This window comes from Plectropomus leopardus, chromosome 13 (assembly GCF_008729295.1).
Source record: "Plectropomus leopardus isolate mb chromosome 13, YSFRI_Pleo_2.0, whole genome shotgun sequence".
Classification (NCBI taxonomy): domain Eukaryota; kingdom Metazoa; phylum Chordata; class Actinopteri; order Perciformes; family Serranidae; genus Plectropomus; species Plectropomus leopardus.
This window is the reverse complement of record NC_056475.1, coordinates 22,165,310-22,289,418: the sequence shown is the minus strand read 5'-3', so window position 1 is coordinate 22,289,418 and position 124,109 is coordinate 22,165,310. Positions and strand designations below refer to the sequence as shown.

The 124,109-nt window shown below is 39.3% G+C and overlaps 6 protein-coding genes across 10 annotated transcripts; 2 read left to right on the top strand and 4 right to left on the bottom strand.

The window, feature by feature from the left end:
• Nucleotides 1–3,022: 3,022 nt before the first annotated feature.
• LOC121952587 (spermine synthase-like) lies at nt 3,023–15,190 on the bottom strand. The gene is made up of 11 exons (XM_042499355.1): nt 15,025–15,190; nt 11,089–11,188; nt 9,028–9,136; nt 8,458–8,522; nt 8,186–8,361; nt 6,135–6,289; nt 5,915–6,004; nt 5,627–5,741; nt 5,426–5,505; nt 4,430–4,545; nt 3,023–4,171 (listed from the first exon to the last, which is right to left on the bottom strand). The coding sequence occupies exons 1-11, from the start codon at nt 15,068–15,070 to the stop codon at nt 4,141–4,143; spliced, it is 1,083 nt and encodes a 360-aa protein (XP_042355289.1). The 5' UTR covers nt 15,071–15,190; the 3' UTR covers nt 3,023–4,140.
• An 8,860-nt stretch (nt 15,191–24,050) lies between these two features.
• Nucleotides 24,051–73,091, bottom strand: LOC121952273 (ryanodine receptor 1-like). The gene is made up of 107 exons (XM_042498844.1): nt 73,044–73,091; nt 69,607–69,726; nt 69,412–69,510; nt 69,259–69,279; nt 68,785–68,859; nt 68,568–68,646; nt 68,373–68,485; nt 68,184–68,283; nt 68,009–68,105; nt 67,334–67,408; nt 67,071–67,227; nt 66,796–66,960; nt 66,542–66,663; nt 66,258–66,444; nt 65,980–66,115; nt 65,738–65,833; nt 65,447–65,565; nt 65,144–65,277; nt 64,778–65,019; nt 64,319–64,511; nt 63,977–64,193; nt 63,801–63,905; nt 63,599–63,702; nt 63,432–63,515; nt 63,144–63,303; nt 62,890–63,037; nt 62,557–62,756; nt 62,294–62,468; nt 61,972–62,180; nt 61,515–61,873; nt 61,268–61,397; nt 60,876–61,036; nt 60,606–60,768; nt 60,439–60,525; nt 60,083–60,309; nt 58,614–59,616; nt 58,318–58,518; nt 57,886–57,997; nt 57,630–57,773; nt 56,590–56,863; nt 56,373–56,487; nt 56,108–56,240; nt 55,919–56,013; nt 55,706–55,841; nt 55,437–55,597; nt 55,174–55,308; nt 54,930–55,050; nt 54,627–54,796; nt 54,289–54,509; nt 54,111–54,201; nt 53,877–54,017; nt 53,625–53,788; nt 53,460–53,538; nt 53,218–53,307; nt 52,985–53,125; nt 52,827–52,904; nt 52,680–52,755; nt 52,470–52,593; nt 51,915–52,030; nt 51,754–51,821; nt 51,528–51,649; nt 51,331–51,380; nt 51,072–51,132; nt 50,849–50,975; nt 50,607–50,718; nt 50,426–50,507; nt 50,210–50,340; nt 49,792–50,112; nt 49,461–49,701; nt 49,210–49,297; nt 49,027–49,119; nt 47,717–47,731; nt 44,356–44,526; nt 44,142–44,201; nt 43,885–44,019; nt 43,468–43,580; nt 43,262–43,358; nt 43,074–43,183; nt 42,910–42,961; nt 42,721–42,813; nt 39,475–39,574; nt 39,300–39,379; nt 39,131–39,207; nt 38,951–39,024; nt 37,717–37,734; nt 35,752–35,832; nt 35,542–35,630; nt 35,058–35,186; nt 34,879–34,983; nt 33,301–33,306; nt 31,467–31,548; nt 30,057–31,369; nt 29,341–29,423; nt 28,835–28,994; nt 28,635–28,721; nt 28,251–28,520; nt 27,939–28,069; nt 27,750–27,792; nt 27,537–27,670; nt 27,379–27,439; nt 27,119–27,265; nt 26,908–27,042; nt 26,655–26,811; nt 26,087–26,151; nt 25,905–26,005; nt 25,781–25,832; nt 24,051–25,609 (listed from the first exon to the last, which is right to left on the bottom strand). Exons 1-107 carry the CDS (start codon nt 73,089–73,091, stop codon nt 25,514–25,516), a joined length of 15,246 nt encoding a protein of 5,081 aa, XP_042354778.1. The 3' UTR covers nt 24,051–25,513.
• A 2,622-nt stretch (nt 73,092–75,713) lies between these two features.
• On the top strand, nt 75,714–86,220 carry nfrkb (nuclear factor related to kappaB binding protein). Of its 2 annotated transcripts, none has more exons than XM_042498846.1 (26): nt 75,714–75,769; nt 76,160–76,312; nt 76,436–76,637; nt 76,743–76,870; nt 76,945–77,116; nt 77,211–77,315; nt 77,406–77,479; nt 77,562–77,643; nt 77,745–77,940; nt 78,052–78,163; nt 78,248–78,374; nt 78,462–78,539; nt 78,636–78,712; nt 78,820–78,866; nt 79,124–79,184; nt 79,278–79,452; nt 79,578–79,684; nt 79,801–79,924; nt 80,813–80,892; nt 81,115–81,311; nt 81,411–81,681; nt 81,764–81,943; nt 82,437–83,168; nt 84,472–84,578; nt 84,994–85,129; nt 85,299–86,220. In XM_042498846.1, the coding sequence occupies exons 2-26, from the start codon at nt 76,187–76,189 to the stop codon at nt 85,437–85,439; spliced, it is 3,837 nt and encodes a 1,278-aa protein (XP_042354780.1). In that variant the 5' UTR covers nt 75,714–75,769; nt 76,160–76,186; the 3' UTR covers nt 85,440–86,220. The 2 variants fall into 2 exon arrangements, with proteins under 2 accessions (XP_042354780.1, XP_042354779.1); XM_042498845.1 differs by lacking the exon at nt 75,714–75,769 and adding an exon at nt 76,061–76,078.
• Nucleotides 86,221–86,281: 61 nt separating this feature from the next.
• Nucleotides 86,282–90,717, bottom strand: tmem45b (transmembrane protein 45B). The gene is made up of 6 exons (XM_042498847.1): nt 90,605–90,717; nt 88,775–88,972; nt 88,478–88,690; nt 88,194–88,378; nt 87,742–87,884; nt 86,282–86,495 (listed from the first exon to the last, which is right to left on the bottom strand). Exons 2-6 carry the CDS (start codon nt 88,962–88,964, stop codon nt 86,384–86,386), a joined length of 843 nt encoding a protein of 280 aa, XP_042354781.1. The 5' UTR covers nt 88,965–88,972; nt 90,605–90,717; the 3' UTR covers nt 86,282–86,383.
• Nucleotides 90,718–96,331: 5,614 nt separating this feature from the next.
• On the top strand, nt 96,332–112,698 carry brd8a (bromodomain containing 8a). Of its 4 annotated transcripts, XM_042499976.1 has the most exons (20): nt 96,332–96,717; nt 97,131–97,227; nt 98,130–98,199; nt 98,321–98,370; nt 98,507–98,629; nt 98,739–98,819; nt 98,982–99,046; nt 99,971–100,113; nt 101,329–101,520; nt 105,229–105,316; nt 105,591–105,740; nt 106,147–106,307; nt 106,542–107,016; nt 107,136–107,179; nt 107,316–107,614; nt 107,748–107,840; nt 107,954–108,022; nt 109,086–109,368; nt 111,542–111,586; nt 111,866–112,698. In XM_042499976.1, the coding sequence occupies exons 1-20, from the start codon at nt 96,675–96,677 to the stop codon at nt 111,923–111,925; spliced, it is 2,631 nt and encodes an 876-aa protein (XP_042355910.1). In that variant the 5' UTR covers nt 96,332–96,674; the 3' UTR covers nt 111,926–112,698. The 4 variants fall into 4 exon arrangements, with proteins under 4 accessions (XP_042355910.1, XP_042355911.1, XP_042355912.1 ...); XM_042499977.1 differs by lacking the exon at nt 111,542–111,586; XM_042499978.1 differs by lacking the exon at nt 111,542–111,586 and having other exon boundaries at nt 109,086–109,420; nt 111,866–111,936.
• A 1,261-nt stretch (nt 112,699–113,959) lies between these two features.
• On the bottom strand, nt 113,960–121,220 carry dnajc18 (DnaJ (Hsp40) homolog, subfamily C, member 18). The gene is made up of 8 exons (XM_042499619.1): nt 120,751–121,220; nt 119,432–119,600; nt 118,915–119,060; nt 117,978–118,184; nt 117,751–117,863; nt 117,337–117,446; nt 117,043–117,215; nt 113,960–116,240 (listed from the first exon to the last, which is right to left on the bottom strand). Exons 1-8 carry the CDS (start codon nt 120,875–120,877, stop codon nt 116,116–116,118), a joined length of 1,170 nt encoding a protein of 389 aa, XP_042355553.1. The 5' UTR covers nt 120,878–121,220; the 3' UTR covers nt 113,960–116,115.
• Between the last annotated feature and the right edge of the window lie 2,889 nt (nt 121,221–124,109).

The window sequence follows — 124,109 nt, the reverse complement described above, 5'->3', positions numbered from 1 at the left end:
ATAAAATATAGCCAGAGTATTATTAAGGTCGGATGTCTTGTGAAGATGCCTCATCTTCCTGTTCAGTTAAGGACAAAATGATGCAATCATTGCACATATTTGCACATATTTGAAATGATGTGTGATAGTGATAATGTCATCTGGGGGTTTCCCAGTGGGAGTTATTGGGTTAAGAATAGTTAGACGGAAAAGTAAGAAAGATCATAGATAGATAATAAAATAAGAACGAGCGTAGGGAGGATATTGCCATAAACAGCTGTCTGTTCAGACTGAACTCTAAATTAATAATGCTACAGATATGGGCCATTTGTGTTAAGAAATGTAAACTCAATAGACTGTTATCAGACAAAATGTTAGGAGCTTGAGTGAAAGGCAAATTTAAATTAAAAATATGAAAGGATAGAATGGACAGCTTTTTTTCATTGAAACATCTGAAGATGTTTACACCAGCTGTTTATCGCTTTAAAATCAGTCTAGTTCTGATGTAAGTGTTTTTCAAGTGAATTATTATTATTTTTTTTGAAAAAAGGAACAAAACAGCTCTAGTTTCAGTGCTTTTCCCATGAATTTCACACTGGATGGCCAAAGATAAGATCGGAAACAAAGGATGTTTCAACATTTTGTTGCATTTTTTGCATTAGATTGGGCGCCTTTACATAATGCTCCACAGGGACACCCGTTCCCTGGGGGCAAGGTAAGGAAGTCGGTTAGAGGACCCTCACACTTACCTCACACAACTAGTTCTTGCGTAAACATTATATGTTAACAGTTTATTTAATTTAATTAGAAGACCTACACTTACAACTCACACAAGCTTGTTCTTGTGTACGTAAATATTAGTTCTTTCTTAATATTTACAACCGGTAGCTATGTGTAGCTAGTCAGTTGAGCCAAAGGACAAAGCAAACATAAGCTTGCTAATACATGACCCATTTATAGTAGGGAGTGAAAGAGATTAAACTGTCACCATATCTTCCCTGGAATTTTATAAATGTTGTTTAACAATGATGTAAATCTTCAATCTCTAAGACAACACGCCTCAATACAAAACAATGTGCTGATAACATCTGATTGGCGTTAGTAAACAATCTGTTTGATTTGCATAATCAGATATTTTTCTCTCATTCTAAACTGTATGAATATCACTTACTCTAAAATGCATTCTCCATGGAAATAAATAAAACAAAGTTATACCTATATTAACAAAAGATGCATCTTTTTGACTCTAAAACTCAATTTTTTGGAAGTTATACTGGTTTGTGATGCTTTAGTGATTTCGTGTTGACATATTGCTCTCGATTGAAAAGCATTATAGATGCTTTCTAACAACCGATTTATAAATTACTGAAGCCTTTACTGGCCAAGACATTTGCACTTATTGAAGGATGGAGGTTTTAGTCTTACGATGGTCCTCAGCGAATGCATCTCTTACTGACAAAGTGGCAACACGTGATGAGTTGGGATGAGAACGTGTTGGTGGAACATACCGTGTTCCTGAAAGCATAAGAGGGTCCCAGTGTTGGTCCAGGGGAGCTAGAATTTGTTAAAAAGCAAAACTCTGAAACTAAAGGAGAAAGAAAGCCTATGTGGTTTTGTGAGATGCGGAGCAGGTGGACCCAAATACACAAGATGGCAGGCAACAGGAACTTTAAATAGCACTTTTTATTTTCAGGAAACAGCAAATAAACATCCCACAATAATATGAAGGGTTAAATAAAGACTGAACTGAAAACCAGGGCTTAAATGCAGACTATACTGGCGAGGAGATGAAGTGCAGGTGGAGAAAAAGGGCGGAGAAGCTCAGGTGAGGGGAATAAGGTGATGAGGTGGAAGAGCAGGCAGGGAGCTGATTGGCTGAGAAAATGTGAGGAGCAGAGGGACGAACGAGGCTGATGCAGGACAGGTGTGCAGCTGAGCAAATGCCGGACAAGCAGCACAGGAACACAGGAGGGCGAAACACAGTAAACCGAAACTGAAACACAATCATCTTTATATTAAGTCAACTAAACAAAAAAAAACAAAGATAGACTAACTACTGAATGCAACTTAAATGAGTCCTAAACACTTAATCCATTCTTCCAAAAGAGTAAAGAAATACGACACAGCAGACTGTGACAATAAAGTGCTTCAGGAATGTACCAACTGGTGAGTCCTCTGCATCAGTTTGACAGTGTACTCAGGTTATTCCGGCCTCTGTGTCTCCAGGACGTAGTTGTGGCTAGCTCTGAGGCATAAATTTAAGTTGAGTTGGACGATGTGTTGCATCCCTCGTTTTGCCCCATGGATGAAGGCGTGTTGATTTCTCCTGACAGCAACATCTCCAGCTACACAACCACTAACATGACTTGCGAGCATGCAGCAAGCAAAAATGTAGATGTATTAACTGTGCGTGGGAGAATAACAAGTGATCAGCTTGATATGCATGATCAGTGTCTCGGCTGTCCACTTGAGTATAAATCCCCAGATTGGATACCGATACCAGGTCTAAACAAGTTAAAAAAGGTAATGGAACCTTCAGAACTCTTGAATGGGCAGGTTCCTCAGGTGCCTTATTTCTCACCTCAGGCTTAAACTGCATACGTGTCCTCTACTACACACATTATTTATTACTTTATAATATCGATCTTTGTTCTGCAACATCTTTAAACTTCTCCATGTTGAAAATAAACCTTACATCTACATTTCTCAACATCTAAAGTTGCCTTAGCTTAAAAAGCACTTCAAATTTCATGTTTGAATAGTCTACCCGTTTGCTCGACCAAATATTCAGATTTTAAGTGTATATTACTTTCTCCAAAGTGAACAAAAATGAATAACGCTCATTTTTAACCTAACTCTTTACAACTAGAGACTAAGCGTACTAACACAGTTGTGCATATCTTTATCAGTTTTTCATATTCAGTCTCCATTGTATTCCTATTCACCGTTTATGTTGACACTCTGTCTTGAAATATTCCAAGAATGTCTTTGATGATTATTCATTAATGCCATTTATTTTGTAGAAAAACAAAAGTCAAGACAATTTCCCCCAAAACACTTTTAATTGTAGAGTTCACAGAAAGTATCTCAAGTGGGACAGAACAGCATTTGGTGAAATAATATTGAATAAATAAATGTAACTGAGTCCCACAGGGTTGATCACGTGTAAACGTGCTGTGTACTGTATATGCAAGCTACATTCACCGTCCTTTACATGCACCTAATACAGTCTTTAAAAAAACTTTAAATATATTGGAGAAACCAAAAGGTGCTAATAAAACATGACATAAAAACAGCACAAGCACAAAGGTGGCATTTAAGTGGTGGAATAGTTTCCCTTTTAAAACACATTTGGACTTAAACACTTCAGTCTCGCTGGGCATGATCACATTGCCTTGATACAACCTGAAAGAATCAATCACATTTGAGAGGCAGTAACAAAAATGGAGCTTAAAAGCAACTCGGTTCAGCTGTGCTGAGCCTTTACATTGGCCTATCACACAACAGGAGCTCATAGCTCAAGAGAAAAGAACCTTAGAAAACCTAAGGAAAACAAGAGAACACACGCCTGCTGATGAGAAGGTGGGTTACACCACATTATCAGTGTATCAAATCACTGTTTAAACAGCTAACAGTTCCTGCAGAGTACATGCAAATGGACAATTCAAAACAAGTAACAAACAAAATACAACGGTCAAGTTGTAGCAAACAATGGTAAACACAACTAAAACAGGAACAAAGAGAAGGAAGATTCGGGCAGAACGGGGTTAATGGAAAGGGGATAATAAAAACGCCATTGTACCCCTTAAGATGTGCTCAGACTGAATGCAAATTCAATTTTCATCTTGGTTCACTCACACTTAACTTGACTGCTGGAGTGTTTTGCAATCCATGCTTGTTAACCGAAAACAGACGATTGTTGTCCAGATGTTAGCTATTAGCAGTCAGCTGGAGCTCACATAGCACACAGCACTCACTGCAACAAGTTTGTTAAGTATTTATCCACATAGACTCTTTTTGTTTTTAATTCATTCAATTTTGTGTCGCCTCTAATGTTCATGTTACATTCAGTCTGAACAGACCTTTAAGGCTACCGCAGAAATGGGAGGAGCATTCACATTCCAGCTGCTGGGGATTCAAGCAGATAAAGTCCAGAGGTCTTTACTTCTTCCATATGCAGTAGAAAACCCATCTGACACAACAAAATTAAGGATTGTACGCAACAAACTATCACTGTGCCTTCAGATGATGAGATTATAAAAAAGCTGACAAATCACAGCAATAAATTTGGTAGGTACACAGTTATTGCCAAAAAAAGGTAGTAAAAATAGATCCAAATTGTTGTTCGCATGAAAATAACAATGGGATATGAGAAGACATTTTTGTAAATGAATTCTTTTAGTTAAGCGACATTGCCACATTAGCGTATCAAAAACAGATGAAAGGATACTGCTCCAAGTAGGAGGGCACACACACCACCTCTTTGGAGAACCCTACGGGACACGAGAGCTTCCTCAGCTGTTCCTCGTACAGGCGCAGTGCTTCTGTCATGGTCTCGGCGTTACCCTGGTGACCAGCAGCATGGAAAAATATCATGAGACACACAAACTGTAGCAAATTATTTTTTCAAACATTACTGGAGGGTTATGAGCGGAAGTTCCGATGCTCAGACATAATAAAAATGAAAAATCACTTCTCCCCTCATAAGCTGATTTCCCAATGCATTATGTATTCCTATTTGACGATGTGCAGCTACATCGTATATCATATATGGACCATAAAGCTTAAAACTAATAACTATTTAATCCATCCCATCAAGTAACACTGCCATTCCTGCCCGACTGGTTTAACAGGTAATACTTCCTGCCCAGATATCCTGTTTCAACAGGAAATACAGCAAGATACACAGAAAATTAAGTTTCTCTGAGGTTTTACAGACTGGACTCAGGCATGAACATAGTGGTTTTTCTTGTAATTCTTATATTGGTGGCCTCTTCATATATTCTCTGAATGTTTACTTATTTTGTAATGTGCAATACACCTTGGTGGACCATATTTATTTTTTTATTTGTCGTATTTGAATTTATCAATGCTCTTGAGGTATTTATTTATCTCAAGTGTTTACTGAGGCTGTGAAAGGCTTTAACTCTATGTGTGCCACAGAATGGTGACAACATGCCATGAGCACCCCTGGTCAAAAACTGTTTATTGTGTTGTTTGTTGTGGGTTTTTTTTCCTCTCTTTTCTTTTCTTGACTGTTGTGTGCTAAAATGTATGCATGGTCTGGTAGTCTGCAAAGCTGAATTGCCCTTTGGGATAAATAAAGCTGTCTGAATCTGAATCTGAACATGTTTTTCAGTGAAAGCTGGTGATGAAAAATTGGAGCATCCCAAGTATACCGGCAGTTTGCAATAAATATACTCTGAAGTTACTAAAAACATCTCACCTGTGTTAAATATTTCCCCGAGGGATGCAGGACTTTTATTGACAGATCTAAAATGAGACGCAGGAACTCCCACGTTGAGTCTACAAGAAGCAGATTGACAGATTCAGACATAAACTGACCAGTGACTTCCCTGCACTGCATTTATGTAAAACCACAGAGTGTAAGTGAACAAAAATATACAATAAAAAAAAAAACTAAAACCTTCTTCTGGCTCTGTGGAAATTGGGATTGCAGTCAGGTCATTAATTATGTAATCAAACACCTTCCCCTCCTGGACATATTTCTTCAGCACAGGGACACAGTCTTCAACTAGTACCTGTAATGCAAGAGACAAAGTTTTCGGAAAAATTGCTTCAAACATAATTAGGAGAAAAACCCCACAGGGCATGGTAACAAAGCCAGTTGAAAACCAGCTTCATGATACTGGTTATTCAGGTGCACTGTTACATAACAGTGACATATAACCTGAATATTCATGTCAGCACTCACTTGGTAACAGTCTCCCTTCAGGTTGTCAAGGACGTTGCCGCAAGTTCCTCTCATGTGCTTTTTGCACGCGTCTATCACCTTCTGGTCAATGTGCACACTTTGTTAAGGAAACATCAATCAGCTGCAGATGTACAATTATACGTATCAGTAAAATACTGTGAGAGAAAACTACATTGTCTTAAGGGGGAAAAAAACAAATACAAGACAACATAAAGGATATATCCAACATGGTGATCATCTTTGGCTTTTGTTTGACCATCTCAAAAAGGATGCCTCCATCACCTCCTCCTAATATCAGCACCTCTTTTCCAGCATAATTCTCTCTTCCGTTACCCATGATGGCTTGGGTGTACGCCAAATCACTCTCTGCCAGGTCTGCAAGGTACATAAATTGCTTAAAAATAACATAATTCATCCATTCTTTTAAATAAAAGAAAGTAACACAATAATCAATGCTGAATGAACTGATTCGAGTTGAATCTCGTTCATAAAACTTTTAAGAGGATTAAGGACCAGTGTTGCCTGCCCTCTGATTGGATGATAATCAGTAAAAAAAAAAAAGGGGGGGGGGGACAGGAGTAATGCTTTCTACGCGACGGTTGTGGGGGGGGGGGGTTAGTGACAAGAAAGTCTGTGACCACTCAGCTTTCCCACATGTGTTTTATTAAGTTTGTAGATACTTGACTGTGTTGTCAGACTAGAGTAGGTTATTTGGAGAATAGATGATCCGGTGTGTATAGTGTTTTTTTTTTTTGTGTGTGTGTGTGTGTGTGTGTGTGTGTGAGAGAGTGTGTGTAAGCAGTTGTAGAGCGAGAGAGTGAGTGAACAGAGCAGCGAAGAGTTGAAGCTTAGTGTTGAGAACATGAAGTGAATCACAATACAGTTTCCTGTGTTTTGTATCCCGGCAGCTGGATGGAGTGAAGAGTGTTAGCTCTGGTGTGAGTACAGACTGGAGGACGCACTATATACAAAACAAGCAAAGTAAATACAATTAATTAACAGTATTTACAAAGTTAACAGTGAAAAGTCACATTAACTGGCTTTATTGTGACACTACATTGTGCAAGGAGAGAATAGCCTCAGTTATGCTGCCACCTGATGGACAACGCGGTACCCTACACAGCAGTCAAACGGCTCTACACTGTACAAGTATACCGGCTGCTATAACAAAAAAAGATTGGTACCGGCAGTATATCTGCCAGTATGGCTAATAGACAATCTGCAATCGATATCTGCAACAAAAAAACGTGATCGGGTTGGGGAATAACAAAATACAAGTAACAGCGTTATGTATACAAAAGACAAAACATGAGTAGCAGTATTCTGTTAAAGTCACAGTTTAACTTTGGTTGGGCACTGACACTTTGAAAGCGCCGCAATGAACAAAGAAGGGTTGATTTGGGAAGTGGCAATGAGGAGTTATCTGCACAACATCTACTTAACTAACTACAAAATCCCAAATGAGGTGGCTGGAGGAAGATCTTGCGGGTAGCTGAAAGTTTTGGGGAAATGACCATTTCTCATAATGACTTACTTGCTGTTTGCTTAAATGTGTGATACTCCCATTAAATACCACAATATAAAATGTGTGCTTTCTGTTTAAAATGTGCAAACGAAAAAGAGGCTTGCCCATCTTTACATTGGCTACATCTCTGGTTAAGCACCTAGCTGAAAGGTAGCCTACATATTTGTTTACATGAGTTTGCAGAAGTGCCAATTTTACGGATTCAGCGTGGACAGAGAGTGACGCTTGCTGTTAGAACACAATGTAAATTCATATGAGGTATGATTTTGAAATAACCAGTGTGTGTGCAGTGCAACTGCCATGCAGCAATGACTGAGGAGATGTGCAAGTGTTTTTGGTATAAAAATATAAGACCCAGACAAATGCGCTCTTTAAGGCAATATTTAAGTATTCCAAGAGTAATCCAAAGTGTTTAACATACGTTACTTATTTTAAGTAATCTAATGGAATAAAATTCTAATAACATTTTAGCATGTAGTCAGTAGTCTGTGCTGGAATATGTTAAAAAGTAACCCTCCCAACACTGGGTATCTGTATTAAAAATATCTTATTTATTTAACATCAGTTGATGGAGCTGTCAGCAGCAACATGCCCGAGCAGCCGGACAGTCTTCATAGTAGCTGCTGATTTTAATCAACTCATCCTTCAACTCCAAAGATGTAGCAAGATGAAGGACAACTGACTGACTGCATCTTATGTCTTAATATGACCCACTAACCATGTACTATATTCTTATATATACTTACTTAAGTCGTCATCCAGTATTAGGACATTTCCATACTGCTGTGAGTGCAATATCTTTATGTTTTGGTATGGAGAGTCTTCTTCATACACCACCTGGTCCATGTCATACTCAACCAGTCTGCCGTCAGTTGTCGGCCAGTATCTGTCAACCTCGGCTCCTCGTACGAGGGCTGGGAGCCTTGAGGTGAATGGTAACCAATACAATTAATCAGTGTGCATGATGAAATATCACTTTCTACAACATGAGTAAAACCAGGAACCTCTGGATACGTACCTTTTAATCCTTGTGATATTGCCATTTAAGATCTCCTTTAGCTTTGTTTCCAGTGCATTTAAAAGCTGTGGAGAAACAAACAGTCACTATAAATGCTTTAGTGTACAATACATTTCGTCAACTTGCGGGATACCTTTTAGCGCTACGTGGGCAGCACTTTAACAGCAAAAAAACACATAAGGCAGTGAACAGTGTAGCAGCCGTATCGTGCATTTACTGGTGCTCCACAGCAATTAAGAGCACACTTGTATTTTCAGAGAACTATCGAATGTGCCGTCTATGGGAAAGTGCATGTTTGGGCCTCTGGGGCACGTAGACAGCATGTGCAGGCAACACTGATCGTCATCATAAATGTCTGTTGCATATCTAAAAGCTATTCAAGCGAGAAAAAATTTTTTGCACTGATTTTTATGTCCACACGGACATTTACAGTGCAGTGAATTTCTTGAGTGATAAAAAAAAGTTATGATATGCTCTGAAACATCACATGAAACACAGCACCGTCAGACTTCCTGTGTTTTGGCTTTCATTTAACGGACAAAGTATGGTGTATTTTTTAAAATCACTTACATTGTCTACTTGTGCAATGTTATCCTCTTCATAACACTGCAGATCAACGGTGATCAACCCATGGGAGTGCACACGCAGAATAGCAAGCCTGAGAAATGAAGTAATAAAGATAAAGAGATGGCAATAAAAGCAACAAAGTGAGTTGAACATTTTATTTTACTAAATAATACTCAACCCTGATTCTGTACTTAAAATGGTGGTGGAGTTTTTACAGTGGAAAGCATAATTTATTTATTCATTTTTAGCTGTTTGGAACATACTGAGCATCCAGATGGACCGAATATTGCAAGAGCTGTGAACCATGTTTCTGTGGAAATCTGTTTTTGTTTTTGTTTTTTTTTTAATTTGTCCCATTTGAATCTATTGAATCCAAAATTACCCACATTCCTGATTTGTCTGGCCGTCAAAACAACTGTGGGACATTTAGGCTGGACTTTCCCGTAAATGCTTTCAACTGAATTTAGTCACATGTTCTCTTTGTACAACTACAGCCTACATCTGGAGCCAAATTCACAAAATTTCGGGGATGAAAGTAGCTCCGAACTGGTAAAGTTAACAGAAACTCCTGAAAAAAAAAAGAGCTTAGGATAAATGATGCAATAAAAGCAGGTTAACCCCACCCCTTCTCTTATCTTAGGAGTCCAGCTGTAAGATGTGCAAGGTTCACCTAAACTTGTCGAGCAGGAGTCTGACAGCTGCATGTCACATCACAACCTACAAAGCAAAGGGAAACACTACAGCTTCCCATAGACAAGAAACAGTGGATCTGCTACATTCCAGTGCGCCGCTGCACCACTTAACCATTTGTAAACTGAGCAAATTGGCTCAATTTCTTTCAAAAACATGGAAAGAAGGCAATTAGCAACATAACATGACATGACTCAAAAATTAGTAAAAAGTTAGAAGAAAACTGATTGAAATTAACAAAAGACAAAGAAATAAAATCAAAAAAACAAAAACACAAAATAACCTGAAAAAGAATTGCTAAAATAAAATTTAAATAACAAATATAAATAATCATATTTTTCGCTGTGACCTGTTTTTAAATACATAATTTTAGGAATTATACATACAGTATTCTTTATATTTTTTCCTAATTATTTGATCATATTCTTATGATTTTTCCTCTGTCTTTCTCTCTTTTTTTAGCTAGGATCATTTTCTTGTCACCTTTGACAAATCTTATGTAATATGCAGAGCATTTCATTCAAGCTTACTGACTGCCTTTTATACCATGTTTTCGGGAAAAAAATCAAACCGAGTAACTCACTTTTCACAAGTTTAAATGCTTGAGAAAGGCGTCTGAAAAGAGCGCAAGAAAACCGATGTCAATCCAGGTTTCAAAGGGTTAAACATGTAACAGCAAGGACAAGGAAAGCTGTTTAAGTGTAGAGAGTAATCTCTTTCAGCCAGCAGCAGCAACCACATAATTATCAGCTGACTTAACAAACAAGCGATGGCAGCTTTGCTAGTTGACAAATAATTGCTGGCATGGTCAGTTATTTTCACAGTGTGATTTGATTTAAGCCAGAAAGACATTCATCACTTCTCTGTCTTATCGTTTCCCCTGGATTTGTTTGTGTTTGTATGGGTATTGTGGTCATGGTGATGTAAACACTGCTCTTGCCGCTTAAATTCAGTGGCGAATTCTGTGGATTTGCCCGCTATGATTATTGTTAAATGGTGTTCAAAATCCACCCAGTCGGCACACCGCAGGCGTACGTGGGCATGGTAATGATGCGGATCCACTGAATTTGTAGTCTCACTTATAATTATCCTACACAAACAAACAAAACCCAATAATTTAAATGGAGGACTTATTTATTTCCAGATGGTAAACTAACTAAAAGATATTTACTCGACAACTCTAGGTCCCATAAAATCTAATGTAATTAACTACACGCCTCTGAGAGGTTTCTGGAAATTCCTGCATCTGTACCACTGACCAAAGAAAACTCTTTCATTTGTCATAATAATAATAATAATAATAATAATAATAAAGCAACTAAAAAGTTTTGTAGTTATTCAAAGAATGTATAAAGAAGAGTAATATCTAGAAGTGAAGTAAGGTATCCATTCCCATTTGTTTCGTGGATAGTCTCTGTCATTTCCTGCTCATGAAATATGGACAGTAGAGCGGGAACTGTCGAAGCAGAGTCAACTGGGAAAAGAGAGAGAGAGGAACAATGAAAAACGAATAATTTCCCTCCTTTATACATTCTTTGAATCACTGGTTAAAGAGGTGTTTTTGCATGTAAGTAAAAGTACTCCTTATACAATCAGAATGTCCCGTCATATCATTGCACTTTATATTGCTAGGTTATCACTAAATTATTACAGATTATCATTTAAGCAGCATTTTAGTGTTGTCCCCAGCCAAGGTTGAGCTAATTGTGACTATATTGTATTTAGAGTAAAACAAAGTGTTGTATTTTACATACCCATAGCATTTAAAAATTGTAACATGAAATTAAACAATTAAGCTGTCAAATAAATGTCTTTGAGTCAAAAGTACAATATTCCAGTACAAGTACAGAGTTGTATTTAAGTAAAATACTTATGTTGGGGGAAAGGCCCTGCATGTTTGGAACGTACAGTGCAACTGACAAAATACAAGAACTGGCTCTTTCTTCAAACCGTCAGGAGTGCGGAGCAATAAGACATTAGCAAGATTTACAGTATTCTGCAAATGGCAACAATCAAGATAAGAGGACCCCTTTTTCTTGCATGGCCACTTAACCAGACCACTGACCCAAACCACCACTGACCCAAACCACCACTGACCCAAACCACCACTGATCCGTCAAGATCTTCTAGAGTCAGAAATGTAAAAACCAATGTGCATACAAGTGTGAATTTTGAGTACAGACTGGATAAACAGTTCTCTGTAATTGGCCATCGTGCATCACCTCTAAGAGCCAGAAAGTAGATGGCACCAACTTAAAATCCTTAAAACCCTGAACTCTAAAAAAGAGTAGTTTGGATTTTGTCTTAGGACAATTCATATTTAGACTTTTGTTCCACTGCCTTTAAGCTAGGAAGTGTACTACTAAAATAATTCCTCCATCATCAATAAAACGGCTCTGGGTCAGGAGGCAGAGCGAGTCACCCACTAATCGCAAGATTAGCGGTTCAGTCCCCGACTCCTCCAGTCAAAGTATGCTTAGGGCAAGATACCAAACCTCAACTGCGCTGACAATAGCTGTGAGTGAGTGTGAATAAAGCTGAGTAGCAGGTGGCACCTTTTATGGCAGCCTCAGTATGTGAATGTATGAGTGAAAGGGTGAATGTGGCTTTACAGTGTAAGAGCTGTTGAATGGCTGGAATACTGAAAAAAACACTATATAGTCCCGTACAAGTCTACCATCGTGTTTAGTTACATTCTGCATGTCTCACTCTAAAAACACTAAAGCTACTATCAGAATTTCAAAATTAGAAATCATGCGATGGTTAAATTAGAGAAAGAGCATTCAGGGATTGACTCTGCCGGCCCAGAACTCTGCCATCACTGTGATTGGTTCAGGACGCATCGTCTGGGCGGGCAGACCTAAACTGTGAAGTAATTCATCACTGTATCTGAGGAACCACGCTGGCTCTCAGCTTTTTGCCTTTTTGCCCTCTCCTTGCTTTCATCTTTGTCTTCCCGCCCTCTTTGCTACGCTGGGTGGTAGCTTGCTCTCTGGGAGCCTGAAGACGTGATTTGGAACAACAGGAGGGGAAACCTCAAAATGAGTCATGAGCTCAGAATCAAAATTAGGAGAACACAAACCAGGAGCTCACTTCCAAGGGTGACTTTTCAGAATCGGATCCAACTGACGGACACATCATTACTAAATCTAGACTCCAGCTTCTGAGCCCAGCACATCTAACTCCATTCTCCACGAGCAGCCGACCCAGAAAGCAAACAAACACTTGTACAATAAACCTGAATCCACCTGCTTAAACCCCGCAGCTTTCATCACTTGTAATGTCAAATTTGTAACGGCGATTTCAAACTAAGCTGATGTACCATTGATTTGACTTCATGCTTCTCAGGTAACAGTCACCTCACCTGTTCAAGCTCTCTCATACCAACTACACTGTAACTCTATATCATTCATTCTAGCCATTCACTGCTCACAGTCTTGTGAGCCACTGAGCCACAATGTGCCACTTTCCCTTTAGTGTCATTTTTGTAAAATGCTGTTATTGTAATGTTCAGTATTTTAGTTGTTAGTAACAAACGTGTATGTAACTAAAAGTTAACTTGTTGATTTTTTTATTGTGCTTGCATCACTTAAAAGACCCATGCCCTTTCAAAATCATAATTAAGATTATAATAATCATAATTTAACTTAACTCTCATGTGGCATACAAGGAGGATTATTTCCCTATTATTATACATACTCTAATATCAATGGATCATATCTGAGTTGTGCACAATTGTAAATCATAATTACCCCTTAAACTCACAAGACTAATTAAGACCACAAATTCCTAAGTTTGATGTATACTTGGTAATAATATTAAGCATTAAAAAAAACAAACACTATATGTATTTTACACATTCTTGCCGACCGCTTCACACTCAGCTGCAAACTGCCCCAGTGCATGCTGGAGGTCACGGTGTGATGAAGCCAACAGAACCACATCATCCGTGAAAAGCAGGGATGCAATTCCGCGGTCCCCAAACCGGACCCCTTCCTTCCACCCAACTGCACCTTGAGATCATGTTCAGGATATCAGGAACAGGATTAGTGACCGGATGGCTTGTAGCAACGACCCCTTATTCTCTCAGTACCCCCCACAGGACTCACCGCGGGACAAAGTCATAAACCTTCTCCAAATCCACAAAGCACGTGCAGACTGGATGGGCAAACTCCTACAACCCTCCAGCAGCCTTGTAAGGGTACAGAGCTGATCCACCTGTCCACGACCAGGACAGAATACGCATTGTGCCTACTGTAATCAAATTTTGACTATCAGTTTGAGCCTTCTTTCCAGCACCCTGGAGTAAACTTTCCCAGGAAGGCTGAGCATTGTGGTACCCCGATATTGGTGCACACCTTGATCTGCTGCTCCACAGGCACCACACCCGACCTACTCACGCCCCTGAAAAGGTGTGTCAGCCAAGTCGGCCCAACAATGTCCAGAGCCTTCAGCATCTCACAACTAATCTCATCCACGCCTGGCGCCTTGCCACCAAGGAGCTTTTTGACTACCTTAGCAACCTCTGCCAGGGATGGGCTGAGCCCGACTGGGCCCCATGAATAAAAACTTCTTCATGTTTATAATGAACAAGTTGAAATTAGTCAGTTCTGGGTTGCTGTTTATTTGTTGCTGTGTTGATAATGTTGCTATGATTTGGCTCATAATAAATGGCTTTCACTTAAAATGAAGTATTTTAATAGTATGCTATTGAATACATTCATCGTGTAATTTAAAAACTAACGTTAGATGTGGTTATTATTTTGTTTACATATTGCCTCGTACTTCCTGTAGCTGCTCTTTTAAGAAAAGCAGGTTAATGTTGGTCTACATGTGAGTGAAGAGCCCGCCGGTCACATTTCAAGTCGTCTTGACCGCTCGCCTTAAAAACTACAACAATGGCTGAAGATGCGCCACTTCCTGTGCGACAGGGCTAGCTTAAACATACTTTATTCACTGTTAGCCAGGGGGGCAATGAGCCGCTCTCCAGAGCAACTAAACTGAATAGACGTCAACTTAAAAAAAAAAAATATTAACGTTGTAATGCAAATGACACAAATTTTAAATATTTTACCTAAAATAACTTTTAACTTATAACCCCAACTTATTATGAATGTATATGTTTATGCCATTATTAGCCATGTTTCATCAAAATCAATATAGCGTCACTGTTTTGAAGGGCAGTGACAGACTAGCAGGTATTAGCCGGCTAGCCAGCTAGCTAGCATGCAGCCCTGATGCAGTGGCTGTAACCTGAATGAAGTGGCTGTTTTCCGCCCGAGAGTCTGCCGCTCATCGCGCTCATTTTACCTGCCGTAGAGAGCTTGAAGTCGAGAGTATAATGTCGCAGTGCCATGTCTGAGTGCAACCGTCATCCATGCCTGGGAATAGGCAGGCTGCGAGTATTTATCTGCAGAGACAGAGGGAGGGCCCTGCTACCACTGCTGCTACCACTGCCCACTACACCAAACCAGGCGTGGCTATGGAGGCTCAGCGCTGCAGTGACCGAGCAGAGAGTAAAACACGAAACAAGAGAGAAATCCCCCTCTGATGTCTGCGCACTGCCGATGCTCAGCGCTGCGGTGGTCGAGCAGAGAGTAAAACACGGATCAAGAGAGAAACCCCCCTCTGATGTCTGCGCACTGGCGAGCGACGCGGAGTGATGAAAGTGCATTCGCGTCAGAGAGAAGCAGGTTCAAATTTATCTGCATTTACATTCACAGTTCAAGTACTACGATGGAGAATTACGACCATGTTAAAGAAAAAGAAAGGTAGATTTCAAGAATAAAGTCATAATTCAACGAGAAAAAAGACGTTATATTTTAGAAAAAAGTCGTAATACTATGAGAATAAAACTCGTAATATTAGGAGAATAAAGTCGTAGTTTTACGAGAAAAAAAGTCGTAATTTTATGAGAATAATGTCACGAGTTACCAAAGAGGCTGACTGTGCTCTTGCCTGTTTTATAGTTTACTGGCAAAAATGGTTATTTTCGTGTTATAATAACCCCTTTCTCGTAAAGAACACTATTATTCCCCTCATCATATTAATTTATTCTAGAAAGTTTCAAACTGGCCCTAAAACTATCGTAGTTTTACCTTCACTTATGCTTTGTAATACAGTTTTGGGGGAAACGTCCCCAAAATAAAAACATGAAAGTAACAGAAGACTTTTATTTTGAAGAAATTAAATGCATTTGCATCATAAATGATACATAGAGGGCACGGACTGGTGCACACGTATTTACCAGAATGCATAAAATTATATGTTTGGTGATACTGCAACTGATACCCATTTTCTAATGTTGCACAGTAAGACTGGCATGCAGAACAAAAAAATAATTCAGACTAATGTCTGGATGTCAAATATCTTTTTTACATGTTGCAGGGTTGTACAGGGTGGGGAAAAATGTGCACACTGAAATGTGAGGTTAGCTGGTACAGAGAGAATAAAATGAGTCACAGGAAACAGGCCATATCCAGTTGCAATCTGCCCTATGATTCACCCTACTTTTTAATTGCATTAAAAAATAGAGGGGTGGTAAAACTACAAATTGTATTATATTGTGCAGTACTGTAGTCATATAAGCACCACATTATGTGTAAGAAAAAGGATGGTTCAATTTTTGTCATGTCAGTCATTCAGTCAAAACTATTTTTAAAATGACAGTGCAGGGAGTACTACATCTGGTTTTCTCCCCCACTGACTGGACCTGTTTCTGACATGGAAACAAGAACACCTTAGCCCAGAGTGACAAAGAGGGCTATAGGTAGTATTTAAAGGTAGAACTGAGCATAATGCATTGGTTGCTCATGCTATGCAGCAACATCTTAGCCTCAAAACATATCAAATAAATAAAAAAAGATGATTAGTTTTCTTTTTTGGGGATCATACAAGAAACATGAGGCATTTAACTGTCAGGAAAACAAAGGCCAATCTTAGGCACTCAAGTGCCCTTGGTGGACTGGTTAGACTTGGGAAGTAATCTGGAAACTAAGGGTGGAAAATTGCTTCAGGGACACTGTAAATCATGAAAACGGTGTGTGTGTGTGTGTGTGTGTGTGTGTGTGTGTGTGTGTGTGTGTGTGTGTGTGTGTGTGTGTGTGTGTTTGTAATATAAAGTAGACTAAATATCCTTACTTTGTAGGTTAAAGTAAGGATGTGTGTGTGCATGTAGAAATATATAAACTATGTACCAAGAAAAAAGGTCAGTAATGTTGGCCTAATAAGTAAAGTAACAGGAATAACCTGGATAATGATTGTGTTGCAATATTATACATTTTCTATTGTATGTAAAATGTTAATATAAAATGAGCACAATCTACACTGGTTACTTGCTTCAGCATGTAAACAGGACAGTACTCTATGGTTCTCTGTTCAGTCGCACAGCTCAACAAGCAGCTTTGCAGCTGTTTCCTTTTGCGGATGACTGAGTAGCTGTATGGTAAACTACAATTTCAGCAAGTTACAACCGAAGTCACAATATTGCACTCAAGTCACTTCAGTCACAAGTGACTGATTCAAATGTGCATATGAAGAAATTTGAAGAAAAGCAAGACTGAATTGACTTAATTTTCACATCAGTATTATTTATATACAGGAAGTGAAATGGGCTCAAATGGACATAACATTGTTTTACTTTAAATCTAACATAGATATAAAGCACAGAAACAACTGGATATTTACAAGAAACACTTATCACACACAGAAGTGGATCATGTTGAAATTAGGAAGAGCCTCGTAGGATTAGTTGTCCATGGTTAGAGGTTAACTGTAACTAAATGAAAAATTTGATGCAAATCTATTTTCATCCATTCAAGGTTACAAAAAAGCAGAGTACTCAAATAACATTATGTAGAAACAGTATGCAATGTGTCATGTTGCAAATCTGCCATTAGTATTATGGCATAGTGAACATGTGGTTCATTCATGGGTTGTATTAGTTAAAAACATAAACATGGCACATTCACATTCTTACAAATAGTTAGCACAATCACTGATAGTGTTGATTATGTAATTATTGCAGCAAGTAATGCACATATAAAAGGTGGGAAATATGTATAAAATTAATTTTGCAATAATTATCACGTTGTCTATATGATAACATAGGTGTCATAGTAGGCTATTAAAATCACCAATTAAAATATGTTTTACTTTTTCTTAATTAAGTTATACTTGTGGTCACATTCAAATGTAAATCAAATGTTACAAAATATTCCTAAAATAATAATAATTACATTTTTTTTTTAAAAAAAAACTCAGGTATTCTATGATGTACTGTAATCTAACTCTTATCAGGGTTAGTTAAAATCCAGGAAGTACAGCTGGAGTGATGGATCAATGCAACAGCTTATTACACACTAAAACAAAGCACAGCGTTTTGTTTTGGAGTTTTTTTTAACAGTAATGGACAGGATTTTACAACTCTGGAAAGGTATTACAGCTGCTACAATTTCTATCTTTCTCTATGAGGATCAAAGTACAAATGCTCTGTTTATATCACAAAATAATCTTACAGAAATGTGTGCGTTACAGCCAAAAATATTTTCACACAAAAAGCTCTAAAAAACCATTGTTCACTACTTGCTCAGCACCAAACAGCAAAAAAGATGCAGTTAGACACTTGCTGGTGAACTCTGCGGAGCATTTAGGGACTAAAGAGACAAATATTTCCGCTGGGAGTTGGTAGAGATCAAAAACAGGGCTAAAAAAAGGAATATTGGACTTAGCATTGCCGTTGGACTGAGCTGGGGATACACTCAATACACTTTACAATGGAGTAAATTACTCTTTTTGGCCACATCATTGTTGTAGTGACAGCTCAAAGAAGTAACATTTATCTTTTTAAGTCTATGATCTAAATAGCTAACCTTTTGTGTAACATTATTTATCCGCTAGATTTTTTTTTCAGAATGCTTTAAAATAGACAGTTTAGCTGTAAAGTTTCTACAAATTTCCTCCAGACCACTCTGGACACTTGGGTTGCAGGAGGTGTACATTGAAAATTGTCCCCACCCCAATGTTAAACAGGCTCAGTGATTACAGTCCTGGGACAGAGACAGGCCTCCATATGAATGCTAATGTTGCTCCATATCTGCTGAATTTAAGATAAGATTAACCTTTACTGATTGAGTGTAAACAGGCAGCTGTTTGCTAATAAGACCACTACCTCAACTGAAAAAGGTGATGATACATCAGTATTGTGCACACACTTGTTCTGCTGTCACTGTGCACAAAAACCAGCTAATACAGGTTTAAAGTATTGACTGAAGCAACTTTTTGCCACTCTATATGCTTATTTAGAGGCCTTCGCATGGTTCTGTCATTTTAACAAATAATGCTGAAACATCAATTGAGTTTTCAGTATCAGTTATCCATAGCCTTCAGCTAGTACATCATTAGAAAGTAAATCCACCACAATCAAAAGCATCAAAATCGGAGTCTGCCACTTCAAAGTCAAAGCTGTTAAAGTGAGGGGAGTCGAGTGCAGGGCTGCCGGTGTGGTACGCTCCTGCTGGGCCCATGCCAGAGAAATCCGTGTTGAGCGGCATGTCGGGAGCTTTGCCTTCCAGATTAGGGAGCGAGCTTGCGCCTAGGTAACCCATGGCAGAGGAAGCAGCAGCCCCTCCCATCAGCAGATAAACAGCCCGCACTGCTTGGGCATTACTGATAGTGCCATGGCGCAGACACCCTGCTGAATGTACGCCTCCTTTGTAATACTTTGTGCGAGGAGAACTCCTGCCTGTTGGGATTAAAAGATTTAGAAAAAAAGTTCACTGACAAAAATATTCACTCTGATTACTTGCAAAAAAAACAGGTACAGACTATAACACCCTAAACTCACCTTTCTCCCTCGGGGAAGCACAACTCATGGGCCCTGGGGAGGGTGCCTCTGAGTCGCTGACAGGTGGAGTTGGTGGATCTTTTTCCAAGATTTGCTCAGGCACCAGGTCTTTGAGAGTAATGCGTGGTGGTGGCACCTGATGTCGCTTACAAGGACTGAGAGGTGATGACAGACTCTGAAGGAGGTAAAATAAGAATAAGGAAAATATGGGTTTGCATAGAATTACAAGGATTTCACTAAGTGATTGACTTAAAGATTAAGACATTTATAAATGATGAAAATATCTGAATAAAAGTGCATAGACACAAAAGAAAAACATTGTTCACATTCTAATGGACACATCATCTATTGCACGTCTAGTCGTCCAGAGGGAGGGATCCCTCCTTAGTTGCTCTTCCTGAGGTTTTGAAAATTTTTTGCCCTGTTAAATTATTATTATTATCTGATTCAGATTCGTGCTAAAGGTCCATCACAGTGGTCCAGACTTAGCAATTATTTGATGATTGGATGGAAGTTGGTACATTTATGTTCCCCTCAGGATGATCCATTTCCTAACAATATTTGCAATATCAGCACTAGCTGCACATTGATTTTAATTAGCAATTTCAAACAATATACCTGCTTGGAGTGATGTTAGATACAACAAATACAACAAGTCCAGGTATGATCTGCAAAGACATGTCATTTAAATGCTTTTTGAAACCACTGAATAAAGATGTTAACATGATTTGATTTGGTTTGCACACAGTTTTGCATCACAGCCAGTTTAACTTCTGTCTCAGAGAGTCTCTCTGAGACAGCTTGTTCATGAGCACACACCCACTGAGCCAAAGGAGAACGACATGTACCGTGGTACTTTAAAGAACCGGTCTTTTCATCACTACTTGCTTAACATCAGCATGGTAGTATTGTCACTGTAAGCATATTGTAATGCTGATGTTAGCATCTGGCTCAAATCACTGTTGTGCCTAAGTATAGCTTCACAGAGCCGCTAACATGGCTGTACACTTTATATTTAATCAATTACCAAAAGAATTACCTTAATAAATACGTCCTATTAACTCACCTGTTTCACTTTTTTCAGCACATTCAGCCATTGACTAAAAAGTGAAAAAAAAGATATTATCATTACCTACAAACCACACATTCATCACTTCAAAGCATTCCAGTGAAATAACCAGGTAGGTAGCAGGAATGGTATGTGCAGTATGGATCCTGAAAGTCTGTCAGTCACTCTTCCTGCTGCTCCAGGTGTAAGCTGTGTGAGATGTCTCACTGAGATGAAAGATAAGCAGGAGAGGAAGTATGTAAAATGAGAATCTAGAATATTTAAATAGAGATGAGGGCAAGTACATCGATCTAATGTTGTTGAGCAATATGAGCAAAAATAAAAAAATAAAATAAAAATAAATAAGAATTAAAAAAGAAAAAAACTTTAAAAGAATTACTTTTGGAAATATGCATTTTAGCTTTCTTGCTGAGAGTTAGATCAGTTAGTCAAATATGAAGCAACAACATGTTAGCTTAGCATAATAACTTAAAACAGAGAAACAGCTACCCTGGCTCCGTCAAAAGCTGAAAAAAAACTTCCCACCAGCTCACCAATGATCACATTATACTTCCTACAGAAGAGTAAAAATGACAACTTGTGGTTTTAGGAGGGTTATGACTACTCTGGAGCCAGTGACTTCCTGGATTTTCCTCTTGTTGTCTTTATACCTCTGTGTAGCCAGGACAGCTGATTTCCCATTTCCAGTCTTTACACTAATCTAAACTAACCAGGCTGTAGCCTCACAATTAACCCTTTGAAGCCTGAACAAATTGGCTGGATTTCTTTCAAAAACATGGTAATAAGGCAATGAGCAAAGAAAGAAGAAATTACTCAAGAAGTACAAGAAAATTACCTGAAAATTAATAAAAATAAATAAATAAATACTAAATAATTACAGAGAAAGCACAGTGAGCATCAGACCTGCAGTCTGCAGGGGTTTCAGCCATCAGCAGCAGGTACTTGTTCTGGGGGAGGATCAGCGCAAAGCAGCAATCTCTGCTTCCACCAGAGGGTAACTTAGGCAGGTCCAAGATCTCCTTGCCCTCCACAATTGCCTCACAACTGCTCTGCAACAGCACCAGCTGGTCAGGAGGAGATGATGCATCATGGCACACGAGGAGGCTGCCCTCAGCTGTTAGGAGCAGAAACCTCTTCTTCCACTGTTTGAAAATAAATCCACCTAGATAAGAGAAGCAGGTTGGAATTAACACTGTGATAAACATTTCTAATCATAACCACAAAACACCTAAATCTTATTGACAGTATTAAGCATGGTCACAGTGATCATGATAGCAGTGGGAGCACGGTACAGCTGGATTAAACACTCAGTCATTCTATCATCTCCACAGATTAGAGGCAGTCAGGTGGTTGGAGGATCAAGGGGCTGTGGATGTGGCGCTCAACCAATCGGGCGATGTTGATCTAGCAACATCACACGCACACATCTGGATCCATTCATTCTATGTGAATACAGTAAAAAACACATTGACACACTTAATCAAGTACATAATAGAATAAAAACACCAAGAGCTGGTGAAAAAAGAGTCAGAACAGGAGCAACTAAGATTTAGCCTGGTCTATGAGTCTTTTTTACTGTCTTTTCAGCTGCATTTGAAGATTTTGGTTTTTAGTACGTGTGGCTATAAAGTGCAAACTGTTTGATAATGCTCAATGTTTACTTTTACATGAATATCTTTTTTTTAAATAATAATTTTGAATTCTGATCCTTAGAGGAAAAAAATAAATGAGATCATCTTCAAAATCAGTCTTGGTTAACAATATCATAACATGTTATGTGTCGCTTTGGCACAATGCTCTAATTTTGGGTAAACTCTGAAACGACAAAATACATTTATCGTTTTACTGAGCAATTATTCAACCTCATTACACCGCCAATGTTTTATTCTTACAGGATAAAATATATACCTAATCAGCATTAATAAAAGCTTGACAGTGAACACACATTAAATGTGCAGAAAATGTACTGAGAACCGCAAAACTGTCTTGTACGTGGTTATAAAAGAGGCTATCATTTTTGCTCACAAAATGTCACCACAGCTGTAATGATGATTGCTCAGTGAAGAGGATAAACTCACCATACATCTTGAGCACGCCATGGTGGATCCCCGAGACGTTCATGTTGACAGTTGCCGTATCCCTGGCTCAGAGAGAAATGTTTGAGAGCAGGGTGGGTGAATAGCACATGAGGCTCAATGTGAGTTTTAATGCTCAGCTTTAATCCTCACTCGGATTGGATGTTCTGCAGGGCCACAGTTCAAGAGCTTGGTATGAAAATGGGTTTTGGTGAGACACGACACAAACTGCTGCAGTGCGTGCAGAGTGTAAAATGAATTACCAGCATGATTTAACTGCCTTCTTTTGATACATCCTTTTGATATCTGTTCAGTTTAACACACACAGATTTAAAGCTCTTTTAAATCAGTTTCACAACCTCTCTTGTGATCAATCCCTCTCATTCAAATCCAAATGCAGAAAACAAGTGTTGAGACTATAATTAGTAAACGTAATCAGTCCATTACTGTGAATGATGGGCCAACAGTAGCCAGAATGACATTATGGCCCAAAAATGCACAGTTTCCTCTAATTTACCTTCCAACAGTTCCATGGCAGTGAGATGGAGTCCTTTCCTGTGTCAAATAAAGTCTTGTCATCTGTAATCATTCACTTTTGGTGGCTATTATCTGGTCAGACAACAGCACTGAGTACTATTGTTGGAGTATGTAAGTATGTAACCTAAATCTCTGTAACTGAACAATGATTCCAGCTAAAGTGTGATCATAATGCTAGGATAGGGAACAAGTTTCATGTGACATGAGCCCTTAAGGCTCTGTCCAAGCAAGGTTAAAACTGTTACGCAATTGCAAGAATGCTGAAGTAAGAATGCTGAAACTACCGTTGGAGGAATTGAAAAGCTACTGTATAGGTCATTTAGAAGTGTCATGTTAAGGTCACCCGTAAACAGAGACAAAAATGAGGAAATATTTAATGTGTATATGAGACAAAAAAAAGAGCGTGGGTGTCTGGTCTCTGTGACTGAGTTCAACAGGTCATGCAGAAAAGGAAAAAAACAACTCCTAAAAAGGGACTGTCCCCGAAGTTGACCAATCCAGAGAAAATGCCATGCTGAATGGGGAGCCAGATGACGAGGGGAACCAACCAGAAGATGATTCTACCTTCATTCACATTTCCTCATTGTAAATAGTATAAAATACTGGATCAGGGAAAGACAGGTTGTCAGAATGCAGGCTGACTCGCTGATGTTATCGGCTAGGGAGAGGCATTTCTGATCCAGAGCTGCTCACTGCTTGCTTGAGAAGATTCACTAAAAGATTTGAATACAAAATTCTAAATTTTGTGTGGACATTCAGTTATTTACTGTTTATTGAGTTGCTTTTAAGAATTCTGAACATTGCACTCACCCTGGGAGGGTGAGAGTTTTTTCTACTTGCAGCAACCAAGAGAAAAACTCCTTCACTATTAACACAAACATTTACAGTTACACACTCAAATTGAAGCAAAAACTAATTAAATTGTCAAAAACGTTGTTAATAGGGCTGTAAATATCACTCAACTGTACATAACCTTCTGCAATTTGCAAAGGTGCCACTATACAATCTATGTAAATAAAAATATCTTTTGATCAGAACATATAATATAATTAAGTATTGTTAAGTAGTAATAATTGAATACTTACTTGATGCAGAGCAGGACACACATTTTAAGGATTGTCTGATTGGACACCACTATCCACATACCTTAGACTCTACATAAAGGATGCTGATGAGTACCAGATCAAATTAGTGTCGCATGACAATGAAGTTTATTCTTATACAGAATTTATTATTATTATTATTGCAGACTTAAGGTTGTCTTGAAAAACAATAAATACCATAATTTAAATCAAACATAAGCTACAGTATCTGATGATAACTAAACTGAGAAATAAATATAAATATACTAAAGTGAAAGTGACAATAATCACAAAGAAAATATATAATGAATTTGAATAAAACTATTGATTACAGGTAATAAAAGAAAGGTCAAAGTGTTAAGGTTACTTTCTAGAAACTATATTCTGTTATGTATGTTGTTGATTCAGCTTGTGTTATTTCTTAAGCACTTTGTTACATTCTCACAAAGATAGTGGTTTTATCTCCTTTTATCTCCTGAACAAACAACAAATTAAAATTAAATTAATGAAAATTGGTGGAAGAGGCAACATTTTCATGCAATTTGATATATGATTAAATAAAATATAACACTTTAAAAAAAAACTTGATGTGAAAAGCATTTATCTTTCTTTACAACCACCTCAAGAACACCAAATTAACCGAGGTTTGTTGTAATATTTGTGTTGTTAACTAAAATCCATGACAATTATTCAGATTGCTGTGAGTTTTGTCAGGAATGATGAACACAAGTAGCACTTCAATAACATCTTTAAACAGATTCTGCATACTCATGCAGAATCTGTAGGTCACGGGGACAGATTTTGGTGTCCGAGGTCTTCTGGTTTCTGTTTGTAGTCTGTAGTCAAAGCAGTATTGACCACACATATTTGAATGACAGGTAAACAGTTTGTGTAGAGAGGCGAATCACATTGGCTTAAGTGTAATCTCAGAACCCATCGGCATCTGCTGTCTCTGAAGAAGAGTTGGCTTTACATCAGCTTTTTAAAATGTATTTATCAGCATTAATCAGCAGATATCTGTTCATTGAGATTAACAGAAATAAAAGTATATGGAAGAAGTCTTGGCTTGGATTTTCAGGTCAGCCTCAAATATTGGCCCTTACCCCCAGAGGCTCAGAACAATAGTTGACGGGTTCCAAGATAGGCACTTCAATAGTTGTAGTTTTCCCTGCATGTGTGAAGTACTTGTTAGCTAAGAAAGTTGATCTTCATATTGCTTCCTGAAACAGTCTCCAGCAGGGTAGAAGTCCCAGCAACGCTCCTGGTACATCTTCCACACGTACGACTCCTAAAACAGAAAATCAGAGAGTCGGAGAGGAACAATTAGTCAAAGCCGGACACAGCATTAGGCAAGAAACGGAAAGAGAGCAGATTGTGTTACCAGTCACTAGAAATCCTAATTTAAAAAAACAAAACAAAACATCAACTAAAAAAGTGTAATAAAATAATTCAGACTGACCTGCCCCGTGTGCTCCGTCTCATCTTTGTTGATAAGATACATTAAGAAGAACCTGAAAAAGACTCACATGTTAATATTTCCTCATTGGAACATACTCACTCTAATGTAGAGGGGGTCCACTCACATGTAATTGGCCAGGTTGTGTTCATCCAAAGTGTGGGTCTCAAAGCCATGTGGTGTTGTATCAAAGTAGTCACTTCCAATGCCGCATATGAAGCATTTTGTCTGCATAAAAATCAGTGATGAGGATTAAAGCCACGTCGTGCACACACGAGGAACTGAAGTGTCAACTGAAAATCATCATACCTCCATGTCCTCCTTGACCTGCTCTTGTTGATCTCTGAGCTCTCCAAAGGCGTCAATGATCAGACCTGCAGTATTTGTACAGAAACATGATCATTAGAGGTGTTTTCAAAATCTTTCAATTGCCAAACATGCATGCAAGTGCAAAATAAGAGTGCATCTGGGGTCAGCTTTCACTTTCACTTTTGCTGGCAAGCACTGAAGGAGTGGATGAGGATGAAGAGTAGGCCTTTTTTCTGCTTGACAGGAAGGTGCTGCCGCTTAACTTAGTTATCTTGCTAAAGTATAGGCTTTTCTATTCCAACAAATGTAACATTACCATAGTACAGTAGCTTGCAGTGTACACACAAACAGTGTAAGGAGGAGGGTCCAAGTTTCAAATGTTGTTTTTTTACAAACAACTATGCAATTCATGCATAGTAAACCTTAAAAATCCATTTTCTACATCAACAGTGTGAAGTAAGTCTTCATACAGTACAGCTCTACATTGCTCCCTTTCCCTTACTAGTAAGTTTACGAAACTTAACCAAAGGGTTAACCAAAGGACATGACATTTGAAAAGTGCCTTTACCCTGAATAATGGCCAGTAGAATGACAATAACGAAGAAGAAGAAAGTTATGTCAAAGACCACTCGATAAAGCTCATATTCGTCCCCGGCAGGATCCTCTATCTCATCTCCAATGCCTCCACCTGCCCGTACACCCACGTACATGTGGAACAGGTAACACTGTGGAGTAAAAGTACCATATAGACACATTATTTTAGAAGCGGTATAGACACAAATGTCTCAAAGTGCTCTTTTTTCACATCAGCAGTGACTTACAGTCATCATGTCGTCACATTTCATATCAGGTTCATCTTCATCCTCACTCTTGTTGTAAAACTTGCGGAAGAAATTGAAGGCGACTACGGTGTAAAGGTACACCACCACAGCCAATAAGCCCACTGTCATCATGAGCTGTCAGAGACAAGAAGGACAGTTAATACATCCAAACTTGAGTAAAATGAATACTTTTTTTTTTTTCTGCACTTGCCTGTTTGCCATTGTGTGTAACTGAGGACAGGATAGTGCGCAGAGTCTTGACACCCATGGCAATATCCAGCAAGTGGCAGGCGAAGAAGAAGTTGTTGTAATGCCCAAGCAAAGACATTATCATGTACCAACAGAGATATAGGAAGGTCTATAAAGAGATAACAAAGAGGGTTATTTCACTTCTCAGACATAATGTTGCATAGCTTACAGCGTATAGTGAAGTATATTTTGCAAAATGCATGTAAATGTGGGTTTGCGTACACCGTCTGTGAACACAACCCCAAATTTCCAGATCTGATACTTGATGTCAATGGAGGTCAACCTATGAGGAATATAATATTGGTTAATATCTGTTTTAAATTGCAAGTTTTATATTTACAGAACAACATCTTATCTTCGTTAGTTAATATGTACTTTACCATGCAAACACGGAGTTGTCTGGTTCCTCCTGCTTCTTCTCGTGTTGTTGACTCACGTCCAGGGAGGCTAAATCGACACCCAGGAGCTCAGCGATTCTTTCTCTGCCATAAATGTCTCCGTACTTATCCAGAACCTGAACACAGACATATTATTACACATTAACAGGCTCTATAGAGCCCATTTATAAAACACTAAAATCAAACAAAACTCACCTTTCGTTTGACAAATTTATCCCAGTAGTTGTTCGGGAAAGAGCTGTGGCAGAAAAAAAAGATATTTTTATTGATTAAATTAAGAAAGAAAACCTGTTAGTACTTAAAATATATGTGCTGTGTACCTACATAATCTTGAGACAAATAAAAACATCTGATAGAGGACAAATCATTTCTTTATCTACGTACGGTGTATTCAGGACCAGTCGGTCCCACTGGCCCTTAATGTCATCATCCTCAGGCTGCTCAGTGATGTAGAGGCCGTCAAACTCCAGCTTTCTTGCAAGTTCTTTCTCTCTTTTGAAGATCACCAGTGGAATCTGACAGGAACAATTTCAAATCATGTTTAACTAAGGTATGCATGTTTTTGAAAACCACTTTTAGATTAAGGCAAGAACATAGTTCATAATGCAACACTTCATGATTTGGTTTTTCAACATCTGTCTGTATTTGTTTTTCTATGAGGCAAAAGAGTCAGTTTTTTTACTGTGTCCGTCATACCTTGAGGCAGTTGTAGCCAATGATACAGATGAATGAGATGACTGTGTGCAGAATGGCAAGGAAGGACAATGTGGGCTGCATGTAGCCAGTACTCTCCTCTAAATAGAAATAAACCGGGACGTCTTCATCGTCCTCATCTCCCTCATTCATTCCAGATCCTTCAGCGTCTTCCCCTGAGCCCTCAAAGAACCCAGAGCCTTCGAACAGCCCGCTTCCCTCCGACAGTCCAGATCCTTCCATCTCCTCACCCTCAGGTGGGGTATCAGACACCTAGCCAGAATGATGTAAAGACAAGACAGCTTGATACAGTGGAACCTCAGACAGCTCACAGTAATTAAGTAATGTATTATTAGGTATTATTCAAATACAGTATTATCTTTTTACCTTGTAGAACAGCAGAATGAAGTTCAGGGCAAATGCGAGAAACAGAGCCAAAAACCGCAGGTTGTAGAAGTTTCTGGAGAGGTAGTTCTACAAAAGAGAGATGAATATTTTTCAGCAGATTAGTGAGTTGGTAAGTGACAGTGACAATAAAATTATGCCAGAAAATCAGATCTGAAACAAATGCTAGCAAGACGTGTCACCATAAATTTGTTTCGCTGGGTTTCCAGCTCGGTCCAGATCTGAAAACCTCCTTCCTTTTTCTGCTTCTTTTCTTTTTTTGTTGCAGATTTCTTGGGCTCTTCTGGTTGTTCTTCTTCCTTGCTCTGCGATTCTTTCTCAGCTTTCTCTCCAGTCTCAACACTAACAACCAAACACAGTAGGCTTATTGTTTTGTTTCTGGATTTTATCTAATCAAAATCTATTGTTGATGCTCTAAGGCCATCATTTTTGCAGATGTGCAACTATTTAAGTTTGCCATCTTTTTGCCTATGTATGTCTCTTTTGTCCACATTCAGGACAGAGAGGCCCAATTCTACCCTGTATAGCAATACTACATAATACATGTGTACTGTACACTTTATATTGTTAGTGATGTTGATGCTAAAGTGTTTTGGGAGTTAGCACAAGAATTTGCTGCATGGAAATGATGAGACCACAAACATTACATTCAAAATTCATTTGAGTCAATAAAACTCAAGACTCTTACTCAGCCTTTTCAGGTTCTGGAGGAGTTTCCTCTGTAGGAGCAGGTTCAGGAGGTTTCTGGCTAGCATCAGCCTCTTCTGTTGGCTGTAACAAAACAAAAACAATACACATTAGCCATCAATGCTTTAGCTGTCCCTTATTTAATTATATTAGGTTTACTGTGAATTTGCTGTCAGATATCTGTCAATAAAAAGAGTACCTTAAATTTGAAGCAACAGGTCACCCCAAAATCAGATGTACATATGTTTCCTGTTACCTGTAGTGATATTATTTAACCAGATTGTTTTGGTGTGAGTGATGAGTGTTGGAGATATCTGCCGCAGAGATGTCTGCCTTCTCTCAAATATAATGGAACTCGATGGCACTTGGCGTATGGTGCTCAAAGGACCAAAAAATAGTTTGGTAGAAAGAAAATAGTTCCTATATGAAACTTCTGTCACAAGGTCTGTGGATTATCTTGAGGAACATAGTCATGATTTCTGGAAGGAGACATAGCTGTAGAGTTTTTCAAATGTACTTCTTTGGAAGCAGGCAGACATCTTCAACACTCGGCAATTCAAACCAAAACGATCTAGACTGGTAAACAGCACTACAGGTAAGGGGGAAAAAATATTTTTGATTTTGGGGTGAACAGTCCTTTTAAAATTTCGCTACTTACCCAATTAATTAGCAAATATTTAGATATATTTTTATTCCTCTAATGTGCATAAAACTCACCATTTTTCTCTTTGTTATGGGAGTTCCTTCAGGAGTTGGAGGTTCAACAGGTGACTCCACACCCATGTCACCAAGTCCACCTGGAGCATCAATACCTGGTATCCTCCCACCCTCTTTTTCCTGGGTATCCTCCTCTTCCTCCTCTCCACTCCCAGTCTCCCCAGTGTCCGTTACACCTCCAGTGTCTTGCTCTTCCCCAGTCCTCGGCTCTCCTGGTCCATCTCCATGCACATCATCCTGTGTGGGATCTGGCATGCTTGCTAGAATCTCAGTCACGGTGATATTCTTTGCTCCCTCCACCAAGCCACCTCCAAACAGTGTTTGCCAGATGATCATAAAGAAGCCTTTGCACACATTGTAAATTAAGTGTAGTATACTCATTAGGATGGTCCAGAAAAAGGTGGACAAAGCCACCACGATCTCTTTCAAGGTCATCTTTCTCACTCTGCGATATTGCCTACGAAGGTTACGGAAGGTGAAAATGCTGAAGAAGCTTAGCATGCTGTTAATGAAATCTGCAAAGGCAGAGCTTGATTCAGGCTGAACTTCCTCTCCGTTATTTTCCTCATCACCTGTTCCCGCTGCTAGCCCTCCTTCACCTCCACCTTCATCTGCTTCGTCATCTTCTTCCCCCTTTCCCTCTTCCTCCTGCTCTGAAATCTGTGAGGCTATATTCATCTCAAAGATGGTGTCCTCGCAGAAGTTGACGAACATTTCCATCTTCTCTGATTCACCGCCCTCATTGACAACATCAAAGATAAACTGTCGTTTGGACTCTCTGACCTGGGGCATCTCCCACTGCCTGCGGTTAACTTCACTGATTTCAAAGTAGATGCGTTCAATCTTTCTGCTGGCGCCCATTATTTCAATACGGCCCAAGAAGGGGCGGAAGTAGTTCAGCACACTCTCTGCTTGCTCTAGGAAGTTCTGTAGCCTGACGTCATGGGGCACGTGCTCGGACAGGTTGGTGAGCAGCACTGCGATGTTAAATCCGATGTCCTTGGCAGGTTCCTGAAAGCGATTGGCGAACTCCTCAAAGTGAATCATGTCATTCTCATCTGCTTCTGAGCAGGACAGAAGAAACTGGATCTCAGAAGGGGAGTACTGTTTCTGACTGTCCATGGCCTTCTGGAAGTCCTTCTTGGAGATCAGCCCTCGAGGGTCTGTGACATAATCGCGGAAAGCGTCTGAAGCCACGATGTCTTTCAGTTTGAGGAACATGTCAAAGAACTTGAGGATCATCTCCACGTTGCTGGAGGACTCCACCAACATGTCCACCATCTGGCGGGCAATAGTACCGTTTACCACGTTTCCTAAATAATGAGGAGTAAAATTCAAACAGAGATTTGAAAAGGGCAAAACACCAAGAAATGAAAACTGCTTAAAACTATACAGATGAAACTCTTTTACCCTCCAATAGTGAGAGCAACATAACAACCATGTCTTTCTGTAGGTCAAGAAGCTCCTTCAGTAGACCAATCTGGCTGGAGTCCTGTGGTTATAAAAAAGATGCACACGATCTTACAGTAATGATGACAACATATTTAAAGTAATTTCAAAACATTAGGGAATTATAGCGATGCAATAGTCATTGGTGAAGTGGAAAACACAAGTCAACAGTGTGTCAACAAAGTGTCAACAAGTTATCACACAGTATTATTTTAACATATAGTTACCCAAATACTTGTTATGATATAAGTTGTACATTCAAGATAGTGTGTATTGGATTCACTCACATTCACAACGAAGAGGGTGCTGCAAAAAATGAGTTAAATAACCAAACCCTCATGCTGAGAGAGAATTTATAAAATAGGTTTTGGAAAACTTGAATGTCAGAATGTAAACTTCATCAATCGCTTATTATTATTTTCATATTTTGTTTGCCAAGAACACAAGTTAAAAGTCACTATTCCTTTCTGAATAAGGATTAAATAGAGTATTTATCACAGTAAGCATTAGATATAATAACTGAAGCTTTTGTGACATAGAATTTTTGGGGATAAAATCCTCAGAAATAAAGACCAGAATAATCTGTAATGCCATTGGCCAGATCTCATTCTCTTCATATGGTTGGTGTTTGAATATTCATAGCCTCGTCCATGGATTGCTATGAACCATAACAGAATTTCAGTTGAATTCTTTGAAACACATTTTTAAATATACAGTATATACTGTATGCAGTATAGATACTACACAAATATATACAAATGTTGTGTTAATGCCTAAATAATGTTATAACCAAAGCCACCAGAAGCCACAGAGCAACACATCACAAATAACAAGCATACTCCTTCGGGTTAATTATTAGAGAATGAAAATGGCAACAGAACTGTAACACCTGTTAAATGTGTGCACACAAAGTGGAGGTCACATTAAAATGTATATTCCAACACCAAATAATCTCATATTAAAGTGTACACTCCAACAGTGGAGGTTAAAAGTCAGTCCCCTTCTCAGGAAGTTTTGCAGTCACCTGCTTCTTTGTCATCAGCTAATTGATTCAGCAAAACACAGTGGCTGTTAATTACAGTACAGCTGATTTTAAAGCTCCCATGCTGTGTGTAATACTTTATTGCTTAACAAAATGTTTTGCAGCAAGAAGAAAACTGCTGTATCTGGAAATAAAAATCAGCCCGTTATTCTTGTGTGGTAGAGTATGGATAAGCAGATGTGACTCAAGATTTTACTCAAATGTTTAGAATAAGATGACTTGATAATAATGTACTTTGCAGCCCTGTGACCATACTTGCATCCAAGTATTGTCTTAGGATCTGTTTGTGAGTATTTTCTTAAATACGTATTTCTCTATGAAGCCTTGATTTTTCATTTGTACTGAAACTTTAAAGTATTTTGGTGTGCATTTGGATTTACATAACGTAAAACACGGGTGGATCTTTACCTGCTTTTTAAAAAAATGAACTTCTATTTTTTTCTCCTTCAAAAGCTATCAAAAATCAAATTCAGCATCACGATGAACTGTGAGTACATAGCAGTATATTGAAAAACAGGAAAGAACTAGTTTCATACACTCCAAAATATATTGAAAAGTTGTACATGTGGTTAATGATCTGTGTGATATATAAAAGTTTTAAATTACGTTTGAGACATTTCAAATGAAGAATTCTTATTTCTTCCTTAAAAGCTGGTGGGTATAAAACAACCTGATGGGGGAAACAGACATTAAATAAATAACAAACTAGTCAACACAATATCACATCAATAGATAAATAAAATGGATACATACTTTACCCTGCATTGACCATGTGGAAGACAGTTTAAATAATACATAAATTATTCAGTTGTCAAACAATTAAGCACATGACATTTTCAAATGCTCTTGTGTATGACAAATATTTTCTTTCGTTTGACATTAAGACAATGTTTGGGCTAGAAAAGATTTACACACGAAAAAAATACATAACATCTTTTACACTCTAATATGATAAGAATTTACTTTTTGGAATTACACATCTAAAATATATCCTATTCACTGATTTACCAGAGTATTCGAAATACAACAACTGCAATACAAAACATCTGATACTATCAAAACTATAACTATAAATATCAGGTCAAGGACAGCGCACGGGAAAGTAATTCTGTGTTAGTCATGATATGTATTAGGAGTATGCTAAGCTGGCAATTTATGAATGAAGCATGGCTCGGCTCTTATCTCAGATGTACAATTAAGAGGTTAGGCATGCAAAACGTGCTAATAATACAGATGTGCCATTAGCCTCAGTCATCCAGATACAAAGGATGACTGCTTTGTATAAAGTGGAGAAGCCATGTGATTTTCTTCAAAGTATTTTGACCTCTTATTTGTAGAAATTAAGTTGAACCATACAGTCTGAAATCAACGTGATTCCACACTTATCTAGGCTGATTTATTCAATAGTTAAATGTCCTTTAAGTGCATTTTATATTCTAAAAAGGAATTAATTTGTCTTATTTTTACATTACCACATGGGGAAAAGGTTGAGAACGTGTATTACATTAAATGCATATAAAAGCTTTTTTTTTTTTACAGCAAACATTTTGACTAGTCACAGACAGAAAAGCACAGGTGTAACTAATAATGGCAGAGGAGGAATATTCAGCCATCCTTTATTTTATTATTTATACCTATGATTTTCCTGCTGTGACGTGTCAGACTGTCCTGTGTTTAATAAGAATGTGAAGAACCACTTTCAGACCAGGTCATACTTAGAGGTACAAATAAATGGTTAAAATACCTGTCGAGGCAAGAAATCCAAGGTGACTTTGCTGTCTACATGTATTATTCAGGCTTATTGTATGCAGTGTATACTGGCCACCTATTAAACAACAAAGTTTACAAGCATGTTTACTATGAGGCCTGTGACAACATAGTTTGTTCATGCACATGTAAGGAGCTGTATGGTTTATACTGTTATATGTATGTCCAGCGAAAGACATTTCTGAAGCCTTGGCAATGACAGGGTTATTTAAGCCAACTTCCACTAACATAATGCACAATAAATGTTGACCCTCACTTTTGAGACTCATGATAAATAAGGAGAGCCAAAATGAAACAGAAAATGAGCATCAATGCACAGCTGGGGTGACACTTGACTCTCAAGAGCATTATGCTGTCATGGTTACCATCGATTTCTGTCACAGTCACTGAAAATAAAATATGTCATGAGATTTAAGTTATGTAACGGATTTATTCTGCCATTATTGATCATATAAGTACGGCTCAGAGAGCTCAGTTCCAACACGAAGATGCAGAAAGGCTTGTGTTTCCATTATTTTACATGTTTGCATTTTTCATTTGGAAAGTAGAATCATTGATGCATACCTGTGCAAGCTTCATCATCATGTGGGCAAAGACATGAAGGAATCCGACAATAGCATCCCACAGCCTGCTGTGGGCCAGGGACTGCTGGTTGCCGGTGCATGGGCCCTGAAGAGAAAGACTGTGTTACACACATAATAGCGATCAAGTGAGTGGGATTGCTTGCTTTGCTAAAATTTTACCTGAATATATTCTGTTAGGCTGTTGAAAATCTGCTTTGCCACTGTCATGGCTTTTGAGAAATTCTTTTTGCCTGGTTCATCGATGACGTCTTTTCCAGAATAATACCAGTAGAAATCACTGATTGACTCCTTGATTGGAAAAATGAGAGTTAAGTAGAGTATTTCTTTACCATAAAAATACTTTTAAACAAGAATGTTTTATCGGGGTAAAAGGTCTATCCCTTTTAAAGCAATTTAGAATACTATAAGTACTTACAGTGTCCCGATCATCTGACTTTCTTGGATATCTTAGCTACCAAATTAAAATCCTTTAGGAACTACAAAAAATCAAAATTGGAGGTGTACCTCCAACTAAGCAGCTACACATTCATTAGCATACTCTGTTACACATGTAATTTTCATGACAATGTAATGCCCAATCTTTCAAACTTTGATTTAATCTTTATTAACTGCACCATATTTTCGGCAAAAATAAAAGTTGCACCTGAAGTCGGAGGAGGTAATCTACAGTACAGATGATGATGTTGATGGTAGTTGTGCTGCCTGTCTGTGTCCGCAAGTAGTTCTGAAAATCTGCAGCGAAGTAGAGATCATTTTTTTAAAAAATTAACATTTGACATTGTTTGTTTTAGTGAAAGATATACCTTGGTGTGACATGAATTTTACTCTCATTTGGAACATAAATCATTCTCACCGTTATTGTGACCCTCACAAAGCAGCTGCAAGAAACGGAAGAGGTCACATGTGAACTCATCATCTGCCATCACTTTCTCATCTAAAAAATGAAATGAACAAACGTGTTAAATAACATCCTAAAATCAGGCTAAGATCAGACTACATTCAATGGTAAAAAGCATTGCTGCTGATTACTGAAACAGTTTGCCTGAGTAAGTGCAGGCATAATGAAAAGAATACATTTCTAAACTTACCGTCACCTTTTTTTAATAAAAGACACTGCAATAAGCACCTCTGACCAACTTTTGCTTATTTTTCTTAAACAATGAATCAAAGAATGAGTCACACTAAATTACATAAATAATATTAATAGAACAAATATGAATACCTAACAATGATTTGACAAACAATCATATGTCAAAACATATGTACAGGAGGCATCACATGCATACAGTTAATGTAAAAACAAGTTGCAGTGAAAACTTAACACAGAAACATATCAGACGTAGACACATTAACAACATGTATAAAAAAAGAACATATACCAAGGATGCATTGTTGTACACATAGAAAGACAAAATTACAGTTAAAACATTTCAGCCTTCAAGGGTGAACTGGTGCATCTGGAGTTTTACTGTTTTACTCATTAATTAACCTGCACATTTCTTTAAATGTCTTATTATACAAAAAGAATGTAAAAATTGAGAAGATATGGGGAAATCAGGATGTTTTATCATCCCATGTATAAAACAACTGCACCATTTTTTGAAAAAGTGCAGTACACTAGGAGTATAAATCACAAGTTTCATTCCAAAATGATATATGGATTCTTTGGACAATGATAGGATATTTGCAGGTATTATAATGTTTACCACGATATGTTTCGTTCGTTTCACTTCAAGGGGGATTGATACGAGAAAATATCAGTAATGTCCTCATGTCTTTTTTTTGTCTACTTGTAATTGTCTGCTATGCATTTGGCTGCTTGCACTGTTTAAATGTTTAGGAAAGAGTTGTGCTTGGATGTAAATGGTGACACAGATATGTCATGGGCACTTCAAAATAAAGGTGCATCTTTTAGATGATGACATGTTCCAACATATTAATAATTTGAATTGTTGATCATTGAATCCATATATAAATCCAGACTGATTTATTGTTACACCTTGACTGTATACGCTGTATGTACCTGGCTGTTTAAAATTCTAGTCCACCGCTGGCCGTAACGAATAGCACACAGACACACAGGTACACAGACATATAAACACACACAGACACATAGACATACACATACACAGACACATGCAGCACACACCAACTTTGCTCTATTGCGGCAGAGTTAAATGTCAGAGAGGTTGGGGCATTGTTCATCAAAATGTTGAAGGGAATCCAGTCCATGACACAGTAGTTCATCAGAGGTTTGAGGAGACTTAAGTAAATGATTTCCAACAGAATTGCCTTCAAATTAAAGACCTGGTATACTCAAATCCACTGGAACATTCTTTTTCATTTTTTGTTTAAATTGTGTTAAAAGTAATATTCTGATAGTTTGACTGTGCCAAGTCTTGTCAAAGTTGATACTCCTTTGTTATTAAGATTGACTAGAGTTGCTACACTGTCTATGGTTCGAGATAAGAACAGCCTCTCTACAGATGACGTAACTGAAAAATGTGGAAAAAGATATCTAAGGTGTGAAATGAGGAGCTTCATCGCTATTTATGACATATTTTTCATGAAAGTTTCAGCCACAGTTTTAGTCGAATTTCATGACCATGGAAAACCAGATTCCATTCGTTGCCTTTTGAAATGAACAAGAAATGTGAGGAGAGGCGCGAACTATGAACATGAAAGATGGAAAGAGGCATCCAATCCTCTCTTGATGGAGTTTCAGCGTTAGAAAATGAAGTGATGGAGCGAGATCGACAGAGGAGAGAGAGAGATGGATAAGAGGACAGAGCGGCAGATGGACAGGAACATGATTTACCCCGATCTAGGTTCAACTCTGAGGACCATGAAAGGAGGGACAAGGGAGAGGTGGCAGTGATCGTGGGGAAGGGAGAGAGGATCAGTGTGTTGACAACAGTACTAAGAGATGAGGAGGGGGAGATTAACAACGTTCCATGGCAAATTCATTCAGGAAGAAATTCAAATGAACCTCCAGAATTAGATGACAAAAAGTTGGTAGGTGAAGCCCAATCAACAGACAAACTAATAGACATACTAAAAAAACAACTAAACTTAAAACTAAAAAGTTATATTGAAAATCCAATCTATTTTTTAACAGTTATCCAAGTGTTAATGTTTATGTTAGGAAACTAATCATTAAATTAAATTTGGACAGTAAATGTCGCAGATGGAAAAATAGTGGAAAATGAATAGATACGCAGGTGTCTATTCATTAATTCATGTCTTGTCTTCATGGATTCATTTCCTTTCTATGTTAATAGTGATTAGGCAAATAAATTAATTACACAACTAACAAAACATCACATAACCAGATATTTCTTGCTTTGGGATTTCCTGTTCATCATTCTGACTTTTTATACTGTAAAATCTGATACTGGACAGAGCAGAGCTGTCGGCTCCATAAATATAACTTTATAATGTAAATAATGTTGCTCTAAAATATGAAATCCCCTTTTGCACATGTGAAACCTATTTTCAGCCATAATCATGATTTTCAATATTAGTTAAGTTTATTTTTGCCAAGTTGCCAATCTTAGGTCACAACAATGTGCTGGAAAGTGATAAGAAATTATAAATAAATAAAACATCTCTGTAACAGTTTTAGATCATCTGTATACATGATAAATGTAGTCTGTGTACTGAGCAAACGTTGTTAACAGGCCCTCTGCCTTGCTGCTAGGTTGAAAGTTGTGGTATACAATAAATAATGGTATTGTTTCATAATCACTTATTTTTGACCTGTTAAATTCTCTTACTTCTGTAGACATTTTGAATCTTATTTAGTTTGTTGTTTAGGTCTACAGTATACACATTTGATTCTTCATTCAAACAAAATGTGTGCCATCGTCATTTGTATCATGGTGACTGTGTAATTTACTGTGTAACGAGATGGGTGGATGGATGATACTGTATTAAACAATATAATCTGCACTTTCAAACAATGCAGATATTCTTTCACACAATGATTGTAAACAATAGCTGTGACAGCTGTATCTTAGGCCCTATTAGGTATGTGGAGTTTGGAGACTTACTAGTGCCCTCCTCCGACACCATGCCCAGCCCCTCAGCCTTGTTCTGCCTCTCAAAGGCATTGAGATCCAGGACACTGCGGAGATCATAAACCCATTTTTAGATGCGCACTCTTTACTCTATAGATTAATACACATTACTATTAAGGAGTTGAAAATTGCATTCATGGACTGAAAACTAACCAGCATGTCTGCATCAAAGCCTGGACGCTCAGAAAGAAGCCTACATCCTTTTTATCCTTCAAGTACTCCAGCATTTTCTGACAAAAAAAAGAGGAGGTAATCCATAAATAGTGCTTATTTAAGGCTCATTTTAAATTCAAAATGGCAAAAATGTTTTTAGAACACATACCCGCTGAACCTCACTGTTTCCACCATTAAGGATGGAGATACCCAGCTTGAGGGTTGTAGTTACCATTGGGCCAGTCTCACCTATATGACAAAAGACAAAGTCGTACACTTGGCATGGGTAAGATGAATCAGAGTGCAGGCAAATAGTGTTGACTGAAGACTGGGAGCGAGACTACCTTTGCAGGCACTGATCATTTGTAGGACCATCTCTGCAGCACCACGATTATGAAGTCGGGACTGCTGGTACAGGAGTCGTTGTTTCTCCATTTCTTTTTCCTGTGGTGGACCAAAACATTATCAGCATTTGGTGCTGCTTTTGTATTTCACACAGAGAATTTAAATAGATAGAGTGGCCTCTTTCAGGTGAGATATTTGATGAAATAATCAGTGGCAGTCTTAAATGCACCAGAGGTGAGTTGTATCAGCTTTTCATTGATCCATTTTAAATGTGAAGTTCTCCCTAAGTTATTAACAACTACTAGCTTCAAAACTTAAGTTTTTCATAACTATATAATAATAATATTTAGCAAGTGAAGACTTAATAATATAAACTATGGCACTAATCAAGAGCATTTAACTATGTGAATAGGAAGACTTAGGGGCACAAACGACAAGTCTTTAATAATAATAATAATAATAATAATAATAATAATAATTTAGGTAAAAGTCTTTTATGTCTGCATACATGAAGAATGTGTTATAGGGTTAGTTGTTTTTATACAGTTTAGAATGAGAGGGAAATATCAGATTATGCCAGTCCAACTGATGTTGTTGACTTATTTTGTCAAAAGTCAGTTAAATATTATTGACACATTGTTTTATACTGAGGCATGTTGTCTTAAATATCGAAGATTTATATTGTTCTTAAACAGCATTTATCAAGTTTCAGGTTGAATATGGTGATAAATCTTTTGTTGCAAGTCTTATCTTTCATGTCCGGTGGTAGCACAAGCATTGAAAGTAGAGTTTGTTTTGTTAATTTTTTTCAGAAAAAGTAGTGATACTCCACATAATAAACACTTCAGTAAAAACTAGGCTAAGTTGAACAAAAAGCTGGTGCAACGGGCTCCAGGTGTTAAAATGTAAAAGAGTTGTCCATTCTATCCATTTATATTCTAAATATCAATTTAAACATTTTAATTCACATTCACTCTCCTTTCATTCCAAGTCCCTTACTTTTCACTTTATCACAGTTTAATCAACTTACCATTTTTTTTAATTTCAAATGGTCCGTAAATGTATTATTACACATTTATACATGAAATTATCTTAAACAGAAAGCATCTATCAGTTGGTAAATTCTATAACTTAACTTTTAAAATTTTGTTTTATATCAAAATATTCCGACAGTTGTTGATGATTGTCTTTTCTTTGTGCAGCAATACTGTGTTTTTTGTGTTATGGGTTGTTACTGTCCATTTAAAGAACCTGTCTGACCCTTGCACACATTCTGTCACCGCACTTTATTAGTCATGGAGTTGTTACTCTACTTCTTCACGTTTGCTGGTTGGAGCAAGCGTTAGACTACAGGAAACAGCCCCATTTGGCTTTGCATTTTAGCCATTTACCAAAGTGTGTCACTTGCAACATCTGCAAATGAGACACTTTGTACAAGAGCTGTAATCCCTCTGTATCGGAGATATTTCTTTGGCATTTCATAGTAGTGCACTTTAGCTTAAAGGAATGATTTCAAATATGCAAATTTAAAGTACAAACAACCATTGCTCTGGTACTAAATGGTCTTTTATCTCTACTTGTGCTAATGCACAATTCTTTATTTCTGGTATTGAGCCAACTGTGAATGAAATGCCATTTTTAGAAAGGAAATGGCAATGACATAAATATCTCTGAAGTCAGAGGACACATTGACATTCCTCTGTTCAGTCACATCACATATCAACTTGTAGCATCCCACATTTTGACCCTGAAACACCCCCCTCCCCTTCCTCCCTCCCTTCCCACATCCACCCCCCCTCCCACCCACCCACGTATGCCTGGCCATGCTCTACCCACTATGTGCCGTGCAGTTGGACCTCAAACCGCAGTCCCTGGCTGTCTAATGAAAACTGAGTATGAACTATGCACTGTATGTTGTATATGGCTTTTAAAACTATGTGTATGAAAATATAGCTTTTACCACTAGATGTTCTATACTGGCTTTCACTGTAGTCTGTCAGTATGCTATGTGAGTGGGGGAAGGGAACATTGATCAGTAGCATTCAGTTAGTGAAGACTGGTTATGAAGGTAAGTGGGATTACATGGAGCAATGGGAAAAGAGACAGAAGAGAAAGACAAATGGGACAGCCATATAAACTGGGAGGAATGACATCACTAGTCAATGAGTTGGTGTTAAATCACATTCACAATCACTTTCAGAAGAGATTTTAATTTGAATGGCCTTCATCATCTCTGGCCTTTTTGTACAGTTTTTCAGCATGTCCAACTCCCCAGTTTAATATAAGCCCTCACAGGTTCTGAAGGCAATTTTGAACTGATAAATATTTTTTAGTATTTTAAAGCCACAATACTTGTTGACAAAGCACAAACTGTCTATAGCCAAAAAAAACAAAATCATTTTTCAAAAGTTCAGCTTCAGTTGCTTTAAACAGTAAAGTCTGAAATGGATTTATCAATGAGTGAAGTGTCTGAGACTCATAAACTTGTCACAAGGAATGTAGTAAGCCGGCACAGTGGCAGCTGGTGTTTCCTTTCAAAGTTAACCATCAAGTATAAAAAGCCCTGCCAGTCTGCTCTGATTCTACGACCTGCAAAGAGTAAAACGACAGGAATGGACAGAGTGGTGGGCTATGTGGTGTAACAGGAAACCCTTTGCGCTACTTTTTTTAAAACAAATTTTTTGATTTTCATAACTTCAATGTGGTTTACACTGTCCATTAAGCTGAGTTGGTAACTGATTTTAGGGAGTCATTATTAGTATGATGATTATTATTTTGATTATCGTTATTAATATTGTTGATGTTTAATATTGTTGATGAATTGCATTAATTTAATCTGACTAGACCCAATCCAGATTTGAGGCACACAAAAATGAAAACAGGACTAAAAGGTTTTCAGAAACAGTAAATGCTACATTTAAAGATTGGAGTACAATAACATTTTGTCCCTGTAAAGGGCTTTGAACAGATCAATATACATACTATATACTGTATTGACTGATCAAGTAGATAAACATCTGGATTGGAGCCTTTGAGTTTCTAAATCAAGCAACTCACAATGAATGGAGCAGAACGTACTGACAGAAGAGACAGAGGACAGACAGAACAGACAGAGATAATGAGACAAAACATAGACAATAGAAAGATGCGCTTGTGAAGTAATGCTCTGATGATGACGTCACTCAATGCGTTGAGAGCTACCGCTCCACTGTGTTCCTGGTCCCCAGCCCCTGGCCGCCCATTACCAGTTCTGACTGTCGCACCTCAAAGGACATCTCATCCTCAGCCTTTTCCACCACTTCATCTCCCCCTTCTTCTTCCTCACCAATATGGCAACTCTAGATAAGTGGAGAGGAAATGAAAGAAATATGAGCATTTCACAGTACATTGTGCACAACTTCAATGCATAGTCACAACCCGTTGCAGTGACTCACCTTTGCCATAATATCTGCATATGCCATATAAAGATGATCTGTATCGAGTTTACTGAAATGGACACAATAGAAGACAACTGGTAAAAAAGGAGCAACATGCCACCCTGCGTTTATGTCACATTCCTGCATTTCATTGTTGTTGTATCAGGGAGGACCTCTCGAACCTCTTTTCTGTTAGAGCAGTACGACTGAAATGCAGAATAAGCTGGTGGAGGGGATCTGGCTTTGTTTCTCTTTCCTCCTCTTCATCTCCTTCCTCTTGCTCCATTGCTTTCTGGGATGTACAAGGAGATGAAGGGTGAGCAATGGCACAGAAAAAAAAAATTTAAGCTGAAACAGATATGATACTCACAGATAAGTCATCTATCATCCTGTCTTCAAATGAGTAACCCTCAGAGTGAAGCCAATTGCGTTTGTATCCCTCAAGGAACATATTTGAAGCTCTGTGCCTGCAATGCAAACAACAAAACAAAACTTGTATTCACACTTTAATACAGCTGCCTTAGTTATACTGTGAACAGCATTTACATGTCACTTGTAACAGTGAAGCTTCCTCACCTTGGAATGTTGTATAGTGGTGTCATCCTAAAGCAAGCGACCACAGCCCTGCGTCTCTGCTTGGACAACAGTTTGTGCCAAACCATCTTCTTGGATTTAAACGGGTGTTCCGTCTGTGCGAAAAAAGGTAGAATTTAGCAAAGTGGCTAAAATATTTTCTATGCTAACTTTTTAAGTACAGCAGGAAAAGCCCAAAGTCATGTTTGTTTGTTTTTCGTCAGAATTCCGATATATGCTCCACATTTATCTAATATGCTCAGCATTTGCCTCAGAGGGCTTGATCAGTCAGGTACAATCTTTTCTTCTTTTTCTTCAAAGTTATTTCCACCTCTGTTAGAGGTCCTTTCTCAGACTCCACGCTAGAGAGACAGTATGGGTCTGTAGTTAGTACAGATATGGCTGAGAGTGGCAGCTCACCACTTCAAGGTGGTAGAGGACAGCAGAAACCTCCTGCACTCTCTTGACAACTTTCACTGGAGCGTCAGCATCTTCAGCCTTCCCTGCCATCTCTTTGTACAAGGCCATCTGCCAGCGCATGGACGGGTTGTCCACCTTTACACAACACAGAGACACAGAGCTTCCTTATATGTTTTGTGACTGAATATTTTTTAACACAGATCCCATTCATTGGAAGTAAATACAAAACTACAGCACTAATAGTCACAGGATTATACCTTGCCCTGAAGATGAAGGTTGTTCTGCAGAAACTCTCTTACTTCTTCATCAGTGTCTCTCTGTAAAGTAAAAGGTTTTAGTAACCATTGTCCCCCTAAGTATGGCTTGGGGTGTAAAACTGTGACGATAACGTCATTATATTATAGTATTTAATATGATACAAGTTAGACAATGGCTATATACCAAGTTAATTTAAAGTCAGAAAAAAACTACCAAAGAATATCTGATCTTGGCCAAGTTGATGAGCTCCTGATCGGCGGGAGAGCACATGTTGAGGCCTATGGGGAGCATCTTTTTCAAGGCAGCCACAATAAGTGAAGTCTGCACAGAGTAACGATCTCCACGTCTTTTCTTCTTGGTACGTTCAGTATCTGAGCCTCCACCCTGAGAAAAGGGACAACAACCAAAAAGCATTCACAGTATCTCATAAAATGCCAGAGGTATGACTGGACAGTTACCACTGCTTTGTATGAAAGACAGTACAACCCTGTTTCAATGCCAGACTGCCACTTTCATGGATACAAGCCCTGAACAGTTTTTTCCCCATAATGCTAGGAATGACTGCAACACCATGAGAGCAAAAATGCAACTGATTCTGCTACTGTACATCACACAATGTAAACAAAAAATTAATTAAAACTTATGACAAACAGAGGTGATTGTTTCAATACTAATGACTAAACATTGGCCTACCTTTTATTGATGACTCAGCACTTATACAGTGCTGCAAACTGTTCATTCTGCAAATATGAAAACAGTCGTTCTCCCCAAGTAGAAACACCCAGTTACATTCACTGGGGATGTTACTGTCATCAGTGTGTGAAGAAAAAGTGCCTAAATTTGAATGTCTATCTCCTGTTATTCCCCCAACTGTAGAAATGATTGTTTCTCTGAGCTCAGACTGGTAAGTAGAGGGTATAGTGAAAATGCGTGGGCAAAGTGGGGATACAGCTGGCTTGGGGAAAGGGAAGCTGAAAGGAATGGGTCTTATAAGAAAGTAAATCAGTGAAATTGCATTTACAAAACATGCAACAGAAAACAGCTTTCATTCAAGTGACAACCCATTCAGCATTCCAACAGGATAAACAGCTAAAACAAAATCATGTGCTTTTCCCTAATTACGACACAGCCCTCTGTGAAAGATTACATATTAGATGAAGTTACTGAACAAAACTTGTGAAATTAATAGTTAGACCTGTTAGTAGCAGGCTGTAAGAATCACACACCTACAGTAAAACAAACTGTCTATGGGACATGTCCCTGTGCTCGCCTCCTGAACTCCTGTTTAGTTTCTGTGTGCTGAGTTCAGTCCTTCTGTTATCTGCTCTTTCTGGAGTCCTCCAAGATGTGCAAATGTATGTCATATAATATATAAATGTATTTTGTAATATGGATGGATGTCTATTAAATGCATGCTCTATGATAAGTCACAGGGTATTTCTATTTGAACAATGAGATTGTAGATAACATGATCACACTGTAACAGCCACCTCAGAAAAATGTAGGGTGCAAGTTACTGTACAAACTGAGAGAGTAAATCTAACTTGGGGACTGTAGTAATGAGTGAAATTGACACTACTTATTACCAGAGGTGCGACCAAGTCAGTTTTGCAAGTCACAAGTACATCTCAAGTCTTTGCACTTAAGTCCAGAGTAAAGTCCAAAGTCAAGACAGGCAAGTCCTGTGCCAAATACTTTGAATTTTGAACAAGTCATAATGCACTTTTCACCAATTATCATTCAATTTTTCCAACATAATAAAAATATATTTATTTACAAATAATGAATGCTTATTAAAATGTGTATTTATTTGTTTAAAAAGGTTTGTTTAAACAATACAATGCTATCCAAGTGCGCAAAGGAAAGTCTTCACATTACTTATGACACACACGATATCCTATTAATTATTTAGGTTGTTGCCCAAACAGCAGGGGACAACTAATAGTGGTGATACAAAAGTATTTAAATTTGTTACTCTAGTCTGACTCGAGTCCAAGTCATGTGACAAGTCCACACTTCTGCTTATGACCACTCTGTTATTATATATATTGTGCTAGAAAGTACTAGAATTACCTAATATCGTCCACTGACCTTTACAAAATTCCAATTATTGTAGCGCTGTTTACAATGGCTGAAGTGAAAATCCTTAGCTAGCTAGGTGAAAATAATGGCTAGATTTCACATGCAGGTCAGTTAAGTAATTCAAATTAAAATTCAGACACATATATTGTGGCTGAAATGAAAAAGCAGACAAAAGAGGCTGATTACAGCCTTTCTAACTGTCTGTCAGACATGTACAATTAAGAAAATTCCAGAGGCCCCTAGCCCCTCTATCCAAGATGTTCTAACTCAAGTGTATATATGCCCCTGCTTCAATTCAGAGCAAGACGCAAGTGTGTTATGGAAGACTAGTTCAGAGGAAACAGGGTGCAAAGCATTTTGGGTAATAATATAGATAATAAGAGCAAATTAATATATTGGTTAGGTTTATGGTCATTTTGAGCACATTATAAAAAGGGAACCCAACAAATGTTTGAAGAAATCTGCTTCAGTGATGTTAAGCATCAAGTAATGTGTTAGTGTGGATACTAGGGAGTGTAAAGGAAAATACGCCATGATGTGCCATGGCATTTCCAGGGAGGAGAGAAGAAAGAGCACAGAGAAGACTAACATTATCCCCTAGTGGCAAAAAAGCTGCATTACAAAAGCTACAGGTCATCCATCCTTCAACGAAAGGAAACAAAAGACATACTAGAAGACTCCACCTCAACTACGATCAGAAAAGAGCAAACTCAGTGACAGGATGATGGCACTGTGCTCTCACTGCCACCTCGGGCTCAGTGTAAAGCCCAGTGCCATGAGCCCAACTCTACAGCTGAGTACTTTCATCAAGCGCCTCCAGACTCCCCCCCTCACACACTGGCAGGACTGGGGATGGCCCGCATATGGGGTCTTCCCTTTTGTCCATTGATCCTTTATGTGATTAAATGTGTTTCTTTCTAGTGCATATTTGTTACGTTTTTCCCTTTTATATAATCTTGCACTAGTTAAATTCTATGTAGATGTTTTCAGTGGTTTTGTGTAAGGAATGGAGTGATCTAATCTCAGACTGTGTGTCTGTACACAAGTGCAGAGGCTCAAACACTTGGGTATAGCAATACTAATGACAGTGTAAGTGGATCCAGACTACATCTGTTGCTCCTTTGAAGAGTCTTCTGGGTAGGATTTTCATGACCTATTAATATATATGTAACAGCATATTTATAGCAATGACAAATTCACAGCTGAGTTTTGTTCCACTCTTAATGGACTGAAAAGTATTTGTGACTAAGTAGATACAGCTGCATGTACAGAAAAAGCGTTTGTCACTGGCACTAATTTAGTTGTCTCAGGTCATGTCTCTCTGAATGGAATGTGCACGCCTCTGTTTGTGTCGCTCTACTTGTGTGTTTGCTGATGTGCTAGAGTGTATGTGGATCAGATGTGCCAGTGTGCTGGAGAGGTTGATGAAAAGCTCCCCCAAAGTGAGGTGCCATGCGGTCAGCACAGCGGTCGTGCAGGAACAAAGTCTAACCTCTGAGTCCCCGCCCTGGAAACCCAGCCGCAACCCAAAAGAAAAGGACAAGGGACAGCCAAAGAGAGAATATTGTTAACACAACTGCTATCGTTCTAAAAATAGCGAATTAAAATCAAACCTCCAAAAGTTAGTGAAGGCTTTGCTATGTATAAGCAAACCCAATTAACAAGAATATTAATGAATAGTTCATATACAAAATCAGAAACTATGAAGAAATTCAGGCACTGAAATCCTGTACCTGTTTAAGATGGTGCATAAATGCTTTTTTTGTTTTGTTGGATTACAATCTGTGATTGAATATTATGAATTTCCTACAGCCATAGTAAGGGTAGTATATAGTTTAAATGACTATCTGTAACTGGCTGAAAATGGTTGGTAAATCTTGAAATCACCATTAAAAAAAACACAAGGGCACAAAGAATGAAACACTTGGGCTCTGTTTACACCTGATTATAACATGCATCCTGGGCAACTGGACCACAAGTGGACAGCTCTAAGAACAGATGTGAATGCACCCAATGCGTCCTGAATGTGTCTTGAGATCTGACCACACACATACAGAGGTGGTCTGGGCTGTATATGGCCACATTCTTTCATCAGTGTATGTGCTAATGTGTCCTGGACCATATTATAGGACTGTTTATTAAGATGACATCCTTACTTGTGCAGTGTGAAATTATGTAGCTGACTGGCTGCGCGACCCCACTGTGCAGCCCGTAGAGCAGGTACACTAGAGGCTTCTGCCAGCTGAGCCGGCTACTTCTAATATAGCACTCCAATAACTGGAATGGGAATAAAATGACTCAGCCCCTCTAGACTTTCCAATTGTTAATTGAATAGAATGAATCAAATGCTGATGGTGAAATGAGTCATTTCGGGTTGTGATGCTTAAAAAAATATATCCACTGATTTACAGACATCTCTTTCACCATGTACATCAACAGGAAAAGATTTCTGGAGCCACAGGACATCGGGTGACAGTGTAATTTAATCGTTTGGCCACTACAAAATTTGGCTTCACTTCGTAGGGGCGTGAGTTAGCTCAGTTAATGTTTGTGCAGACAGACTCCTCAGTAAAAGTACAGCACGACAAACCTCACGCCAGTAAAACATGTCACTTGAGACACATGTGGAGACAGTCTCATGCCAGGTGTAAACGCACAGACTCAGAGTTGTCCACTTTTGATCAGATCACCAACGACGTATGTCAATACCAGGTGGAAACAGCAACACAATATGCCTGATTTGAGATCTGCCACTATACCAGCTTCACTGCAGCACTGTCTCTGACTGTTATGTTAACTCACCTTGCTCATTTTGCTCTTGCTGTCAGCAGTGAGGAATGACATGTTATTGATCTCATTCATCACCACAAAGTTTTGTTCCTCTCGTTTGAAGTTCTACAAAAGAGAAAGAAACAGGAGACATACAATAAAAGATGCCCGCTGCAAGAAATAGCTACACTGAAGGGCCACTATGATCATACTCACGTGAGATTTGGACCAGAAAATAAAGACTTCTCCCACCATTCGGAAGAGCTCTTCCGCATCTGGGTCTGGGCATGTCAGCCATCTTGCCCTGTAGCAGAATGAATTACTTTGAGGCTCCCCAGAGTTACAACAAGTTTGGCTAGCACACAATTTATGAAAAGAAAAGTGCATTATGGTTCAATTCTGTCAGCACCAGACAGGATCTACAGTTCAAAAGTAGTAATGTGTTGGTGTTTGTAATCTTATTGTACCTGTTGTTGTCCACGTAGCGGATAAGTAGAGGGTAGAGGGCGTACAAGTCTCTGCAGAGGACAGCAAACTCATCACGTATTGTGCCGTCTTCCTCATCCCCCTCTGATTTTCCCTCCATCCGTAAATGGTCCTCTTCAGCCACCACCTTTGAAGTGCGTTTCTTCAGCTTCTCCATTGTAGGGATGAAGTGGGACTTGAGCATTTCTGGCTTTGCCCTGCTTACAATGGGCTGTGAAAACACTGAGAGAGAAAACAAATAGTGTCACCTCACTTATACAAAAACTCAGGTGCACACTGTGACACATTAATAGAGTATAGAAAGGTGCTCACCGGCCAACCTCTTCATCCAAGAGGCTTCATCAATACCCAAGTTGTTGACAACAATTTTCATGATGCTGCCCAGCAGCTGATTAAGATGTTCTGACGTGACATCAGTGCAGATCTGGCTCTCCATCTCTGGGAAGTTTTCAGGTCCTCTCTCCCACCAGCGAGGCAGGTAGTTACACAACATGGGCAAGGTAATTTCAATCACATGAGGCATCTCAGTATAACGAGCTCCAGACTCTGCCAAGTCCCCTATCTCCTTTAGCAGAGTATCCAGCTCTGGAATGTCTGGACATAATTCCTGGACCTCGTTGGGAAGGCCCAAGACTTTGGAATTCATAAGGAGGGTAATGAAAGAAATTAAATTCACAAACCAGATTTTGTCAGGCAGAAAACAAATCTGAGGAAAGAGAGATGCACTCACTTGCTCTTTCCCTGGGTGTCTTTGTGGTGTAAACAGAGAAAGCGTTAAATTCATTAAGATGGGGCTCTAAGTAGGCCACAGGCATCGCTGCTGCAAGGTGAGCCAAACACTCTCCAAGAGCTGGCCTCTGCCTGTAAATGTGAAGGACAAATGCAAAATAATGTATCTGCTTCTAAACCCCTTTACAGATTTTAATGTGTGCAGATTTGGAGTTACCTCTCAACATGTGGATTCTTGACAGTCCCCAGGGAGTAGATGCTACACATAATGCGATAGCATGACATCTGCAGATCATCCACTGTATGCAGGGAACAGAAAAAAGTACAGCAGTGTCAGGATACATTCATAAACAAACACCATGTAAAATCAGACATAGTACTCATGTGAAAGCACTCACGGATGACATCATCTCCAAACTGGTGCTGAGCAATGTGATCGAACAAGGAGGTGAGCACTGGGAGCAGGGCAATGGTTGTGTAGTTTATGTTCTGGGACACGCCTTTCACTTGCTTTAAAGGAAAGAAGCCGTACATGATCATGGACGCAGGGTATTTAAAGTCCAGTGTTTAATAGATCTTTTGTGACATTCGGGAATGACAATATGTGCAAGGACATCTCAGTATTGTGAGAGTCTTCTACCTGATTGCCTTTGGATACTTTGCCCAGTTTTAGGTTTTCTACCATCTTTTCTATATCATCAGCAGCACTCTCAAAGAATGACCGCAGCCCTGCTTTCACAATCTCAGGCCCAGACTTCATTACTGTCCTGATAAAGCAAATGAAAAAGATGAGAATGAAAAACAAATGCATATTTGTTTTAATGATGATATGCATCTTGTGAGAGAACTAAAATGTACTAAACCTTGCATCCAATGAGCGTGCCAGAATGTGAAGACAGTTAACAATTGCTGGAGCATCCGTTCCTGCACAAACAAATACAGTTTAGTACAGATCTTTCATTAAATTTGATTCACATCATACTGTATACACACTTAAAACAAGAACAATTTCACTCGCTATAACCTGAGAGTGATGGAAAAATACAAAAAAGTCACATATAAGAAACACAGAAAAGAGTGAAAAGATTCAGAAAGACAGATGTTGAGAAACTGACATCTTACCAAAGAGAGAAACTCTGTGCCTCACCAGAGCGGACATTTTACAGAAGATACTATGATGTGAAGTAAAGGAAAGGGTAGGAAAGGAAAATGCAAGTAAAAGAAGACACTGGTAAAATTGGGAAAGTAATATTTGAAAAGACTACATAACACAACATGTGTGAGTTATATATAAAATGCATATATAACAAAGAGATCACCTTGCAATCATCTCCTTCTCCTTATTGGAAGAATGTCCACCACTACCTAGAACTTTAGCAGGTGTTGACAGGAAGTAGAGGCAGTGGTTTTTGAAATATTGGTTGATCAGAGGCATCAAAATCTGAGAGAGATTTCAAAGAGAGGGGTTTTCACATTTAGTATAGAGATAAGGACAAGTTGGTTCTTCAAAACTGTGACCACTCTAGGGTTATACAATCGTCTCACCTTGGCAAAGAATTTGATTTCCTGCTCATGAGGAGACTTTTCCACTCGTCCACTGCTTACCACAGCCTCTGTGAAACACAAAATGGTAGTATCGCGATAACACTACACTGTTTAAACCAATACATTTCTATCAGATGTGACAGTATCATCTTTGTACTGACCAAGATGAGCGATGAACTCCTGAGCAATTTCCATCCATTTCAACAGCTTCTGCAGGAAACCATATGCAAATCTCTTCTCGATGGATGAGATGTCACCCTCCATATCTTTCAGGCCCCTAACGTGAAAACCAAAGTTTAACACTTTCGTCTTGTACTTGATTTCAAATGAAAGATTTCCCCCAGGTTCAATATTGGTTCCCTTATTTTCAAAAAGTCTATGATAACAGACACCAAAATCGCCTAAAACTTAAAAACAAACAATATACTTTTTAATTTTCAAACACTTCTAACTTGAAACTGCCAGAAAATGGCACAGCTACATGCATCCAGTCATATGTTGCAACACCTTATTTTGATTGCTTTCAACTTGTTCGCAGTAGATGTAACCTGCTGTGTCCCATTCATGTTTGCGTCATTTGAATAGGCAGGTTATCTGAGGATACACACTGCTAGGGCTACACAATTAGCATATTAAAGAGAAAATATGTCTGGGAGATTAATTAAAATAACCTCCTTGCTAACTGTTCATCCTAAATTCTTCTTCAGCATTATTACCTTGTGACAGCATATCCATTAAGCTGCAGGAATTTGAGTAGCTCATAAGCCTTCTCTCTATCTCGAGCCTTTTCTTTTGCCGTCAGAGTATCATAGGGCACCAGCAGAGGATGTGTTCCACCTCCTGCACAAACGGAAGCACAATCAAATCTCCAAATTTGTCTTTTTCCTTCGGTCTACCTTCCCTTCTACAAAAACAATATATCTTACCTTTGGCCTGCAGCTCCAACTTCTTCTTCCGTCCCCAGGTGTTGTGGTAATTTTCTGCCAGTTGCTCTGCCATAGACTGCGAACAGATATAAACTATGAATATTGATCAGATGTTAAGATTACAGCACATAAGGGTCAAACATTTACCTGCAAGTCTCTTGAGAGAGCCATGTGTGTGATATCAATGGGCTGTGGACTGTAGCCATGGCTTGGGTCATAGGTTGCCTACAACAGAAAAGGTTATCATTATATATTGCACGATACATAACACTGCTGTGGTAACATTATTGAGTATTTTTACATACCTGAGCAGTCTGTGAGATTTTTCGTGACACTGCTTTCTTCTTCTCTGACTCCTCTTCCTCTCGAGCTTTATCAAGGTTCCACTCCCATGCAAGCATGGCCTTGATTGACTCTTTGATTGGCCAACGGTAGATCTCTTTATCCTGCCCAAAGGGGAGTCAGTGTGATTAGAAGCAGGCACAGGTGAAGTAAAAGTACAAAAAAAATTGAATGCAAAGTATATCTGTGAACATACCTTCTCTGAGAATGTTTTGTATGGTCTGAGCATGGGATGAGTTTTTGCATTTTCATCCAGCACCTCACCATATGACCAGTTATTCTGAATCTGAAACACACAAACATATACAACATGTGTCACAGCTGGCATTTGTTCTTATAAATATAATGTTTTCCTTCATACTTCAACATGTTACTCCTGAATTAACTGAAGATTAGACTACTGTGAGTGGTTACAGTGAGTGAAAACAAAATTTCTACCTTTTCAAAGGCCCATTTGTCGTGTGTATATTCAGCATATTTGTTGATAAATGGATCCAGTCTTTCGGGGATGATTGTGCTGTGGTTGGAGGGAAAATCAGTGCTTTTAGCTTAAATTATTTTACAGAGATACTTTTTTTCTTTATGTGAAAAAACTCCTCTCACTTCGTGGTCTCTACTGGTTTAGGATCAAAGTTTCCCTCTGCATCTACTGATGCCTTTTTCTCTGTTTTGGAGGAGTAGCTGGCATCGACATAGTCGGGCGGAATGGCTCCAGCTATGGCGCAGATGCATGGCATTGAAATTTTGAAAATCTCAGCATCAAATTTCTGGAATCACAATAATGAGATATTACAATATGCCCATTAACCATCTGATGTACTGAAAAGGAAAAATCAAATATTGCAGGAGCTTCACCTTGTGTGCTAGCGATTCAAAGATTCCCCAAAACAGTTTGCGGGTCAGATGCAGCTCCTCTTCTGATGCGACTCCAAAGTTGGCCCAACCATTTGGGAGGCAATAATATTTCCAACAACGCTCATAGTGATTGGTCAGAAGCTGCAGGATTCAAAAATTTTAAAATGAAAGTAAGAAAGGAATATATGGACAGCATGTTTTTAATAGTTTTAAAATGTTTAAAAGTCCTCATACCTTCAGTGGCATTTTGGCATACTCGTTTAAAATGGGCACGTCAAACACTAGACGTCTCAGCAGGTGCTGAAGCATGGATGGACGAAGATGTCTGAACGAAAGATAAACAAAGATAACTTCAGCCATGAACTTGGCAATATTATATTGCATGAAAGGTTTGCCAAGAGGTTAAACTCACTTGCACAAAGCCATGAGGCACTCCTCAATGATGTCTCTTTGGGCCTTCGTGAAGGCTCGTCCACGAGACAGCCGGTAGATTGTGTGCAACATCGAGTCAATCATTATGGCTCGGTGGTCACTGCCAGCAAAGAGCGGGGCACACTTGGTGATGAGTGGTAACACAGCAGAGCAAAGGTAGCGGTTCAAAGCGAGGGCCATCTCTGTGGTGCTGAAAGCAACCTGTCAGACATTAATTATATCAGTGAATCAAGTCTTACAGTGTGGTTATAATCCTGCTCTGTTCTTCTCCCCCAGGACCGTATATGACTGTATGCTTGTAACATGTCTGAGGCTCACCGTGTCTAAAGAGGCAGCAGCCCTCATGTCAGGCAGAAATCCCACCTCCAGCACATGGAGCAGGAAATCCTGGTTGTCAATACCATACACTCTATCCAGGAACAGAACCATGGGTGCCTTGTGATCTGGCACAAAACTAGCTGACATCTTCGGTTCGATAATGCTGTTGTCTAAGCATGACATAAAAAACACATTTCATAAAATGTATCATTAATAATATGCAACGTTGGACAGAATTGATCTGATGGCTTTTCAAGAAGCCACCTAACTTCATAAATTCAATACGTTTTCCCAAGTATTAACCTTTTCCAAAAGAAGGAATCTGAACAGGAAGGCTGATGACTCCCACCAGATCCTCAATAGGGACCAGAGACCTCAGGATGGCCCTGATCCTCAGAGCCTCACCCTTACCAGCCTGGATCAACTGTAGAGACAAAAGCCCATTTTTTCTATGAACAAAATTTCAACTAGATTTCTTATTCCCATATCTTTCTTTCTTTCTCAGCCTGTTTGTTAAATCTGGTATGATAGCTACAAAACAGCTTACGTGCATCTCTGGAGCACACCGTCCCAGCAAGTCAATAAGGGCAGAGTAGAAGGACATGATAGCATTTCCCAGGTGCACCCTGTTCTCCTCATGCTGCTCCTCTCCCCCAAACCTACCAGAAAAAAAATAGTGGCTCTAAATCATTCTGCTATAGCAACACTGGAGGAGATTATGCACACTTTGGCACCTCATTAAATACCATCAGAAGGCCTTCAAACCAAATCAAAGAGCTCTTACATGGGAAAGCGTCTGTCTTTCTTAACACTAGGGCCATCCCTTGCAGGGTCCTCCGATATTTTGATAGCCTCCTCTATTGCAGCCAGCAGACCATTACCACCCTCTCCTCTTAGGGCTGGACCAAAGCACTCAGGCCTGCGAATGAGGAGGCGGACCACCACGTTGGCATTTTCTTCTACGCTCTCTCCTACAGAAGGCAAAGAACAGCATTTTAACTGTTAATAAGTGAGAAAACAGGAACAATATGGACATTACTTTTAAACAGTGCATTGTCTGGGAAATAGAGAAATCTGACCATTGACAAACACTGCAAAACGAAGAAAGTCAAGGTATTTCTCTCCACCACATGGATTCCAGCCAATATCAGGGTAGCCTTTTGACAGTAGCATTGGGCAGCTCTGAAGTCCACATCCAGCTAAGTATTTCACCACCTGGAAATATAACAGTGTACTCAAGTGACGAAGAGTTTTGCAGAATGCTTGTTTGGTAACTACTGATTGTATTTTACCATTTCTAGATCCTGCTCTTGGAGAGCCAATGCCAGCTCGTTGTTGTCGATACAGGAAGCTGCAGCCACGTCCAGGGGGGTGGAGCCCCGCATTCCTGAGAAATAGCACATAATGTCCAGTTAAATCATAGGTCATACATCAAGAATAATTAATCGAGAATAGTGTTGGAACCCAACAAAGACAATCACCAAGGCCGATGCCGCTGTTCTGGAGAAGGTAGCTGAGGTGATCAAACATAGAGCGCTGATTTTGACGACTGATGCGACAGAAATAGCAGAGGAAACGGCAACAGTTTGTCACCACTCGAGGGAATCTGATCTCCTATTGGAAGGAATGTAACGTTAAGTAGCATGTAACAAACGTATTGTCTAGTTCTGTCTATTACCTGGTGGTAACATAAGTAAAGTCCATCTGTTTCTTTAAGCATACTTACAATGCAGTTAAAAAACATACCTTTGAGTCTCCACCGCCAAGTACATTAACCATGACCTCCATGACAGTTTCATGCATGCCCAGAGCTCGCATCAAGTTGGGGTGCTGATAGAAAACTTTGTTACTCATGATGTTCCTAAGAAAGATAAAGAATAAGTTGACGCACAGTATCTATCACAACCACTTAACCAAGAACTCACTTCATGATATTTGGAATTGATTTAAACTTCATATCAACCCGATGCTTTGAATCATAAGCCTCTCCTCCTCTGGACCCATCTGGACAATAAGCAGTGAGCGGATCTGGCCCAAGCACTCAAGCAGGTCCATGGTGTCGTTAATTGACACTGCGTTGATGGTGTAGGCTTTGGGAAGTGCACGCATGAGCTCACCCAGCCCGTCATACTGTCTGTGAAGGAGGCTGAACATCATACGCACTAGCTCAGGGTTCTGGATAAATGACTCCTGGGCCCAATGGATCATAGTATGGGAAATCAGCTCCTGCAATGTGCCTGGTAAACAGAGTACAAAGGGCAAGGGAATAATACAAAAGACACAATGTACTGTATCGAAGTGACTGGCATGGAGGTTTTGTTGGTTGCAAAAGCTAAATTTGTTATTCTAAAATAACTGGAAAGAAAGTTCTTGTTGTTCTTTGTCTTCAGTAGGCAGGTTTTCATTACAGATTTGCGCAAAACTTAAGTGATATTTTCAAAATGTTGATAAAACAACTGTGAGATGACTGCGTTTCCACTGAGTGAATGTTATGCGACTTCTGTTGCGATGTTTTGTGACTTCTCCTTTTGTGATAACATTCCAAGAGGCATAGCGATGGATGTTTAAAACATTAGCAGGATTATTTCTATAGTAGCCACCACACTAGCCATCATAATTTCCAATCGAAGGCGACGCACGCATGTTAGGCGAGTGATAAAGGAAAGGCAAGGCCCTTATTAATGGGAGTGGCCATGTATGAGGGATTTCTAGGAGGTGATAGTCCACAGTTTCACAGAGGAATTGTGGATTCAAAACTTTCAAATGATCCACTCAAGTTTTGAAGAGTTATGCGATTCAATAACACCTTTTGTAGCGCCTGCTGCATACCACCTCATGTGAGCATAAAAAACATTTTTGTGATAAATGGGAGTCTCTTTGAAATTGACATGTTTCCATTAGGCGTGTTTTATATTCGCAATTTTGATTTGCACAATTTGCGGGTTAATGGAAACCTGCCTGATGACTTAAAGGGAAGTTGTTCACATTTTACATGCAACTCACTTGGTTTTTTATCTTCCTGTGGCTCAGGCTCCACTTCCACCTTCTTCTCGCGGATTTTTTTCACCTTTTCCAACAAGCGGAGCAGTCGTCCACGCAGAGAATTATCCACCTCTTCCTCTTTTTCTTCTTCCTCAATATGAACACCTGAGAGTGAAGTTTGACAGTAGATACTGTAACTGCTTTTGAAAACTGCCAACCACAGTGTTTCTTTTACATGGTGATGTTGGTAGACTTGATACTATAGACGGACACTGACCACAGTGAGCCAGCAGAGCATTGTGAAAAATCAGCAGAGCTTCGCGGACCTCATCAGGAACAGGGCACTCCTCATCCTCAGCACAGTTCTTGAAGTTCATGAGCATGTTGACCTACAGAATAGCAAGATTAAGAACAAGTATGTTCATTCTAATTTTTTGTTCATATGGCAAAAAATAACATTTTTTTCATTGAGGTGTTTCTTTGATGGGACACAGTTGTTTTCACCACCATGAATGTAACCGGGGTAAGTTCTCTTTTCATTGTGTTCATTTATTAAACTAGCCGCTTCTCATTTTGATATTACATCATCTACATTTGCCCATTTTTTGCCAGAAGGAAATAAATAAGCTATGCAAAATCATGTTTTAACGATGGATATCTTTCCTTAAGAAGTATTTTATGTTCTTTGTATGCAGTAGTGTGAGTTTACCTGCTCCTGTGGTGGGGAGCGAAATTCACGGGTCTTGCGGGCAGTCTCTGCTGCACTCATGGTAAAGGCCAGCATGAGTTCATTGTATCGCTGCCTCTGGTTTGACTGTATCTGGCTAACAAACTGGTCTGAAAATGCAGTGATGGCCTCCACTCTGTGACGTAGCTCACAGTCACAGAAATACTGCAGCAGAGTACACATCTAGAGGACAAAGCAAAGTCAATCACGAACACTATAGTAAGAGCATCAATGGAAAGATGAACTTTTTTTTATATCTTCCAAAAGGCCAGTCATACCTGCAATTTGACAGACTCTGGAAGCTTCATCTGGAAAAGTCCTTGCTCCAGTTGTTCCTCTTTACTCTCCTCTTTACTCTCCTCTTTTATTTCTTTCTCTGTTTCCTCAGCTCCTTTCTCACCATTTACTGGCTCTGTCTCATCCACTGTTTCTTCATGTGTCATAACAGGTTCTGTCTCTAATTCTTCCTCTTCCTCCACTTCTTCCTCATCCTCTTCACCCAAGCCATCATCCTCGTACTCCTCCTCTTCTTCTTCCTCCACAGCTTCCGGCTCCTCTGCCTTCACTGCCACAACTTTTGGGGGTTCCTTCTCTTCCTTCAAAGTGGCGTTCTCCTCAGCAGGCTCCTCTGGTTTCTTGCCACTGAAGACTGTAGGCTCAAGCATCTTCAGGATGTGTGTGACATCTTCATCGTCAAACACACCCATGATGAGGAGGGTACTGATGAGCTTCAGAATTGGAACAAAATGAAACTCAACACTACCTCCCACAGGATCTCTCATGGCTTGCCCTCCGTCTTGCACAGCCTCAGTCAGCATGTTCAGGGCCTTGGTCTTTAGTACCTGTAAAGGGATGACTGGACTCAGTGTGTAGATGTCGGGATCTGTTCCAACAAACCCAATGGAGGAGAAATGGAGTTTGGGTCGAAGACATGTAGTGAGGCCAACCCCAGGTAAAGCATGAGATTTGTCTGAGTACAGCATGATACTGCGTGTTTGGTCTGTCATTGGAACTATGAATTCCTTGTTGGTTCCCAGCCGGTTCCTCTTGGCAGACTCCAGGTGCATGCTGATGAGCAGGTCGTAGAAGCCACTCCTCATTGGTCCAGGTAGGTAGGTGTTCTCTATGGCATAAAAAAGCTGGGACTCGTCCACATGGCTGCACAGAGCGTGAGCCACACGGTTGTTTCCCAAAGCACACACTAAGCCATACAGCTTCAGAGTGTGATAGTGGAACTTCAGCAAGTCCATACGTTCAGACAGCTCCAGGATGTCAATACACCTGGAGGATACAAAAGAGATTATTTTAAGTGAAAAAATGAACGCAACATGTTTCTGTAACTCCTAACAATGCAACAACATAAATGCCAAGTGATGTGGGTTTTAGGGTTCACAATGTGTTTTGGGGCACACATTAAAGTTAAAATAATTTTAACTTTTCAGCTCAAGGCACAGAGTCACACCGCTCTTTAATGTCACTTTTGGCCACAGGCGCGCATGCAGCCCTGCACCACAGGCACTAAAGGTGTTTTCCCAGATGCACTTCCAGGCTGTTTTTGGAGCGGTTGCACCTGGCGTGTTGAGTCTCAGTGTGATTGGCCCCTAACTCCAACAGTGGAGAAGAATAATTCTAGCTGCAGTGAGGAAGCCTGTAAGCACTGAAGCAAATTCTTAGATATCCCTGGTGGTAAGTCTGACCTATCTCCCAATAAGCAAAGTCGGGGTGATCCTTTTTGTTGAGCTCTGACCTGTTCTCCTCCGGGATGTGGAGGGCCATCATGGTGAGTGGCTCCTGACACTGAATCATCCAGCCCAGTTTTTCACTAATACGCCCCGTCTCTGGAGCCAGGAAGTGGTTGGGCATGCGGCTCCAGATGACAGGGGTTAGCATCTGGACATCCAGTCTAGGAGGGCACTGGGGGACTGGGTTCTTGCGCTCACTCCGAAACATGGCTGCTGAGATTGGCATGATGTTCTAGTAGCACAGGTAAACAAAGACAAATTATGTATGAGAGAAAACATTTCACAGAGTCAATACTGCTAAATTGTGGTCTTGATTTTGAGAATTGCCGCAGACTGAGTGGAGTGATTCTTTGTGACTAACCTTGAGCTTGCCTAGTTCAAACTGAATCATATTCTGACTGGAAGGAAGGACAAAGACCGCTGGGAATAGTTTAGTGTTGGGCTCCACCTGAAGAGGGGAACATAAAATGGTTGCATTAAGTGACTTCATAAGAAACTGCATGAATACCAGACTGAAGCTTATCCGACCTGGTAAAATGTGTTGATCTCTTTTCCGTTAGCGGTGAAAGTCATAAGTCCGGTGTCCAAATCAATCAGACAGCCAATTACAAAATCTTCTTGACTGACTCGGGTTTGCTGGGAGCTGCTGAACTCCCCTCCACACACCATGTAGCAGTTACTGCGTTTTATACTGAGAAAGACAAAAAAGCAGGACAAAATGTAATGTATTTTTTGTAATTGTTTATGAAAATATACTATTTCTTTGTTGTTGTTTTTTAATCTAATAGATTAACATACCTGTCATGAATGTTGCCTTTATCATCTCCTACTGTGACTGTTACATTTCTCACTTTGCTGAGGTCAAAATGAGGGTCATATTGATGATAGTCAGGTGTGATCCAGCCCACCCACACACCACTGGGCTCCTGCCCAGCAAACACTCGCACAGAATAATAATACTGGTAAAGAAAGGAGGTGGGTGGGAAACAAACATCAGTACAGTTGCAGGCGAAGATAACATCTTAACAGTACTGCCAGACACATTTAATATGAAAAACACTAATATAAAGGAAACATTGTATAGACCTTTTTACTTTTAGTAAACAGTATGACCTTTTTCTGGTGGGCAGGGCTGAGCTGGAGGCAAAAAATGAATAGAGGTAATAGTATAATAGAAGTAATAGTCATACTGTCGTGGTGTTGAGGATGATGTCCATGTCATCCCTGTCATCTGGCACCACATCTTCCACTAAGCGAGGCATTGTGGGAACAACTGGGGCTGGAGTAATTAATGCAGCCTTCTTAGCCTTGAAAAATAATCTGTAAATAACAGCAAGAATTACACATTAGCACTATACACAAAAATGTAAACACAATATCCAAGCCTTTTCCCTTATACACTCCTTGTCACGTTACTCTTCATGAGTTTATACAAACCCTTTCTTCTTGCTTTTCTCAGTCGACGCATCCTTCTCATTTTCTCCATTTTTGATGGCAGGGATATCTTTAGGCACAGATGGTTCTTTCTTCTCCTCCTCCTTCTCTGTGCGAGTAGCTGACTTCTTGAGTATTTCAAAGTCAGAGTCTGGGTCCACCTCTATCACCTCATCCTCCGGGATGGTCAGGGCACGGGTAAGAAGGGTGGTGCCTGCTGGGACTTTGAAGGTTTCATGGAACTCGACTGGCATGCTGAGTCTGAGGAATAGCAGATCTGTATTTGCGTTCTGAGATCCGAATGTCTTGTGGGTGACTTTGAGACAAGGGGCAGTTTCCACTGTCCCATCAACGCGAGACACCTAGAACATAAATAAAAGGAGGCCAGTTGGTGATCTAGAAAATACTTACTCATATGTAATGGGAAAAAATAAATACTGTGTCAGGTTATACACTGTACCTCCATGTGAGGATGATCAGTAGGCACATTGTTGAACTGGGGAAGGCTCTTGCTGAACCACATGGTAATGTCTCTTTTCATATTAATAGCAAAAGGTTCAAATCCCTCCTGCAGGCCACAAATGGTAAAATAACGAAGACTGCTGACGTTCTGACCCAAGTTGATCCTGCCAACCTGGGACAAGCCCAGACTGCACACAGGTATGAAACCTAGGGATGTTAAAAACATACATGATCTGCATCAGAAACACAAACCCACATGTGCTTATACCCAGCGTCTCTACCCCAAAACTTCAATTGCTGTTATTTGTTACCGTACTTACCCTCTCCTATGTCAATATCCTTAAAAGCCATCTCTGAGCCTGAGTCGCTGATCAACATTTCTCCGTTGAGTGTAAACATTATGTTCATCTCTGTGAGGTCAATCATGCAACCCACCACATCACCAGACAGCCACTGACGACCAAATGGCTCATTTCCCACATGCCAACGTTGGGCCTGAAAAAGAAAGATGCTAATTTTTGAGTTCAGTATTACAGAGGCTTTGGAATCCTTTGCAAGCATGTAAACTACGTCTTGCACCCACCTTGAAGCCATTGAAGACATATGCCAACTCATCAGCACCAAGTTCTGTGTCTGCTCGAACACTGGGCCTGGCCCAGCCCACTCTCATCTCCCCGACTGTCACAGCCTCAAACTCAAAGTACCACTTCCCCTGTGTGACAGCATAAGATTTCTCTGCTCTGAACACTCTGATCTTATCACCAGCTGCTGGTCCATGCCCACCTACATTAACACAAACACAATGAACACTTAACAGAAAAGCTTGTAGTTTAAATGAAATGCCTCTAGCTTTAAAGACAAATCTTATCAGATGACATAAAAGAATATTCCTGCCATCCTGCTTGTGCAAACTTACTGCTCTCCTGGTCAGGTGGCTCTATGTTGTAACCATATCCGATGAGAGTGCGAACAGCTGCGCAAACCGTGTCTCTGTTGGTCTTTTTAGTCTTTTCATCCAGTAGGTTGTAAGGCACCAGACGGGGATTGCGCTTGTTCATTATATCCTATAAAAGAAAATTACATCAAAGATGAAAAGGTAAAAGAATAAACTTCTTAATAATACTTGTTAATATTACCACAGGAACTTCTTCATAAAAACAATGGTAGTACCTGGACAATGCTGTATGTCCAGCCCTGGCGAACCCGATCTCTTGCCCATACATTGTGTCCGTTTTCTGCCAGTCTCTCCACTAGAGTGTTCTGATTAGGAGTTAGCTTGACATGGTTGAGGTCCAGAGGGGCTGGCTTATATCCGCTACTCTGTATGTAACTAACAAACAATGCTTTGTGATCAGAATGGATCCCAGTTAGGCTTTATGAAGCTGTTAACAGTACAGATAATAAAAGAGAAGCAATGTTACAAAATGAATCAAAATAAATGGAAGCCTTGTAGCTCACGTTTTGGGAAGCTTTATCTTTTTCAGATTCTCCTCAGCTTTCTCATCTCCCATTCCTACATGACAGCCGAGTGCCAGCAAAGTCCTGTGAAATGAATCACACAAGGCATTAAAAATCCTAAAAGACAAAAGCACAGTAATGTTAATTAAGCAAAGGCGCTGACTTACTTGAGTGTCTCTCCCGACATTGCTAAATTGTAGTTCTTCTCGGGTTCTGGCAAGCTCTGGAAATCCACCAAGCAGGGATGCAGCTTCTTGTTGTCATCACGAAACTTGATTTTAAAAAAGCAAGCGCAAAGATTTTTTAAGGGAATTGTTAGTGTACACAGGAACATTTTCAATGAAAAAAAAACAAGCTAAAAACACTCACTGGTCCATAAGTCCACCCTTGTTCAATGCGAGTAACAGCCCATAACTCATGGCTATTTTCTGCAAGCTTCTCTCGAATGCGCTCCAGATGAGGAGGAAGGACAATCTGAAAGAATAATAAATTCAGTGCAACGGAACAGATGAAGACAAAAAAAAGAGCATGGACTAGGATTTTACCTGTATAGTGTCCACAGGGCAAGGAGTGAAGGCTGTATGTGAGAGGGACTGCGTTGGGCCCAACAGGTTGCGGATGCCATCAAAATCATGCTTATACTCCTTGATGGGCTCAATCCGCAAACGGTCCCTGGGCAGCACTGCTTCATAGCATGGAGCATAACCTGGAGGTGGGAGGAACTTGAAATCCCCATGACGCCCTCCGAGAAGAAATCGCAACCTTGCAGTTAGGAGTAGAAATTTTTACATTAGGCTCATATGTAATAACTGTGCTGCACAAGACTTAAATTAAATAAAATTCATAGTATTTAATTTTATAATTCAATTGAATTTATAATTCCCTACTTAACGCCTGCAGAGAAGCTGACAACTGGGAAGAACAAGCCGTCCAGGTTGAAGTTCTCAAACATGCCCTGAACAGGATGCCCATTGATACGGAAGGAAATACTGGGCACGCTCAGATCCAAACAACAGCTGACCACGTCTTCTGCTGCCAGGATGTGCTGGTTGGGTGTGGCAACATGACGTGGGACACGTCCTGTGGAAACATAAAGCAAACTAAACTGAGATTTTGTCAATATACATAAAATCTTGGAAGATTTAATTATTGTAAATCAATGTAGGAACATTTAAGTGGTATTGGCACAAAAGCAGAAGATCAAATTCAATTAAAATTGCTTTAGAAGAAGGTAATACATGTACATGTTCTTGGTAATAAATTGTCTAAATTTGATCGAGAGATGATGCCAGTGCTGAACGCTTGCATGCAAAACACCACTTATAAGTCAACCATTTTTAACTTACCTGACCAGAGGTGAAGCCCATCAAAACCGTAGGAGTAGAGGTCATCCCCAACTCCGTTGCCCCCCCAGCCTTCCCCTCCACCAGGGTAAGGACTGTAGCCTTCTGTCAGAGCCCAACCCACACGCAGGTGATACGGCTGAGCTGTAAGGAACGGCTCCACTTGGTCCACCATCACCTCAAAATACCATTTTTTATACTGTGTGGATCCTTCACAAGTTCCAAGGAAAATGTTGGGTCTCATGCTAAGAAAAATTACAAAACAAACTGAACTCAGTACAGATTTTGGGATAACTGGGCTTCAGCACAGAAAAAGAGCATAAAGCTATTAAGCCTGTACTTCAAGTGTGTTCATATAAACTGACCCACCTGGTCACATAATTGATAATGTTAGTTTGAAGTAGGAGGTCTCGACCTGGAAGCAGATTCTCTGTGATGAGATTCTGATTTGACCTTACAGCAACCCCGTTACACACACACAGAGAACAGAGCACATCCAAGACCTGGCGAAAAAAAAGGAGACAGAGATCAATGCAGATTTTTCCACTGCTCCTTTTACCCTTAGATTTGATATACGTTACTATACCTCATATGATAAAGAATACATGAACTGGAATCTACTTAGAAGTTTCAGAGTTTCTTGCCAACATGCTCAGCAAACATTTTCCTTACCTTATGATTGCGTCCATGTTTATCCAGCAGAGAGATGATTGACTTGATGTGATTCTCCTGGATAATATTCAGCACCTCTGGACTCTCGATCAGAACACAGTACAACACCTCCAGGATTCCTGTCATCATACAAATGGCACAATACATAAACAAACTCTGGCAGTACATTTTTATATGGCATGGCAGAAAAGCACAATACAATACAATCCTCGGAAACAAACACAGCAATAAAATTACAGTCTTCATAAAGCATTACAAAGCTTAACAAAAGCTTCTATGTGCCTTAGATACCTGAAGATGCCTCCAAACGATCCAATTTACTGACCAGCCAGTCAAGGTTATCACAGAACAGGGCACAGTTAGCACGATTACCTCTGATCAAAGAAGCTTCACAAAAGGAGAGAAAAGAAAAGCAGAAAATACCGTAATACATGACATTCACAAACAACAGAAATGGCAAGATATGGGGAACATAATAATGTTTAATCTACAATCGCCATGAATGCATCAAACAAATCACCAGATGGGCATACCTAGCAGTTCATACAGTAAATTTACTATCTCCTTCCATGACTCTGCGGCTTCTTCCCCAGCATACTCTGAGAAGTGTGCTGCTGTGTTGTAGACATTGAGCCGATCAACGCAGTCCAGGACAAGAGTAATCATTCCCTGTTAAAAACATTAACAATGCATGAAGAACACAAATACAAATACTGAACGCATATAAATCAACCGAACTAAATTTACATCCAGACATGCCACTGTTACACATTTTCATTACTAGTTATTCCTAGCAGTTAGACCAACTAACCTCTTCCTGAAAGAGGTTCTGTCTGTTTTTGAGGGAACGAAGCTTGAACTGTTTGTCCTCATGCTCCAGCTCCTCCTCAGGGGGTCGGAAGTAGAAAATGAGGTCCTGCAGGGAGAGCACCACTGTGTCCATAGGCAGAGATGGGGGATTGGCAGATTTGTTTTTCCCACTAAGAGCATCTAGACCTCTGCAGATATGAAAAGAAACTGAGAATACCACAACAAATATGCTGTCATTTTAAAACAACAATTAGTAAATATTTGAATGAATTAAAGCAGTGTTACTTGATGAACTGATTGAAGAGGCCTGTTGTGCTGAAAATCATTCTGGCAGCTTGGGACTCTTCAGTCTGAGATCGAGCCACTGTGAGCGCATCATCCATGTGACCTTCTTTGTGGAGTATGGCCTAGGAATTGAATAAAGGTGCTCTTAAACACATGTATCTGCTTAACTCTCGAGCTGACATTGTTGTCCCAGCATTTATTGGCACTGGTAACTTATACTTTGCTGATTACCCTGATGTATAACTCTGACTAACCTTTCTCTTTAAAGGACCCAGACGCGCAGATTTGGCATCAACAGCAGCATATGTCAGCCAGAGGCCAGTTAAAACATGCTGTACGAAACACATGGACTCTCCATACTTGATCTCAGGTATGCCCATACCTTCCACATCTCGCTTCTGGGCCACTTCAATTTTTTCCTGTAGTTTAAATAAAAAGTGTGGTGTTCATTAAGACTGGTATCTCTACAATGTACAATGAAGTCTCAAACACTTGGAGATTTCTGGCGCAGCTTACTAATGACACAGACCTTTGAAATTCTGAAACAGAAGGCAGTCATCTTGGAATTTGCCTTCTCCGGGTCCACCAACAGCAGTCCTTTCTCTTCATCCAGACAAAGGTATCTTCCTGTTGTTATGTGACGAATCCGGAAAGATTGGCCCCATTTAATGTGACCTCCACTCCAACTACCAACAGACACAAATGAATGAGCCTCTGCATATGGTAAAGCCACAAAAATTGAATGGTTGTAATACTCCTTTATAAATGCAAGGACTAAGAACAGACACTCACGCGATTCGTAGTGGCTCAAGTCTCCATAAGGATCGAGCATGGCTGCATACAGCCCCTCCTTCATAATGAGCAACTCTGAAAAAATAAAAAATAAAACAAGTCAAAAAGGAGTCATAACGAGCAACAGGTTTACTGAAATTTAAAGTTGACAAAAATACTTTAATCAATTTTCAATGGTTTTACACTATGACAATCAGCTTGCAGACACTTGAGGTGGTCCTCAAATGGGTAAGTACGTAACAATGAATATTTGTTACGTAGTCATGCAGATTGCAAGCATGGACCACTCTGGAAACTCCTTGAAGGACCCTTCAGGGACCCTGTGACCCTAGGATTTAAGATGCTGAAAAATATTTACAAGCAATACTGCTAAAAAAATCTAATCAAGCAGAAAAAGGATGTGAAAACATATAATAAGGATAAGGGGCAGTCTTATTTATATAAAACTTTGTCAAGTGTAAAAACGCTTTCAAGAAAGTCGCTACATCATTATTCATCAAGAGAAACACAACACCAGAGGCATGTTTTATAATCTAAGGAACATACTGAAAAATGTATGGATGCTTTGGAAAATGGATGAGAATTACATAAAGTGCAGAGCTAAAACAAACAAAATCCATCTGCACATTGTTTTAATATTTGACGGCATTTACAGTAATAAAAGATACTGGTCACCTGCGCTGGTCGTCCCCTTGGTCAGCTCCTGGGATTGCCAAACATTCGTCCATGTGACCATGGAACAGCCTCAGCACATAACCTCCCGTCAGAAACCCTAAAGAGGAAAAAAAAGCATATTGCTAAGAGAGAGTGGACAGTTTTGAGGACAAAAAAAAAGGACAAAATTACAGACCTTCAGCAAGTTCACATCCGGACATCACAGGGGTCATTGTCCACAGTGTTTGCATGAAAGAGGCATCTACCATCAAATCACCACTGGCGTAAGAGAGATGCTGAAAAAAGTGTAATTTGTAATATTGGTAGGAGTTGGTGACAAAAAATTGTCAGTTACAGTGCAAGTATAAAAAAAAATCATGATTACCAAGTATCTCTCTGAAGAAACACTGACAAGAATGAGGTCATCTCCCACCCTAACCTTCTCGCCTTCAGACCTTTGCTTGGAGGCTGGGTGGATAGTCCACCAACAGGCCTCTCCTGTGATGGACAAACAGAGTTAGAATACAGAAATCTACACTGGCATGTGTGGGACATAATGGACAGAAAAGTCCATAGCAACCTGTGGAGTCTTCTTGCAAGCCCACATCAAAAGCCAATTTGTCTGTCAGTGAGCGCGAAGTGGTCAAACAGCTCAAGTACTGCAACACAAAGAGAGTGATAACAGCTTAGTGTTACTTCAAAAAATGTTGATGAAAGACAGTGAGGATGACTACTGCTTAGAGGAAAGGACAGGACAGAGCAGCAGGAGCTGCAAACTTTACTGTAAATGTGCTCACCATGCTGGAGTGAGTGTGTTTCAGGAGGATGGCATGTCCGTACAGCAGGGTTCGGTGACCCCCACCTTGTGATGACTGAGAGCAAATAGAGGCAGGCAGAGGTAAAGTCAACTGAATGCAGAAGGGATGTCAGGTTAACGTATTCAAAGTTGTCCCCGTTAAACCCCTTCAGTGTAACAGCATTGCCATGTTTATATCAAAATAACAGTCGGGCAAGATTACAGTCTCAGTAAGGAGGAATAAAAAACCACGGCCATATATTACATTTGTAAAACCAAAAAAGTGCAAGTGACACAAAACATACTGAATAATCTCAGAACAGCCGAGGCAAATGAGAAAAACAATACTTAAGTTGCAGGGTAACACTCTTTATATAACATTAATAAGGTTTGAAATGTAGCTACAATGCAGTTATGACATGAACACTGAGGCTGAAGCAGTAGATAGTGACAGGGGGAAAATGAGCAAACATACCCATTTGTCCAAATCAACAGCCTGTGGTGGGCAGGTGGGAGAGTGAAGGAGCGTGTGCAGTCAAGTCAGAAAAGAAACAAAGTGAGTTTGAGTTGTTGAATGACCAATACTCTGTATTTGTTAATTATATCATGGGTACATCCCATGTCTTACCTCATCCACAGATGAGTTGGACAGCATCTCCTGTAATGCTCGCACAGACAGAGACTGCTCCAAAATGAAGCAGCAGATAGCAAGATCTGGAGGGACATTCTAAAACACAGGACAGGCAAAACAACTTGGTAAGTAGAGGAAATTTAATTTCTCAAAGAAATGAAATAAAAGGCTTTAAGAACCATGGGTCACTACCTGAGCGTTAGAGGTGGTCTCAAGGAAACACAGACGATTCCCAAATCCTTCACACGAAAGACACAGCTTTATCTGTTCCTTAAGAATAGATGCAGTGCACTGCAGCACCACCTGGTCATCCTACAAATACAAAAAAGTCCAGAGGGAAGGAGGAGGGTTGTTCATTGGCATTTATGCAGGAAAACAAAAGACAGGCAGAAGTTCCATTGCATCAGAGAGAAGACAGACATCTCTATAGCATATACAAAAATTGTGTGTTTTTATTTTGGAGTGATTCATCCCTTTAATGTGCCATTCATGACTCTGATAGGTCATATCCATATGATTTAAACTGTGCTACATTTGCGAGGGTCGACATTACAAGTGAAATGAATTTAGAGCTGGTTGCGTACCAAGAAAGCCGTCAACAAAGGAGCACAGATAGTGTAAATGTCTAAATGTATCTCATCACATACATCATTTTGATTTAGCCACCGAATCTTTAATCAGATAGAAAATAACAGAAACTTGGGACAACGCAGAAATAAAATAACCTTCGAAAAATAAACTGTGTCCTTACACAACTTTTCCTACCCTGCGCTTGTTTAGTCCTGTTAAGTTATTTCTCTGTGCCCGTCACTGGCCCAGCTCTAATCTCCCAACCTCTCTGGCTCCATACACCAGCCACTCCCCCTCAGATCTCTATTTCAGGCTGCTGCACCTGCTGTTCACACATCCCCTTCTGGAAAGCAACAGATATTTAGGATTTGACTGCCAGAAAAAAAAAAATGACCCACATTTCAGAGATTGAATATGGAAATGAGCCATCTTTGTGAGGAGAGGAATTAAAAATTTTTCTGGCTCATTCCCATTACTCAAGACAGAAGTCAGTAAGTAACAAATGCCATTTCAGTAAAAACAATCAAATATAGTTGTCAATTGTGTGTTTAGGTTAAACTGTTATGCAGTTTAATTGTGCCTTATTATGGTTGTATATGAAGCTGTAAACTGGCAACAGATTCTGTTAAATAAATAAAAAATATATTAACATTAGTGTGAACATTTGTATCGTGCCTGAATAACTGTTTGTAATTTTGCAGCATTGTAAAGGGTAGTTGGTGCAGTCGGTTTTGTCTTTATCTATCTTATGTCCTGAGCACATGAGCTACTCCAATATCTTATTTAACAACAACAATGAAACACACATCCTATATAGCAGACATGATGTGTTGCTACCTCAAAGAGAATTCAGTTAAATATTAGAGACCCTTTGACAAATTGACAATCCCAGTCATAGCTTATGACAGAAGTAAGTATCAAGTTTCTGACACGTTCTGTTCCCAAGTGACTGTGTGGAGACAAATGTGTCTACAGGCAGTCACACTGACAGAGTGACAGACCGACTCACTGAAAGACAGATGCGCCCAAGACGACATGAGGCGAGCAGATAGGTGTTTATCTAAAATTCTAACCAGTTTTTCCAGAAGATTTGACATGTGAGAACCGCTGTAGAAAAAAAATGTTCTGAAACCAGCATCTCATAACAAACAATTCGAGTATTACTTCAGTTCCCACATGGACTGAAGTAAGCAGGTGCTGAAATGGGCCAAGCTTTGAACTTGCTAATCCTCACACAGTATATATAGACCTCAGTGGAGTTCAGAGTGAACAGCTACAGACTGGCAGCAACTTTGTGACACATTGTTCACATGTTTTACTTTAGAGCTGTGTAACAAGTAGATTAGACAAAACCAATTGAAAACATTCACATTTTTAGATGTATGTAGCTGCTTCATTAAATATGTAAAAGTAAACATATTTAAATTTGAATGTCTCTTATGTTTATCAAAATATTAAACTTTCTTTAGCATGCATAATCAAGTGGCTTCGAGGAACTTCAAGTAATACTTATAATGCAGTCTATACATAATCAGTGTCTGGCTTACACTCAAGGTGGGGTTCAGGTTACTAGGGTCTAGAGAAACTCAAGTGACACTATGTGGAGCATCTACAATAGCTGAGTATTAATGCTGGCTATTCAAATAGAGTGTTACATACAGAAGGCTCCTTGCAAGGCCACAATGCCCTTCTGCAGACTTTGGCACAGAGATCTAAAGTGGAAATCCGATCTGTGTAGCTCAGCAGTGAGCAATGTAACAAAAATAAATGGATCTAACCTAAATATTTTATAACATGCACTTTTAAATCAATTGTAAAATTGATAAATTGTAAAACAATAAAATTAACTGAAACTTTCATAAGCAAGATATTGGTATTAAAAATACATGTTACCTAAATCACAAACTGGGGCTGCAGTAGAACAAAGACCTAATACAAAATGCTTGGATTAAATTTTGGTGTGGGATACGGACATCATGCACAGAAATTGATCAGGTTTGGTTTACAAATAGTTACATACTGAACTGTGTCAGAAAAAGCAGAGAGTAAGTGCTCAGCAACATATTACCTCCATTTGTACAGGACAATTATTTCCAAGGAGCAACAAACTTAGTATATATTACATGATGTTGGGGCAATTAAGTCACAAATAAGTAGTAAGTTATGACCAATCAAACATTTTAGGTTTGAGACACTACAATCTGTAAAACGTCTTTTTTTTTTTTTAAAGGTATGGAAATTGGTTATTCCTTTCAAGATAAAAGGCTAGTCTTGGTAAAATGGGTTACTGACACAAAAACAAATAATCGCACATTATTTTTTATTCTCTCTATAAGCAAAAAAAAACAGGACAGTATTTAATCTGTAGTAACATCAAGGAACAAAAATGGTGACACTGCATTCAACAGGAAGTTGGTGGACTATGTGTCTCAAGGTTTTGTTTTTTGGCAAACCTTAACAACCATATCATGTTGTAGATATTCAGCCTTCAAGCCAAGACAAAAACATCCACATTCCTAATAAACCACTGGCATCTTACAATTTAGTCCAGCAGTTCACACTACCAGTCCATTCATCCACTGTAAGAACGGATAGTTTCAGCATTTATCATTTTATGAGTCTAAACTAAACTGAATTTTACACAACCTAATCATAAAACTCAGAATCAAACTCTGGCTTTCAGTGGATTTTCACTTTTAACAACTCAACCATATGGGGCTTTCACCATTAAAATGTCATAATACTTTCAAGTGATTGTATCAAAATGTGGTAAAACATTACTATGTTTATGCATTAAGTGTTACTTGACACCAGAAGTTTTCTTCTTTGAGACAAAACACTGATATGTCAAGAACCCACTGTGATATAAATAGATAACAATGCTGACAAAAGCAGCCACCTGTCCTTGTCAATCTGCTCAGTCCAAGTCACCCAACACAGTAAAAGTCTATCGTCTCTTACAAAGCAACAAGTCATTACACAAAAAGCAAATTATTGTTCATTGTTGACTAAATAAATTTACTGATACTTTATGAGAAGAGGCAGACAGCATCACTTACCGTACGCAGGAACTGAATCTCTTCCTCTCCATCTGCACCTTCTGCCATTCTCCCAAGGCATTAAAAGCAAGACCTTGAGAAAAATGAGAAAACGTTTCACTCTCAGTTCTGTTACTCCTGGTGTCTGTGTGCCCACCACATGAGGCAAGGCAATGTTGGAGAAAGTTTCTGAAGGGCAATGTGGGTCCTGTGCCTCACTCTGGCCGTGGTATGAGGCAGAGGGATTGACTGTTCACTCCTGCTCATTACAGCATCGTAAAGAGGTGGAGCAGCAAGCTGACAAAGCTGAACTAGCAATTCAGATGTTCCTGTTATGGTATCCGAACCATTGGTTTGCACTATATAGTTAGATAACAAATGGCTGCAGCAGAGTAAGATATGAAAATTAAGTGAGAACTCTTATGATGCAGCGATTTAAAAACAAAAAGTTGAATGAGGGGCAGAATTGATTGATGCAGTTTTCCAAGTTTAATAGTCAACCCTTGTATCATTTGCATACTACTGAATTTAGTCCTTTCATTAACTTTCTATTATTCTAAATTTACTTGTTCAATCATGTAATATTTCAGTTTTTTTCTCATAATAGGAACAGGCCTGTTTAGCTATTCTGCAAAACTGAATGTGCACAGTCTCCATTTACTTCACGTATACATCCTGATTACTTAAAACAATAATTCAGTGTCAAAAAATCTTGAACCCCAAAATCCAGTGTGAAGGGCTCACACATTAACCATTCATCCATCATGTCCGATATGGCTAAACTTGTCTTATTTAGCTTTTTATTCCAGGTTTCCCAACTTTCCATACACACAAGCAAACAAATTCGGATTAAGCATTAATAGCAATTATGTGAATAGTGTGCCCCAGTCCTAAAACTCAGAAATGAGTTAGCATGTCTGCACTTCAAGTGAAAAGGTCAAACAGAGGTTCCTCACTGGACTTGAACCAGCAAAAACAGGTGTATGAAGTATGCACTATATTCATTCAGCCACCAAGAAACTCTGTGATACATGATTTAGTCCAATTATCTCTAGAGTTTGACTGGTGCTAAAAACCCTCACAAACATTTTTCTGGTTTTTAATTAAATCTAATCCCACCTTTCTTATTAAAGATTTTTTTAGTTTATTTTTTGTGTGGCTAAGGATTTTTATAAAGGAATATAATACCTTCAGATGTACTAAATAGTATTACAGCTGCTTCAAAGGTTTCACCTTAATTTAAAATGTTTGTATTATCTACCAATGTGTTTTATCTACCAAGGAGGATTGGAACCATCTTGGGAAAAAGAAGAATAAATGTTATTTCGAGAAAAAAGTCATAACATTGTGAGATTAAACTCAGAATTATACAGGAAAAAAGTCATAATATTATGAGGTTAAACTCGTAAATTTATGCTTAAAATGTCATAACATTATGAGATTAAACTTAAAAATTTACAAAAAAAACCATCATAATATCACAAGATTCAACTTACATGTATATACTCGAAAAAAAGTAAAAATATTATGAGATTAAACTCGTAAATTCTCAAGTAAAAAGTCATAATATTATAAGATTAAACTTGTAAATTTACAAGAAAAAAGTAATAATATTTGGAAATTAAACTCGTAATGTCTGAGATGAAAAAGTCACAGATTAAAGCCAAAAATTTACTCCCAGTCTTACTGATATTCCTTCTCTGCAGATGAAGTGTCTGGTAGGTGAGGGGTTAATTTACAGGACCTTTAACTGGGAGTTTGGGGTTTGAGTTCCATGTAAAGTTATGCTTTAAGAGAATTTTAGACTTAGTTAACTTGTTATTTTTAAGTTGTTAGTCTAGTGGTCTCCAGAACAGAAACACTGGTCAACATTAAGCATTGCAATTCAGCATCAGCTTTTAAACTCTAAACATTCAGACATGCAGTTTTTTCAATAACTGCATTCTCTAGTTGAAATGTTGGCTTAGCTAACCTAATATAATATAATTTGTGTTTAAAAACAGTTTCATTTTCCTTATTTCTCAGTTATACTTCTATATGTAGATTTATTTATAGATATATATTGTATTTTATTTTTTAATTTATCTTAATATAGTGACATAAATCTAAACTAATAAACGACAAACTGCATTGTTAAGCATAAAATACACGAGCGTTTGTATGTTATAGCTAGTAATATGCTAATTTGCTTTGGTTACTTTGAAGTAAATACATCCCTGGGTATTGAGTGCAGCTCACCTGTTGGGTGCTGCCTTGCAGTTTCATCGTCTCTTGTGCTCTCTGTTGAGCAGAAAGAAAATATGAAAAATATATCGAAGAAATGCAGAGAAAAACAAAAGCAAAACGTTAAACAGAGACCAGCCTCAGTGGTTAGCAGTGCCGTTAGCTTATTAGCTCGATTGTTTTAACATTAGCCAGGCGACCGTTAGCCCTGTTTAGCTAATGTGGGACTAAATTTGTCAAATAAGAATTATGTTCTTACACGTATATCAATGAAAAAATAATACTTACTACAATAAGGACCAAGTACAGTTTTAAAGGAAACCAAGTTCTACGTTTTTTGTATCATTTTACAGTTTTAACTGAGTTTTTAACTGAGTTTTAACCGTTAATTTCCTGCGGAGGGCAGCAGAACGCGCGAGGCGAGCAGCGTTCAACTCTTTTATCATCCAAATTTAGTAGAAGAAGAACGTGGTACGTCGGTGAAATAGTTCCCCCTTTATTTCCAAAACACAAAGCAGCGTCAGGTAAGAGCTGTTACTATTAGTTTCTAACCAGCTGTATTCACTTAATCGCAATACGCATTTTTTCCAAGAGGTCTTGCAGTGATAGCATTTTTCGCGTTGAACGTTGAAACAGGAATTCAGTCGTTATAACAGGCTCTTTTGCAAATTTAGCTGTTAGCTCGCTCGCTAAGCTGCTCTGTGCTACTGTTCAAAGTGGCTAATGTTTTGACATTGGCGAAAGCTTGCTAATGTTCATATCGTTTGTTGCACTGAGCTACTCGACGAAACTACAAACACAACAACGTTCACAAGAAGATTGCCTGGAAGCAGGTGCTTCAGTTGGCGTGTGTCCGCAGATTAAAGGGAAGTTTTGTGTGATATTGTGGCTATGTGTTTTTCTCTGTATGACAGGCTTACAGCTTGGCACAGAGGAAAAGAATGGATGCCCTCACACACATGCTAACAGACCCTCTTGATCCAAAAGAAGAAAACGATGGACAGATCACAGAGGAATGCATGCTGGGAAACTGTAGATTAAACCTTCCAGAGGACCTGCTGGAGGACGTGAGTACTCTGAGCCCTCAGTGTCGAAATGTTGCTCTTTCCTGCACTGTGAGATTGTTTATAAGTGTACACCACAACGCAGCTGTTGCATTTATTTTTCTCTTTATGTTTTGTTTTCATCAGCCTGAAATTTTCTTCTCTGTGATGAGTGAAAGCACCTGGAGTGAAGTACTGTCAGACTCCCAGAGGCAGCACCTTCGTCAGTTTTTGCCACAGTTTCCTGACAACAATGTTGCAGAGCAGGACAGCACCATCAGTGACCTGTTCAACAACAGAAACTTTAACTTTGGAAACCCCCTGCATCTTGCACAAAAACAATTCAGAGGTGCTCCCCAGTTATCCATTTATTTACCCACCAACACATAACTATATCATTCTAAGTGACCTTTCAAAGCATGTTTTGATCATGACTCTCGTTATCTCAAACCAGACGGTTACTTCAATCCTGAGGTGGTCAAGTACAGACAACTGTGTGCAAAGTCCCAGAGAAAGCGACAGTTGTACTCCCTTCAGCAGTATTACCACAGACTGTTGAAGCACATTCTCGTCTCCAGAAAGGTATTTTTGGTAAACTTTAAAGTACAAGGCACGTGGTCTCTTGCAGTTAGTCTTAATGTGGCATCTTGTTGTAGGAGCTGCTGGACTATGCAGTGCACAATGGTTTGGACTTTCCACCAAAAAGAAAGTTACCAACCAAGACTCATGCTGAAATGCGGGAGCCACGGGTGAGAAGAAGATTGAGCCGCATATTAAAGGAGGTCAAAACTGAGTGTGGAGACAGCAATGCTTCATCTGATGATGACGGTCAGTTTTTTTCTTTATTATCTTTGCCTTTTCTTTCTAAAGCTTTCTCTAACAAGAAGAGTGTGATCACTAACAAGTCTTATATATTTTGTAGACATCTCATTATGGACTCCGGCACCACAATCACCTTCCTCTCCGACACCTACTGTTTCACTCCGAGTTCTTCCTAGCCTCTCCACCCAAGACATGAAGACAACAGGTTAGTTATTTCTGCAATATCAAGGAGGTGTTCCTCAAATGTTTAAGCACAGTGAATATAGTGTTTTGAAGAAAATCAATTTCTTCACAGAAAAAATAGAGTTAGGGGAGCGAGACTTGAAATCCATGCTGCAAAACCATCGGGAGAAGAGGAAGCGACAGCCGGTAAGTGATGTAGGGAGAAGAAAAAAACGTATTAGTTTTGATTTGCACAGTAGCCTATATTATTAATGAGTACTTTGCTCAGGACCATCCGGACTTGATGACCTCTGATATCCACCTTGGAGACATACTATCAAGAGCAAATATTGGTCGGAAGGGGTCTGTGCGTGAGTAAACAAATTTTTTAAAAGCTGTGATAAATCTTTAAGTCAGAAGCTTTTGTGGATTTCATGAAACACTGTTAATATGTTCTTTTTTTTCCTTGCAGCATTGTTTGATTTATCTCTTCCAAAGAAGAAGATCAAAGATGAGAGAAGGAAGAAGAAAATGAGGACAATAAAAGTGGAATCCGAGGATCCCTGTGAAATTCTCGCACCTTCGGAGACCTCATCAGCACCACCAGCGAGCATCATCAACTCCCTGCCAGACACACCGTCTACTCCACTGCCCAACATTAAGGAGGAGTGAGTCTAGCACACTGCTGTTTAAAATATATACAAAATTGTTGATATATGTTTATATTCACTAAGTCTCCAGTTAACGAAATCTAATGTAAAGAACCATCATTATTGCAGAATTGTGGAGGAGTCTCAGAGCAGCCCAGTTCCAGTTGAGGAAATAGCTATCAGTTTCTTCAGCTTGTTGGAGAGCATCTTAAGGGCAGAAAGCCTTACTAGCACTTCAATGGTATGCACTCAGTCTCACATATATATCATAAAAGAGTTCACAGTTCTGACTACACATTATAACGCCCACTTTGTGATTTCTCAGTTGGAGGAGAAAGTTCAGATGTGGCAGTCTTCTCCAGCCAGCTCCCTCAACGTGTGGTTTTCATCCGTCCCGTGTTGGTCCGACTTAGTTCTTCAAGCTCTACAGTTTCTTGCAGGAGAAACTAAAGGTTAGTAGCAGCAGTGGTCACTCACACTGAAATGTTTAGGCTTTATTTTCCATCCAGTGTGACTCAAATGCTTTAATGGTTACTCAGATGGCATGATGGCGCTCCCCAGTGGCTTCTCTCCATTTGTGGAATTTTCTGATGAATCTCAGCAGTGGAGGTGGATCGGTAAGGGAGATCAGATATTAAAATCCCTGATTGTTGTGGTGCCGTATATTTAGATTGATTGTATTCTTGAGGAATAAAATAAATCATTTATTTTAGGCCCCACTCAGGATACAGAGAAGGACCTCAGTGCACTCTGTCAGCTGTGGCTGGACTCCAAAGATTTAGTCATCAAGGTAGTACAATTATTATATTACAAATCCAGCCTCAGCGCTGACTCTACAGTTTGCACTATGCTTTTACTGGTGACAAAATGTAAACAGGCTTTTGCTGTCTTCCACAGACAGAAAATGAAGACATGCTAGAGATGACTTCTCCCACACTGAGAGTGTAAGATTCATTACACATGACAATCATGATATAATTGCTGAAAATGTATCTGATTAGTTGATTGACCAGAAATTAATTGAATATTGTTTTTTTGTTGCTGTTTGAACTAAGCTGACCTTAAACTTAATTTTATATATTTTTTATAGCAAATAATGAATTGCAGAATTATTTGTAGCTTTACATTAACATAATAAAGCAGTTTGAGTTGCAGTGTCGTGGTTGTTGAAGTTAACAGTGTAATACCTCTGACCATGCAGCTCAACTGATTATGTGGTGCGGCCCAGCACTGGAGATGAGAGACAAGTGTTTCAAATTCAGGTTTGTTTGTGCTGCTGGAAATTTCTTCTTATTCTCACTTTTTTTTTCAACATGAACTCTCTAAGCAGGAATACGTTTTGTTTGCTTCAATAGGAACAGCAGCGATACAACCAGCCTCACAAAGCCTTCACCTTTAGGATGCACGGCTTTGAATCTGTGGTGGGGCCTGTTAAAGGTGTGTTCGATAAGGAGATGTCTCTTAACAAAGCACGGGAGCACACACTGCTCCGCTCAGACCGACCACCATATGTCACCATTCTCTCTCTGGGTAAGGCCTTTTGTTCTACTCTGACTGCACTGTCAGGCTGCGGGGAATCAGTGATTTATAGTGTGTGCAGAAAAAAACAAAGAAACAATTGCACTATTCTGAATTCGACCATGTTTCTTTTGTAGTGCGAGATGCAGCGGCCAGGTTACCCAATGGAGAAGGAACAAGGGCAGAGATCTGTGAACTGCTGAAAGACTCACAATTTCTTGCTCCAGATGTCACCAGTGCACAGGTAGGATGTATTTTGCACCTTTTTTTCCTTTTAGTTTTCAGCTTTCTCTGACAGTGGCTTGTGTGTACCTTACATTGGCCTGCAGCCTTTAAGTTATTGTCCTCTTTGCCATTCAGGTGAATACGGTTGTCAGTGGGGCTCTGGATAGACTTCACTATGAGAAAGACCCCTGTGTGAAGTATGACATCGGCCGCAAGCTCTGGATATACCTGCACCGCAGTCGCAGTCAAGAAGAGTTCGGTAAGAAGTCATGTGCTTGATTTTAGGGTTTTGCTGTCCATGTTTGAAGTTTGTTCAAATGTGTTAAAAATAATCTCTTGTCCTGTAGTTTTTGACTGAAGGCAGCCAATAAGGAGCCATTTGTGTCGTGTGATTATCTGCTTTTGTCTAAATGGATGATTTGCTTCTGCTTGACACATAGAATCCCTCACGCTTTTTTTTCTTGTACTAGCTAGAGTACAAGACCTCTTCATATAAGTAAACATATGCTACATTCAAGTCCTTGCCAAACAATTTCCCAAACTGCCAATTAACCCTGTTACCATCAGGGAAAGCTCGCCGAATCTCTCACCATACCAAAGTTTTGGTGTTGCGATATTCTTACACAGAGGCACCGGATATGATTTGTTTTACTTCAGCCAACCAGAGTGAAAAGAGTTAGAGATTTTGTTGTCTTGTTCTGTTTGGCATCGCTTTTTGTTTTGTTTTCTCAGTGCTTCATCTGTATGTGCGTGACTGGTATTTTCCTCTAATGCTATGTTTGCTGTAAGTTTGAAATAAAGATGAAAAATAGAAAAGGAAAGGGGGGGGGCTGATAGTGACAGAGCAGTACCTAGGAGTATGGGGAAAGCTGTGTTGGAAAAATCCTAAGAAACATCCAAGAAAAGTTTATAGAGAGGATCTTCTGGATAAAAGAAAAAAAAGCATTTAGAGAAAGGATGAAAGTCAAATCTGATGAGAGTGCTCCTGAGGGTGGGGGGAGATACAGCGAGTTCATTTGCAGGCACACGTTATAAGCATGTTGACAATATTTAGATAATTCATCTCGCTACCAGAGGGGGGAGACAAAAGTTCAACAGTCCAGCTTTAACTCTATAGAGGTTTTTCTTTTTCCGGTCTCCCAAACAGAGAGGATCCACCAGGCTCAAGCTGCCGCTGCAAAAGCAAGAAAAGCCCTACAGCAGAAACCTAAACCTGCATCTAAACCTGTGAGTCCACTGCCGTTATTTCACTGCACAAAACACAATGCCTATCTGCAATCTTTGTGAAACACACTATTTCCGTTCAGCTTTTTTACAACATGGAAAACTCTGTTGAAGTTGTACTACTGTCGTGAAAGTTGTTGTTTTCCCATTAAGCTATAGTCCACCAGTGTTTGAGAAAACAATTAAGCTGCTGATTTTGAATCTTAAGCCGTGTTTATGTTTTAGAAGTCTGGAAGTAAAGACGGAGGTGGTAAAACACCTGGATGTCTGGATGCAGGACAGGACATAGGCTCCAATCCCATGTCGCCAACTCCGACAACACCCACTCCAAACACACCTGGAACCCCTAAGTCACCTTTACCCTGCGCAGCCACCACACCGACAAAGACTGGAGTCCCAGATACAATCAAAACCAGCCCAAGGTCAGTTTAACACGAGTTTTTATTCATATTAATGTTTTAAATACTTACATCCGTGTTTCATCTGTGCAATTTGAATTTTACCCCTTCTCGCTCTGCCAGCGTTCTTCTAGTGTCTCCCCCCTCGTTGCCTCAGCTGGGAACCATCCTACCCACCAGTCAAGCTTGTCCACCAGCCTCACAGCCAGTCACATCCCAACACACAGCTCGGATAGTGAGCCACCTGGCGGCAGGCTCCCTTCCTCAGGTTCGTGTTGTTTCGGCTCAGCCCGGTCTTGGCTCTTCGGCAGGAAGTCAGCAGGCCACACTGGTACATCAGAGTCCTCACCAGATCCGGATGCCGGTGTCAATGGCAGCCAAGGGCATTTCACAGGTAACAAGATAAAGAGCTGAGTTTGTTGTTTTGCATATTGCAAATATATAATGAATTCTGAGTTTATTGTGTATATCAATAGGCGGTGGTTTCTGTGCCTCTGAGGAGTCAGTCTGCTAGTAGTCCAGTCCAGGTGCCGACCACCCTGTCGGTGTCTGCTGTAGCTGTGGCCAAACCGCAGGCTGGATCACCTGGTAGTCCGGCTAACAACCCTGCTTCCCCTGCTATGCTGCAAGGAGTCACCAGCCCCAATATCAAACAGGTGAACCAGTGTCTCAAGCGGGATACCGTAAAACTGTAAAATGTACATGAAAATTACCTGAAAATTTGCCAAAATATCCAAACAAAGACAAACAAACAAACAAACAAAAAAGAGAAGGTAAAACAACAAAATACAAAAAAGAAACAACCTGGAAAAATGCTTAAAAATTATAATAAATCTGTAAAATAATTTAAATATATGAGTATGAATACAGTTCACTAGACATTTTTCCTAGCTTTTTTTCTTTTTTGCAAGTATCTTTTTTGCATCTGTCTTGTTTACTCTGCCAATAATATTGTCTTCTTTTTTGCTCACGGTTTCAGTAAAATTAACTGAATGATTGAACTTAAGAGAATCTTACCAAGCTAACGATACAGGACCTTTATAGAAAAAATCCATATCCTTAAATGAGTAATACTGTTGAATGTATTTTGCCATGATTATGATCACAACATTTATCTGTGAGTATGTTATGCACTTTTTTTTGTTAAAGGTGTCCATCACAGGCCAGTTGGGAATGAAGACTGCAGGAGCAACAGGAATTCCAATAACAGCCACAAACCTGCGCATCCAGGGTAAAGATGTCCTCCGTCTTCCACCGTCCTCCATCACCACAGACGCTAAAGGCCAGACGGTGCTGCGGATCACCCCTGACATGATGGCAACTCTCGCCAAATCCCCTGTCGCAACTGTCAAACTCACCCCAGACTTTCTGGGAACTGCCGCCACAGGCAGCAAGAGCATATCGGCCACTCTCCATGTGACGCCACCCCACTCCTCACCTTCCTCTGCCTCCAGTGCTACGTCCTGCGCAGGGGACGTGCAGACCACTAAATCAGGCACTGTGACCTCCACCTTGTTGAAGGCTGCAGGAGACACAGCCATACGTCTTATGCCCACATTGGCGGTCTCTGTGGCTGACCAAAAATCTAGGACCTTCTCCAGCGTGACGTCTCCTGACAAGAGCGGTGCCACCATTCGGATAATGCCAGGACTCGGTGTCATTCCACAGAAACAGGGTCAGACCATTACAATGACAACCACCACTGGCGGTAAACCACTCACAGCTTCTACGTGTGCTAATGTCGTCACCATGGCTGCCAGTGTTGTGGCTGGTGCCAAGGGGATCACAGTGGCCCCTGGAGTCTCGTGCTCACCTCTGACACTAGGAACGGCGACAGCCACAGTGCGGCAAGTCCCTGCATCAGTGGTCACTACGCAAACAGTAAGATATTCATTCTGTTTCTGCACGTGTTTTGAGGAAATTGTAAGGTTCTTTTTGTAGTTTTGGCTAGAGGTCGACAACACATCAATCAGGATTGATATTTCAATGATTAATTATCCAATATCAGTGATCCAAAGTGAAAACATTGATACATATTCCCATCCTTAGGATATGCCTTTATTTTGAAATTCTCATGGCACGTTTTTGTCACAATTTCCATCCGAGCACATTTCCTCTCCAAACATTCAAACAGTAGCACCAGGCAGATTACAACAAGCAGCCAAGAAAAAGATACTGAGCATATTTACTGATATCGTCTTTTATTGATCACAGGCCCCTGAATAAAATTGAATCAAAATCATATTGTGGCAAACTTTTTGATATCAGCTAATACTGTATGATTGTCCAAAGAATCAGCATAATATTTTATCATGATGAAACTTGTGTGTAACACCCCTAGTTTTGGCCATGTTTTCCATCAGATGAGGTATGTAGTTCAATGTGATTACAGTTGAAGTGCGTATTAATGATTAATGACATGACTTATTAAATCTTAATATTTTTTAGCTCCACTTGAAGCGGTGTTTAGCTCTAAGAATGTAAATCAAAGTTTCATGATGTTCATGTAAAGAGCAGCATGGCCTCTAGGTGCCACTGTTTCACTTTGTTAGCTCCTGTGGAACCCTGGGAATATTATGTTTGTGCTCCGTCAATATCCGGGTGACTAACTAACAATTTGATAAGTGATAATATGTGTTAAAATACTAATCACACATTTGTTACATTATGACATTGTATAAATAAAACAATGATAGACCATTGTATCATATCAGATAAGGGATGTTGATAAGGACAGTGCTCTGAGCGTTCAGTTGTTATACAGGTTCAGCTACATGTTTGTCTCAGTCACTCACCCACATCATGGGATGTATAGCAAAAAGTCAGAAGCACCAGCACTTACAGTGTGGAGATGCATGCGTATGCCAGACACTCAGATATGTTTTTAATGAGCTTCAAGCTGGCTATAGACATGATCTGAATTTAGGTATCTGAATTCAGAAATTTCAGTGGGAACATTGACCTACTGGATGCCTCTCTGAATAGTTGATTTATTAATTTTCATAGTTTCCTCCAGAGATTATTGGAATTCATCAATGAGGACTTTGTTATCACTTCAGTAACTGCTCTGATGTGTGTATTGATCCCTTTTCACTGTTAATTTAAGAAACTCAAAACAACTCAAACATGAAAGTCACTTAACTCAGGTGTAATTCTTTTTTTTTTTTTTTAAACAACACAACAGGGGAAGTTACCCGCGCGGATCACTGTTCCCCTCTCTGTGCTGAACCAACCGCTGAAGAGCAAAAGTGTTGTGACCACACCAATTGTGAAAGGAAGTCTTAACACAAAGTAAGTCTTATCAGCTGCACTTTCCTTTGTCTGTTTATTTTTACTGAGAATATTTCCCGTTAAGACAGAATGAAAATAGAACTTTATTTTAAAAATCAATTTAAACTCAAAATGGAAAAAAAATAGTTGTAAAGATTATATTATATAGAGATTACCACTAGATATTTTTATTTTAATGAGCCATAATATTCCAGGCTTTGACACTTAACCTCTCTCAGGCATCCCTTAGCAACTACTTGGCAACCATTTATTTCTATTGTTCGTATATTTATTACACACTGTAGTCGCAAAAGTATACAGTTTGGAGCCTCTTAAATACATTTATTCATTGATGTATTGTCTCTACGGGGTCCTTCTCTACAGCTGTAAGTTGATCTGGTGAATTAACATGTTTTTTCCTCTCTTTTCTGAGCAGTATCAGCAGTCTAGGCAGGAACATCATCCTAACCACGATGCCTGCCGGAACAAAGCTGATTGCGGGGAACAAACCGGTCAGCTTTGTCACAGCACAGCAGTTCCAGCAGCTTCAGCAGCAAGGGCAAGCCACGCAGGTTAGCTTACATTCTACTTATTTTTAATGTCACAAATGAAATAGCATTGTCAAGATAAGGGCATTTTGTATTTTAGATCAGATATTTAGATATTTTAGATTTTAGATGCTTTATGGTCAGTTGCAGTAAACACAGATCATCTGAAGGCTTACTATCTGTCTTCCTTTAGGTTCGCATCCAGACAGTCCAGGCGCAGCAGCTCCAGCAGCACATGGCAACAAGCTCCCCAAAATCTGTCTCCACAGTCGTAGTCACAACAGCACCTTCCCCCAAATGTGCCCCCGATCCCCCACCTGCACCTCAACAGTGATCCTATCTCGCCTGTCTCCAGTGAATCGTAGGTGCACTGTACAATATATATGTGCCTGTATTTGGTTGTTGAAGTACTTTAGTTCTCAAGCTTTTTTCTGGATTGTTTGACTTGTTTGTATTCTTTCAAGTAACATCGTTATCACAGTGTGTAGTATGCCTTTATTTCTTATTAGTTTGGATGATACCCAGAAAAGCCAGACACAAAATTCTTCTCTGTAAAATGTTAAGGGTTGTTTTCAGATTGACACTTTCACTGTTGGAGGGTGTTGATCTCTCCAAAGTTACCACTATCACTGGTATGTTGAAAATATCCATCAGGATCCCTCAGCTATTCCATCTACTAAAATATATTCTCCACATTGTTAAAGCCCAAATAGAGAAGAATGTAAAACTGCTCACCAGGCTGTTGACAGCCACAGTCATACTCCCGCAGGTTGCAGCCTCTCCATAGAATTTCTAATTTACTTTTTTGTTCACTGTTTTACTGACCAATTGCTCTATTAATATTTGGCCTAAAATAACTTCCTGTTAAACCACAAATTCAAATTTCTGTATGACCTTCAAAAGGATATTCTCACTGTCAATTCTTTAAATGTATGCTGTACTAGATTATATTTGAAGTGAGCGGGACTTAGGTCTGATATATCTGAATGTTGTGACTTGTTGATTTGTGTTTTAATATATTGTTTTTTTCTCTTATCAGGTTAAAATATATGTACCTCATGTTTTTCTCTTTGTTAAATACTTCAACAAACAATAACAGATCATATTTAAATAGATTTGTGTTTTATTTTTAGTTTTTTTTTTTTGTTTGTTTGTTTTTTTTTTACAAAAACAATCTAAAGCACTTTGTACAAAACAACAGACTTGGTCTCACAGACCTTCAACATAGAAAATGAAATCAAATTTATGTGAAATCATCATAGGATTATAAACATACAATTACTCTTCATCCGACTCTTCCAGCAAAGCTTTCTGGGAGCTTTCTTTGGAGGATGTAGTTCGCATTCCAATTTCTATGTCCCGTCCCCTTCCTGAGAATCGCTTTACTGTGCTGTTGGAGCAAGAAAAAAAGGCAAATAAAGAACATACAAAATTACACATCTCAACAAGGACTGTTCCAGCAAAGTTGACTAATAGTGTTGGCATTTCAGGTGTGTCTACAAGCAGTATCTTGCAAGGAAAGTAAAAAAAATCCTCCGTATTGAGATCTATTTCTGCAGAGGCACTTTAATCGTGTGTGTGTGCTTATGTTGTACCAGCGTGTGCACAAGGAAGCATGATTATGTGCAGTATGAGGGTAATGTGATAAACATTTCTGCTGGCTGCTGACAGCTATAAAAACCAGTAAAGCAGCAATAAAAAAGAACAAGACGATAAACTGATGGGAACAAAACAGGTTTCAAAACAAGAGCTTTGCAAATATCCATAAGACCTGGTAAACATTTAATATGTTTAGCAGGCCTTAAGGATACAACGCATTGTGTTGAGATGTTGAGTGTAAACACACCCATATTTACTATAAAAACTTCACAGGGTCCCTTAAAATGCAGGTTCAGAGATCAGAATAAAACTCAAAACATTTTCTGGTCAAAGAAAGTTTTAACTGAAAGTTTTTAACACTTTACGGAAGAAATCAAAATTTGATCAGATTTTCTAATCTTTAAATATGTTAACAGAGGAAGCCGAGGCCTAGTAGACATTATAGATTTATTTACTTATCAGTTTGTCTAATTACTTATGTATTCACTGCATGCTCACATTTTAAATTAATTCAACTATCAAATAGGCTAGGAAGGGGGTTAATAAAGCGCATACCCACATATTTTCTTTTAATTCAAGGTATACTATTGAGGAAATGTCGGTTACTGTTTGTAAACAGAAGGGGGGAAGGGGAACTTGCAGTTAAGTGGGTGTGTCATGTAGTGAAGTAAGTAGTCTCCAAAACTACATCTAGACCCTTATCATATGGTCAGTGAAAGTGAAAGCCACCCCAAGATGCGCTCAGGTTGTCTTTATGCCTTACTATATTTGCGTTTTTTCAGCGCTGTTTCTGTAATTTCATTTAGCTTCCTCTTAGACGCCTGTCGCTTACTTAGTTGCTCATTAAAGGACTTTGAGACCTTAGGGCAGCAAGTAAAGCCCGTCCCATCGTTTTTCTAATTGTCTCTGCATCATATCATGAGACACACAAGCTTTTATTATTAATACATTCCAATAATGGTTTAACGTGTTTTTGTTCTCTTGCTATTAAAAATTTTGGTTCTAAAATGTATATGGGTAAAGGACGTAATACTTACAACCAAACCACAGAGGAGGTGCAGGCGACTAAAAGCAGGGCCACAGCTAAATGCCAGCAGAAGCACATTGTGATGAACATGATGTTGTCGTGCAGTTTCAGGTCCCACTCTGGTCCACTTAATGGGTAAAGTACAAATCCAATCTGAAATGATAAACAGTGTAACGAAGGAGCAAACTTCCAATGATGTTAAGCAAATGTTAAATTTATGGGTATTTATTTACAAAAATAGACAGTGTTTGAGGTCATTTAGATTTTCAAGTCTCTATAAATAAGCATAGATGAAACTAATTTGATGCTGAAAAGCTTACATACGTTAATGAAATCTGCAGTATTTGCTGTTAAGAGTAAAGTCTATATAAGTTGTAGTAAATGGGCTCAAACCTTTAAAAACACTGCTATGGTCCTTTAAGTATTACTTCTTTTGGTATCAAGCATAGTTTTGTTAATTACCTGGTAGAACCATGAGCCCTGCAGGATGAACATGCATGCTCCAAACAGCTCCAAAATAATGTTGTCTTTTATGAAAATCTCCAACATGGTGCTGGCCGATCCACTGAACACAGCCACAAGCAGCAGGGAGTGGATGTGAGCGTCCAGAGGGGGCCGACTGTGCACGTGGTAGTAAAACAGAAACCCTGGATGATATGAGAAAGTCAAAACACAAAACAAATGCACAACAGGAGGGGACATAGTTGTGATGTAAAGGAAAAGTTCAGAGCTAAAACCTAGCTTACCCTCAACAAAAAGAGCCAAGGAGAGAGTAAGGCGGTCAACACCAGCTGGCACCAGTTTGCATGCAGTACTGGCAACCAGTGCTATTCCAGAGATCCCAAAAAACAGATACATTGTGCCATGCTGCCAGTTCATCAGCTTGACCCATGAATTGGTCTCTGTGTTGTAGAGGTGGGCATGTGGACCGTCCACCACAAACTGTTCTACCATAATACCTGCAGGACGACACCAGACAAATGATATGAGTCAGGAATAGATTTGGAGTTTAGAGTGTGCATGTAAGTGAGAGGAAAACTGACCAACAAATGAAGCAAAGATTTGTAATCCTCCCTCTATGTAGGCCATTTTTTTAAAGAAAGGAGGCATAATCCGTCTTCCTTTGGGCTGACTTGTCCTCCAGGAGTGTTGAAGAACGTATTTCACAACTAGCCAAAAGCCATACAAGAGGAAAAAAGAGCCAGGAATGGCATGTCCTCCAAAGTTGGCCATTGTTATGACTGAAAATGTAAGAAATACACATTAGTAATTCGTAAGACACATTTGACAGAAACACTATTATTCTTATTTTAAGTCGATGCTTGTATTCCTTTGAACTGACCAAACTTTTATGTTAACCCTCTGAAACCTGGATCAACATCACTTTTCTTGTGCATTCAGACGCCTTTCACAAGTATTCAAACCTTTGAACCTAAGGTGAATTAGTTTGATTTTTTTCAAAAGCATGACGAGATAAGGCAATGAAAAACTTGGGAAACTGCAAGATGATACATTTAGAAAGTTATATTGAAAAAAGCTGGGGAAAAATGTTCAAAGAACTATATGTCTAAGTATATATTCATAATTATATATTCATAATTGTTTTTTACGTTATATGGATTTTTGCTCATTTCTGGGTCATTTCTTCTTACGTTGTTCAGGCAGCATAAAAAGAGAACACCAATAGAGTCTGAAGATGATAGATCAGGGCTTAAAAAGTCAAATCCTGTTACTAAATGCAGCCGGTAGGAGCAATTTAAAGTTACACAAACCATTTCAATAAGGTGAGTACCTGCACTTGTTTCCCACTTTGAGCACCAGGTTAAAGTACAAACCTGTAGCTTCACTGTATGATGATTACAAGCATTACACTGTCAATTAGTGGAAAAAGAGTGGCTGACAATGAGTTACCCTAACCATGTAATGATATATTGCTTGAACATAAAAGGTTATTTCATTATATAATATTTCATTATATAATAACATAACCAATTCATGAACACAGTGTGAAAACATCACTTGGAATATGTGAGAGTTGGAGTTGATTATGAGCCAAAACATCAGCTTTGTCTAACACTAGTACTTTAAGTTTTACTAAATCCTGACGTGCACCGTCTGCAAAGACCTGCCATACAATGGAAATAAGGAAGCACTGATAACTTGATACTATGCTGTGTTTTATCTGATCAAGGTTATTTAGTAGAATATGCACTTTGATCCAGACGAGAGCCGCTTATTTGTCTTGCAAAAATGAAATTCAAATCAAACTGGGTTGTTTGGTGAAGTAGCAGGTTGACCACTGTGAGTTCTTTTAAAACATACTAAAGCAATTTGCAGTCTCTAAAGTGTTATAAAATTTGAAAAGCTGAGCAATGTGCTTTCAATATAATGTTGCCACTGACCTATTAATGTGAATTAAAACTGACACACATTTCTGTAAAATGGCCATTTATGGTGGCTTTTTTGTGCTCTTGGCTAAATCAATGCTTTCAAAATTAACCATGTGTAACTTCCTCTTGCTGAAACTTCCTCAGTGTCAGTGGGCATGAAGAATGGGTGTGCTGTGAATTCACTTGCTCAGTTAGACAAGTTTTTCTTGACTAGCCCTGTCTGACTTGATGAGACTACACATCGCAATTTCACACATTTATTCCTTCCTCTCAGACTTTATTCCTTCCTCTCAGACACACAAATGTAGTTCAATCCCGGTAGATCGAATGTAAGACTGTACTAAAAAAAACTACAAATATCATCTCTACATAGTTCATGCTCATACTCATGTTAATCTGTTGCAGAAAAATCTCTCTACAAATAGTCTGCCAAATGTGTCCTTCAATAACACGTACTGTAGACGGCTGACAGAATGTACATACCTTATTCTCTGCTGCTAAGTCCCAAAGGCTCAGAAAAGACTCTGGAAATGTGTGAATCTTGACAGCTGCTGGAGTGAGAGCACTCTGGTCTGTGTAAACTCTGCACACCTGCTGCCTGCACCTCTAACCTGTGTTGACATCACAGAGCCCCACCCATCATTTGCATTGGTTTCTGTGACCAAGGAAGGACATCCTCCTGGGAGACAGCTGTGACATTCAGGCAGAAAAACAATACCTGACTAGAGATCATGTTGTTTATTTGGGTATTGATTACACATATTGTCATGATTTTTGTAATATTTTATGATGTAGAGCAAATACACTTAGAGCACAGAAAACTGTGTGAACAACAAATTTGTCATTTATTTTGCATTTAAATATCTTAAAATTCATCAGTTTAAAACAGCCATGCAAAAATGAGAACTTTGTCATACAATTGAGTTAATATATAAGCTCAAATACAGTTTGTATGCAAAAGGAGAGGCTGCCGCGCTGGCCTGTATAAATGAACTTTGCACCCACTTCCAATAAATCTTTATTGCCGTCATTATTGTGCTCACATGATGATCATTCCTCAGGTAAGTTGGTCACTTTAATAACAAAACTCTATTCTTAATGTGTCTGTCATTACAGGGGATACTGAATTCACACGCTACTATAACTACAAGTGTAGAGGTGTAGATATTTGTGTTTTGGAAGTTATAATATTACACAGAATAATTTCTTCTCTCGAAATGGGTTCTCGGAAGAAGGCACTGGTGTCACCAGGGGGTCTTCTTTGGCATGAGCTTCACAGTAAGCCATCAGATCAGCTGCTGCTTTGGATATCTGTTCAAATAGGTTGTAATTAGTGTGTGTGTTAAAAATGTAATTCAGGTATTCCTTGTTTAATTTTTACCATTGATTAAAATATCCAAAAAAACACTTATTTTCTGCATCAATCAAAAGTGTAAAACAGATAATTATTTATGGAAAGGAAACCCATTTTTTTGGGATCTGGATTGGTCAGATTTTTTATTTTTTTTAAAGGTGATTAAACTAGTTCATGATAATCTACCTGTTAAATAAGGATACTTTGATGGTAATTTGAATATACACAAAAGTAAGTCACTTTTTAGACCAAAAAAAGTTAATACACTAAAACTCCATATTAAAACACAGGACATGGTGCCATATGTTGCCACATGTTAAAGTGGAACTCCACCTAAATTACGTATTCTAATATGTTTTTTCCATGGCCAGGGAAAGTTCAATCAATACTTCAGAACATGAGCTCTCTCAAAGCCAGAAACCAGGGAAGTAAGTCTCAAACCTGTGATATCATAGGATAAACTCTGGAGTTGCCTCTAATGATAATGAATGGGAGGCTGATTTTGTTTGTTTTCTTTTTTATTCCCAATTGAGCTTTATTCTGTTGTAGTGTTCTCAGTTCTGAAAGAGAAAATGTACCCAAATATTCTCAACATTCCCCTGGCTGCTCTCACTGTCATCTACAGCATCTTTCTCCATTCATCGGCTATAGAGCAGCATCCTGTGGAATCAAATGTTAATTTTGAGCACTCTAGTTTTTGTATTTGGGAGAGAGTTGTTCATGTTTACTAATCTTTTTGGACTGTCTTAGACCATAGGAACAACAGGTGTGAATTTTGAAAAGGGACATGGTTCTCATTAAACAATCTAAAGCGATTTTTTAACTTTTATATCATTGGCTGTGCTGACTCACCATCATCCTCTCTATGTTGACCTCTAGTTTCAGTTGCTCTACCGTCTTCCGAGCATCTGCGATCTTGGCCATGTTGTTAGACATCCTGTCCCTTTTCCCTCTGAAGTCAGTCAACCTGGAGCAAACCATCAAATGTTCATTTATCACTCAATCCTTTAAGGGGAGCTCCCCGGTGTGTGGACCTCTATCTTTTCACAGTTATCACTCAAGACATAACACTATGCATCACTGGTAAACAATGTAGAGTTAAAAAATTCAAACATGGTTACACTTCTAAGGTGCAGCTACAGCAAACACAGTGCCTGACAATTGATTAAAGGTGTGCTATGGTTAGAGTCAGTTTCAATTTGCTTGTTAATTCTGCTCCCTGGGTCTCAGCTGCAAGTGGCACAGGGAGGGTCCCAAAGGAGGAGGGAGCGGAGGCAGAGCAGGTTCCCCAGGGGAGGGCATCCGCTAGCTGGGAATGTAAATACACCTTAACTTGTTGCTTTTTCAGGATAGGTTTATCATAAACTGCAGATGTAAAGAGTTGTTATCAATGCTACTAATCTGTTGCTATCATGCTGCTCAGGTGCTGCCAAAGACTGATGCAAGAGCTCAATCTTACATTGCTCTAAGAGAGCAGGAACTGAAAAGCATAGTTAGTCAATAACAAAAGACCATCTCTTTTTTTTGTGTCTGTGGGTGTGAAATTAATTTGTCAATCATATCAATACAAATTTTTTCAAACATAATTCTGAAATATGAAGCCAATATCAGCACACACACATAAAGATATATAGGTATATGGTCTGATTTAAGCTGTTTCCATAAATCTGTACAACATAGAAAACTGTCTAGAATTATTGTTACTCATAATAGTCACAATATCACTCACTGCAACACCAACAGCAACCGCTGGGCTCCTGGAAGGAAAGTCCGCTTGTCTTCAACGGGGTCCTCTGTGCCAACTTACAGTAACAAATGAATTGAGATTAATGACAAAGATGAGGAGGAAGGCTTCAATAGGTCCCCTCCTTCAGTAACTAGCTGTGGTTCTGCCCCCAGGATGGGCTCAGTGTGGCAGTTAAAGGCAACATGTGGTGTGACCTTCATCTCTAGAGTCTCTGTCACTGGCACACCTGAGATGATAGAGGAGGGCGTGTGTAGTGAGGTGAAACATTAAATATAATGTTTTAATAGAGCCTTAATGTGGAATATATATATATATATAAAATAGCAACATGTATTTAATATAAATAGATGTTAAAAAAATAATAAATAAATAAAAGCACCTGTTTCTTACACACCTGACAACATATTATGAGGAAGCTCTCAAGAGAATAGGTTGTTTTTAATGACTTAAATTGACATTGCTATTTGTAATTAATTCTTAGAAATATATCAAATAGGGGGATGGCTGGGGTGTGATTTTTTTTTTTTCTACCCTCATGACCCTCCCCAGAGCTGCAAATATTTTTCCTCAAGCCTCCCTGAGTGACTGGGGATAATGCATGACCCCTCCTTCACAATAAATAACTATATTTCACAGTTTCTGGTGATGATAAATGTTATGGAGATTTTCAAGAGAAAACATGCTTTTCAAACCCATTTTCTGGTTTTGGGGTTCTGAGACTATTTTTTGAAACAAAATGCAAAATACAACCATTTAAAGTTGAATGTCCCTCCTCTGATCCCAAAACAAAGCAAAAAAAAAAAAAAAAAACTCCCGAGTGCTTAAAAAATATTTGAAATGCCTCCCCCATTTATTTCACCACCCCTTCTCCTCTCATAAGTAACTAACAGTCCCTTGTTTGGCCTGATTGAATGTTAGAATTCAAAACAAAAATCCTCCAAATGCCATCATCAGAAGTTTTTTGTTTCATGTGCCTTTACAGTGCAACATTCATTTTCCTTCAGCAGACGTGTTTTTCTTGTATTCTTGTGTTCTTGTGTTTTATTAATGTATCTTTACACCAGATTTAACTTGTTGGTGTTTCTCTGACAAAGTCACATGTAGCATTGTGCAGATCCCCAGTATAACAGTGTACCAAATTCAAAATGATTCACGGGTGCTTCAAGAAGGCATTACAGTATCAAGCTGAAAAAGGAAAATCCTACAACAAATAGACAAGAGCACAGGATAACACGCAATGTATCCAACACTAAGTTTGCAAGGTAAGTGATTGACTTTTTTGTCAGACAGCAGAATTATTTATCTCATGCTGTAGCCATCCTCTACAGTGGAGCTGACAGTAATTCCACACAGCAGCAGGGGGCGAAGAGGCAGTGCTATGGAGTTAAATGTCAAGTGCCTCATTAACATTTGTTTCCCTGTAGTAATTGGTCTCTCTCTGTGGAAGATACTGGACCGTATGAGTAGAAAGAGCTGTAACTTCACCTAACCAGTCTCTGTCACCAAGGGCCCAAAACTACAATTTGCCCAAGTCTGTGTTGCATAATCCAAGCAGGGAATGTTCAGAAACTGTTGTCCAGCACTAACTTAATTATGTTGACATTGCTTGACAAGTAACTCAACCATCCAGCATCTCTTCGTCTCATATTGTTTATTCATGACAGGCGCTTCATAACAGGATCAATAATAGCAGAGAAGAGGGCAGAGTGTGTGCTTATTAACACTTGTACACATATGCTTTTATTTTCAGGTTAACGTTTACAGACATTTGTCTTCAGCTAGACTTGATATCCTTCTTGTAGTAGACATACAGCACAAAACACACAAAAACCTCTTATCAAAGCAATTTATATACAGAAATTATCTATTCATAATGCATAATTTGTGGGAAAAGTAAATACTACCTCCTGCAATATTGGCTACATCTCATCAGGTGAAGCTGCAAATATGTGGTATGGCAAAATAGAAATGAACACACACCTCTAAAGCTGTTGTTCATAAAAGCAAGATCCAGTACCATGAAGGAGGTGCCCAAATGCAACAACCACAATATTTTGCAATATGTTAAGGTACAAAAGATTTCAACATTCAAGAGATTTGTGTTCCAGTTTCAGAAAACCATAAAAATGGCAACTATAGACACATTCATAGTGACACTACATTTAAAGCAAAGCCCAAGCTATTCATTTCAAAATCATACCCTGGATGTTTTTTTTTTTTTTGCTGCATTGTAAACCAGTTTTTCTAGTCTATTGCGCCTGCTGCTCATTGTGAGAAAACTTCATCTGTATGTGAAAAAGCATAGCCTACACAATGTCAGAACATCCTCTGCATGTGGTTACTGGAAATAATGTTAGCTTAATTTTGTTTTTTGTTTTTGTTTTTAGTTATTTTTTGTCCTGATTTTATTTCTAAATCTGAAAAAGTGATGACATTACTAAATAAATATTGCTATTAATGACAAAAAAGCAAAATAAATGCCATTAACTTATTTCTAATGATTTTTGACAGCAAAAAAGGAGGGAAAAGAGAAAATACATACAATAATGTGTAATGTATTTTACTTTTTTCTTTGTTTGGCATCTTAAATCTTCCATATATTATAATATATGTGCTATTGTGAAGGTGCCCTATAATACCTAGAATATACTAATACTAGAGTCAGTAAAAAAGTATTTCATTTTATTTCTTTGTTTGGCATTTTAAATCTTCCATACAAATGTAGTCAATAATTGCTATAGTTAATGCATATGCACGTACAGAGTGTGATAATGCTACATATAAATCATAATGTCAATAGTCTGGCGAGTCAGTTACTGGTTAAGGTTTTTCACTAACGTGGCATCAAATATCCTCCCTACATGTTAGGCTCTGAGATAAATGAAAGGGCTGTTGTTCCATAAATATACATGTATTATCATTATTGTTATCATTTTCATTATGTTGTTGTTGTCGTCCTGAAGCCGCAAGAGAACGGGCATATTTGTTTAAAGCTGAAAAGCAAGCGTTTTAGTCAAGTTATGAAAAGCACCCAGGGCTGTACCATCATTAAGCCTCTGTGGTGGGCGTGCACGAACAGTTCGCTGCTAGCTACAACGATAAATAACGTTAGTGACCACAGTAAGCTACATTTTCTCGTGTGGCTGGTTTTTGTTAGCGCAGACTTTGTTTCGTTTAACGCGAAATTAACCGGTTTTGGCGAGTCTTTACGGAAAAGCACCGTAGCATTTCAGCTAGCTATTTAGTCTTTAAGTTACCAATAGCTAAGGCACACGAAACAGTGACTTTAACGGACAACGGTGAATCAGCGTGCTAGCTAGAGAGAAAAATCTTGAAAGCCTCAACATTCACAACGCAACATTCATTGATGTTAACGTCCATAATTGTGTACATATCGTTTTCGGAGCTCGCCGGTGTTATATTTATTGCTGGTTTTCCGTCTACCAAGATGTATGGGATGTCGGGATGACAGGAAGATGGCAAACGGGGTTGGAAGTGAGTAACGTTGGTATATAGCAAATGTCATGATATGCTATCCGTTAGCGGTGAGTGTGTCGTACTGTTGATGTTACCACTACTAACTTCCTGCACGGCAGCCTCCGCTCCCTGCAGGGTAGCCTGCGAGGATTAATGGCTGTCATTAGACAGTTGACAGCTCTGTTTACACTAATGGACGGTCCTGTTTACCATTAACAGTATAAACGACATGCTTTTTGTGCGCTGATTCCAGTTATGTGTCTAACTGCCGGCATGGTGGGCAGCTTTAGGTGGCATACAAAAATAAAGCCAAGCTCAAGAGATTAATTATAGTGCCCATGCCAGGCCTGGGAGCCACAGCAGGCATTCAGCTGAACATGAACTATATAAAGCATTCATCATCTTTTGTCCATACTTCTTCACATCTGCAGAACACAAGCTGCTTGTCATTGGACCAACAGAGCCATGGTCAGTGAGGGAGAAGCTGTGTTTGGCCACATCTGTCATGAAGAGTGGAGACCAGAACTGGTACTGTACTCTGCTCTGTCCACTTTAGTCTAAAACTGGTGTGTGTGTGTGTGTGTGTCAGTGGTATATGATATAATACAAGTACAGATATTTGTGGTTTTGAACATGTATTTGATAGTTGTCAGAGGTTGCATACTATATAGTATTGCATAAAGAATTCATCTTATCTTACTGATACTTTAATTGGTGTATCAGCCAATACTGAGTACCAATATGATGCCATTTCAAAAAAATAAAAAATATTGATAAAACATTTTACTTACAACTAATGTTACATTATTTACTGGAAATCGTTTCATCTTCACCGCTCCATTGCTTGCACAACATAACTTGCTGTGGAGACTACTGTTTTAGAGTGGTGAGAGAAACAGATTTTTGTGAAAACTGCAGTTTTTTACAGGTGTGAAATACTTAATAGTTTATTCATAAATTATGTGAAATAGGATTGGTGCAGGAATTTGCTGATGCCTGATCCAACATTTTAAGCAGTATTGGAAGCATTTCCAATACTGGTATCAATATCAGAACAACTCTACAATCATCCTTTCACCAAAGATTAGGTATTATCAGTAGGTGGGACCCTTCTGTTATCATTGTCGCACCTCTGTGTGCTTGAAATGGTGACATGCAAATAAGTTGAATTAGCATAGGTAGGCATGTGGTTGCCTGTAGTTGTTTATCTGTGATGCTGCGCAGTGCATGCTGGCTTTAATTTTGCATACATTTTGCATGAATTTACAGACTTTTCAAAAAAAGTAATACAGTAGATACAGAAGAATTTAGACTCAAATTGTTTTCAGAATACAAGAAAAAAGGACAGAAGTAGTAGCCTGTTTTGGACTTTAAGTCTTACATGTGTATTTCATCTTTGATGGTCTTCCAAAATTTCTTTTTCTCATCAGGGTATCTGTCAGTCGAGCCATCAAACCTTTTGCAGAACCTGGGCGACCACCTGACTGGTTCTCTCAAAAGGTTTGAAAAAATCCAAGCTTACTTAGTTGCCAAACACAATAACCATATTCATCATCTTTGCAATACATTTGCCACATTATAGTATGTCCCATAACAAAGCTGTCCCTTTGACTCTTCACAGCACTGTGCCTCCAAGTACTCTGAGCTCCTGGAAACAACAGAGGCCCCAAAGTAAGAACATTAGTGACTTTTACCTCGAGCATGCTTTTGTAGACTTACAAGCTAGTTTTATACCGTTTGACACATGCATTGACAGTATATGCCAGAAAATAATGTCTTCAGCTAGTAATGCATTTGTTGCCTTCAGGCGGAAGCGTGGTGAGAAAGGTGAAGTGGTGGAGACAGTGGAGGATGTGATAGTACGCAGGCTGACAGCTGACAGAATTGAAGAACTGAAGAGGTTCATCAAAGACACACAGGAGAAGCACAGGTACACAAACGTAGCTTTTAACACCATGAACACATCACCATCATGAAAAAAAATAGTTGTAGAATAAACTGCATCAATAAGTCAGATTGCTGTGATTCTGTTTTCATAGGAAATTGAAGAAAGAGGCCGAACTGATTCAAGCAGGACGTCTAGATTCCAAATTAAAAGAGTTATGGGAAGAAATTCTGCAGTAAGAAGCAACAAACTTTTTCTCTGCCCGTTTATACAATGATACAGTGATACAGTATATCTCTTAGTCTGTTTGTAAAGCTTTGACATTAGACACTCTCTCCTGACAAGCAAAATAAATGATCTCGCTGTTTGTGTGTACTTGTGTTTGTGTGCTTGTCAGGAAGAAGAAAGAGGAGGAGGAGGAAGCAGAGTTGAAAAGAAAAAACACAAATACTGCTTATCAGGGTATCTCCTTCACTTTTAACGGGCATTTGGGGGAAAATATCACTATTAAATTACATTTTTGGAATGTTGTTGATGCTCCAAAACAGATAAGATTAAGTAAAATAGTTAAACTAAAACATCTTCAGCTGTTCCATTTGCTGTCTCTTCAGATTAAAGACATAATCTGTTATTCAACCTCAGCTTCAAGTGTCACAAACATGTTAGAGGTGGTATACAAATGTATAACATCATATATGTAAACTGCTTCTACTGTGTTATAGTAGAGCTTATAAAAAATGTACAGAAAAATACTTGCAAGATATTTCTTAAGTAACTGGAACTGGACACTCCCTTTAAGTTTTTCCGCTCATAAATTAGTGCCACCTATGTCAAATAGGTACATCTGATATATTAGCCATTTTGGGACATCTCAGATTTAATTTGTCAGGCTCAGCATGACATTGCTAGTTTTGGTTCAGTCTTAGTTCTCAGACTCACTTGCATTGAGTCAGGTTCAGCAATTTGTCGGCCTAAACATTAGCATAACAACATATGCCAACAGTTTTGCCCAAGGTTAGTTGTAATGTTTTGCATATATGCTTGTTAAACTTATAACATGCTAACATCAGAATGTTAGTGTAACATGCATACAGTTAGCATATTAATATCCTCTAGTATAACATGCTAACATGTAGCATTTAAGCATGTCTAAATGTTCTCTGTGTCAGCATTTTTCTCACAGAAGGCTAATAAGTATCTGGTAGCATTAGTAAGTATTCTTTCATGAAGTAGAAAGTTTGATCTGGTGGTGGCGTTAGAAAGTCTGGGGATCACCAAAGTCAGATGTGTCCATGACTAAAAATAGCATGATCATGGCACATTTTTCTTGTATGGAAAGTATGACTAACAAGAGAATCCTCTCTGTGCTGCCCCTCCCTCTTCCAGCCAGACAGGCAGCAAAGAACACACCTAAGCGAGTGCCTGGCATCACCATGCATTCCCCCTCAGGCTGCAGCTCCCCAAGCCAGGAGTTCTCTCCAGGTGACCCACTCGAGTGCTTGACACTGGATCTTGCACCGACCAAAAATGTGAGTTCCTAATGATTCAAAGGTATTTAAAGCCTGCCCTACTTTTCTATAATCACACTTCTTCATGGGACATTTAAAAACATTTCAAGGTACATGGTAGATTTATTAGTCATTTTTTAAACATAGTTTAAAAAAATGAAATTTGTCCCTGATGCTGCTACATCTTTGGAGTTGATTAAAATCAGCAGCTACTATGAAAATTCCATCCTGTTGCTTGGGGCATGTTGCTGCTGATGGCATCATACAGTTCCTGCAGTGCATTTTTTGAATATGTATCAGTGTCTTGTGTCCTGTCAGCTCCGAACAAGGTCTGCCCATCCACTGCAATAACTTGATCCAGGATATTAGGGGTTAACCGTATTTCTGTGAAGATGTGCGCAGAGCAGTCTCTGATTTCCCGTTGCTGAGTGAGCCTCAGTCGCATCTCATCCAGTTTTTTGAAGGTTTGGTAGAGGAACAGCTCTTGGTCCAAGTCGGGTCAGCCTCACCCTGATGCCGGCTCTCCTCCCTCTCTTTGTCCAGGGCTTTCAGTTTTGTTTCTCCCCTCTGGTCTGACTGACCTCTCGGCATATGCCATTGGTGGGGATCCTCTCGCGGTCTGCTGCATTCAGTCTAAACCCCACAAAACTTTTCCTGATGCTGATAAGTGCTTCTCTGTCGTAGAAAAGTCTTGCTTCAGCAGAAGGGGCCATGGAGTCAAAAAAATAGAAAAATAAAGCAAAAAATTAGCAAGGATTTGAGGAGCTACTGGCTATTGAATTTACCTGTGCCACTGTTGTCATAACTACTTTTAGTTGACGTGATACTTATATAAGTAATTTGTATTGTTCACAATGTTACTGCAGATCAGTCACCTTTCCTGAGAGGATCAGTTTGCCACATGTTTAGATTTGTGAAAGTAATTTGCTATTTTTTCATCACTGTAAATGCCAGAAACCACAGCCATGGCACATTGTTTCACGTAAGACTGTAATGTATAAAATGTCCTGGATATAAACTTTTAACTGTTTAACTTGCAAACACTACTATAAAGCATACAAACAGAATTAGAATTATGACCTCATGAGTTATCTTTGTTTGTAATATTCCTAAGCATTACCTTTAAATGGGAAGCAAGAACACAGTAGAGACGTTTAATAGAGTTGATCACAGATTGATAACTGAAAGCTTGCTGGATTGTTAATAGTAACATAGCTTCCCTCGCTCCGTCTCTAGGCTTCAGGTTCAGCCAGATTAATGACGATTGCTGAGTCTCCTGGACACGGTAATGATGACATCAGCCACGGATCACTTCTGGATGACCCTACTCAAAAGAAGCTCCTGGGCCAGAAAGCTACACCCCCGCCATCTCCACTCCTGTCAGAGTTACTGAAGAAAGGCAGTATCCTGGCCTCAAATTCCAGACTGGTATGTGGAGGGGACTTACTGTATAGTGCCAAATACTATAATTAACATGTTGAAGTCTGCAGGGCATCCCATCTTCATCCCATCATTATTTGTGGAGTTACTGTGCATCTAGGATGTATTTAATCACTTTTGTCTCACATTCTGTTCTTCGGTTATGGTGGCTTGGGTTTGTTTTCACAAGTGTGAAAAGATTTTAATGATTTTGCAAATACATTGCATTGTATTGTGTTGGATCTTTAAAGCTGCATTCACACCAAATCAAATTGTGGTGAAAATGCCAGTCTTACTATTAATTTTATTGTGGGTAGTGCATCTAGAAAAAAATAATAAAACAAACAAACTTAGCAGCCTGTAGTGAAAAGATGAAACTGAATAAACTTTTGATAAAATGCAATCCGACTCTTATGTGGCTTATCACGTAACTGGCAATCAGCCCAGAAGATGCCAGAAGCCCAGGGGAACAAGTAATACAGTATCTTTCTCTCGTTAAATGTGCTTAAATTAAATAACAAGGTATATATTAACAGCTTGTGCGTACTACTGTATCTTATAAAGGAGAACACTCACTTTGTTTGTGTGTGCAGGCATGCGTGTCTTTTGTGGCAGTAAAGATACTAAAGTATTGATAATCAAAAGATCCACAGCTACAGATCTTTTACGTCAGCATAAACAAACTTATCGAAGACAAACTCAGTTGCTGAGATGGGGAGATTGGCTTTCTATAGTTAGTCTCTACCCTGGACTACCTAACACCTGGGCCATACCGCAGCACAACCCAGCGGTGAATTGCCATAACACCTGATTTGGTGTGAATGCGGCCTAACACCCAGTCTGTTTTAACATGAGGACATCTCAGTGTTTGAAATCTCTCTCAGGAGATTTGCCAATCTTTGCAAAGTTGGATGGGATGCGTATGTAAACAACTGTCTTTAGATAATTAGTGTGGATGCTTCAGCAGCCACACTATTGTGCTTCTTATTTCACCTTCCGCACGTTTTTGGTCTGCTATCTACTTCTGCATACTTAGTCCAATTCTGTTTAACCCACTCTATTTTGAAAGCCTACTGCTTCCTCATACTTTCAGCTAGAGACTCAATTTAAAGTGTAAACAGGTCAAAAGGCCTTCAGCTCTTCTGGTGTGATTCAGCTCTTTTGAATCTTTTACGGATTTTGAATTTTGGCGATTTAAGTTTTATGCTTTTTTCAGACGATTTCTGCGTTTATAATGGAGTCAAATGGAGACGGAATGTTGGGGGTCAGAGCACGTGACATCACTAACGAGCTCCCGCAGTCTAGATATCTCTGTCTCTGCTCTTTCACAAAAACTTCTCAAACAAAGTCTTCTGCCACCCACAGTTTAAAGTCTTCATACACAATTTGTACATCACAACGTAGGTATTTTTGTTTCCTTTCACCTCATATGCCCATTTAAGCAATAGCCTTAGTATTTATATGCCTTTTCTGCAGAAGAGCAACAAGAGATTGGTTCCAGCTTCCATTTGCAGCAATGTTAATTTCTCTCATCAAGTTGGAGCAAAACCCAGATGGAGGGGCATTTTAAAACTGTTGTATCTCGGTCATGGTCACTTTTTTCTGCACATTTGACACACAAATCATTTCAGTAAGAACTCATTGTGCACCAAGTCTGCATATTTTGACCACATTGCATAAATTGAGGTCTGCAGGGAGTCTTTTTAAGCACTCTTCATCTGTCTTTTATCAGTTCTGACCATGACTGAGCTGCTGCTCCTCTCTCCACTGACACAGGTGGGCCATTAATTACCATAGTAACGGTTAATGACACACAAACACAGTGCCATGCTGGTGTGTGCGCGTGTTCCTCAATACACAGATGCCTCCTATAGTTAACAGATTCAAACTTCCAGACATTTAAGTTTGAAATTACTTCTTTGTGTCACTTTCAGACACACAGGTGCTTCTAATCAGCAGATCAGACCTGCATCAGCTCCCGTTTTCTGTCACTGTCTTTGTGTTTGTCTGTTTGTCTGTTTTTCTTTCTATCTGTCTCTCTCGCTCTCTCTCTCTCTATCTCCGTCTATGTCCCAGTCTCTCAATGTGTCTCTCCGTCTGTCAATGTCTCTCTGTCTCTCTCTCTCTCTCTCTCTCTCTCTGACTGTCTCTGTCTTAGTCTCTCTATGTCTATCTACCTGTCTCTCACTGTGTGTCACTCTGTCTGTCAATGTCTCTCTCTCTCTATCTGTCTCTCTCTGTCTGTCTCTCTTTCTCTCTCTCTCTCTCTCTCTCCGTCTATCTCTGTCTCTCACTGTGTGTCTCTCTGTCTGTCAGTGTCTTTCCCTCTGTCTGTCCCTGTATTCCTGTCTCTTTCTCTCTTTCTGATACATTTTCCCTCTGTCTTCAGCTGTATCTTTCAGCTTCAGAAACCTTGCAAATGTCAAAATGTTATGATTTTCAGGGACATTTATGCTTAAATTATTAAACATTTATTATTCTAACCTGTTCAGTTGACATCAGCTTCTTCCTAGGACACACTCTTGCAGTTCAACTTGTAGCTTCTTCACTTTAAAGCAGTTCAGCTTTCATTTCTGCCAGTTTTAAAGATATTTCCCTCAATTTTTAATATGTCTCTGCATTTTCAGCTATGTATTTCTGCATTTTCAAACATGCTCTCAAACTGATTTTTAGCTATTAGCATCCACATGCATGTTCTGCAGGAAATGCATTTTCTAGTTTCACTTCTTTTTGAAATGGGTCCAGGTGTTTTCTTCGGCTGCAAAACACAAGGTCATTCATTCATAGTCCCCTTATGTTAGCAGTGCCCTTTAAAGTCCAAGAGGCTGCACCACTGAAACAGCACATTCAGTCAGGAAATCATTTTCATTTACTTTCTTGAAATGAGATTACTTAAAAGAAATAAAGATGTATCATTTGACAATTAACACATCACAAAATCTATTTTGCACTTATTTTTGTTCTGTAATTGTGTTGGTTTTATGCCCCTGCATTCAGCTAAAGCTGATTAGTGTGATGTATTTTTTTTGAAAGCACAGTTGTTTAGTTTCTCAGGGTTTTTGCAGACTGCAGGTAGCTGGCTTTTGCTTTCAGATTGCTGCCATGTATTCTTTTTTTTTTTTGTACTTCAGAGCTTTTTGATATATGTCACCAGTTGCTCCCCTATGGTATAGTTTCCCATTGTAGCCAAAGAGCTGTCACTCAGCCAGTCCCAGACAAACTTTCTCTTTGATGCTTGCTGGGCAGTTACCTAAAGGAATTGTCTTGTTTGTTTCATGATAGTCATTTTTATTTTTATGAAGTCCGCTGTGCTCTCGTGAAATCCCAACAAGTCAGAGTAAGTTTATCTGTAAATAGATCTTTGCCTCCTCACATTCCTCTGGTAACGTCTCTGCTCTGACATGTGGTGCTGCCTGCAGGGCCCTCTGTCCTCTGTGTAAACATACACACAGGGATTACTGTCAGATTGTAGAAATGTCACAAAAACATGCAGCTTAGACTCATATTATTTAAACAATTCTAAAATGTACAAATAAGATATTCACTCACACATAATGTTAATATTTGTGCATCAGCAACAAAATTTCTGATTGAACAAGTTGTTTTTTTATACAGGCTGGAACACGAATAATTACAACTGATGAGCACTTTCTGTACAAGAAAATAGACAAAATATATGTTCACTGGTTGACATGTGTGTATTTGTTTATATCCCAGATTGGGGACGGTGAGCTCATTGAGCACGGCGCAGGAGCACATGATTTGCAGCTGGCTACGCCTAGTCAACCTCTCTCTCAGGCATCAGGTACAAAACCAGTGTTTAATTTACTTCATGATTTTTTGACACTGATCAAGAAAAATGTCACAACAAAGTATAAAAAAGTTTGTTGAGTTTTAATTCCAATCAAGGTAGTATTTGGCACTTGGTCATTTTACTCCTTGTATGTTAATGCATGTATGCTTTCTGTATGAAAGTGCTCCTGTTGACTTAGCCATTTGCTCATACATTGACTAGCTGAAAGCCTCTGCTGCCTAAACAGCATTTTGTATGTTAATGTATGTGAATGCTTGCATTGCAGGTGCCCCAATGTTGTCCCGTCTCCTGGAGGCAGGTCCCAGCCAGTTTTCTGCCCCATTAGGTTTCATGGTCAATCCGGACTCAGCATCCAGTGCTCCTGCCTCTGCTGCCACTCCTGTGCCTATTGACTCTACTGCCGCAGCCAGTACAGGTACTCCCAATTTGACCCAAACCACTCAGCACTCAATCCATGGGCTAAACCTCCTCCAGTTCTTAATGCCATCTACTTTGTAAAATCTAAAGACAGTTAAGAGTTTACCAATTTAAAAGGGTTCAGAATTATTGCGGTTCATTTTTTTTTTTTTTTACCAATTGTTTTTATTTATTTTCAACACAACTTGCAGGAGTACATCAACCAATAACTGCTGTCAATATGGCAAGACTTAAATATCAGGGCAAGTTGAAATTTAAATACATGCTAAAAAATAAAGCTTGTGCCGAGAATGATGTTAGGTAGAAACTGAAAATGAATGCTTTTACAGACTGCTACTACTGCTAGTTTTGAAATTGTATCTTGGAAAACAAAACTGAGCTGAAAATCAGCTGTTGTCTTGCAGAGGTGGATGTGATGGTGCCGTCTTTGCCCCTCGGATGCCAGCCTGTCTCTGTAGAGGACAAAGTGTCAGAGCTCAGTGAGGAGGACGTGACTGTGTCCTACATGGGGGATGAGCTGGACCTGAAGACGGTGGGGGACATTATCGCCATCATTGAGGACAAGGTAAACGCTAAATATTTTTTCTGCATTTGAGATCAGCTGTGGATAAATAGTGATAAATAATGCCCGCTTGAGGTTTTAAACGTTATTTTCATTTTGGTCATTTATTTAGTGAGTTATGGCAACAGCTTGCTCACCAACACCACTGCTGAAATTTACAAGGCAGGACATGGCAAACTATGAAAAAACACCCTCAATTATTCTTTAAGATCTCCAGTCGTATCTCTTCTTCTACAGGCAGATGAGACTGCAGAGGCTTTGGATGCCGCTGCAGTTGAGGCTGCGCTGTCACTGTGTGAGGAGAACGGCCATGCTTTATCTGGTGCCTGGGATGCTGGGCCTTTCCAGCCCCATGAGTCTCACCCCGCAGTGCCCACTGGGGTCCCACAGTCCTCGTCTCTTCACAGTAGCCTGGAGGGGAAGACAGAAATGTTAGAAGTTCAGGGTGGGACTTCACTCTCCTCTCTGTGCAGCAGCCAAGATAACGGCCTCGCAGCGTTCCCCATGGGACTAAGGGGCCTTCCTCCCACCTCCTCATCCTCATGCAGCTCAAAGAGTTTGGAGCACTGCCACACTGGAGCACCTCCACAGCCTGAGGCAATGAGAGAGACTGGAGGGTTGGCGCACCAGAAAAGCCAAATTTCTTTGGATGTTACTAAAAAATGTGAGAGTGAGAAGTGGGCACAGCAGAGACCTGAACACCCCCATGGAGGTACGCACACCCATGCATAAATACTAGCATTCACTTGCTTCATTACATGCAGTTTGCATGCAACTATGCATTTTGCATAACCATTTCCTTCTTATTATTCATCTTTACTATCTTGGCAGACTCAGTATTAGAAGATAGCCCACTGACAGAAAGGCATCCCAAGGTATAGCACCCCAACGAGGACAGAGCGAACATAATGCTCGTACTTGCTGTACTAAAATGCAGAGTGTGTAGTTCCACACTATTCCTGCACTGTAAGCTCTGTTTAAATCTCTCTGCATCTTTCTACGTCTTTGCAGGAGATGAAAGAAGCGGGGGATGGAATAAGCATTAGAGGAGGAGAGAATGCCTCAGGGACTAAAGCGTACAATGAGCTCAATGGGCCAGAAGTGAGTGGAGAAGAAGAGGGTGATGGGGCGGAGGGATTCTTGTCAGAGCCAGACGGCGAGACGGAGCTGGAACCCGCGGCCAGCGAGACGGAGCTAGAACCCGCGGCCAGTGAGAGTGAGGACGGATACAGCCTCCACACGGCCTCCTCGTCTCTGCAGCCTTACACAACTGCAGACTCCATCCCCAGCAGCCCTGCCTCATCCCAGTTGTGAGTGATTCAGGCGCACACCGCAGAGAAAGGAAATAATCTCTCAGTGTGTCATGCTGTAGATCAGGTTCTGCTCGAGAACACATTCCTCTTGTCCTTTCTGTTTGTTTTCTCACATACCTTTGTTGTGCAGTTCTATGTGCAGTGAGGACCTGGAAGCTCTACAGGCTCACAAGATCTGGAAGAAAGCCATCATGCTAGTGTGGCGTGCGGCAGCCAATCACAGGTCAGAATATGACTTTACAACAGTGACTTTAGACGCCTTTAGACGTTCAGCCTCTGATATATGTAAAGCTTTTTATAATCTCTGAAACAGATGTTTATGTGAACCGGTTGTAGGTATGCAAATGTCTTCCTGCAGCCAGTAACAGATGAAATTGCACCTGGGTACCACAGTATCGTGCAGAGGTAAGCACAGGATATTTGTTTGCTGTGATTGAATTTAATGGCTGTTTTCATGTCACTAAAGGTTTTTTTTAAAGTGGTTACTTATAATATTGTTTATGCTGAGTGACAATCTTAAGTCACAAAAGTATCAAATTTTCATACACTACTGCTGGCCATTTCATTTCCAACATAAACATTTCCAAATAAAATTAAAATCAGGAGTTTTTTCTCAAGTTGTGGAGAACTCTCCTGGTTGTTTGGTGTAAGGTGGTCAAAAAGCTCACTGCGAGCTATCTTAAGTCTGACCTTTTCATGTCTTGGCTCACACCAATAGTTAAGTTCAATTACGTGAACCAATGGCTGCGTTCTCTCCAGCATTAATCAAGAAACAGCAAAGTGAGCAGACAGTAAACATGGAGGGGACTCAAGAGAGGCACAAGAACGTGAGTTCTCTCGAACTGCAGAAAAGGAGGAGAAACTGGTGGAGTTGTGGAGTGAACAAGAGTCTGTGTTTAATACAGCATGTATCTGATCCACCAACAAGCCCTTATTTTAGTGACAATCTTCATTTTTGAGACAGTTCTCTCATTTACACAGTATTTTCCCGCTAAAATAGTGCAGCTTACCAGCAGAGGGTTGTAGCGAGTTGAGGTGACAAAATCCCAAATTGCAAGTTTGTATGAAATACAGTTCATCTTTACAGATCATGTTGATGCCACATTGATAGGAATACTGTTGAGATATGACCACTTTTATCTTGTGTGTCTATAGTTTGTGCAGACATGTATGGAATTGTGAATATGTCAAATTTTGGGAGTTTGGGGTAGTATTTTCTATGAGCAGCAGGATGGGAAATGATCTCAGAAGGAATCTAGTTTTAGTTCTGCAAATAGTGACCCCTGCATGATCCCAAGTTTTTGCAAGATCTAATAGGGGTCAGACTTTAAAAGTCTTTTCAAAGTCTTCAAATTAGGCATAAGACAAACAACCTTGTGCTTGCTGACATTCACCACTCAGGAACCCTCAACAGCTCATCAGATTTCTGTCATCATTCTAACCCGCTCTCTGCTCTTCACCTCTGCAGGCCAATGGACCTGGCTGCCATAAAAAAGAACATTGAGACTGGTTTGATACGAACCACGGCCGAGTTCCAGCGGGACATCATGCTGATGTTTCAGAACGCCGTCATGTACAACAGCCTGGATCATGACGTGTACCACATGGCTCTGGAGATGCAGCGTGATGTCCTGGAGCAGATCCAGCAGTTTCTGGCTACCCAGCTCATCATGGAGACATCAGAGTCTGGTATCAGCGCCAAGAGCCTGAGGGGCCGTGAGAGCACACGCAAACAGGACTCTACTGACAAGGTGCTTCACTAGAATTTTGACAAAAGCAGAGAGTACAGAAGAAGAGACAAGGGTGAGACAACAGGCTGACTTAAAGGTAGAAGACAGTGACGCTAAAGTAGATGTGCCTGACATTTTCCAAAGCAGGACATTAGTTTTCAGAATGACATCCTTTCAGGTATCCATTGGTTTTGTATACTATAAAATCAGTTGCAGAGACTTTAAACGTTTAAGTAACAGGTAATCCACCTCAGTGAAAATCTTTTTGTCTGAACCTTTTTTTAATGCTAGAATCCACCAATGCCATTTTTTTTCTATTGTTCATCTTATAGCTCTGACTGTTCAGATATCAGTTAATGCCATATCTTGCATTAATTTAGCCTAATCTAATCTTGGATGGTGGATTATCTTACATTGTTCACTGTGGTGATTACTGTAGGTATCTCAAACAAGGTATCAAACCAATGGTTGACTGAAGGGCAAGACATTTATTTTAAAACCTAACCATTTATGCTTTGGAAAATGGTAGGCAATAATAATGCAATAATGCTAAGAACATTACTGACAACTATTTACCAAAGCATACAGTAAGTTTTTTTCATTGATATTCTACCTTCAAGAAAGCTATCATTTTCCATTAATTTCAAGACAGAATTAAAGTTAAGTGGCAGATTACTGGCCTGATGAATCAAAATTAATATTTGCTCACCTTCATCTGTGTTATTTTTGGCAATATATTGTTACTGAATAACAAACTGCTGATGTTGATGTCAGAGATTTGTGCTAGAGCTTGATTACGGAAACAAAAAAGCATTTTCAACAAAACTACGTTACAGCTACATTACCATGCCCAAGTAATGTAAATTTGACAAAACAAGACTATTTTGATTTTTACACATTCTACAAATCACCCTGGTGAAGGCACTGCTCCTAAACATCTTGAAATAAAGAGTATTTTCCAGTTAGTAAGCTGAGTTCTTTTTCTCATTTGTTCCTTTTTTACTTAAATTTCTGTCTTTTTCAACCTGGATCTTATTTTCCATGTTTTTGTGTCCAAGTTACTAATGACAAAATTTTTTAAATTGGTCCAGTATGTTGAGAGAGACTGCTCCAGTCACAATCGCGAAATAGGCTTCAATGTAGTCCCTGTGGGAAATTATGCTCCATCATCCATTAAAATTGCTTGTTTTTGCCACTGACAGGCTCAGACTGTTTAAAGTGTATGACAGCATTAAGAAAAGGATCCTACAGAGAAATAAAACATGTTTCTTTACCTTTTCCTTGATCAGGTCTGTTTCTTATTGCATGTAAGTCTCAGTCTGAAAACTTGCAGACTTTTACTCATCATTAAAATCAGCTAAATATTAAGCAAAGGCGTTGAAAATCCTTTAGATAATTCAAAGCTAGACTTTCTGCACTCCAACACGATGGACTCCATCACTCCCTTCTCCAACTTTCACTTATGTTTCCCCTGTTGTTTTCCCGCAACAAGTCACCTATAGCAAGATTTCAGAATGGTTCTTTTCATAATGTTGTCAGACACTTAAAATAACAATCTAAGTGTGGCAATGGCAAAAACAAGCAAGTGTAGTACGTTTTTTCAACTTATATTGATGGTGCACACACTGTGGCAGAGGTCTCTCTTGATGCTGGAAGAAGCTCAAAAATAGTTTTTTCAATTAGTCACTTAAAGAGAGAAAAGGGCCCAGATTAAAAACAATAAAGTTCCCCTCTCAGCACCAAGTTTGTGGGTGAAGTAGAGACAGGGGACTTCTCTATAGTGTTGAATGTTGATGTTTCATATGGCATACTAATGTTAAATGAAACCAGTAGTTAAGGTAGGAGATTACTGCAAATGTTATGCTTTGAGAAATGGTTGACGAGAATGTATGTCTATAGTATATGTTGTAGTTAAAGAGCAAAACATGCTGGCATGTTCATTAAAATATCTGAAATGGGTAAGTAGCACCTCTGCAGTGCAGCGAGAAAGTGAAAAGTAAAGAACTGTCATTTGGCAGCATATCAGTGTATGTGCAAATGTGATCTAACAGTAGTTCTTTTAGCTCATTTCAACATTTCCTCCTTCCTGCTGATTACATGTGGCGTATCTTTCTTGGCATTAAGTTGCTTCCTCTTGAGACTTTTAATGCACTTTTGTGTCGCAGCTCTGATTTACATCATTTTCCTCTTACAGGACACTGTCTCCATGTCCTCTCCTGCCTTCCTTCTTTCTCTTTTTGTAAGTACCCGTCCTACAGTCCTTTAAAACTTTCCCTTTCTTTCTTTGTCTTTTTTGCTGGAGCAGACAAAATAAAAACTAAAGTTGTATATATCAGTACAAAAACACTCATTTATAAAGATCTTAAAGTAAGCAAACATGATAACTGGACAAGTCATATGTGAGTTTGACATTTCTAAGCACAATTTATCAACTGCAACACTCATGTTAGTTCAGACAGGCACTTTGAGAGAGGAATATATGTGGTCTAATAGGTTGCCATTCTCTCTTTGACTGCAGGACGGAGGCACCAGAGGGCGCCGTTGTGCCATAGAAGCTGACCTCAAGATGAAGAAATGAACATAGAGCGAAAACGTTACATAACAGTGTCCCCAAGTTAAAGTGAAAGGTGTGATACCACAAAACTGAACTTATTCTCTGTCAGTTGCACAGATTCTCACTCTGCGTAAAATGCAGCGTAATCTTTATTTGCACTCTAGATTAAATGGGTAGACTGTAACATGGAGAGGCTCATTTCCCCTGAGACAGCCATACAGACATGGATTACATACTGTATAATCCCAGATTACAAAGGGGCATTCAGAAAGACTAGGTCAAATCTTCCATAGACGTAGCTGCAGATCACTTAGATTTAGCCTGCTCTGAATTACATAAGGTTGTGTAATGAAGATAAAAGTTACTCCTAGCCTACAAACTGGCTGAATTTAAGCCTTTATGGGCAGATACACTTCAGATTAGTGTGGCTGATTTGGAGAAATATACCAGGCTGGTGATAATATGTAAAACCAGAGGCCAAAGAGTCTGATCAATCTAGAATATCTGAATGATCAGGGGGGCACACATACTAATTTCAAACAGAAACATTTTCATTGCTGGTAAAAAAATATCATCAGAGTTTTTGTTTTTTTAGTTTTCTAATTTTAAAACCGCTCAGATCATTTTTAAATATGGCTGTATTTGTGATGATTTTATCTAGGCTACACTTCCTGTGAAACTGTTCCAACATGTATATTCTGAGTCATTTTCAGTATTTTTGAGAAAACGTCACGTTATGAAACTGTTTTGTGGAATTTAAAATGTTTAAACAATAAAACTTAAACAAGAGCCCTCAATCCACCATGTTCAACTTGAATGTGCACTGACATTTTCCAAGATTCCAGCGCAAAATTCCTCACGGCATGGTAGTTTGCCAAAACGCTGCTGTTGAAAAGCTCTCCAATAGGCCGGTCTCATGCAGACATTTGGGCTTGCCACAGTAGGAAAAGCACAGGTGTTACTAATAAAGCTAACTATGGCTGCTCTATTCAGCGCTCCAGAGAGTGACAGTGAGCGAGCATGCAGGATGCAAGGATCCTGAAATCAAAGCAGTTAAATGGAATTCAGGCTTCATTAACTTCATTATTTACACCTGTTTTGTTCTTACTGTGACACATCAAAATGTCCTGTGTGAAAAAAGGCTCATCGCAAATGTTCATGCAGGGCTTGTGTGCAAAAATCAGAGAGAAAAGGCTTCATCTTCAAAAGGTAAATTTAAATAGTTGATGTTTCAGATCCATATTTTGATTCTTTGCCTCAGTCATGGCGTTAGTGCTTGATGTCACTTTGTATCAGTAGGAAAAAAAGCATGCAGATTTTCTCAGGGTGGAGTAAAAGCAGAAGTGGCCACGTGGCTCAAAGCTGTTACGTAAGCATTACAAGAAAAACAGTGTTGTGTCCCAGAAGTTTTCTGATCTGTTGTTACATAGCGACCTCGCAAAGGCAGGACACAGAATCTTCCACAAAGCTCCCACTCTGGTGCAGGACCAATAATAAGGAAGGTTTTTTCATTTGGCTGTTGTTTAGTCATGTTCAATGACCTGTCGATCGGCCTGATCAGTTAAACATATTTATAGCTATTACTGAACCAGAGCTAACTCATGTACAGGATGCCACTTTTTGCCATTTTGCAGTTGCTCATTTATTTTGGGCGAGCAAACACATTGTGTTCATGTTATCGTGATCGCATCTACTGACCTTATGTTCTTTTTGTTAAATATATACGTCTCTAATTGGCACCAACAAAAGTACATACTTTTCCTCTTACCTGTATTGATATTTTTTATATTTATCAACCTAGATTGTTTTGGTGTGAGTTGCTGAGAGTTGGAAATATTGGCCCTTCAGATTTCTGCCTTCTCTCCAATATAATAGAACTAGACGGCACTCGGCTTTTTAGTGAAGGAAGACATCGCTATAGCTGATATATCCGAAACTCTGCAACTCACAAATAAACCTGCATTTGCTTTCTTTAATGATGTGACCAAACAAGTTTAACTATTCAAAAAGTCAAACCACCTTCAATTTTAAAATGAACACATCAGACAAAACCAAACGTTCTGGTTACATCTTTAATTTTCAGGTACATTTGGCTGAAAACTGAATTCTGCAGCGTTGCTCATGTGCACTACCACACCGACTGATACCAAAACCTGATGTTTGTGTATCACAGTCAAGGTTTTACATGTTTTTCAGTTACAGTGTGGACCTGAATATTCTAATCGATCAACATTTAGTGTCAGCAGTCATGAGGATGTGTTCGCCGAAAAAAAAAAATACGTAACTAATAAAACAGTCTCTCACAAGGGTGCATGCAACAGTAACAATAGGGAACACAAGTTTAGATATTAACTTAAAAGTGCTTGAGATGAACCTGAATATTTCGCAAGTATGAGAACAGCTAAGGCAGTTTGGCAGTCTTAGTGCACAGCAACAAGTATCGACGTCTGTATAGGGTTTGAATGGAGAATCAAAGTCAACAAGTTCACAAAGTTAGCGTCCTACTCATGACAAGATCTGACAGGGAAAAGTCACAATTCTGGTTCCTAGCTGTGGGGGATGATATTAAAGGTGCAATAGGTAATTTTTATAAAATAACATTTCGTTAGTTTTGTTGACACTGTTACTATTCCCTGACAGTAGTACATGAGACAGATCATATGTGAAAAAATCATGTTCCTCTGCTTCCTTCTAGAGCTCCTAATGGCATTTGCAAGATTCCACTGTGCCTGAACAGAAACAACCAATCAGAGCCAGGATGAGTCTAACACAGAGTCAGTCAGTGCTTGTGTGCATGCTGCGCAGCCAACAACAGCGTACACGGCAAAGATAAGTAAACAGACAACAAATGCGAATCTTGCTTTCACTTTCAATCTTCTACAGGACAAGGAGGAGCCAGAGGGCCATGATCTTCTCACATATTATCTGTCTCATGTACTACTGTCAAGATATAGTAACAGTTTCAGCAAATAGTACTTTCTTTTTTAAATAAACGTTACCTACTGTAGCTTTAAATAGAATTTCTAAACACAATTTATATTGATCATTTCATTAAAGTTGAAACTTTTATAAAACATCACTGTAAATTAAAGGTGCAGAATTTACAAAACAGTTATAAAATATGAGCCAAATAGCATTTTTCTGACAACGAAATCATCTACGCTTGTGCACCATTTTGGAAAAGAAGGTATTGCATGCCATCTAAGGCCTGACAACCATACAGATATTGCTCACAACTGAGCGTCAACAATGTGCAAGACTGTGAATGGGCTTTTTGGTTGAACTCGACTCCCTTGTCTGTAACATCAAAATCACTTCTTTGAAATTTGCAAAACAGTCCTTTCGAAGGCTTAAACTTCAAACCTATACCTGAAGCTGAAACACTATACTTCTTAAATGGCAGAAGATTAATGGCCAATGAAATAAACACCTATGCAAGCAGTAGTGCAGGAGAGCTCTAATGTGAGGGACGACTCTTTTTTTTTTTGGCAAGTACAACCTTTTATAACATGTGGTTATGATTTGTAAAATTTGACTCTAATGTGCCCCCTATTGCTTTAGTGCTAGAGATCAAATAGCTTGATTAACCACAGTATAAATCACATTGCAGTCCTTCCTAATGTCTGATTTATCTGTTATAAATAAAAGGGCCTCTGTCATTTCACAGTACAGAAGCTCTCAAATTTGTCCAAAAACTACAGTATTATTAAAGTCACTGTACTTCATTACTTCCAACAGAAAAAAACATGAGCCAAGATGCTCAAGTCAACATTCACTCTATTAACTATTAAATAAATACACCTAAAATTTCAGCGAGAACACAAAAACATTCAAAAATAAATACAGGTAAACTACAAAACCTAAAACATGTATGTGTGAACATACTACTGCCTTCATAACCCCAAAGGGAGACCCCTTATGTCATGCCATTTCTATAAGAAAGTTTAAAGGCTCGGAGACATCATACACACTGCCACAGTGAGTTTGCACTTGACGCTGACACCACAGTCAGGGTTGGCAGCTGACATGCAACTCTGTTTTCTACCATCAAAGAGGAGAGAAGGCACATTGTTTCCAGCGGCATGACCTGCCACTGACTGCGCTGTACCTAAAAGAGATTTCTTTACAAAGTGGCCAGATTGGATAGATTCCCCCCTAATAAAATGCATTGTTGTAAAGTCTGTAAAGAAACACGTTCTCCTCTCAAACTGTCCTCATTTGCCTCTTTGACGTCCGACCAATCGATGCAGTTTCTCACAGTTGTCCAGCCTCATTGACTCTGCCTTCTGCTTTAACCGTTCGTCCCGGTACAGTTGTCCAAGGTTTGCCAAGTCTGATTCTGGAAAAAAAAAAAAGAACGAACAAAAGATGTATCATGTAATTGTAGTTACTTCCTCAAAGGAAGTAACCGTTCCCAGCTGCTGGCTATAGTGTTAAATTAATATTCGTATCAATCCTATCATCCAACTCTCCGCTATCAAGCGAATAATGATATTCCCCAAAAATGTTGCACTACTCCTTTACCCGTGATCAACTGAATGAAATGTAAATTTGAAGGTCAGGACCATCATCCATATAATAAGGAGGGACGACGTGACAGCTCCCCCAAAGTGAAGCCAAAACATCTCGATCATCCGCTGCTGGCTGCCTGCATTTTAGATCATAAGCCCTTCCACCTCCATGTTAATATATGGGCCATAAGCTGAACTAAAAGATCATAGTAAGTGTCAAATTTCCCCAAAAGATGCTTTCTGTCATTTTAAGTAGTTCTTATCACCCTGATGTTTGTTCGGGTGTTTAATTTTTTTGGAAAAGTTTGGTTGTAACTGCTTATTTAATGCTTATTAATTAACAGCTGAGTATATCAATTTGTGTGCTCACAGCCAAACAGCTGGAATTCGAAAATTGCGGAGATGGTCTACTAAGTAGACTATGACATCAGCTGTACGCAGAATATTTTGGCCTCACTTTTTTTGTTCAGTGGGAGGAAGTCTTTACAGTCATTGGTCTGGGTAGTAAGCAAAATAAAAGGCTTTGTACAAATGAAGATTTTAGCTTTATCAAAGTCAGTGATACTTGAACCATAACTAAACCAGACTCCTGAGTCTAAGCCAAATAAGCGTGCGTCTGTGCTCGCTTACTTTGCTGTTTCTCTTTCCAGCAGCTGCTCTGCAGGTGTTCGATGTAGTCGCTCTCAATTGTTTTCTCTAGCTCATCCAGCGCAGCTCCACGGTACTCCTTCTCAAAACTTTTATCCACATAGTACGGTACACCCATGTGCTGTGTTTCTCTAGAGACCACCAGCCCCATGGCCCTGAAACCAAAACGCACGGTTAAAATGTATTCAGCGAAACTATGACGTCGACTACGGTGGAAGCTGAGGATTTCCTAAAATGTCACAGACTGTAGTGAGGTTAATGGTACGACAGACTCACGGCTTATAGAAGAGACTGTAGGGCGGGTTAGTGGCCATCATCTGAGTAAACACTGATATGAGGATTAGCACCAGCACAGGGAGAAGCTGCAGGAGCGCTGTGAAGGTGTTCTGTGGGAAGATAAAATCAGCACAGATTACAAAGCATATAATACTGCATGTAGGCTGCACTGATTCATGCCAGCACAGTACTTCTGTGTCTTTGAAGCAAACCACGAAGCAATAGAGGCACTTCAGTTACAAGGAGATGAAATGAATGACATGAAACGTGCAAATTACGGAGGGCTGCAGCTGTGTTAAAAATGCCTCATTAAAAGAAAAAGGCTTTTTCTCCAGTGCATGTTAATGATTAGAACAGTGCCATATCTGTTGTTGTTTAACAGGGATTTGCCTTTATGTTCTGTGAGTCACTGACCTGACTCTGGTTTTCCTCCACCACCTCCTCGCGCCTCTCATAAGCACGTCGACGACGAGGCTGATAGAACTGAGAGTAGGAGGCTCCCTGGTTGGTGTACACGTGGATATTTCCTGCACAGAGACACACACAGTTCTACCGTCAGCACTTCCACAATAACGCATTAGATAATATTACTGACCCAGCACTTCCGTCCGATCAGGCATTCACGTGCAACATCCGCTCACCTGTGGGAAATCTTCCTCCGAAGAAAATGTTGAAAAGTTCCTCGGGGGAAATGTCAGCCTCAAAGTCTCTGTGGAAGGTTCGGTGGTATCCATGGCGACTGTGGCTGGAGTGTTGGGGTGCACTCGAAGCTGCAGATTGATCTCCGTATTGATCATACTGCTGCCTCTTCTCTGTATTGCTCAGCACTGCATATGCATTGCCTATTGCTGTGGGGGGAGGAGGGAAATATTTAGTCAGGGCAGAGCGAAATATAATTCACTGGGATGCAATCCTTAAAATAAAATAAATAAAATAAGACTGGGGGCGGCATAGCTCACACCATAGAGACTTGGTCTAGGAACCGGAGGGTGGCCAGTTTTGTTTTGGAATATAAGTTCTGGAGCTGAGTTATGGCTCCAAGAAGGAGTATTATTTTTGCTGTAGGTGTACAGGTACCTAAATCCCCTCTGTAGGCTGAATCTGCTGACTGTGTTGGTAGTGAATGGGCCAAATCAGCCAGCCAAAAGACAGTAACTAACTTTCTGTTGTTGTTGGAACATCTACATGCACTGCACGTGTGCCTTTCACCTCATCTTTGCCTCGTGTTACTCCCTCTGCACGTCCCCTGTGCCTCACCGTTTAAAAGCTCCAGGCACAAATAAACAGAAAGCTCGACAAAGAATAAATAAAAACTGGTAAAACTGCATGGACCATCCTCAAGCCTGTACTCTGCTTAAGTTTATTTAAACATGACACTAACAGCATGAGGGCGTAGTTCTTAAACTGACCTTGACCAATGACTCTGCTGGTGATAACTGGGGGAAAAGCATTTCCTTTCCAGTACTCAGCAACATGTTTAAATCAGTGCCACAAAAAAAAGACTCTTTCTTTAAGATGCAGTGACAACAGACAATAAAAATATACAGTTTGTCTTTCCTCCTCTTCCTAAATTCGTACCTTTGAAAGCATCTGTGGCTCCTGGAGCAAAGTTCTTGTCGGGGTGAAACTTGAGGGCCAACTTCCTGTACGCCTTCTTCAACTCTTCATCGCTGGCATTTTTGGGGACACCGAGAATTTCATAAAAATCCTTGCAATTCTTTATCCTGCAATGACAAGACATAATGGATGTCAAAACACAAGCCTAGAGTCTCTTTCACATGTATGTGGAGGGTATTTAGTATGTATACTCCTCACACAACAATACATGTTTACTGAGAGTTCCATCTGGACGTCAGTGTTATATCTACCTGCAAAGATAGAAGTAAATGCCTGGTTGAAAGATCAAACTGACTTCTCAGTTAGCGTTTCTGTGGTCGTCTTGGGGGTAATGGAACAGCTCAAATCAGTAACTCCATTAACAGAGAGGTCATTCAGAGCACGTAAGTCAGCCAAATTAAAGAGTGACAAACAGTGGATGTGGTCAGTCTGTCGCTGTGTGAGTGTCAAAAACAAGTGTAAAAGAATGAATGTGTACCTGAGAACACCCTGCCGTTGCTCCTCGGTGTAGCTCTTCTTTTCATTACCACTCGCATGACTTGTTTCGTCGTTTCCAAAGTCCTCGTCTCTCCAGCCGCTCGGCGGAGGCATGTGGTTTTCTTGTGGAGCAGAGGTGCCTCCATTCCTTACTATGGCATCTATCAGCACTACAAAACAAGAACACAATGACTGATGTCATTTAACTATTTTAGGTGTAAGACAACGGAAAAAGCTTGAACAAGAAAAGTGTAAGTTATGAGACAAAATCATGATGGAAATTCTTCAACTGCAAAATCTCCCATCTGGTGAAGCTTAAGGCCATAGTATTTGATTTCTATAATTTTTACACTCGAATTATTCTGTGATTCCTTGTGCTGTGTATGAGAGCATTTGCTCATGTTTCCCAAGTAGTGTATTTAGGCTCTTCCCTCCATACATGAGTAGAATGACACTGACTCTGCATTGCACATTGAAAGTTTTTCACTCCTTGCCCTTGGTATGCAAACGAGGGGTAGACAGCTCATCCGCCTGGCCGATCATTAGGTCCGATATTTGGCATTTTTTTATTTGTATCAACATTTCATTTTAATGATTGCTTATAAAAAATAATAAATTAATAAGATCAAAGAAAGTGTTAGCATGGGAGGGAGCTATTTTTATTCATTCATTTTTTTAAATTTAAATTTTCACTTGACTTTATTTTAAAAAAATGCAGGGAACTTGCTGTATATACTGTTGAAAGTTTCTGTTTTGAGGAAACAATTATATAGAGGCATTTTAAACAAAATTTTGTGTTGGACTTTGTTATATTCCAAATTCTAAATGTGGACAGAGAAGATTTTAATTTTTTTTTATTGTAAATGCATATCAGTTCCAAACATCTCACTAACTACTAATAATCGATATTGGTACCGGCCCTGAAAAAACAATATCGGTCCACCCCTAATGCAAAGTGCTGTATAAATGGACCATGTGGCATTTAAGTGCATGCACATTGTCTTCAAACAGCTTAAAGTAATCTATGCCAATACTGCAAAAGCCATAAGGCAAATGGAGACACAGTACACAGCCTCACAGTCTGTGGTTGTCTGCTAAGTGCACGGGGGAAGGGAGCCCTCAACGGCCCGAAATTTCAACATGCAACCTATGCAGACATTAAGTATTTCAGCTAGACAGCACAATTTGGTCTATAAATAGCATTTCACTACACCCATCCTGGCAACCGTAAATACATTTCTACAGTTGAGTTAAGGTAGCTAGCTGACAAACGTTAGCTTGTCAGAGTGCCATTGCAGAATGTGCGTCAGCTAATTTTACCTCTGGCCCGGGTGCTGGGGTAAATATTCTGGGATTCATATAGCAGCTGCAGCGCCCGATCTTTCCGTCCGGACCGTAAACACAGCTTCGCCTTCTCTATCAGCCGGTCCGCTTCTTCCTTGTCCATTTCAGCGTTACGGGGTTTGTTTTGCTGGTCCTGTGGCTTTTTGTAGAGGTCTGTCCCTGTGCAGTGTGCGTCAGTATCATATGGCAAAGCGAGCCGCTACAGCTAACGGTAGGTAGCCGATTAGCTCAGACAGCTGCGTAACGTTAGCTAGGTGCAGTCGAGCTATCCGATTAGCAGACGATGGCGGTTGTTGTCATGTTGCAAATAGGCCTGCAGCTGGGCCATTTTTTTAAAAGCTGGCAGTTTGAAAGGTGGACTGTTTTTGTTTTCTGTCTTTGTAGCGGTGTTTGACAGGCCACCCTGTTAAATAAAGCTGGACCCCAAGTGCACTATGATGGACAAGAGGCGGAGACACGACGTCACATCCGGTGGAGTGGAAATCTGAAGAAAGCCGCCCTAATACTGAGTCGAAATTATATTAACTTGGACATAAGTCACTTAAGTAAGCAAGTTACTTTTCTAATCAAATATCCTTCCTGTGTATTAGCTAACGGTGCTTAGAAAACCAATAAACACTGTGACGGTTGAGGAGCATGAGCAGGTGTAGTGAGGCTGCTGCAGCGTTCATGGTCTGTCAATTTAAGACATACCTCCGACACTCCTGCGGTGCGTTTAAGTGTCCATGAACGAGGATAATATGGATCTCTAACATGGACATAGTAACCTTTGTATGAGTGGGTGAGTTATTTATTTAAGTGGTACGACGCTGCCTTGGACTGCAGTGACAAAATGAGAAGACAGCAGGCATGTAATAGTTTTTTTTTTATTATAAATATATGATTTAACCAGCTGATAAATCCTTAACACAGCATAGTTAGCTTATATCTATTTAAGATAATATTTAAGGTAAATTATTATTATTATGATGATTATTATTGACGGTGGCTGGATGACTACAAATATTAAAAATACATAAATACAAATATTTTTCCTTCAGCCTCCCTGAGTGACTGGGGAAAATGCATGACCCTCCCTAGATTTTGTGCCTCCCCCATTTCACACCACCCAGTCCCCTATCATAAATAATGAACAGTCCCTAAATGGTCTTGGTTTGCCATACTCGTGAGTGCATAATGGTACAATGGCCCCCCTGGCACAGGTATGCATTAGGCCCCAACACTTCTCCTATTAAGGAGCAAGACACAGACTTTGTGGTTACATACGGCTGTTTTGTTCCTTTTTTGTAGTCATTTTGTGTCATTTTGATGTCATTTTGTGTTTCCTTGAGATGCTTTTGTATCTCTTGAGGAAATTTCAGCATTTTTGGTCATTTTGTGCTCTTTTGTTGTCATTGTGTATTCCTTTTGGTTGTTTTGTTTTGTTTTTGTAGTTATTTGTGTCTGGTTGTTCTTTTGCATCTCTTTGTGGTCTTTTTGTGTCTCTTTGTAGTCATTCTGAGTCTCTTCCTATTCAGTACGAGTTAATGTGAATGTCATCTTGCAAGTGAAGGCTAGAGGGGGCTTTGCCACTTTGGGCCCCTGGGCCTGTGCCTGGTAGGCCCCTCAGTAATCCATTCCTGGCTACACTGTACAGGTAAGACATTTACTTCTTCAGGGGTGAATACTTCAAAATTAGTGTAAATGCTTTCATCAGTGATTTATAAACTTTGCAACACATTTGTTCATGCATATTTTATTCAAGAGTAAAAAAATGTGATTTGTCCCATAGGGCATGCTTACAATGTGTGTATCATTTAGGAAGTCAAATGCCAAAACATATTTCCATAGATAATAAAAAATGTTGCAAGATAAAATCCATTATATTTGTTTGTTGAAATATGCATGTTGACCATACAAGAACCGGAAACAGAGGAAGGAAAATAACCATAAGCTAAACTGTAACAATAATAATATCAGCAGTAAATATAACCAGAGTACAATGTTTCCTGTTAAATGTAAGTGCGACACATGATTTTCTTTGTGTCCGAGTCATTTACATCTGAAAACCATGCTATCATGCTTTGGCAGCCTGAAAGTTGCTTTTCACTGAGATTATATTCATTCACACTATTGAACATTTTCTGTACATCAGTACAACAGAAAAAAATAATAATAAACACAAGGCTTCACACCTTAGAAGGGCATCTCTGCATACAATAAATCAATATAAAATTAAAAGCAGTGGTAATAAATAACAGAACGAAAATAAAAATGGACAAAAACAATCAAAGGAAGCCTATTTATAAAATTTATAAAACAAGACAAATAAAACTACAAATGTAATTCAAAAATAAATTAATTCAAGTTTACTATTTGAAACACAACTATCACAATTATAATCTCACATAACAATTAGGAACTTAATTGCATGCATTGATGCGTTCCATACCATAGATGCTGTGTTAAAAATCACTTTTTGTCCATCCTTAATTCACATATCTTTATCATTAAATAGAAAGATGAAATATAAAGTAGAAAAAATATTAATGTATGAAAGGAAATTCTAGAAATTTATGTGGTAGTGTCGCTTGAGGTTGGCGCTTCACTGGTTTTGTCTTTTCTAAATTATTTATTTTGCGAGGACCAGAAGTTGTCCTGTTTTAATTCATGTTCTCTCCCTCAATGAGTCATTTGGACATTAGAATTAATTTTCTTTCAGTTTCTTCACTGTATTGCACAGTAAGATTAAATTTCATTTTAAAAAATGGTTCAAAAAATGATATGGAGTGAACACATTTTGATGCACTATAGGTGGACTAATAAACCAAACGGTCTACACTGTGCACAGTTTGAATGAAGGAAGTACAAGTGACAACTTCAAGTTAATCTGTTTAGTGACAAATAAATCAAATTTGTTCTCAAAAGAAGCATTAATTAACTTAATTCTGATCAGGATACATTCTTCAAATCCCTTAAATGAATTTTCTGGGTGATTTTTAAGCTGTCCGAATGACACAATGGAGTGTGGTTGTTAAATACTCTTTAAACAAAAAAAAAATTTCAGTTTGTAAGCTTCCACAAATTTGTAGAATTTCCTTCTCACTCTGATATAGTACTTTGTGTAGCTCTTAGGCATGAAATCTCATAGAATTTGCAGCACAGCAGAAAGTGCAAAAACTCAAAGGGCGCTAACGTATACTTGAGTGACTGCACATATTCTTTTATTTCTTTCTCTTCAGCAACAAGCAGGTGAGAAATAATCAGGTAGTGTGTGACAGCAGGGCATGTCCCAAAGTTCTTCTCTTTTCCTCTGTGGTCCAGAAACTCGTGTTAATGCCGCTTTGTTGCCGGTC

Coding starts and splice junctions, on each gene's coding strand:
- LOC121952273 (XM_042498844.1), bottom strand. CDS start 73,091: ATGGCAGAAGGTGCAGATGGAGAGGAAGAGATTCAGTTCCTGCGTACG. Junction 59,617..60,082: donor CACATCCCGGAGGAGAACAG/GTCAGAGCTCAA, acceptor TGTATCCTCCAG/GTGTATTGACATCCTGGAGC. Junction 44,020..44,141: donor ACCTTCATCTTCAGGGCAAG/GTATAATCCTGT, acceptor TGTTGTGTAAAG/GTGGACAACCCGTCCATGCG.
- dnajc18 (XM_042499619.1), bottom strand. CDS start 120,877: ATGGACAAGGAAGAAGCGGACCGGCTGATAGAGAAGGCGAAGCTGTGT. Junction 119,601..120,750: donor CCCCAGCACCCGGGCCAGAG/GTAAAATTAGCT, acceptor CTTGTTTTGTAG/TGCTGATAGATGCCATAGTA. Junction 117,447..117,750: donor TGGAGGAAAACCAGAGTCAG/GTCAGTGACTCA, acceptor ATCTTCCCACAG/AACACCTTCACAGCGCTCCT.
- LOC121952587 (XM_042499355.1), bottom strand. CDS start 15,070: ATGGCACTGCGACATTATACTCTCGACTTCAAGCTCTCTACGGCAG. Junction 6,005..6,134: donor AGATGATCACCATGTTGGAT/ATATCCTTTATG, acceptor CAAAGTGTGCAC/ATTGACCAGAAGGTGATAGA. Junction 5,742..5,914: donor TGAAGGGAGACTGTTACCAA/GTGAGTGCTGAC, acceptor CTTGCATTACAG/GTACTAGTTGAAGACTGTGT.
- brd8a (XM_042499976.1), top strand. CDS start 96,675: ATGGGATGTCGGGATGACAGGAAGATGGCAAACGGGGTTGGAA. Junction 97,228..98,129: donor AAGAGTGGAGACCAGAACTG/GTACTGTACTCT, acceptor TTTTCTCATCAG/GGTATCTGTCAGTCGAGCCA. Junction 109,369..111,541: donor AACAGGACTCTACTGACAAG/GTGCTTCACTAG, acceptor TTCCTCTTACAG/GACACTGTCTCCATGTCCTC.
- nfrkb (XM_042498846.1), top strand. CDS start 76,187: ATGGATGCCCTCACACACATGCTAACAGACCCTCTTGATCCAAAAGAA. Junction 77,644..77,744: donor TGGTCGGAAGGGGTCTGTGC/GTGAGTAAACAA, acceptor TTTTCCTTGCAG/CATTGTTTGATTTATCTCTT. Junction 78,867..79,123: donor ACTTCTCCCACACTGAGAGT/GTAAGATTCATT, acceptor CTGACCATGCAG/CTCAACTGATTATGTGGTGC.
- tmem45b (XM_042498847.1), bottom strand. CDS start 88,964: ATGGCCAACTTTGGAGGACATGCCATTCCTGGCTCTTTTTTCCTCTTG. Junction 88,379..88,477: donor CTTGGCTCTTTTTGTTGAGG/GTAAGCTAGGTT, acceptor CATATCATCCAG/GGTTTCTGTTTTACTACCAC. Junction 87,885..88,193: donor AGGGCTCATGGTTCTACCAG/GTAATTAACAAA, acceptor TTATCATTTCAG/ATTGGATTTGTACTTTACCC.